Source organism: Carcharodon carcharias, chromosome 11 (assembly GCF_017639515.1).
Source record: "Carcharodon carcharias isolate sCarCar2 chromosome 11, sCarCar2.pri, whole genome shotgun sequence".
Lineage (NCBI taxonomy): Eukaryota > Metazoa > Chordata > Chondrichthyes > Lamniformes > Lamnidae > Carcharodon > Carcharodon carcharias.
This window is the reverse complement of record NC_054477.1, coordinates 160,383,054-160,499,886: the sequence shown is the minus strand read 5'-3', so window position 1 is coordinate 160,499,886 and position 116,833 is coordinate 160,383,054. Positions and strand designations below refer to the sequence as shown.

Here is a 116,833-nt window from a genome sequence, read left to right as displayed (position 1 = left end):
TAGTATTTATCAGGGAAAAGAACAGGGAGGTATGATGTTGAATGATGAGATCAGCAATGAGATACAAGCATTTAAAGTTTTAAAAAAAGGATGTACTGATTAAACTAAACAAAAACAAAGAGGATAAAGCCCTTGGCCTAGATGGGTTGCATCCATATAGTATAAAGAATCTAAGGAAAGGAGAGCAGAGGCATGAGTACACGTATTTAATAATCCTTTAGAAAAAGATGTTGTCCCAGAGGACTGATGAGTAGCTAATGTGATTCCCGCATTTGGTAAAGGGGATAGAATGTTTTCAGGGAATTATAGACCAGTCTGTTTAACATCTGTGGTAGGAAAAATAATGGCATTCCAACTAAAAGAGAGAATAGAAGAACATCTAGAAACAAAAAACACAGTAATGAGTAGCCAGCAGGGATTTCAAAAGAGAAATTTTGCTTAATTAGCCTTATTGATTTTTTGTGTGGAGGTATTAGAGTAGACAATGGTAATGCAGTAGATGTAATTTATCTGGATTTCAAAAGGCATTTGATAAGATGCCCCATTATAGAGTAATGGATAAGGCCAGAGAATGTGGAGATGGGGCAATGGCAGAATGGATCACTAGCTGGCTTCAAGAGAGAAAGCAGAGACTGGGAGTAAAGGGTAGTTATTCAGAGTGGCAGAAGGTAGGAAGTGGTGTTCCACAAGGATCAGTGCTGGGCTCACTGCTGTTCACAATTTCCATTAATGATTTGGACTTTGGAATAAAAAACACAATTTCTAAATTTGTGGATAGCAGCAAACTGGGGGAATAGTCAATACTGAGGGGGTGGCGTGGGGGGTATAGTCAATACTGAGGGGGGGTATAGTCAATACTGAGGAGGGGGGATAGTCAATACTGAGGGGGGGTGTAGTCAATACTGGGGGGGAGGCGGGGATAGTCAATACTGAGGGGGGGGCGCGGGGGGTATAGTCAATACTGAGGGAGGTATAGTCAATTCTGAGGAGGGGGGATAGTCAATACTGAGGGGGGTATAGTCAATACTGAGGAGGGGGGATAGTCAATACTGAGGGGGTGTATAGTCAATACTGAGGGGGGTTATAGTCAGTACTGAGGAGGGGGGATAGTCAATACTGAAGGGGGGTATAGTCAATACTGAGGGGGGGGGGTATAGTCAACACTGAGGAGGGAGGATAGTCAACACATGCTGACCAACCATGCTGCCAATGGAAATAGTTTCTCTTTATTTAACCTATCAAAGCTGTTCATGATATTGAACACTTCAAATCTCCTCTTAACCTTCCCTGTTCTAAGAACAATTGCAGTTTCTCTAGTCTCTTCCCAAAACTGAAGCTCCTCACCCTGATCTATCCATCCCTAATTAGTCATAGTCCACGAGGGCCAGTAGGTGTCCCTCTCTGTTCACTGTAATTCTGCATGCAGCTGGCTTGGGTCCCTCTGTCCAGTTTCTGACGTTGTCCGTTCACAGTCCACCTCCGACCTGGCCTGTTCTTTCCTGATGTTTCACTTTCTGTTGTTGCCAGCACTAGGCTCTCACTCTGTCGTACTTTCTCAATTTCCGCTTCTTCATTTCAGCTGAAAGCCCATGAGGTGCTGGGTGCCTGATTTTCCTGCAGACAAACTCATTGGTTCTTTGCTCTGTCCAGCTGGTTCTAAGGAGCTCTTGCTCAGAGCTACATTTCAAAATCTGTAATCCTCTTCGCATCAGTCTCACATACATACAGCACTATGCTCCACACAACAGGGACTTTGCAAGTTGTTTTTTCAAACGCAGGCTGATATGAGATGCCCACCATTATCCCTGTTACCATTCTAGTAAATGTCTTCTACACCCTCTCCAAGGCTTTCCAAAAGTGCAGCGCCCAGAATTGGACACAGTACTCCAGCTGGAACCAAACCAGTGTCTTATAAAGGTTTAGCATAACTACTTTGCTTCTGCACTCAATGCCCCTATTAATAAAGCCAAGGATCCTATAGGCTTTTTTTTAAACACTCCTCTTGACTTCTTTGCAAAACTTTGTCCCAGTTTTTGGACAAATACCACTCATGCTGCTAATGCATAGTAGCAGCATGAAACAGCTAGTTTCACCTGTTGCTCAAATAATCCTTAGTATGCAAAGAATTACACTAAAAACCAATTTAAGATCATCATTCGGGCTCACAGTGTGGCACACTTGCGTTACTGGAAGCTACATATATTAATACATAGGGCCACGTTCTTTGTAGGCAGAAAGAGCATGTATACACATTGCGCCTGTTTCAGCTAAACAAAATAAGTGATACCGATTTGCTGGTTCATTCCTCAGGGCAACGCCTTAACAAATCAGGGTCAAGTTGCCTGGTTTAAAATTTCAAACAATGCTTGGCAGTTAACTGTCAGTCACCATTAACTGTTGCTTTCTCCATGACAACGCCACTACACAACCTGAGTCCAACCAACCAATCAGCACTCTCTTCTTATACAGTATAAAGTTGTTGTTTCCACTAACATTGGTATTCTTGCGATTGTCCTGATGAGTGCAAGTTTCAGCAACACTCAAGTTCTGTACTACCAAACGACTATTTGTAAAGGGAAGAGTCTAGTCTAATTTGCTACTTTTGCGTCCCACTTTGGAAAACTTAAGAAATAATTGTAAAATATGAAAGCATACAAAATATTCAATTGATTCATTTTATGTTGTTCATTAATGCAGGTTTGTGAACATGTTCATTACATTACCACCATAAAGAGAATGACACTAGAGAGATCACACTAATAGAAGTGATGCTAATAGGGACACATCAAACTTGTTAAGCTGCGGGGAGCTGAATTGCAAATGACTTGACATGAATCCTTCTTAAAACTGGATTAATTGAAAAAAAGCAAAGCAATTTCGATCTGTGATATTGTAATATTTGTGCTTGTCAAGAAGATATCAATGTCAATAATGTTATTGGAAATTATTTTAAAATAGAGTTTAGAGGAGTCTATGTCTATGTGTGTATCTAAATTGGATTAAAGACAAGCTGGTCGAGAGTCTTTGATGTATAGAAGTAGGGTTGAAATGGTAATTAGATAACCATAGGGAAATAAAACGTGAGGTGTAAAGGGGGCAATTTGCATTTTTAAATTGACCATTCAAAAGGACAGGTGAAATATTACACCTAACCAGGTGAAGCTCAGAAACAATGTGTTTATTTTTTCAAAGCTTACTAGTAAAGTGGGTATTATGAAAAGGTTTTATTGTTAGAAGATTTAAGATTAAAAAAACCTAGCGACAATGAGAATTTGCATTCTAAGAGAAAAATATGTATAAAGGAAGAGAAGGCTGTTGGTAAAAGGAGGAGGGCTTCTAAGATCTAAAGCCTCCTGACTACAAGCCTCAAGTCTGTCTCCAAGGACCCAGAGCTGAAAGAAGCTCTTTTTGAATGCGACTGTCCAGAGTATGCTTTGCCAGAGTATGTGTTTTACTGTTGCTTTAATGGGGTGTAACTGAGGGTCAGATTAATCAGGGGATTTTTGTAGTCATTATAGTAGTAACTTTGTAGACATAGGTATGTGCTTACAATCTTTCTTGTATTAATAAATGTTTATTTTAGTTTTATAAAAAACTTCTTGAGACTCGATGGTCTTATTACCACCGAATTCAAAGCCTTGAAACACACAAATTGCAAAAATGGGTTATGACAGTTATTTCAAGTTTCCCTATGGGATTTGAACAACTCAGCCTTTACATCAGCTGTGTCATAATAGTGCTGGCCATTAAAAGCAACCAAATTTTATTCTAGCAAAAATTAGCAGTTAAATCAAAAGTGACATGAAAGAGCCTGTTAAGTGCATGAAATTATCATGTACATGAACAAAAATATTGGATTTTAATTGGTGTCATTAGATCAGGGATTAATGGACCTCAGATGTAAAGAATTGGTACATTAGAAAGATGCTTGGCAGAAAATGCTAGCTAAGCAATACACCAGAGCAGAAAAGGCAATTAAATGGCTCCAGGATAGAAAATAAAAGAGGATCAAAGGTGCTGACACAACTGGTACACCTGGGATAAACTTAAAATACTGCAGATGCTGGAAATCTGAAATAAAAACAGAAAATGCTGAAAAACTCAGCAGGCTTAGCAGCATCTGTGGAACGAGAAACAGAGCTAACGTTTCCTTGAACAGAGGCCAGAACAATCCCCATCCACCACAGCTCTCCTCTGTCTGGCTGAACATGTTCTCTCACTGAACAACTTCTTTAACTTTGTCTCACATCTTCCCAAAAAAAGGTGTGGCTATGGGTCCCTGCATGGGTCCCAGTTATGCCTGCCTTTTTGTGGGGAATGTGGAACATTCCTTGTCCAGTTCTACTCAAGCCCCCTTTCAAACTCTTTTTAAGGTACAATGATGACTGTATCGGTGCCATTTCATGCTCTCATCTGGACTTGGAAAAATTTAATGATCTTGCTTCCAATTTCCCTCCCTCTCTCACCTTCACTTGGTCCATCTCAGACACTTCCCTTCTTTGACCTCTCTGTCTGCATTTCTAGTGATAGACTGTCCACCAATATTCATTACAAGCCCACCGACTCCCACAGCTACCTTGACCACAGCTCCTCACACCCCACTTCCTGTAAGGACTCCATCCCATTCTCTCAGTTCCTTCACCTCCATCGCACCTGTTCTGATGACGCTACCTTTCAAAACAGCACTTCTGATATGTCTTCCTTTTTCCTTAACCAAGGGTTCCCTCCCATTGTGGTTGACAGGCCCCTCAACCTTGTCCGGCACATCTCCTGCACCTCTGCCCACAACTTTTCCCCTCCCAGAACGATGATAACATGCCCCATGTCCTCATTTTTCACCCCATCAGTCTCCGCATTCATCCTCCGCCATTTCTGCCAACTCCAGCATGATGCCACCACCAAACACATCTCCCCTTGCCCACCCCTGTCAGCATTCTGTAGGGACCATTCCCTCCGGGACACCTTGGTCCACTCCTCCATCACCCCCTACACTTCATCTCCCTCCCATAGCACTGTCCCATGCAATTGCAGAAGGTGCAACACCTGCCCCTTTACTTCCCCTCTCCACACCATCCAAGACCCCAAACATTCCTTTCAGGTGAAGCAGCACTTCACTCGCACTCCTTCAATTTAGTCTACTGCATTCGCTGCTCCCAATGCGGCCTCCTCTACACTGGGGAGGCTAAACGCAGACTGGGTGACCGCTTTGCGGAATACCTTCGGTCTGTCTGCAAGCATGACCCAGACCTCCCTGTCGCTTGCCATTTCAACACTCCACCCTGCTCTCATACCCACATGTCCGTCCTTGGCTTGCTGCATTGTTCCAGTGAAGCTCAACGCAAACTGGAGGAACAGCACCTCATCTTCCGACTAGGCACTTTACAGCCTTCCGGACTGAATATTGAGTTCAACAACTTCAGATCAATAACTCTCTCCTCCATCTTTACTCCTTTTTAAGTAATTTAAAAAAATATATTTTTTAAGTCCTTTTTTTTATCCTTTTTCCCCAACACCACCCCTGCCTCCCCAACAGGACCATCTGCCACTTGTTTCTATGCTGTGCTTTCACATAGTGCTGACCCTTGTTCTGTTATTAACACATTCTGCTCTTAACTTTATATCACTATCAGCATCTTTAGTCTTTAAAACTACCATTAACACTCCCTTTGTCGTGTCCATGACCCCTTTGTCAATCTCTCCTGAGCTTCCAACTATCCCTGACCTTCTACTTCACCCACTCCCTTTTAAACAGTATAAAATCCATCACAATTCTACTTCTCTTTAGCTCTGAAGAGTCATATGGACTTGAAACGTTGACTCTATTGCTCTCACCACAGATGCTGCCAGACCTGCTGAGTTTTTCCAGCATTTACTGTTTTTAAGGCACACCTAGGAATTGTGTGCAATGAATTGGATTGCTTCACAGAATTTCTGTACCTCTTTCCTACTGCAGTTATTCTTTTTTATTTTTGAGTAAAGTACATAAAAGTATGCATCAGATAGAACAGATAGCGCAAACAGGCCATTCAGCCCGACAATCCATGTTTATGCTCCACTGGAGCCTCCTCCCTCCCAGCCAGAACATCCTTTTATCCCTTTCTCCCTCGTGTTTATCCAGCTTTCTCTTAAATATGTTTATGTTGTATGCCTCATCCACTCCACATGGTAGCGCGTTCCACATAGAATCATAGGTAGGAGTAGGCCATTCGGCCCATTGAGCCTGCTCTGTCATTCAATATCATGGCTGATCAGACTGTGGCCTTAACCCCATTTTCCTGCCTGTCCCTCATAACCCTGGACTCGCTTGTCAATCAAAAATTATTTAAAAACATCCTCATCACTCACCAATGTTTGTTTTAGAGATTGGAATAGGATCAAATTTCTGTTATTGGAAAAGTCAAAATAGACAAGAGTGTTTAGTCAATTGATAATCTAGAGTAAGGATTCTTTAAACTTTAAATATATTGCAATCCCTGCATAAGGCAGGCAGAAACTTTTCTCACACGATTGTGGAGTCACAGATCAGACATGATCTTGCATGATTGCAAGATCAGCACATTAGATCCACCATTACTTGGCAAAGTGACACCCTTCTGTGCAATCAGTTCAGAAGAGCAGCCATTCATCCCCTTGAAGTGTTCCACCATTCAATTAGATCATGGCTGATTTGCATCTTAATTCCATCTACCTGCTTTGGCTCTATAACCCTTAGTAGCCATACCTAACAAGGGCTATTTGAGAATTTGGGACTGAAGTGACGGCAATATCATGGATGTGTTATGGAGCAAATTCTGCTGTTTTGTGTCAGAGTGAATGGTGTAATGTAGGAAACTTCAAAGCAACAGTGATACAGGAATCGTATAAATTCTTGTCAGAATATTTTTAAAACATTAAGTCGATGTGAAAAAGTTACTTTTGCCATTTAATAGAAATGATAAAATGCTGCTGCTGCTGCTGCTTGTAGCTACTCCTACCAGGAGATCTGCTGTCATGGTAGATGGGAATGTGGAAATCGAAACACAAGATCATCAGCCTTAATCTTATTGAACGGCGGAGCAGGCTCAAGGGGCTGAATGATCTGCTTTTGTTCCTACTTCTTATGGTATGTCACACTGATCTGTCCTGCACCACCCTCACACATCCACTGTAGCTCATCTACAACTGCTCTGTGACATCCGTCATCCAACTGTGCCTTGGTCGACCCCTCTTTCTGCTGCCCTCCACTTTTCCCTCTAGAAGAGGTCTCTGTAGCTTCCCAGCTCTTATCAAATGGCCAAAATGCTGAGTTTCTTTTTTGGATGTCACTTCTTAAGAGTTCTTTTTGGCTCTTGCAATTCCAAGCACCTCTTAATTTGTCTCATGGGGTGTGTACATGGAATTTTTAGCAAAGATCTAAGCGTCCACATTTCAAATGCCTCTACTTTCTTCCATAGATCTTTATTTATTGTCCATCTTTGAGGCACATGTGTCAAGAAAAAAATCATATTTTTCCCAATAATATTGTGGTTGCGTGCACGCGCGTGAGGCTAATTTAATTAAACAAGAGACAGGTAGACTGCAAGGTTTACATTCTCAAAGAAGTGAGATGTAAAACAGGCGTTTGAAATGGAGATGAATAGAGCTGGGGCGAGGTCAGCAGATACGGTGTGAATGGAATTTGCATTTTTAGATAAATGGAGAAGTGTTTGACTTTCAAAGGGACATGGGAAACGTTTACAACTGGCAAGATAAATAAAGCAAGGTTATGATGTTGATTTTTCCCAAAAGTGATGGCCATAATGGTAATGTGTAAGATTGTTATATTCTGGAAAAAGTAGCTTCTAAAGACAAAGTGGAAACAATGGGATTTACAAATCAAAGGGGATAAAGTATATTTAAAGAAGGATGGAAGGCTGTGAGGGATCTTGAAAGGTGACTGTATGAAACAGCCTTGGGGGAAAAGCCTCTAGCCACCCTACAGAAGTTTGCTGTTCCAGTAACCAAAGTTGTGTTAAAAGCCATTGGGTGCCCATTGACCAGTGGGTGCTTGTGGTAAAATTGCTGGATTACTTTATAAATTTGGAATCTATTTGGACTGTTGCCTTAAAGCGGGTATGTAGTTGAGAGCCTGGTTAAGTAGAAATTTTGGGAACTGTCATACTGTGTACTGATCCACTTGTTCCAGTGTGACACCATCCACTTCAATCTGGTTTCTTGTAATGTATTCCTTCTGATTATCATTGTTTTTAATGCAAATGCTACCAGTGAAAAATTCAAGACCAGGAAGCTCTGAGTTTTTTTCATTCAACACAGGATGTGGGCTTCACTGGCTGGGCCAGCATTTATTGTCCATCCATAGTTGCCCTTGAGAAGGTGGTGGTGAGCTGCCTTCTTGAACCACTGGAGTCTATGTGGTGTAGGTACACCCAGAGTGCTATTAGGAAAGGAGTTCCATGACTTTGACTCAGCAACAGTGAAGGAATGGCAATATATTTCCAAGTCAGGATGGTGAGTGACTTGGAGGGGAACTTCTAGGTGGTGGTGTTCCCATCTATCTGCTGCCCTTGTCCTTCTAGATGATAGTGGTCATGGGTTTGGAAGGTGCTATTAAAGGAGCCTTGGTGAATTCCTGCAGTTCATCTTGTAGATGGTACACTCTGCTGCTAGTGTGCATCAGTGGCAAGTGGGGAGTATTCCATCAGGACAAACAAGGCATACTAATACACAATGAATGATAGGACCCTGGGAAGTACCGAGGATCAGAGGGACCATGGTGTGCATGTCCTCTGGTCCCTTAAGGTAGCAGGATAGGTAGATAAGGTGGTTAAGGCAGCACATGGGATACTTGCCTTTATTAGCTGAGGCACAGAATATACGAGTAGTGAGGTTATGCTGGAACTGTATAAAATGCTGGTTAGGCCACAGCTAGAGTATTGCTTGCAGTTCTGGAATCTGGATTATAGGAAGGATGCAATTGCACTGGAGAGTGGAGGAGATCTACCAGGATGTTGCCTGGGCTGGTGGGTTTTAGTTATGAGGAGAGGTTGGATAGACTGGGGTTATTTTCCCTGGAACAGAGGGGATTGAGCGGGGACATGATTGAGGTGTATAAAATTATGAGGGGCATAGATAGGGTAGACAGGAAGGAACTTTTTTGCTTGGTGGAGGGATCAACACCGGGGGCATAGATTTAAGGTAAGGGGCAGGAGGTTTGGAGGGGATATGGGGAAGAATTTTTTCACCCAGAGGGTAGTGGGAATCTGGAACTCACTGCCTGAAAGGGTGGTAGAGGCAGAAACCCTCATAACGCTTAAGAAGTATTTGGATGTGCACTTGCGATGCCACGGCATACAGGGCTATGGGCCTAGTGCTGGAAAATAGGATTAGAATAGATAGGTACTTGTTTTGACTAGCGCAGACTTGATGGGCCGAAGGGCCTTTTTCTGTGCTGTAGACCTCTATGACTATGACTCTGTCACACTCCTGACTTGTGCCTTGTAGATGGTGGACAGGCTTTGGGGAGTCAGGGGTGAGTTACTCGTCACAGGATTCCTAGCCTCTGACCTGCTCTTATAGCCACAGTATTTATATGGCTAGTCCAGTTCAGTTTCTGGCAAATGGTAACCCCCAGGATGTTGATAGTGGGGGATTCAGTGATGGTAATGCCATTGAATGTCAAGGGGCGATGGTTGGATTCTATCTTGTTGGAGATGATCATTGCCTGACATGTGTCTGGCGCAAATGTTACTTGCCACTTGTCAGCCCAAGCCTGGATATTGTCCAGGTCTTCCTGCATTTGGACATGGATTGCTTCAGTATCTGAAGAGTCGCGAATGGTGAACATTGTGCAATCATCAGCGAACATCCCCACTTCTGACCCTATGATGGAAGGTCATTGATCGAGCAGCTGAAGATGATTGGGCCTAGGACACTGCCCTGAGGAACTCCTGCAGTGATGTCCTGGAGCTGAGATGACTGACCTCCAACAACCACAACCATCTTCCTTTGTGCTAGGTTTGCCTCCAATGAGCGGAGAGTTTTCCCCGATTCCCATTGACTCCAGTTTTGCTAGGGTTCCTTGAAGCCACACTCTATCAAATAAAGCCTTGATGTTACGGGCAGTCACTCTCACTTCACCTCGGGAGTTCAGATCTTTTGTCCATGTTTGAACCAAGGATGTAGTGAGGTCAGGAGCTGAGTGGCCCTGACAAAACCCAAGCTGGGTGTCAGTGAGCAAGTTATTGCTAAGCAAGTGCCACTTGATAGCACTGTTGGTGACCCCTTCCATTACTTTACTGATGATCAAGAGTAGACTGATGGGGCGGTAATTGGCCGGGTTGGATTTGTCCCTGGGTAATTTTCCATATAGGTGGGTTGATGCCAGTGTTGTAGCTTGGCTAGGGGCACGGCAACCTCTGGAGCACAAGTCTTCAGTACTATTGCTGGGATATTGTCAGGGCCAAGATGGATCTGCCACTCGACTCCTCTGGCTGAAGATTGTAGCAAACGCCAGCCTTATATTTTGCACTAATATGTTGGGCAGCTCCATCGTTGAGAATGGGGATATCTGTGGAGCAGCCTCCTCCAGTGAGTTGCTTAATTGTCCACCATCATTCACGGCTGGAAGTGGCAGGACTGCAGAGCTTAGATCTGATCTGTTGGCTGTGGTATCGCTTAGCTCTGTCTATCACTTGCTGCTTATGCTGTTTGGCACACAAGTAGTCCTGTGTTATAGCTTCACCAAGTTGACACCTCATTTTTAGGTATGCCTGGTGCTGCTCCTGGCATGCCCTCCTGCACTCTTCATTGAACTTGGGTTGATCCCCTGGCTTGGTGGTAATGGTAGAGTGGGGGATATGCAGGGCCCTTAGATTACAGATTGTGTTCGAGTACAATTCTGCTGCTGCTGATGGCCCACAGTACCCAGTCTTGAGTTGCTAGATCTGTTTGAAATCTATCCCATTTAGCACGCTGGTAGTGCCATACAACACGATGGAGGGTATCCTCAATGTGAAGACCGGGCTATTAGGGATCACTATTTTAATTTTAATTAATTAGCACCACATAGCATATTAAAAGAAAAAGCAATTATTCAAGCTATTGTTTTGTATGATTCGAAAACTCAATTAACTCTTTTACCCATGATTTTGTTTAAACCAATTAAGTATCAGCTGTGGCTCAGCTGGTAGCACTGTCACCTTTGTGTCACAAGATTCTGGGTTCAAGTCCCACTCCTGGAATTGAGCACAAAAACCAAGGGTAACACTCTGGTGCAGTACTGAGGGAGTACGGCAATGTCAGAGGTGCCATCTTTCAGATGAGATGTTAAAACGAGGCCCCATGTGTCTTGCTTGGATAGATGTAAAAGCTCCCACGGCACTATTTCATAAGAGCGGGGAAGTTATTGCACATTACAAGTGACCACAATTCAGAAAAGTACTGCGTTGGCTGTAAAGTGCTTTGAGACGTCTGTTGGTCAAGAAAAGTGCTATGTAAATGCAAGTAATTAATTTCTTTAAAATCAATATAGCAATCGATAAAAGCATTTTTTTTTTTACACAAGGTTTATTGAACAGATTGTTCACTTGCAAATTGAATGATTCAGAGGCAGTGTTAGCCAGGCAAGGAGTCATCCCACCTCAACAAAAAAAAAAAATGAAGATACAGAATTCAATGACCAATCATCCCATTAAAAAGTGTTGACCAATTATAAATAAAAACAGCCTAATGCATTTCTTCACAATCATAATGAATGTTCAAGTTCTTCACAAATCAAATTAGCATTGTTTGTAGCTACAGAAAATAACTTATATTAAAAACGTTTCTATGCAAATAAAGTAAAATCTTCAAATAAGCACAAACTGATCAAGAATCATTAAAATGTAAACCTCAAATCAACTTCGAATAAAATGTTTCCTTTCAATTCGCTCGTGTAGTTTTAAGTTCATGAAACTTGAAGAAAACAAGCCTGGGAAAATGGTTAGCAGTACAGCACAAATATATTTCCAACTTTTCATTGTTCTATTTTCCTCCTCTTCCTCCTCCCTTCTCATCTTCTCCAACGTCCACCTCTCTTTCACCTTCCTTGGTGCTACTCTCCTTCACATCTTACAATCTGATTTATTCCTTTGCCTTTTTTTTAAAAAAAGTCTTTACAACTCCTTTCAGCATTGCAAGGTGACACAGCAAGGCCGAAATGGGAAGTACACAATTATTACAGCGCAGGAGGCCGCCACTTGCTCGGCACCGGCTCTCCAAATGAGCAATTTGCTTAGTGCCATTCTCCTGCTCTGCGAAATCAGAGTTTGCATGAAGCAAAAAAAAAAGGGGACTGAGTGGAGGCAGCTAAAAACAAACGAGGAAAATATGAAGAGGCAATTTTTTTTTGTTGGGTGGGACAACTAACACAGCAGAGACAAATTAAAGCGGGAATAATATTCTTGGATGCTGATGAGAAAGAAGAAAAATGCTGCAACCCTATAAAGCCCATCAGGAAATTCTATGGCTTTAAGCTTTTTAACGAGCCAGTCTAGGTTAACTTGGGTGCATACATCTTTTTAATTCTGCTCCGGCGTGATTATCAACCATTCTCATGGCAACACAGCCAACTTCGGGGGGGGGGATAGCTGCCAGCGCCATCACGCCAAGAAGTTATATTACATTCTGGAATCAACTGCCTTGAAATTATGCCCTGGGGTACCGGTGCATGAATCATTGAAACGTTCGTCTGAAGTGTCTTCCTCTGCTGCTGAAATGGGAGGCTTTAAAAAAACGAGTCAGTGCCTCATGGTAACAAGGCAAAAAGAAAAAAGTCACACAAACTCCTTAATTGCTTCCATAACTATTGTTTTGTAATTTCAAAGCCAATTAATAAGCAATGAGGAGAGTAGAAAAGTGGATGGAGTGACAAGAAACAAGACTTTTCAGCTTATTGCACTGAGTTTTTGCAATCTCAAATGTACAGGTATTTTGAATATTAAAGATCTCTATTTCAGTAGACAGTATAACACAATTTACAGAAGCATTGTATCACACGTGCTTTTCTAAGCAACCGTGCAAATAGAATTACAAAATATAACAAAGGCAATTTAAAACAAATCCCACTGCAAAAAGACAAACAGGACAGGTTTTCCTCCAAACTGAACAAATGTGCAGTCATTTCAAAACGATTTATATCCCAACAAATTTTAGGTAGAAAATATATCATGGTGCCGGTATTTCTTTTTTTTTTTTACAATAGTTCTTCTGATTTAACCAGACTCTTCCATGTGCAAGTCATCAAATCAATTCAGTAAACACAAGTTCTGTCAAACATACGTCCCCAAGAAGATAGTTCTTTTAGTCCACCTTGACAACGCTGTAGATCTTGCTCACAAACCAAAAACATGCAACATAACCAATAGTTCCTGAAAGAAAATGTAGAGCTTGTAAAACAAAATCATTAATATTCAGGTGCACTAAACGGCAACAGCACTTCATTTAATCTTTTTAAAATCTCACCAGTGAGTCATGCTAAGAAACACAAGCGATATCATTTTTCATGCTCTTCAAAAGCGCTGATGTTTTACCAGCTCATTGCCTATGATACCTTGCTACCAACCCAGCTGTGAATCAGAGAGATCTATCTTGCAGCTAGTGGCATTCTGCCTGCCGAGGATGGCCAATGACCTGGAATGCAACAGGAACGCCGGTGCCTTCAGCAAGCAAGTCACTGATTTAACAGCAGGGCACCACCAGAAACTGCAGCACTGGACGTTTTCCAAATCTGTCTTTTCCTCTTAGCTGAATAAACATATGTAGAGTATTTGTGACACAGGTTCGTGCACTGTCAACTACAACAAGATAGAATTACAGATTTATCTTGTAGCTTTGCCTGTAGTAAATGGCTTTGGGATATGAATCGTGTTCAGCTTTGAATGAAAAGCATTCTATCCTATCTGCTGGATGGCCGAACACATTTCAACTGTGTGTTAGAACGAGAGATTGTTTGTAATTGGAGCCACAAAAAGGATAGGGAATTATTTTCTGGCTGCATTTACAAATGACTGTTCCCTCCTTTAGGAATCATGGATTTCTGACCGTGGCACTTGTCACTGGAAACAGAAGCTACAAATAAGTAAAAAAAATACTTGCGTTTATCTGGAAACTTCCATCCCTCTGAATATCTCAAACTTTACAGCTAATGAAGTACAGTGTGTAGTCATTGTTGTCATGTAAAAAATGTACCTGTCAATTTGCACATAGTAAACTCGCACGAACAGTAATGTGACCTATTTTTGGGATCTTTTACATTCCACACAGCACAGCCCCCCACTCTGCCAAAACCAGAGAGAGCAGACCAAGACATTGGTTTTAAGTCTCATCCGAAAGATGGCATTGCTGACTGTGCAGCACTCACTCAATGGCGCACTGGAGTTTTAGCCTAGATTTGTGTTCAAGTCAAACTTCAAACTCAGAGGAGTGAGAGAGACCATGGCTGACACACTGCCCTGCTTCGAGTTAACAGAATGCGCTTCTCAATAGGCGATATGAAGGCACACTTCCACAATAGCAGTTGCAGAACGTTTGAACGAAATAAAACTGGAGTTCCCTCAAAGGGATATCAACTAAACTGATTTATGCAACCAAATCCCAACACCCGAAACATAGTAAATGGAGTGATAAATGTGCAGTAGGTCAGTTCTGCTTCTTAGAAATCCAACTGGGGTTGTTCTTATTATTGTCTTTTTCTCCCATACTAAAACATTGTAATCACTTTTCTTACTACTACTCTGTTCAGACAATTACACTGCATTACAGCTGGTGTATGCATGTGTACAATTCTTTCCTCCCTTGCAACTGCCAACAAAAACATTTAAAATCTCATTCATATTCGTTTGGGAATGGAGTTAAATAAAGTCTGGTTGTGGCATGGGTTACACTCTCACCAACTAATCACAAGGCTTTTGGTTCAACATCCACTTCACAGGCTTCAGCACATAATCCAGGCTGATGCTCCCAGTGCAGCACTGAGGGAGTGTTGCACTATTGGAGGTGCTGTCTTTCAAATGAGACGTTAAACCAAGGCCTCGTCTGCCATCTGAAGTGGATGCAGATGATCCCATAGCACTATTTCAAAGAGCATCACTGGTCTCCTGGTCAATGTTTATCCCTTAACCAACGTCACTAAGGCAGTTAACTGATCATCATCATGTTGCTGTTTGTGGGACCTTGTTGGGCACAAACTGGCTGCCATGTTTCCTAGGTAACAGCCAATGAAGTACTTTTGAAATAAAGCACTTTGGGACATCCTGAGGTTGTGAAAGATGCTATATAATTAAAAATCTCTTTTTTTTTAAATATTCACCTGAGTTCCATAACATTTATAAATAGCACAATGGGACCAAAATGATCCGAACAAAAAATTCTTCATCCACGAGTTTGTTATAACTAATAAAATAATATAAACAAAACTATGCCTAGAATTATACACAGGATACTGAATGCAGGACAATTGGTCAAAAAAGGGATCTAATCGAAGGATCTGGTATAATGCCAAACTGAAGAAGTGAAGTTTTAGTGCTTTACTGACTGAATTACTATCCGAAAATTTCAGTCAGACCCCAGAGGAATCTTTCTTTAAAACTGCAATTTTTATGATACCCCAGGATAAGACTAATTTAGGACCTTACAAACCATTAATTACATCTAATTAAAACATTCCTGTGTTTCATTATTTGCTGTAGAATAAAGTACACAAGACACACGAAATAGGAGTTGGCATAGGCCATTTGGCCCCTCAAGCCTGCTCCTCCATTCAATAAGATCATTGACTGATCTGATTGTGGTCTCAACTCCATCTTCCTGTCTGCCCCCCACAACCCTTGACTCCCTTGTTGATCAAAAATCTGTCTAACTCTGCCTTGAATATATTTAATGACCCAACCTCCACTGCTCAATGGTGAAGAGAATTCCACAGACTAAAGACTCTCCGAGAGAAGAAATTTCTCTATCTTAGTCTGACACGGGAGATTCCTAATTTTTAAACTGTGCCCCCTAGTTCTACATCGCCTGACAAGGAGAAGCGTCCTCCCAGCATCCACCCCGTCCAAGTCCCCTTAGAATCTTATGTTTCAATAAGGTCACCTCTTGTTCTTCTATTCAAATAGTTTTTGAAAGTATTCAAATGGTTACGAGAGATTCAAATTTTGCCTGTGAAACACAGACAGTGCCTGCATCAGGAATAGAACCAATACTGCAAAGGAAGGGAGGGGAAATGCTAATAAAAGAATATGGCATTCAATGGAGGTAAAGATCAAACCGTGTGGAATTGTTTTTAACAGATTACCTGTGAATAGGAAGAAGATCAATGTCATTATTGCTGTGTATCCAAAGTACAAAATGATGCTGGCAGTGCCTGTTATCTGGAGTTTGGAATAGAAATAATGGACTGCGTAGATTAAGAAGTATACTGCTGCAAACCCACTAGTGAGGAATGATCGCCATTGCCAGTGGTAGTCCTGAAATGATAAGGAATAAAATATTTTAAAAAAGGGTAGTTGAGGGTGTGAGTAGGATCACATGCTTCGTTCACAGCCTGCAATAATGGGGTCAAATTGAAATTTCTGTTGGTCAGCAAACCTAGTAATGAAACATGAGAGACACACCATCTCCCAGGCAGCATTGAGATAACGAAACGTGGATACAGAACTCACTTCCCAGGAGAGTGAAACAACGTACCACTGAGCAACCATAAACCCAAGGTATAACTTTATTACTGTCTACAGTGCATTACAACATTTTAGAATGTAATTTGCCTTAAGTTTTTCCTTTAGACTTATTACATAGAAACATGGTGCAGAAACAGGCCCAACAGGTCCACCCTGGTGCTTTATGTTCCACATAAGCCTCCTCCCAACCTATCAGCATAACATCCTTTCCCTTTCTCCCTTGGGTTGCTGATTTACTTTACACTTGATTACAGCTTTGTGAAGGTGATCTGATGTGCGTCTTGTTGAAATAAATGGTTCATGCTATTCTGAACTCCGCAATTATAGTTTCTGCAGGTAGGATAAATACTTTGCTAGGTGGATGGGGTGGTTGGAGGATCAGAGACTGCTTTAATTTCCTTCAAGATATTATCCTTCCAACTATACTTTGATAGGTTAATATAGGAACATAGGGAAATAAGAGCAGGAGTAGGCCATTCGGTGCCTTGAACATAAAAACAAGGAGCAGGAGTAGGCCATTTGGCCCCTCAAGCCTGCCCCGCTGATCTGCCCAGGCCTCAACTTCTCTTTCGTGCCAGCTCCTCATAGCCCTCAACTCCCCGATATTTAAAAAATCTATCTACCTCCTCTTTAAATACTTTCAGTGATATAAGAACCTTAAGCCTGCTCCACCATTCAATTAGATGACTGCAGGTCATATACCTCAAAGCCATCTTCCTGCACTAGCTCCATATCCCTTGATGTCCCGACTAACTGGAAATCTACCGATTTCTGTCTTGAATATACTCAATGACTGACTGAGCCTCCACAGCCCTCTGGGGTAGAGAATTCCAAAGATTCACCACCCTCTGAGTGAAGAAATTCCTCATCTCAGTCCTAAATGGCCTACCCCTTATTCTGAAACTGTCTCCCCTGTTTCTAGACCCAAGCCAGGGGAAACATTCTTTTCAATTCCACACATGCTTCAATAAAACTACAACTGTGTCTTATTTTGCATATTATTTGCACTCAACTGGAGCAATTAAAACGTGACCTAGTTTTTTTTTTAAACTGACAAAAATTTCTCATTGTTATCGGACACCATTTTGCACCACTTCATCACCTTCACAAATTTACAATTAAAAATAGTTCCCAGCTTCCAAGAACGCCCTTTGTAACAAAACTTTATCAATTTTCAAAGTTTTTAAATTATATCACATGTTTTGTTGCATTGAAACAGAATTGCAGAAACATACAAAACTCTCTCTTTAATTTCCTTAATGACTGTTTCTCATATTTCATTTGGCTGCAATGACAGCTGGTGCACTTCAAATGGACAGAGCTCATGCAATAATGATTCAATTACTAACTGCTGGAGCCGAATTATCCAGTATACAATTAGCACAAATTAACGTTCTGCCTTCTTCCTTAAATCCCTGCCACTGTTTACCTAATGTTTAATCAATCTAAGACATATGCTTATGCACTAGAATAAAATCAGGGATTGTCCAGTTTATAATTAAATTTCACAGTAAAGTTTTGCTTCAAAGAGGTGTGCGTGTGTATACAGTGACTCTCTTACGCATACATCAATTCAGTACAAAACTAGTCTCAGATGTGAGCATGGAGCATACAGGAATACCCTTTAAAAACTGATTTCTTGTTAGGTTTAAGGTGTGACCTTGTAGCAATCGACAAAATATACACATTGTTTTGATGCATGTAGCATTCAAATCAAGAGTTAGGCCATCTGTAGAATTAACTTGCGCAGGTATATTTTACACTAGATTGTTCAAAGAAATAACAAATTGCATGAAATATGCTAATTCTAAAAGTTTACATTGAATCAGGTAATCAAAGCAAAAACATGTTTCACTAAACCTTTCTAAGCAATTGAATAAATTACTCTTTTACGAACATACCTCAGCACAAAGATGGAAATAGCAGAGAAGAACAGTTGCTTCAGAGCAGGTTAAGGCCAGTATGATGAACACCAGAAACAGGAAACCAAACATGTAGTACATCTGGTGAGACCTGCAATGATAGTTAAATTAACTAGAGATACGGAAGGTACAACTCCATCAGAAAGTAAACTCACATTATTTGTGCTGCCTAATTATTGGAAGTTGTACAGTTTGTGATAAAATATATTAATTGTGTGATTATTATAAAATACGCAAAAATATTAACTGCCCCTTTCACATCCGGAGTGCCAAACCTGCTTTGTATTTTGACAGGTGTATTTATTGCAAGAATAGATCTGTGAATAGAATCGTATTGCTGATTTTTCTTTCAACAATTGGACTCACCATATACTATTGAGAATGAAGAAAAGCTGAATGAAGATACATCCAAATGGCAATATCCCACCCATAACAATTCCAGGCACACACTTTGTGTAGAATGATTGTTCAGGGATCTGACGTGGGATCTGATTGACGCGAACAGGATGCTCCATTGTCTGTAAGAAGGACTGCATTATTCAGTTGCGACTGAACAGCTATTGATTCATACAAACAGATCTGAAATTGAGTTAGTCTCAACTGTTGAATTATGAAAAGCAATAGTCATTTGGTAATAATGCGAAAAAAACAGATGTGCTATCAAAGCTTTTCATCTTCCAATCATCAGGGTAGCTCGCAAGAAATACCACCAGTAAGGGGAACAACAATTTATACTGCATGAGAGGAGAATGCTGACTGGTTGCAAGTAGACTCTAACTGGTGGTGGCAATGCTTCCACCAATCAGAATCTACCTGTCAACTAATCAGCACACACTTCTCATGCAGTGTATATTATTGCCCCCCGTTACTGTTGGTATTTCTTGTGAGTTGTCCTGATGAGTGCAAGATGAAAAGCTTTGACAGCACGTCTCTTTTTCAGCAAAAGCAATAAAGTGGAACAGTCAACCTAACAGTGGTGTAACCCAAGAATGCCTGATACTCAACCAATTTTTTACTGTCACATTCACATCTGAAAGTTACTTTTCTGGAAGCTGATGTAAATATGGAATGGTGGATGTAACATGTTACACACGACCCATGGAAAGACACTGACTAGTCTAAGACATTGTTGACTACAGTAATTATCACAGATAACTGATTAAAGCAAAAGAGATTCTTAAAATTTTCAAAAATGATTAAATGAGATTTTGATTGTTATGACAATATTAATTAGTTCAATAACATCAAGTGAAGAATCTTATTCCAAACAAAAAGGATAAACTAAAGAAACTTACATGCTTCTTGAAGCCAAAATAAGCACCAAGAAAAGTCAGAGGCACTGAAATGCCGAACCACAATGCCAGGACGGCAACTAGTGTTCCAAAGGGTATAGCTGCTGAAGATCCTTCTCCCCACAGAATCAGGTTCATGATAAAGAAGTCAGCAAAAACAATCCTGGGGGCAAAAGAAAAAACACATACGCATGCCATCAAATAGCAATTTCAGTTGACAGATACACCGTAAGTGGAAAATCCAGGTGTTTATACGTTAAAGTAATCTTCAGATATCAAACACATTTACTAGCAGAAATAACTTAATAGGCACAATTTTTGGCGAATTTCTGAATGCAACTTAATGCAGAAATACTTCTCGTGTAAAAACCCAAAATTACTGGCTCAAAAGTTGCTATATTGAGGTTAATGTGTTTACTGACACCGGTGCTTCCTCTCTCTTACATACAAATTAAAATCAGACTGTCAGCCACTTTAATGCACATTTTTAGGTATCAAATGTGAAAATGCAATAATATTAAAACAGAAACATTTTACTGTAAGATATAGAACCTACAAATAAACCCAGGACTAAGACAGCTGCCTTGATATGTTTTTATCAAAATACCTTCTGGCAGTCCAATTTCACAAACACTCCTTGTTCTATAAAGAATGTTACAGAACAGGTAGTGGTCATTCGGCCCATTCTTTGAAAGGGTTATCCAATTAGTCCCATACCCCTGCTCTGACACAATTATATAGTATAATCTAGAATCATACATGTTCACGTCATCGCTAAAAAATTTTGCACTTATCAGTTTTAGTTGTCATGAAATCTGATTCTTTTATCTGGACCAGAGTGTTAAGTTACAATGGCATGGTGCACTTGGGATTTCTCCAAAGAATACAGAAACATACCAAAGATAAGAAATGTACCAGCTCTCAACTGTGTTAGTAAGGCAGCCAACACTTATTAACAGAATGCTCATATAAAGTAGATTTACAGTCAAGCTTATTCTTCTCACCAGCCCTGCCAATACAAAAAAAAACTTGCTCAAGTAGTTTTGGGGGAATAACATTTTCGTACACTATCAAAACAGGATCGCAACCAGTTAAATGATACCGGGGGAAGGTGCAAGAGCTTCACAGACAATCAAAAACCCTGAAAGATGTGGAATTGCTGAATTAAATTCAATGTCTGTTTTCAGCTCAGCTCATTTCTCAGTTTCCAAAGTAAAGAAATTAATTTACCAGGTCTGGTCCTGATTCCATCTTTACAAAAAGCCAGAGAGCAGTCAAAAAATATATGCTGAAAGTTTCAATTGCAGAATACCATTCCCAAAAACAAACAGAAGTGTTAGATGAAAATTATGCAAACACACGTACCCAAAGAATGCAATTCCACTAAATACAAATATAATGAAAATTATGGGATAAGATCAATAATGTATTTGTTAAATCAAGCAGGCATCAGTGCATGTTCAAAGCCTCTGCACCTCAATCATAGGACGAGTATGGAATTGTATCAGTAGCTGCGTTCCATGAATGAGTTTAAAAATCTGAATATAAAAAAGCTGTAGCGCCTTCAAAGACTCAGCGCATTAACACAGAGTACCCGAGTCTTTAAGTCAGGAGCATCGCAGGTTTGAACCCTTGATTGGTGCTGAGCTAGTTGAACTCAGGCGCAACTGGGATCTCCAATTGGCCTCAGCAAAATACAGTGGGAGGAAAAAGCAGGCTGAGATTGCCAATTCTGATTGCCATCCAACAATCCTGGCTAGAAGAGTAGCTTGATGTTCGATCAACTCAGCTGTGACGCTCCCTTTGACACCCACCGTCAAAGCTCCCATATGAGCAATGCTAATTTCGGTGAGGTATTGGAAATGAGTCTGCGGACCTGTACCACAGACAGGACTCAATGGCTTCAGGGGAGAGAAAAAATTATTGAGGGGGGAAAGAAAATGAGAGAAATTGAAACAAATTCATTATTAAATATAGGATACTTCAATCTTCTCCCTGCACTTTAACCTTACATGCCTGCAAAAATTGCATTCTTTAAAAGAACGAATGATTGAAAAAACTTAAGTTTCAATGTCTAGACAAGTATTATTGTATGCTTTATTCAAAACAGTCAGAGAATTTAAACTGACTATGTAGTGGAGGTCTCTTATAATGGAGACTGAAAGTCATAAAGCGCATTAACGGGTAGAGCATCAGTTCAATGTCAGGCTCCTTAATTATACAGATACGACAAGACTAACACATGTAGCTTCCACAACATCAACTAGCTACAGCCCTATCTGAATTCACTGCAGCCAAAGTCTTTTCCTCTGGACGGAAGCTTGCAAAATGCTCCAAGCTTCATAGAGTCATTATGGCACAGGAAGTCACTTGGTGCATTGAGCCCATGCTAGCTCTCTGTAGAGCAATCCAGTCAATCCCATTCCCCCATTCTGTGTAGCACTAGAAGTTTATTTCCCTCAAGTGCTCATCTAATTTCCTTGTGAAATCATCGATCATCTCCACTTCCACTACCCTCATAAGCAGCAAGTTCCAGGTCATTACCACTCACTGTGTAAAAAAGTTTTCATCACATCCCCCAAATCTCTTGGCTAAAGCCTTAAATCTGTGCCCACTAGTCCATGTACCGTCAGCTAATGGAACAGCCTATCTAAACCTGCCATAATCTTATTCACCTCAATCAAATCTCCCCCCAGTCTCCTTTGCTTCAAGAACACTTCGGCATTTCCAACCTAACTTTATAGCTAAAGTCCCTTCTTCATCCAGTACAAACTCAAAATTGTTCTATACTTCACAGTACATATCCTATACTCAACCATCAGTCCACTCTCACCAACACATACTGCCTCCCGATCTACACAGCAGATTGAATTTAACGCTCAAGCCCTTATTTATTCATTCATGGGATGTGGGCATTATTGGCAAGGACAGCATTTATTGCCCATCCCCAATTTCCCTTGACAAGGTTGTGGTGAGCCACGTCACGAATACAACCGAGTGGCTTGCTAAGCCATTTCCCAGGACAATTAAAAGTCAACCATGTTACTGTGGGTCAAGTCACATGTAGGTCAGGCCAGGCAAGAATGGCAGGTTTCCTTCCATTTTGGCCATTAATGAACCAGCTAGGTTTTTAATGACAATCCAGTAGTTTCATGGTCACCATTCCTAATATTAGCTTTAATTCCAGATTTATTTAATTGAATTTAAATTCTCCAGCTGCTGTGGTGGGATTTGAACTCATGCCTTCAAATCATTAGGCCTCTGGATTACAATAGCTCATAAACATCTCCATGGCCTATACTTTCGTGATATCTTTGAGTTCATATTGTTTGTCCTCCAAACTTTGCCAAATACACATTTCTCCTTCTCGCACTCAGTCTCTTTCCACCTTTCCAAAATTCTCCTCAAAGTGTGTCCCCCACAATGTGTTTTCTGCTCTAACTCCTGTCCGGATCTGGGATCCACCACTGCATGCCCCCACCCCACCAATCTACCTTGGGACACGTCATTACATTACAAATCCTGAATAAGTTTTTATAATTTTTAAAAATAAAGTAACTGACTTACCCTGGGCACAGAAAAGAAGTCAATAATACATTTGTTTTCCATTTCTCCCCACCAAATGCTATTAAGAAACAAAAATAAGCATAATTATTTTCTAGCTACGCCAGTAATCAAGAAATTTTTCTTCAAAGAATCTGTACAGGCACAAGTAAAATACTTTATTGGAAATATTTAGTGCTCTATGGTAGACACACAAATGAAAAAAATGACAGAATACATCTGTTACTGCATATCTCAGTGCCCCCTTTCAATTCTAGTTTGATAAAGTGTGAATTAATTGTAAAATCTTTATACAACCAAAGTCATGGTGGTATACTTGGATTTAGAGACATTTTATTGCATAAAAGTATTGTGAGGAAGTGGGCACTGAACAGAATTACTAAAAGGTGATGATGGGTTGAATGTGCTTCATGGTTCTGGTGGCACAGTTCATGGCTCCAACATGTTACAGCAGCATGATGACACATGGCTTTGTGGTCGCAATACTGGACACAGTGAGCTTCTGTTCTCAACTGTGCTGCTTCAAAGAGGTACCAAGCAGAGGTCAACCCATTGAGAGGAAGAGAAAGGGTTGGGGGGGTGGGGAAGCAGAGGAAACAGAAAAGTCAGCCAGGTTGCTCCAACATACCCCCAAACACCAGCATTGGCCTGGGAATAGGTAATTTGTGCTTTTGGTAAGAAAGGAAAAAAGAGAAAAAATACATTGGGTCTCTACTTTAAAAGAAAAATTCCCTCAATACTTAAATTCTGCTGCATATTTTCCAATGTTTACTGAAAAAAAGCAGGTTGTAGAGACTTAATTAGATCTTAAAAGGCTATACCAAAAATAATTAAATTCAGTTGCCAAAGGGTGATGATAATTGAAACTAATGAATAGAATTCCTGTCAGTTTAAATTTCTCTTACTTACATTTGTAAAATCTGGCAGCTACATAGCCTGCTGGGGTCCCAAGCAGCACCCACAAGACAACAGCACAAGTCATCAAAGATCCTCGGTTTGCAGGTGACAAAAATCCCAGGCATGCAAAAACTACGGAATTAAACAACGAGAATCAGAAAGAATATCCTATAAAGCACACACAGATGCTGCAATGGGAATAAAATACACCGAGGCATAAATACCCATATCTCTCTTTTGGATAATGGAAACAGGTATAGAAATTAAAAACAAGCACAGTTCTTAGTGATCCACAACTCATAAATTTGATTTGAGGCATTGAAGGATAAAATCAATGCACAGTAGAATGAAAATCTATCAATATGAAACTCACTTTATTTTAAATTGTATCTTTTCAACGTTCAATTCTCTGATTTGGCCCATTTGCAATTATCTGGAAATATTGAGTGTAATTTGCTTGGCTACTTCAAGTTTTAAAAAAAATGACAGTATACCTACATAGAGTAACAAACATCATGATAAAGATTTGAACACCAGAACCCAGGAAAACAGATAATATCATTCCCTTCCGAGGTGGTCTAAAGACATCACCATGTACCAATTTCCATCCAAATTCCTCCTGGGCTTCTTCCTAGAATAAATTAAACAAAATCTTAGAGTGGGTTACTTTTCATACAATATAACCAGGTGATTAAAAATCATTGGAGCTAAAATATACTCAGCCAAGCTAACACACATATAAGCTTCAAAACACAAGATCAATGCCACTTTACGGAGGGAGGAAGGAATATTAACTTATTCTGGGTGACCCAGATGAGGAACAAGCAGCATCTATGCAGAGACCCATGGCTTGAGAAAATTTCTACTCTTTTCGTGGTATCTCTGTAAGGTCGGCCAGAAGGAAGCAAGCAGTGTTTTCTACACCTCCAACCAAGACACGAGAACTCAGATCTTGTGGGGAGGGGGGCGGGGGAAGAGGAAGGAAAAGGCTTAAGTGTTAAATTTTAAGGGTAGTTTGCATAAACCTGATTTGCATTCCTTCAACTTTTGGATGCTGAGGAATGATCTAATTGAAATGCTTAAAAATGATAACCAGATTCGACAGGGTAGATACATGAAAACCTTGCCTTTCTAGGTGGCAGAGGTTGCAGGTTTGGGAAGTAGCACTGAAGAGGCCTTGATTCAGAAGATCAGTCATGACCTAATTGAATGGCGGAGCAGGCTCGAGGGGCTGAATGGCTTACGCCTGCTCCAATTTCCTATGTTCCTATATCTTGTAGATGGTACATACTTCAGCTGGTGGTGACGGAGGGAGTGAATGTTTGAAGTGGTGAATGGGGTGCTGGGTCAATTAAAATTTTTAAGATTGGTTTGATAGATTTTTGTTAGGAAAGAGTTATCAAGTGGTACAGACCAACTTGAATGGGTAAATGGAGATGAGATACAAATTAGTCATGATATAACTGAATGGCATAACATGTTCAAGGGGCTGACTGGCCTACTCCTCTTCCTGTATAATAGTGGACAGGAAACCAAGAGTCCTTCTTCTTCTTTGAATAGAGTCATGAGATCTTGAAACAGCGATACAGATGGCTCTCAGTTTCATGTAGTAGCAACTTTAAAAATTAGTGCTGTTGGATTGCTTTTTGCAATAAACACTAGAGCTGCACTAAAATGCAGCACCTCTGAAATAAATAGTCCAAGTAACTTGAGCCAGGGCTACTTCTGCATGTTTCAGAAACTATCAAAAATTGTAAGGGTAATTTTTCAAATGTTTAATTAGAACAAATAAAAACTAGATATGATGCACACTCTTTAAGAACACCATCCTGGAATCAGTACATTCCAAATTCCTTTATGATTTTGACCTGTTCCACTGAGTGCAGCAAACACAGGAACAGAAGGCCATTTAGCTTCTTGAGGCTGTTTTGCCACTCAGTGAGAACACGGCTGATGTATGACTGAACTCCACTTACCCATTTTTGCCCATATTACCAAATATCTTTCGATAACAAAAATCGGTCAATCTCAGTTTTAAAATTAACAAAATGATTTAGCATCATCAATTGCCATTTGTGAAGAGAGTTCCAAACCTCCACACCCATTGCATGTAGAAATGTTTCCTAATTTCATCCTGAAAGGTCTGACTCGAATTTTTAGACTATGCCCCCTAGATCTAGGCTCCCCAACCAGTGGAAATAGGTTTTCTCGCTCTATCCTATCAGTTCCCCTCAATATCCTGAAAACTTTGATCAAACCACCTCTCAAACTTCTCATTTCCATGGAATAAAAGACTAGTTTGTGCATTCTCTTGTAATCTTATCCTCGGAGTCGAGGTACCATTTGGTAAATCATTCTGTACAGAACTTAAAAATCAGCAAATAATGCCCAAAAATGTAATCAGGGAGAGAGAAAGAGTATAAGAGAAAGCTAGCTAGAAATAAAAACATCTAGTAATAACTTGAAGTTATTTTCAGGTTGGCGAGCTGTCAACAGTGGGATCAGTGCTGGGGCCTCAACTATCAACAATCTATAGCCATGGATGGAATGTATGATTGCTAAACTTGCTGATGGCACAAAAATTAAGTAAACTGTGAGGAGGATATAAAGAGTACATAAAGGGATTTAGATAGGTTAAGTGAGTGGGCAAAAAAATTGACAGCTTGAATATAATGTGGAAAAATGTGAACTCATCCACTTTGGCAGGAAGAATAGTAAAGCAGTACATTGTTTAAACGGAGAAAGATTGTAAACTCTGCGGTGCAGAGGGATCTGGGTGCCCTGGCACATGAATCACAATAAGTTAGTATGCAGTATAGCAAGTGACTAGGAAGGCAAATGGAATGTTGTCGTCTATTTCAAGGGGAATGAAATATTAAAAAACAGGGAACTTTTGATACCACAACTGGAGTACACTGTAGTTTTGGTCTCCTTATTTGAGAAGGGATGCAACAGCATTAGAAGCAGTTCAGAGAAGGTTCACTTGACTGATTTCTGGATGAAGAGGTTAGCTTATGAGTAAAGGTTGGACAAGTTGGGCCTGCATCCATTAGAGTTTAGAAGAATGAGGGGCGATCTTATTGAAACATTTAATGATATGAGGGGAATTGACAGAATGGATGCTGAGAGAGTGTTTCCCCTTGTGGGAACAAACTAGAACTAGGGGACACAGTTTGAAAATAAGGGGTTTCCCATTTAGGATGGAGATGAGGAGAATTTGTTTTCCCTCTCAGAGGGTCGTTCATCTGTGGAATTCTCTTCTCTGAAGAGCAATGGAAACAGAGTCATTGAAAAAGTTTAAGGCTGAGTTAGACAGATTCTTGACTTAGGCCAAAATATCTTTCCTTTGTTGCTGTGCCCAGAACTGCTCACAATACTCCAGATGTGGTATAACTAACAAGCAATTTTCTTATAGAAACAATTACAACACTCACAGTTGAATCCATTTGATTGTATCTCGCTATGTCCTTATGCAAGGTTCGAAGCATAATCATTGCAACCATACCAGAAAGGAATAGGACAATTATCAAGGAATTCATAATGCTGCAAAAGAGAGAAAATATCCTTTGAGTTTTAAGTAAATGGTGCAGATTTTATTTTTAAACACACCTGTTTTGACAAAGTACTATAATTAATGCATTTTTTTAAAAAATGACTAATCTCATTGAGAGTTCACTAAAGAAAAAAATTGGAGATCACGCCCACAAACCTGAAAGGGTTTGCTAATTTTTAATCGTTAGAAAATTCATAAAATACATGGGGACGTAGAATTCAGTTGAAAGCCGAACTCCAAGCAAACACAAGATGCTTTGGAGGAGCCAGAAAGCCAAGTTATTGATGTTAAGACCTTCAGTAAGTAATTTGTTGAAAACCTTTAAAAGTTATATTAAATTGTATGGATGAAATGCTTCAAGATCTTGTTTTCTTTTTCCTTGCAAATTGTCAGAAGTGCCACAATTAACTTATTCACTAACTGACATTTTAATTTCATCAACTAGAAGCTCTCCTTAATAAAATGACCTTTGTGGGATTCTCTGAAAGCTGGACCTTTCAAATACAGAGAACTCCAAATTGCCCTTTGAATGAAAAGGCCAACAGCCGAAAAATATCAGCAGCACACAGTGCAGAGTAACTGTGATCGCAATCTATTTTACCAAGGTCTGAATGTCATGCCAGTTGGGTTTACACAGAACTACTCATTCCACCCACTCCACACCATTCCTTTGCAGATTGGGAAGAAATGTAATCTGTTCCCAGGGACAGGCTGTGCTAAATAGTCTAACTTGTAATTTTTTTTCTCCCCATTTTCCCAGGGAAGATGTAGCCCACATCCAGAGCTTGTCCATAAACAAGGAAGTGTCACGTGTGGGGGAGTGCTGGGGAAAGGGGGTGTCTAATTGCACTCCTACTTGACAATGGCTTTGTAAACCTGTTCACCATTATTAGTTAATTTTGATAACCAAATAATTCTGCTTTATGTAGATCCCTGCAAGGCATTGCTAGCTAAATCATTTTGAAGGGGTCATTAAGTCAACAACAGCAGCAGGGGGGAGGCGATGGCATAGTATGGTATTGTCGCTAGACTAGTAATCCAGAGACCCAGGGTAATGCGGGTTCGAATCCCGCCACGGCAGGTGTTGGAATTTGAATTCAATAAAAATCTGGAATTAATCCACCATCACCATCCAGCAGAGGTGGCAGCACAGTGGAATACAGTCGAAAGGGAGAGGGAGATGCCCTGGGAGTCCTCAACATCGACTCCAGATCTCATGAAGTCTCATAGAATCAGGTCAAAAATGGGCAAGGAAACCTCCTGCTGATTACCACGTATTGCCCTCCCACAGCTGATGAATCATTTCTCCTCCATCGCTTGGAGGAAGCACTGAGGGTGGCAAGGGCGCAGAATGTATTCTGGGTGGGGGACTTCAATGTCCACCACTACTGACTGAGCTCCTAAAAGGACATAGCTGCTAGACTGGGTCTGCGGCAGGCAGTGAGGGAACCAACAAGAGGGAAAAACACACTTGGCCTAATTTTCACCAACCTGCCTGTCACAGATGCATCTGTCCATGACAGTATCGGTAGGAGTGACTGCTGCACAGTCATTGTGGAGACGAAGTCCCGCCTTCACATTGAGGATACTCTCTATCAAGTTGTGTGGCACTACCACCATACTAAATGGGATAGATTGAACAACTATGAGGTACTGTGGGCCAGCAGCAGCAGTATTGTACAATCTGTAACCTCATGAGGGGAAAAAAAATTCTCCTCATCTCCATCCTAAATGCATTGCTAGCTAAATCATTTTGAAGGGGTCATTAGGTCATCAATAGCAGCAGGGGGAGGTGATGGCATAGTGGTATTGTCGCTGGACTAGTAATCCAGAGACCCAGGGTAATTTTTAAACTGTGTCCCCTAGTTATAGTCCTTTCCCACAAGGGGAAACATCCTCTCAGCATCCATTCTGTCAATTCCCCTCAAGATCATTAAATGTTTCAATAAGATCGCCCCTCATTCTTCTAAACTCTAATGGATGCAGGCCCAACTTGTCCAGCCTTTACTCATAAGCTAAACTTTTCACCAGAAATCAGTCGAGTGAACCTTCTCTGAACTGCTTCTAATGCTAGTATATCCCTTCTCAAGTAAGGAGACCAAAACTACAGTGTACTCCAGTTGTGGTATCAGAAGTTCGCTGCTTTTTTATATTTCATTCCCCTTGGAATAAACGACAACATTCCAATTGCCTTCCTAATCACTTGCTGTGCCTGCATACTAACTTATTGTGATTCATGTGCCCATTACCATCAAGCCAGGGGATCAATCCTGGTTCAATGAAGAGGGCAGGAGGGCATGCCAGGAGCAGCACCAGGCATACCTAAAAACGAGGTGTCAACCTGGTGAAGCTATAAAACAGGACTACTCACATGCCAAACAGCATAAGCAGACAGAGCTAAGCGATCCCACAACCAACGGATCAGATCTAAGCTCTCTGGTAGGATGTCCTACCACATCCAGTTGTGAATGGTGGTGGACAATTAAACAACTCACTGGAGGAGGTAGCTCCACAATGATGGAGGGGCCCAGCACATCAGTGCAAAAGATAAGGCAGAAGCATTCGCAACAGGCTTCAGCCAGAAGTGCCGTGTGGATGATCCATTTCGGTCTCCAGCATCACAGATGCCAGTCTTCAGCCAATTCGATTCACTCCATGTGATATCAAGAAACGGCTGAAGGCACTGGATACTGCAAAGGCTATGGGCCCTGACAACATTCCGCCAATAGTACTGAAGACTTGTGCTCCAGAACTTCCCGCGCCTCTAGCCAAGCTGTTCCAGTAAAGCTACAATACTGGCATCTACCCAGCTATGTGGATAATTGCCTAGATATGTCCTGTACACAAAAAGCAGGACAAATCCAACCCAGCCAATTACCGCCCATCAGTCTACCCTCCATCATCAGCAAAGTAATGGAAGGGGTCATCAACAGTGCTATGAAACAGCACTTGCTTAGCAATAACCTGCTTGCTGATGCCCAGTTTGAGTTCTGCCAGGGCCACTCAACTCCTGACCTCTTTACAGCCTTGGTTCAAACATGGGACAAAAAAAGAGTTGAACTCCCGAGGTGAGAGTGACTGCCCTTGACATCAAGGCAGCATTTGACTGAGTGTGGCATCAAGGAGCCCTAGCAAAACTGGTGTCAATGGGAATTAGGGGGAAAACTCTCTGCTAGTTGGAATCATACCTAGCAGAAAGGATGTTGGTTGTGTTGTTGGAGGTCAGTCATCTCAGCTCCAGGACATCACTGCAGGGGTTCCTCAGCGTAGTATCCTAGGCTCAACCATCTTCAGTTGCTTCATCAATGATCTTCCTTCCATCATAAGGTCAGAAGTGGGGATGTTCGCTGATGATTGCACAATGTTCAGCACCATTCGTGACTCCTCAGATACTGAAGCAATCCATGTCCAAATACAGCAAGACCTGGACAATATCCAGGCTTGGGCTAAGTGGCAGGTAACATTTGCACCACACAAGTGTCAGGCAATGACCATCTCCAGCAAGAGAGAATCCAACCATTGCCTCTTGATGTTCAATGGCATTACCATCACTGAATCCCCCACTAACAACATCCTGGGGCTACCATTCACCAGAAACTGAACTGGACTAGCCATATAAATACTGTAGCTACAAGAGCAGGTCAGGGGCTAGGAATTGTGTGACGAATAACTCACCTCCTGACTCCCCAAAGCCTGTCCCACCATCTACAAGGCACAAGTCGGGATGTGATGGAATACTCCCCACTTGCCTGGATGAGTGCAGCTCCTACAACACTGAAGAAGCTGGACAGCATCTGGGACAGAACAGTCCGCTTGATTGCTACCACATCCACAAACATTCACTCCCTCCACCACTGACGCACAGTAGCAGCAGTGTGTATCATCTACAAGATGCACTGCAGGAATTCACCAAGGCTCCTTTGACAGCAACTTCCAAACCCACGACCACTACCACCTAGAAGGACAAGGGCAGCAGATAAATGGGTACACCACCAGCTGCACATTCCCCTCTAAGTCACGCACCATCCTGACTTGGAAATATTCCTTCATTGTCACTGGGTCGAAATCCTGGAACTCTCTTCCTAACAGCACAGTGGGTGTACCTACACCACATTGACTGCAGCAGTTCAAGAAGGTAGCTCACTACCACCTTCTCAAGGGCAACTAGGGATGGGCTATAAATGCTGGCCCAGCCAGTAAAGCCCACAACCCGTGAATGAATAAAAAAAGGGGGGGAAAACCCCTCAAAATCAGGAATCCAGTTATCAATTAATTAATCTCAGTGCTTTGATGTAATGCTGTTATTTTTACAGCAAGATTCGACCTCTGCCTTTACTCGCTGTCTGCTGATGCACATTTTCAAACTTATTAATACACAAATCAGTCAGAAGTTCAGGGAAGAAGTGATGCATCATGAATTGTGAATCACCAGGATTTGATGGCCAATTTATGCTGCTTTGCACAAATAGCATCTCACTCTTAGCCTCCCTGTTATTTTAAGAATTTGCTGGGTTTGCATATTAATTGCCCATTAAACGTGCTGCAGAATGTTAAGTCTGGTAATTAACAAGCACCTTTTTGACTGGGTGAAAATTGCTGCAGCAATGCCAATATGGCCCAGAAAGGGAATGATTTAAACTGGGGAGTCTCATTCCTTCAGGTGGCAAATTGTTCTCAAGTTTTAAAGATGCCAATTTCTTTTTATCTCTCTCTCTCAAACCAATCCTTCTTTCCCTCACTTTATTTCTCTTTTTGTCCCCGATTTGACTGTAATTCACCCAATTTCCTTCTCCATTGTCCCTCTGTTTCTTTCTCAATGCTTAAATCTTACTGGTTAAGGAAACAGGCTATTAGTCCCATCATTCACTGAGGTCCCAGATGCCTTGTTATCAGCTCTCACTCCCAGCAAGTTACAGGGCAAAACAATTTTCAGCTGAAGTGCGAGGGATAAAGTCTAACATGGCATTCACAAGGTGCTCCATCCAATGAGATCCAGCTCATTAAATGAGGCTCTGCCACAAAGTAATTTATGGTTAAATACTCTTCCAATCAAAACTTGCAATCTCAGCTCACATACAAAAAATATAAAGCGAACACAACTTTTTGTTGAAGAATTATATCCCATCAAGAATCATTGCATTTAGGGGAGGAGGGAAGGGAAAACGATATTGTGTAACAAGAGTTTGTCCAGTATGTTAACTCTTGAATTATTGAATAACACCATCTTTGCTGCAACATCCAATTTACATTAGTGTACACAATTAAAATGTCTTACCCTCGGCAAAACATAAAGCATCACTGGAGATATGTAAGCATGGGAGCACATATTTTTGGCAGAGAAGTTAGGACAATCATCTGTAAACAACTGGTACAAGCTAGCTCACATGCGTTATTCACTGACTTGAGTCTTAATAGAAGGGGCTTGAATCGCACCAATAAACAGCTTCACTGTACATCATAACATGCACTGACTCTTGGGGAATTGTGTTGGTTCTGTTTACAACAATGGAACCAAGACAATGATGTGTGAACAGTGAGTCTTATGTTATAATCAAGACAGATGAGCCACAGCAGATGGAGAGAGATGGTTCTTCACTGCGAATTTGATATTTCATTTCTGGTGAATATTTACATGCAATTACCTTTTCTTTTGAAAAAAAAAGGGGACCTGAATTTATATTGAAACAGTTTTGCAAAGTCACAACACGTAAACTGAAAACTTTAGCCAGCCCATCACACTAGCAACAGTTTCAGGGGGAATATAACTTTTGGTATCCACATATATCAACAATTTGACCTCCTTCTTGAATAAAGTAGAAAACTAGGAGACCTCACATTCAAACAAAACATGAAAAGGTATCAATACCCTGTTAAAAAGAGGAAATCATGAATATCTCAAAACTGTCAGGCAACGTAAACAAATGTTTCTAAAAAGTTTTAAAAGCACATGGAACTCCACCTCAAAAAAATCACTTTCCTTCTAGATATTATTTAAATAAACATATAAAAACCTCAAAGCCGTCAGGGTAAAGGTTTGAGTCAGGTCCAAAAGCTATAAAATGCAGAATTCAAGTTTTCCCACAATCAAATCTCAAGTAAACAGAATCATAGAAGACACGAGCCTAACCATCCTCTCCTGTGCATGTGCCAAGTGGCACTGCATCGCACACCCTAAAAACAGTTGGACAGCAATGAAGTTCTTCAATAAAACATGTGGCCTACACGATGCCATCACATAAGCTACATAAAGAAATTAACAATTTTGAAAACAATCTCAGTCACACTTGGAATGAAAAGCTTAAAGCAATCGCAACTGTCCTATAATCTTTCAGATATTTGCTATGGACAGTTTTGTTTTCATTATGCAACCTTCAACTATGCTAATGTTTTGCTGTGATTTAAGTTCACGTGGTTATTTGTCTACACGCGTGTCAAAGCCAGTACAATAAAGAGTTAAAATGATTCCTTACCTAAACCACTGAATGTTTGTGTGATGCATAGATTCCAAAATGTAATCCCACCTTGATGCCCATTTGATATTTGATGCCTGGAAATAGAAAAATGCTAGACTGTCAGAAACTCTGCTGGGTCTTTTAGAACTAGTTGCACACAGTTAACTGATAAGGAACCTTCACATGGAAATCGGTCAGATGGAGTGAGTAAAGAAAGGTAGTAATTTAGTACCACTGATGATATTCTACTGACTTCCCCAAGGCCATTACCACATGCAGTCAGTTCTTTTGGTCAGATACATATCACACAAGGGCATGTTGCCGTCACAGTTCTACATGCTGGCCCTGCAACAGGCTGGGTGTTAAAAATGCACAGCCTATACTTTTGGGTACCTTCTTCCCCTATTTGTTACAAGCCAAAAAGTCCCTAACCTGTTAAACAAAATATTTCGCAATACATTTGTACCAAGACACTCAGATTTTCCCAGAGGTCTGTCTCAGGACAGCTAAGCAATCTATCATTACACTTTGCTTCTGGAAAATATTTTTTTTTTAAAATAAAGCACTACCATTCATCAATATAAATTTTGCTTCATAAATCTAATAACGAACATTTTATTTTGTCATTTCTCTAGAAATCTTCAAACTTCGAGGGCCCAACGATATTTACTCCTTGTGAAGTTCTCATATAATCTCCTACCAAAATGGCTGTCTAGTCTCCTTTAATTTTCTACACTTGTGCTGGCTCTGTCGCTGTCACTGCTTTGTTATTTATTAAACCAGGGGCCAACCAGAGCTCTGTCTTCTATTCAACTTTCTGCACATCGATAACCCCTTCCCTCAAATCTCAGCCACTATCTTGCTCATCTTTCATGATCAAAGTTTGCGTTCCTTTTGTAGTGCAATGGGGGAAATCTCTCTCTCAATTTCTTGCCTCTTTCTACTGCTAATCTTACAGTTAGATGGTTCTTCTGAACTTTCCCTTGTCAAACCTGAAATATGGCAACCTGCACACCCTTATTTGCCCAGAACTTATCAGAATTTTCTGTCCAAACTCATTTTCATGGAAGTTTCACAATAAAACTCTAACTCCCTTGGTTCATCTTTTTCCTACAAGCTACGGCCTTTTAAACCCCAGTGAAGCATCATCTCATTTACTCCGAATACTCTTAAATTTTTTTAAATCTTGAGGGTATGCTAAACTGTGGACGTTGGCCCATCACCTTGGCTCACAACACAAGTTAACAGTGCAAAAACATTACTCACAGCATATTTAACAGAGTAGGTGTAGGTGATACTAAATTTTGCTCCAAACGTTTTAGGGATGCCCATGGGTGGTCCTGAGCAGTCGGGCTTATCAGCATTTGTGTGCTTGAAGCTGTTGAAACATAAATTAAAGATATATAGTTAAGGATGGAAAGCAATTTTCTCCCATCAAGACTAAAAATTTCTACAAAACTAGCAATCACTTTGTTATCCAGTTATGAACAAAAAAATCTTTGTTCTGCTTGAGTGGAAAATGAATTTGACTGCTGATGCTTAGGCTGTACAGGTATATATGGAGATATCATAATAACCATTTGACCTCGAACATCGATCTATGATTAACAGAGGAAAACCTCAAACCATTAATTTCTATAATTTTGCTGGGGAGTGGGCCATACAATGGGCTAGTACACTATCATTTCACCTCAGTCTGAACCTGACCTAGGCTTACAAGAAGAAAACATAGAAGCAGGAGTAGGCCATTTATCCCTCTGAGCCTGTTCCATCACCCAGTGAGATTTTGGCTGACCTGTATCTTAACCCTATCTACTCACCTTGATTCCATAGCCCTTAACACCCGTTTACCCAACAGAAATCTAGCAATCTCAGTTTTAACGTTTTTAATTGATCCCCAGCCACAATAGCTTATAGCAGGAGAGAGTTCCATATTTACACTACCCTCTGTGTGAAGAAGGGCTTCCTGACATCACCTCTGAACGCCCTAGCTCTAACTTTAAGGCCCTTTGTTCTGGACTCCTAATCACCCTCTCCACCCCAACCCCAACTAGAGGAAATAGTCTCTCTCTATCTAACCTATCAAATTCCTTAATCATCTTAAGCACCTTAAATAGGTCACACTCTTTGATCTGTGTTTGAGGGAATACATTCCTAGTTCATGCAACCTGCCCTTTTTGCTCTGGTAGAAAGCTGGAGGGTATCTAGGCCTGTATGGGGAGTGCATGTCAAGGAATGAAGGACCAGGAGGCAGCCGTTCAGCACCACAGCTTGCTTCACCATTTAGTTAGATCGCGACTGGTCTGTATCTCATCTCCATCTATCCACCTTAGTTCCGTATTCCTTAATATTCTCGTTTAACAAAAAATCTATCAATCTCAGTTTTGAAATTTTCAGCTGACCCCTAGCCTCAACACTTTATTTTGGAAGTGGGTGTGACAGGGTGGCAACAGTATAGGGAGGGAGGGAAGAAAGCATTCCAATTAACATCCTTTGCTCATTAAGGTCTGATATACAAGATTTATACATTGAACAATACCAAAAAGCACCAAAAGCTTTCCTCACTTTATTTTTAACCATAACATTATACTCACATTGAAACTGAATAGATACCGCTCACAAACGTACATCAACGTATTAACAAATAATCATTCTCTCCCAAACTCATTCACTCGTGACAAAGCTATTAAACGTGACTATTCAGCAAATTACAAACATAATGCCATAATGTTACGACATAGACAGAGTTTATCACGCACTTGTCAGATCCAATCAAGCACAGCACTGGGGTACTGCAAACAGCTTGCAGAACATGAAGCACAGGATACCTACAGAATTATGTTTCTGCCCAGGTTTCATCTGACCCGAGTGAAGAGCAGCAAAACGAGCTTATGGTACAGAAGAATCAACAACGGCACAAGTGCTGCAAAGTTTTAATTAAGAGTTGAGTAAGTAAAGAATGCTGTGCATCCTTTCAGGATGTATGCTTTAAATAATTGGAGTCAGGTATGTATGCACCAGGAGCATTAGGTCAACTTGAAATCAAATTTCATTCAATAAAGAAATTAATTGCAAGTTCAGTACTCCAGTTTAATTTTCAGGAGGCAGTGTGGGTATAAAAATAAAAGCACACATCAAGCATGTTAGATGCCTCTTATTTAATCTCTATAGAACATGCAGCAGTTATTTTGCTTATCTACCTTATTTGGAAAGTTACATAATACAGCAAAAACAGAAAATACAGGTCTAACAGCTTCTGTGGAGAGAAAAACAGAGTTAACGTTTTGAGTCCCTATGACTCTTCTTCAGACTCAGACCTGTTAAACCTGCTGAGTTTTTTCCAGCATTTTCTGTTTTTGTTTCAGATTTCCAGCATCCAAACTATTTTGCTTTTACATAATACAACACCTGTTTTAAATGGGTTGGGGCAGTGACAAACGAGAATATATTCGTTCAACATTAGTTAAAAGGCCATTTCGCAAACCTTGGATCGTTTAAAGTAATAAAAGATTACTTGTTAATCTCCTGTGGGGTTTCACATGGGGAGTTAAGATCAAGAGGAATCTGGATGAAATGGGGTGAGCAAGAAGGGATAATTGGGCCAGGGCATGCAGACTTAATTCAATCTCCATTTCAAAATCTTACGCTTTGTTCTTGCATTTTTATTTCCACACTGAAATTCTGAGTTCACATTTGTAATGAAACTGCCTGCGTCAACTTACTAGGCCAGAATTTACTGTGAAACTAACAATGCTTCATGTTACCTATGCACAAAATAGACAGCAACTTCAGGGGAGGGTAAAACATGAAAAAAATCAGAAGATGCGCTGCTCCTTCACAAAATTAGCATTTTGCTGTCTGGCTTATTATTCGAATGCATTGAAAAGCATCAAGTTCCTGTACTTAGGTGGTGGCTTTGAACTACATGCCACAGAATGTGCCCTTCAGCCAGCACCAAGCTGACAAGTTTCACACTACCATTTTCCGTAATAAATATTGACACAAGAGTTTATAATGGTCAAAGTTCACAGGAGGTGCACTCAGGCACACATGATTTTTAATATTTTTGAGAACATAAGGAAGTGTGTAATGTCCAGTGACCACTTCATTTCTTGAGATGTTATACTTATTCCATTTAACTATTTCCATACCTTTTTGGTTCTAACTTAGCAGCCACAAGTCTTGCTTCAGCCCCATCTTCACTGTGGAAATATATTGTGATAGCCACATGATTGAAGATATAGTAAGTGTCTTTTTCATTGAATGCAGACTATAAAATAGAAGATGAAAAGATCATAAAGATAGATGCAATCAAAAACTGAGATTTTCAATTAACTTTTCATGTAAGCTGTTTAATTGTTTCTGTTAAGTCCAAGATTTGCATCAAGATTAATTTACAAACTTTGAGTAGCTTACGTACATTAAGTTGAGTCAGTGATTATTCCTGTTAAGCTTCATAACATGCATAATGGTTATGATAAGTCATTAAAATGAGGAATTACAAAGAAAACTACCACAAATGTATTTCAACATCCCACCACACTAGAGGTAATACAAAAACATGTACCTCAAAGCAAAATTGTGTATGTATGCACAGAAAAAACATTGTGCATTTCTTTTCAATATAAACTTTATGCCCTATCCTTAGACACAATAGCATCCTTTCAATTGGACTGTCAGCTTTAAACCACATTAACAAAGGGCTGCTGCATCTGGGCACCCACAGCAAGATCAACTTTCCCCATACTGTTTTACCGTGATTAAACGTGGCAGACTCACGAAACCTGAATCACAAACTCAAGGGTCCAGGTAGGTCAAAAAGAAAGCATGGTATCGTAAACAACTCAAAAACTGAAAAGGGCTGTGTTGAAAACCCTTATCCAGCAGCCTAGATTGGAAATAAAGAGCTTTCCTTGTAGCCCACTATGCTGTGCCGAACAGAAGAGACAGGAGTTGGGGTGCATCCTTTCAAATTATATATATTTACTCCTGGGGGACAACAGCAACAACAGCATTAGCTAAGGCTCCCCACTCCTGATCATTAAACAGTGACCACCTGCTAGAAATGTTTAAGTGCACAGATGGCAGACGAGGGCAAAACTAGAATCAGCTTTGATGTTCCAATTGCCTGATAACATATATGAAGAATAACCAATTGGACAAGGTACTGATGTGCCAATACTGGGCATGGAAGCTGTGGGAACAATCCCAGCTAGGGTCAGCACCTTCAAGAAATTAAAAGTGGAGACAAACCTGGCAAAAGAGAATGACACTGATGCCCAAGTCAGTCAGTCAGTGCAAAAGTATAATCCGTGTTGATATACTAGATTTGGGTAGCTAGTCACACATTTTAAGGATATTTATCACTTCACTTGGTCTATTTTTCTGGATATCTACCAAGTATCAGTAGGTCTATTGATCAGCTGCAATTTTTGTTGTTCACTAAATGACATTTTGTTTCAATCCTTGGTCAAGGAAATTATGCACTTTTAGTAATTAGGGCTGGAGTAGTAGTAGGCCCAGGAGCTAAATATGTGAAAGCATGCATAAACTTACACTAATAATGCAAGAATCTTTTGGATGGCCATCTTTTGTTATGTAGCAACCAATGGGAAATCCTGGATTGCAGAATTTCTGTCCATCTTCTACATCATAGCACCATGTGACAGGCATATTATCAATGATCCTGCAAGAACAACGAGGTTGAGTGCAACCTGAAAAATCATACTAAATGTCTTCTCTATCATATGTATAGATAAGCAAAAAGCAATCTTTACAACAACTCATGTTTAACATTACAATAATCTCAAGGTTCTTTACAGAAGCATTATGAAACATCTGACACTGAGCTACGTAAGGAGATATTAGGACAGGTGACCAAAAGCTTGTTCAAAGGAGGCAGGTTTTAAGAAACACCTTTAAAGAGAAGAAAGGGGTAGAGAGAGGAAGAGGTTTAGGAAGGGAATTCCAGAGTCTTGGCAGCTGAAGACACAGCCACCTACAGCGGAGTGATAAAAATGAGGGACATTCCAGACGTCAGAATTAAGAGGAGTGCAGAGATCGCAGAAGGTTGTAGGATTGGAGGAGGTTACAGAGTAGGGATGGATGAAGCCACTGAGAGGTTTAAGAACAGGAATGAGAATTTTAATATCAAGGCATTGCTGGACTGGGAGTCAATGTAGGTCAGTGAGCACAGAAGTGACTCGTGAAAAGGACTTGGTGCGAGTTAGGATTAGATTAGGAAGATATTTGAATTTTCAATTTTATTCATCATGCATTCTTCAGCACCTCTCCATTCCTGCCAACAGTGCACAAAATAAATTTTCCAGTCTCCTGCATTCACATGAAAGCAAGTGATGTTCAGGGAACTAACTCAGGTCAGCCCATCAGCATCTCGAGAACTGCACGAAACTTTGGTGGCTGAAGTACAAACTTGGCAGGCTTGATGTATGACTGCACTTGCCCACACGCTCAATTTAAGCCAGTACCAACAAGACACTAAACAGGAAATCACACTGTTTCTGCTGCCCTAACAGTCAGCATGCAAACAGCCTCTACAGCAGAAGAGCAGCCAGATGGATTGGTAGCCTACTGTAAGTTAACTCCTGATCACATTATATTTCAGACATTACAGGCATTTTAAATTAAATGAGGTGCAATGATGGCCAGCAGATCTTGAAGATTATATGCAAGCTGGTCCATAAAGTACAGACACTGATTGAGAAGTTGCAAAACAAAATACACAGGCACTCAGCCTTTCTTCAACAAGTTGTTAAAAACTCTGCACTCTTCCCACTGCAAAAAAAACACTGATTTTCAAGAACAAGTGTGCATATATTCTAAGGTTGATGATCACATACTGAACCAAAAATGTAACATGGAATGAAGCAATGAGAGGGGAAATGATGGGAGAATACAAGAAAATAATTCAGGTTTCAATAAACCAGTAACAAACCATGCCAAAAGTCACACCAATGGCTGGATTGCAAAATTTCTTGTACAGGGTATTTTATAGAGACATCAGCACACAAATATACACTAACTTTTGAAAGGCTGAACATTCATGCTTTCATTTCATGAACATTTATGGAAAAATATAAGTGGAGCTTTTTGAATAGTATTACAATATTACGCCTCCAATTTCCTGTCAAAAACGAGCGCAAAAGGTAGACAATGGTAGCTACAACCCAAAACAAGAAACAACAAGCACCATATACCAAAGTCCATCTCAAATACACCTATCTACGCTATTAAGGCAACATTGAATTTGCGTTACTCTCTGGATATCCTACTGCCTGGTCAATCCATACAACCTTTCTGAAGCTTGATTCGTTTCTGGAATCATCCAGATTTCCATCGTTCTCCCAACAATTTGATTAATTCATAAGAATCACAGAACCCATGACCCCATTTCTCCTTCAGTGATGCAACTGGCTTGTAGGAATCACATGATGGGCTTACTAGATTTCTTTCCTTCTGGAAAGACTGCAACTCTTCCACCAGCTCTCTTCCCAGCCTTGCTCAAATTGGTGTTGGGCCATGTGGTCTCCCTCAACGGTGGGGGAAGGGCCCCCAGCCATCTACCTTATTCTCTTTGGCTCGATACTAATATGGTAATTGCATGTCATTGTAAAATCTGACATCAACAATGTATTCCAGAAATCCACTCCCTGAAATTGTTAGTTACATTTCCTCCTCCACTACAGTAGGTGTCACAAGGTAACATATACAAATAAACACTATTAAATCATTAAGCACCTGCAATTCTATAACTCTTCAGCTTAAACAATTTTGTAGAAGCGATTATGATCTTACATAAAAGAATATAGTTCCACTATTATGCAATCAGAAAAGCCAATTTCATTAGCAAGGAAGATAAAATTTAGCTTCCTGCTATACCCAAATAGTTGAAGGAATCTTCTCCATGAAAAACTTAAATGCACAAGTTGGAGAATTTATGGAATATTGACATGCTAAGCTTTAGCATTTTACTAAAAGTTAGATCTTGTAATTGTTAGTTTGACTCAATTGGATTTGATTGCAAGATCAGGATTTCGACTTCCACTGCAAGAATGTATGTATAAATCCCAGTACTGTACTGAGGGCTGCTTCAAGACCTCAATGTGCTGTCTTTCGATTGTTACAACTGAAGTCCCAGAGATCTCATGGGGCAATACAAAGGACATGATACCCGTGTCAATATTTATCCCTCCACCAATTCCACTAAAACAGATTAACTAGTTGTTTATCTCTGCATTTTGTGGGACCTTGTTATTTAAATTTTGGCGTTTCAAAAGTAATTCACTGGTTGTGAAGAGCACTGTGACATCCTGAGGAGGCAACAGATACTTTATAAATGCAAGTCCTTTAATACTGGTGAGACTGCACCTGGAACAGTGTGTGCAGTTTTGGTCTCCTTACCTAAGAGGGAGTGCAATGAAGGTTCACTAAATTAATTCCTGGGATGGAGGGATTGTCCTAAAAGGAAAGATTAAATAGTCTGACTTTTATTCTCTGGAGTTTAGAAGAATGAGACATGATCTCATTCAAACATATAAAAATTCTTACAGGGTTGGACAGGGTAGATATAGGAAGGGTGTTTCCCTTGGCTGAAGGGTCTAAAACCAGGGGGCACAGAGCCAGAATAAGGGCAGGCCATTTAGGACTGAGCTGAGGAGGAATTTCTTCACTTGGAGGGTGGTGAATCTTTAAAATTCTCTGCCCCAGAGGGCTGTGGAGGCTCGGTTGTTGAGTACGTTCAAGTCTGAGATCAATAGATTTCTACATATTAAAAACATCAAGGGGTTCAGGGATAGTGCAGGAAAATGGTGTTGAAGTAGATCAGCTGGATGGCCTACTCCTATTTCTTAAGTTGTGTACTTGGGGCGTGTCCCTTTGATGCAGTAATCAAGAACAAACTCTGTATTTAGAGAACCCATGGTGGGGTAAACTTTCATGTAACAATGAAATGTCAGTTACACAAGTGTAGCTGCTCCTTATATGAATAATTCTTTTTTACTACAAATCAGTCTAGCTACATCCATTTGTCTAAGTAGTGCTCGCTCCGCATCAGTGGTACAGGGTTCTATTGTTACATTAATTCTCTGCAGATGGCTGCATGCTGGAGCCGTCCAAACAATGTCTCATAGCAAAGGATGTGTTTAAATAGCTTTATATGTTTTCTCCATTAGTAATGTCTCGTTATCAGGCACTTCAATTCATCATTGAGATTCCATTTTGAAGGGAAACATGTACTGACAGTCACCTTTGTGTGTGCATCAGGAAGAAATAAGGCAGTGATATGTAAAGTATCAATGATTTATAACAGCAATTATAGGTACCCTTTTTAAAAAGAAATACCCGGTCAATTATAAGAAAGTTACAACCAATCTTGGTGGAAACAATATGATTGAAATATGGAATTGTAACATTACAGTTTTTAGCTTGAAATGTTAGTAACCAAAGGAAATAAAGCTTACAATTTAAACTAAAAGCCACAGCAAACTGTTTCTCACTAGCTACTCACCAATGATGTTGATAGTTTAAATATATGCCATTCTTCAGAAATGCCACCTTTGATTTGTCATCTTTGTTCTCTGGATTGTATTCTTTTGTACAGGCGCGCGCACACACTTCTTTCTTCTTAAAGTGGAACTGCAATTCAATAAACAGTTCTTCAGTTGTTTTCAATAAACTAGGGTCCTGCTTTGGCTGAACCATAATACAGCTCACGGTTATATGCATTGTAACGACAGGCCACACCATAATCCCTCCTCTTCCCTTAACCTCAACAATTACTGAGGCCTTTCTGGAGTACTTTTTGGGGAGGCTGCGAGAGGGGCTGAAAACAACCAGGACACTCCTCAGGTCCAATGTTGCAGGAGCAAAAATCTCAAACATCACAATCTTAGTGTAACAGTTGCTCATTCCCATAATACAAGATAGCACAGAATAAATAGCCTCTGAAATTATGCCACTCCACATGCAAAGAATTATTTTTTTTTTACACGTGTATACCTGCACCAGTTCATTACTATCTAACATTGGTGCCCATTAAATTAATTAGGTGAAAGTGGGGTAGACCAAGCTTTTAGTTACCCGTCCTATTATTTTCTCCTTCAGCTCAATGCCAATTTCAGTCTTATCATGTTCCTTTGACGTGCTTTGGAATGTTTTCCTACGTTAAAGGCACTTAAATATGCAAGTTGCTAAAATGCATGCTCCCAAGAAAGAACATGAAGAAACGAATAGGGACTGAGGAGAAAAGAAAAACTAGTAAAAATAAGAAAAGAAAAAGCACAGATCAACACAGGGTAAGTAGGGAAAAAAAAGGCTGAATAAAATTAAGAGCCAGAAAATATTGAAGTGAGAAAAACAAATATATAACTTTGCAATATTATAAATTGTTTCCTTGCATTCAACCGAATGATAACACACCAACAGTTGTGCAATAAAGACAATGAAAAGGTCCATTGTTGTTCCTTATTTCTAAATATTTCCTGTTGTGCTTGTACACACAAAGAAAATAATTGTCCAAACGTATAACAAATGTGATAACACAGCTTGATAGAAGATAAGGCACAAAAGAGACACTGCTTTAAAGTTCACTGCTGTTAGGCAGCAATGTGGCACAAGATGACCCACGGATGTGAAGCCACAGAATTAAGGAAAAACTTCATGGCCATGCTCCTCCACAAGTTTTTAAATCAGAGATGAGGAACTTTAATTTTTTTGTTTCCAGATGGCAGGCATGGGGAGGGTTATCTTTTTTTGGTCTGGTTTCCAGTACTCAAGACACCTAACTGCACCCCGACCCCTTCCTTAAATTGAAAGGGATGCTACGCAAACCGGAACAGAAAGTGCATTAATAACAAGCAGTCTGATGAAAAGGAACTCAATTTTGCTAAAACCTATTGGTGCTTCTTAAAGGGAAACTTGAGTGAATCAGTCAGGAAATGTAGCACAGTAGCATTTTTTTGATGGGGCACAAAAGGAAATATTTGTCAAAAACTTTTCAAGTGTTTTTGTATTCTTCCCTCGTTTACTTTGGGCCATAACTTTCCTGAGTGCTAATTGGTGGTCTGTGGGTCGTGGTGGTGGTGGTGGTTGGGCGGGGGGGGGTGTTTTAAGCTCAGCAAAGGGCTCAGTTTCATACCCTTGCGTCCTCATCTCAATGAATTTTGGGCTTGGCACGATGCTGAATTCTTCTTCTGCCGTCTTTGTCTCCATGCTCACTTCATTGGGCACGAGTCCTCTCCCCATTCCACGGATCCTTTTACCCACCTCCAATATTCTCCCTCCACCTGGACCCCTCCTTCTGGATTCTTACCTTCTCTTGATCTTTTCATTGAGAACTGTCAGCATGACATCAGTCATCTCAATTTCTCTGCTCCTCTCACCCACTCTAACCTGTCTCTCTCTGAACTTGCTGCACTTCGTTCACTCAGGTCCAACCCTGACTTTGTTATTAAACCTGCTGACAAGGGTGGTGCTGTTGTTGTCTGGTGCACTGAACTCTACCTCGCAGAGGCTGAGCGTCAACTCGCAGACACTTCCTCCTACCTCACCCTGGACCATGACCCCACCACTGAACATCAAGCCATTGTTTCCAGGATTGTTACTGACCCCATCTCCTCTGGAGATCTTCCTTCCACAGCTTCCAACCTGATAGTCTCCCAACCTCGGACGGCCCGCTTCTACCTCCTACCCAAAATCCACAAACAGGACTGTCCCGGTAGACCAATCGTGTCAGCCTGTTCCTGCCCCATGGAACTCATTTCTGGCTATCTTGACTCCATTCTCTATCCCCTTGTCCAGTCCCTTCCCACCGACATCCGTGATTCCTCTGACACCCTACATCATATCAACAATTTCTAGTTCCCTGGCCTCAACCGCCTCCTCTTCACCATGGACGTCCAATCTCTCTATACCTCCATCCCCCACTGAGATGGTCTGAGGGCTCTGCTTCTTCCTCGAACAGAGGCCCGAACAATCCCCATCCACCACCACTCTCCTCCGTCTGGCTGAACTTGTTCTCTCACTGAACAATTTCTCCTTAAACTCCTCTCACTTCCTCCAAATAAAAGATCTGGCTATGGGTACCCGCATGGGCCCCAGTTATGCCTGTCTCTTTATGGTGTATGTGGAACATTCCTTGTTCCAGTCCTACTCCGGCCCCCTCCCACAACTCTTTCTCCAGTACATTGATGATTGCTTCGGTGCTGCTTCATGCTCTTGTCTGGACCTGGAAAAATTTATTAATTTTGTTTCCAATTTCCACCCCTCCATCATTTTCACATGGTCCATCTCTGACACTTCCTTTCCCTTCCTTGAACTCTCTGTCTCAATTTCTGGTGATAGACTGTCCACCAATATTCATTACAAGCCTACCGACTCCCACAGCTACCTTAACTACAGCTCCTCACACCCCACTTCCTGTAAGGACTCCATCCCATTCTCTCAGTTCCTTCGCCTCTGTCGCAACGGTTCTGATGATGCCACTTTCAAAAACAGTTCCTCTGACATGTCTTCCTTCTTCCTTAACTGAGGTTTTCCACCCACGGTGGTTGACAGGGCCCTCAACCATGTCCGGCCCATTTCCCGCGCATCCGCCCTCACATATTCCTCTCCCTCCCAGAACCATGATAGGGTCCCCCTTGTCCTCACTTATCACCCCACCAGCCTCCGCATTCAAAGGATCATCCTCCACCATTTCCACCAACTCCAGCATGATGCCATCACCAAACACATCTTCCCTTCACCCCCCTGGCGGCATTCCACAGGGATCGTTCCCTCTGGGACACCCTGGTCCACTCCTCCATTACCTCCTACACCTCAACCCTCTCCCACGGCACCTTCCATGCAACCGCAGAAGGTGCAACACCTGCCCCTTTACTTCCCCTCTCCTCACCTTCCATGGGCCCAAACACTCCTTTCAAGTGAAGCAGCATTTCACTTGCACTTCCCTCAATTTAGTCTTTAGTCTACTGCATTCGCTGCTCCCTATGCAGTTTCTTCTACATTGGAGAGACCAAACGCAGACTGGGTGACCGCTTTGCGGAACACCTTCGGTCTGTCCGCAAGCATGACCCAGACCTCCCTGTCGTTTGCCATTTCAACACTCCACCTTGCTCTCATGCCCACATGTCTGTCCTTGGCCTGCTGCAATGATCCAGTGAAGCTCAACACAAACTGGAGGAACAGCACCTCATCTTCCGACTAGGCGCTTTACAGCCTTCCGGACTGAACATTGAGTTCAACAATTTTAGATCATGACTCTCTCCTCCATCCCCACCCCCTTTCCGATCCCCCTTTTCCCCAATAATTTAAACAGATTTTTCTTTTCCCACCTATTTCCATTATTTTTAAATGTATTTCAAGCCATTGTTTTATCTCTACCTTTTAGCCTATTTCGATCCCTTCCCCCAATCTCATCCCCACTGGGGCTATATGTACCTTGCTCGTCCTGCTTCCTACCCTTAATGTCACCTATTAGCACATTCCTTAGATAATATCACCACCTTCAACACCTCTTTGGTTTGCACTTCTGGGCAACTGCCATGCAAACCCTGACCTTTGAAGTTCCGAGAGGGTTTCCCCAGTGCATCTTTGGGGGTACTCCCCAAATCCAGCGCTGGGGAGTTGGGAAGTTACGGCACTTTGACTTTTTAAAATTTGCTTTAATTTTCTGACATTTCAATCATTGACAGTTATGTGTGATGACTTCTATGCAGTTCAGCTGATTTGGAAATGGATAAGAATCCTTGCACTCAGCATTCTCAACCCACCATCTAGGGAAAGCTTTATGGCAGCTTGATTCAAAAGACATTCAATTTAAAAGCAACAGAATCTGTGGAAATCCTGAACAATTTTCTCCTTCCCAACCTCGAGCATTGCGAACATTAGTCACCTGCAATCATACTCAGCAGGGGACCAGTATTAAACTTGGGGTTTTTGTCTAACTCGGATATTACTTTCATAAACTCACTGAACGAGGAGCTATTAGCTATTTCGGTATTTTAGAACAAGGCATGTTTACATCAATGCATTAAAACAGCAACTTAGGATAGTGTTCCTTTTTGATAAGAACTACAGTATTTCAGGTAGGCAAACCCGTACCTTGTAAGGAGATGACTCAATCCTCTCACCAAACAGTACTTGACCGAGGTTTTCCGAGGGGCGCTTCTCCTTGCCCAATTGACAGAAATCAAACCTTTATCAGGAAAAACATTTTCAGGACCTCATCTCATCTGCAATTTTACCAGCTCAACATATCTTTAATTACAGTGCAATGTTTTTATATTATTTGCACATTTAAACACAGCCAGGAAATACACTGAGTTAAGTCAGTAAATATTTTAAATATTCCAAAGACTTTTAATTAAGCTAAATATACTTACGCAGCATATTCATAAGGCAGGACAGATTCCACCGAGTCCAACCTGTTCACAAATAGTTCAATAGCACTCTGGAGGGGGAAAAAGACAAAAAAAAATGAGCAACATTAAAAATCACCTCAGCTTTTGCTACTTGAAGTGTATAAATATACCTTTGGGGTGGAGAATAAGATTAGCAGGCATCATAAAAACCTGTGTCCTACAGAGTAAGACACAGCAGGGTTTTAAACAGCTGAAGCACTGTTACTGCAGCTTTAAAAAAAAATACACAATATTCACAAGTTCAGCATCATTAGTCACTCTTGCTCCTCCATGATTTGTATTGTACTTTTTCCTGCCCAATATTAAACAATAAAATGTGCCCCAGATCATGACAGAGAACCCTTATTCCACCTACCAGTGCTGAATTATGACACATACCAAAATGTCAACTCTCTTCTTTTCAGGAATTATGTCAAAAGTCTGTCCATTGAGAGGAGGCACAGCTCAATACTAAGAAATTATTTATTTGTAGAATAAATCTAAACAAGGTACATACAGATTTTATATACATATAAAATTGCACAGAATTTACTGTACAGAAACAAGCCACTTGGCCCAAATGATCTGTGGTTGTGGTCTGGAAGTGCCTCTCCTCACAAATTTTCATATAACTCTAACCAATATATCCTATTCTTTCCTGCCTTTTGTGTTTATCTAGCTTCTCATTAAATACATCTATGTCGTTCGCCTCAACTACTCCATGTGACAGAGTGTCACATTCACAGCACTCTCTGAGCAAAGAAGTTTCTACTTCTTGTATTTATGGCTCCTTGTTTTGGTTTACCCAAGAGGAGCAATCAAGTTCCTCTGGCCCCTCAGTTATGAAAAATAATGCAGATGTAAACAACAACTTGCATTTATATCACGCCTTTAATATAATAAAACTTCCCAAGATGCTTCACAGGGGCATTATAGAGCAAAATTTGACACCTAGTCACATATGGAGATATTCTGATTGTCAAAAACTTTGTCAAAAAGCAGTTTTAAGGATAGTCTTAAAGGAGGAGATGGGGATAAAGAGGCAGAGAGGTTTAGGGAGAGAATTCCAGAGCTCAGGACCCAGGCAACTGAAGACATGATGGCCAATGGTGGAACAATGGAAATAAGGGATCTCAAGAGGCCAGAATTAGAGTTGAGAGGCTGTAGCAGATTAGAGATCAGGAGGGGCAAGCGTCCATAGAGGTATTTGAAAACAAGAATTTGTGAACCCATTCTACATTTCTAAACATGTGATCGAGTAAATTAGACTTTTAACATGCAGATTGGTTCAGATGCAAACATCGCTCCTTTGGATGGGGGAGTGGGAATGAAGATAGTCAGCTTGAGTGCACAGGAGTTTCTCTGTGGACTAACTTAGTCTTATGTTGATGAGATGGGGGCTCAGACAACTGAATCATCAGTCATAGATAATACTCATATGGTCCACACCTGTCCTTTAATGTTGTGGGGGTGGGGCGGAGTGAGGAGGGGGGAGAGAAAGAGAAAGGCAGCTCCATGAACTGGCCTTACCCAACACATCTGCAGTGTTAATGGAACAGAAGACTACTTGCCATATATTGCAACAAGCCACCACATTGCAATTTCACACAATGCTGAAGATCACTGACAATTCTTTGTTTGCATAAATAACACTTCAAATCTCCAGAGAGTCAAAACACATGCTCACACTGGGTGAGGAAAGGATCACTTCTGACAACATTCTCTATTGTTAGTAACTTGCTGACAGCTCATCATGCTCTCACATAAAGAATGACATTTGGGTGAGGTTATATTGATTTCTTGCTGGGGCTTGTATCTGCACTCCCCAATGTTCAAAGGCAAAACAAACCTAATGTATCCTCTGAGCCCAATATGATAGAAGGATCACCACAAACATTCCTATTTATGGATTGAGCAATCAAGCTTCCTACATCTCAGGATCAATTTCAAAGGAAAAGATTGATTGAAATCCAAATATCTCACAACTTTTCCAGTCTCCTCTACATTAAACATTCAAAGGACTCAGCCAAGAGCGGTTCCTGAAAAGGCTTTTTTTTTAAATCAAGCACTTGTAAAAATAATTTTCCACATTATACTTAAAATGAAATTTCTTTTTGCAGTTAAACTTGTCTCTTACCTTTGCTGCTGAAGAAAACCCTATAGTGGCTGTGCTCATAATGAGAGTAGTCTCAGTGCTATGGTCACATTCAAGCTCCGATATGTTTGCTGCCTTGGCTCACGGCACTAATGCCATGAGAGGCTAACGTTAGCAGCCCCATGCTTCCCAGGCTGAAAGTGGGAGACTGCTGAACTGAACCAGGTAAAGGGAACCGGGAGCCAGCTGGTCTGGATGGTTGTTACCCGTTGTTTTAGGCATCTGTCAGAACTATCTGAACAGCCACAATTACCACTTCTCTTCATTATTGGATCCTCTTTGTATCATCATCCTCCTTGTTAGCTGGTCAATGGGACCAGCAAGAAACCTATTCCTCAGCCTCTACTGATTGAGTGTACCTTTCGTACGCCAGCTAACAATGTCTAACTTACATTTTCCTCTCTTCTAGAGACAGCACAATCTTGACCCTATGAACCGCCTAACAAAACAACCGACCCTGCAGGAAAAATTAAGGATTTGATTCTAAATCTACTGCTTCATGGTGCGTGCGTTGGTATGCCAGTGGCAATTTTAATAAGCAACAAATAATTCCCCATTTCTCTCAAATTCCTAAGCTCTACACTTTCTTACAACTAGCCATTCTTGCCAGTATGTCCAGTTTCATCAGACATACCATGGGGGGTCTCAGAGCCTAGGACACAGGAACTGGCAGCATTGGTAATCCCCTCAACATGGTATGACCTTGTTTGGAGGTGGGGCATGGAAGCCCCAATTTTTGACCCTTCCAGCATACTCCAGAGTAATACTGGTGTAAGGAGCTACACACCAAACAGGTAGAACAAGGTCCTTTTAACGAAAGGCAACTAAATGGTTACCAATAGCCCATTTTCCAGAAAAGCTATTTAAATACTTGCAGCATTTGTTCCTCACAATGAGTCAGGGTTTTTTTTTAAGTAGAAGGATATTCTGCCCATTACTATCAGTGGTACATTTATTGGGACTGGGGGAAGTCTTTGTACCTGGGAGCGAGGCCTAGGGCATGGCAGTGCTGGGAGAGTTTGAGGGTCCCACAGTACTTTGAAGGTTCATAGGATCTGAGCCCAATCCTGGGATTTAGGTGCACTCCTGAAATGGCCCACTGGAAATAGTGCTGGGATCTTAGATCATTGGGGGGGAGGCAGTCTAAGAATCTGGGGACACTGTCGAAAGGAGTCCCAGGTCAGGAATCATTGGCAGGAAGCATTTGGGTTCACCATTCAGCAGCCTTCTACTGAAAAAGGCCCCAAGACAATGGAGCAAAAATTGCTTGTGGCTTCAGATTCTCTGCAAACACCCACACTGCCAGGCTCTGTCCTGTTTTCTTGCCCTCTGGTGTCCATATTAGAGCATTTAAACGCCACAACAGGTTTCCAAATGCTCCCAGAATCTTTTGTCCCCCTATACACCTACCAGTGAATCCATACTCTGGAAAGCCCCTTGCCACTGACCCCAGATTGTTCCTGTATCTCCCTCCTGAATGGCACTGTGGGAGTACCTGGACCATTCAGACTGTACCAGTTCCTGAAAGGGGTTCACCAACACCTTCTCAAGGGCAATTAGGAAAGTGCAATAAATGCTGGCCTTGCTAACTATGCCCAAATCTCAAAAATAACTAGTTTTTTTAAATGTCCAATTTATTCCAAGTTCTTTTGGAAAAAGCATTAAAAAAAAACTTGATGCATGCCAGCAAATATTCAGACTGCACAAATGTGGCTGGTAAACCTTCAACTTTTCTGGAGAAAATATATCCAGTTGAAGCCAGGAGAATGCTCCTCAGTTTCAACATTTTGTTGTTTCAGCTCATCATCAAAGCAGCACAGCAAAAACATGAGATTATCATGGGATAAATGGAGAGCACTACGTGCAGAATCTCTCAGAGGGGGAATTTTAACTGAACTTGCCAGGCGGAGATCCATAGGATAGGGATGAATGCTGGCTTTACATCCCATCCAATGCTACTCTCCATTGATTTCAATAAATTGTAAAATTGGAGTGGGTGTGAAACCAGCATTGCATCAATATCCCAACAAGTAGGATCAGTTAAAATTGCCCCCTTGCATCAGATCACTTAATTTGTTGTTCAGTGAGTCAGAGGACATACTATTTTATAATAGGAGTGATGGCAAGGCTGTTAAAGTAAGAGTGAACGGTGAACTATACACAAGACTTGTATTCTTGTCCATGTGGACAATCGCTCCACCATTGGCGACCGTGTCTTCAGCTGCCAAGGTCCGATGCTCTAGAATTTCCTCCCTGAGCCTCCCTCTTTCTATCATCTTTTTCATCTCTCTTTATTACTTCTTCCTCTTTAAAGCGTACCTCGCCTATCGCAGTGTCTTATGTGGCTCGGTGCCCAATTTTGTTCTACAATGCTCCTGTGAAATGACTTGGGACATTTTACGACATTGTTACTTTTTTTGTTTTTCTTGTTCTTGAACAGATTTATTGCTTTTGGGTCCTTGGTATGGTATGTTCAAATACAAGGATTAACGACTGAATTTCCTCGTGGACAAATAATTAGCGATTTACTAGTGGTCTAGTTGCAGAGCTGAGAGTTTGTGTGTCCTGACCAACATCCCTCCAATCCATACAGTCAATTGGATTTTAATTTCATCACAGACTCCAGACTTACAGGTATAAAAAAACAACTGAACACATTGGCTCATGTTCCTCTTCAATACACTCTGAAAATACTAAGGTAATGTTGAAGAGGAACATGGGCCAGAGTGTTGCGTTTTATTCTGACAACAATTTCTCTAAAGTGAAAACTAACATACTTTATTCTCACTCCAGTATTGAGCATTAAAATCCAGATGGACACTCCAGTGCAATACTGAGGGAGGACTGCAGCGTTAGAGGGGTCAACTTTCAAATGAGACATTAAACCGAGACACATCTGCCCTCTCCAGGATGTAAAAACATCCGACAGCATTATTTCGAAGAAGGATAGGGGAGCCCTGGCCAATATTTGTCCTTCAATCAACAGATTAACTGGTCATTATCACATTGTGGTTTGTGGGATCTTGCTGTGCACAAATTGGCTGCCACATTTCTTACGTTACAGCAGTAACTACACTTCAAAAGTACTTCATCAACGGTGAAGCACTTTGGGACATCCTATAGTTGTGAAAGGTGCTACAGGAATGCATGTTTTTTCTTTCCAGGAAACAGTTTCAAACCCCATGTTCTCCAGGAGTTCTGGCATATTTCTAACATATCCCCACTCACCCTGACAGTTTAGGAATCGAACCAACCAAAACTATCTCAATAGAAAACACATTGATAGTACCAGTGACAGAATTACCTCAAACGGAACAAAAGAGAATACAGTGAAAAGACAAGAGAAAAGTCTGAAAGATAAAATGTCACTGCTCTTACAAGCAATAGTGTCAGAAGTGATGATAGGAAAAAAAAGCTGTAGAATGGTTTACCTCTGTAATATGATTACAGTTTTATTAACTTGGAATCTTAGTGACATCTAGTTGACAGTAATGAAATAGTTATCCAATAATTTTGTTAACTTTAAACCACAACCAGGAAACTATGAACACGGGCCAGTATTTATAAAGTTGTGAACCGCAAGCTTTTCTTTATATTTGTATTAGTTCCACTCCAAGGCTAGAAAAACATCTATCTATCCCCAGCCCTTTCCCACAGTCGTCTTTTTATTTAACTTTTATATCGTCTTCAAATAACCCTGGAACCAAGAGTGCACAACCCATGTTTTAATGAAGGATCGAATAACAAAAGGCCACTCAGCCCATTGTTACACTGCCAGCTCGTTCAAAGGGTTATCCAATTAGATCCACTCCCACACCCTACCTTTTCCCCAGAGGCATGCCAATCCTTCAAAAATATTACCCCTGCAAAATTCATGACCATCAGGTCCATAGACCGTACAGATTTGTGTAAAAGTCAAATTTGAGATCAATTTTTAGGCCAGGAGTCATGATTTTTACATGGGCAATATTTTTGAGGGATTGACATACCTGTGTGATTTGGGCCCAAAAGAGATTGCTGCAATGGAATAAAGTAAAAATAAACAACACTAAAAATTTCATATTGATTCTAACCATCATTTATTTTATAACAAATTATAGCTGTTTGGTAGTACAGAACTTGAGTGTTGCTGAAAAAAGAGACATGTCAAAGCTTTTTGTCTTGCACTCATCAGGGCACTTCACAAGAATGCCAATATAACAATTTATACTATATGTGAAGAGAGCGCTGGTTGGTTGGCAAGTGAACTCTGGTGGAGGTGTTGCCATGGATAATGCACCAGTGATGCTAACTGACAGTTAACTGCCAAGCAATATTTGCAATTTAAACCAGGCAGCTTGATCCTGATTGGTCAAGGCATCACCCTGAGGAATGAGTAAGTGAATGGTTGTCACTTACTTTGTTTAGCTGAAACAGGTGCAATGCGTGCACATGTTCTGTCTGTCTGCAAACAGGGCCCCGTATATTGATATGTGTAGCTTCCAGTACACGCAAATGCGCCACACTTCGAGCCTGACTGACAATTTTAAATTGGCTGTCAGTGTAACTCTTAGCACACTGAGGATTATTTAGTAAATGTTGTCCAATCGCAGAATCTCATCTAATGTTGGACACTGTCATTTTGAGTTTTACAAGCACGAGCTAGTTGGGTATGCTCTGTGCCTTGCCCATTGCGCACAGCGGCTGGGACATGCCGTTTGATATGATCTGCCAGTCTTTGAGATGTATGGCCTACATACCTAGCATCACACTGGCACTGAAATTTATATACCACGTTACTCATTTGTGTGATAGGCAGAACGTCTCTTTGGCTTGACAGCAGCATCCTGTTAGTGGTGAATATCACTCGTGTTGCTACTTCATAGTAGCAGCGTGAAACAGCTAGCTTCACCTGTTGCTCAAATTTTTGAGATACCTTGCCCTTCCAAGGTAATTTGAGGTAGCCTTAGGCCCGTTCATGAGTTGCGTGATTATACAGTGCAAAATGATCTGATCAGGGTAGCCATTATACTGAAGGATGCCTTTGATGTGCCCGATTTCAGCATCAAGCTTGCATGGTGAGCAAATGGCTCAGGCCCTTTTTTGCAAGGTTACTGCTAAGACCAATCTTATAGCCTGTGGAACTGCAAGAATCCTGTATATTGATCAGTGAAGGTAGGCTTGCGGTAGATCTTGGCCGAGAATCTCCTGGCAGATTTCTCAACTAGTACGTCAAGGAAGGGGAGTTTATTTGGGCTGCTCCATTTCATAGGTGAATTTAAGCACAGGGTGGAGTCCATTAAGACATGTAAGGAAATTGTTACATGCAGTCACGGATTTAAATATAGCAAATGTATCATCCACATATCAGAAATATGCGAGGGGTAAGAGGTTAGGTGTTATTCAATCGAAGACATTTCTCATGGGACCCAACAAAGATGTTTGTGAGAGCTGGGTCTACAGGGGGTCCCATGGCAACATCATCTATTTGGGCATACATGGTGTCATTTAAACTGAACTCAACTGCGCGAGTTGCTGACTACATAAGTTCAGTGAATACTGATTCACAGTGATGGTGATCTAGATCACCACGATTTAGTCATGGCGCAGTTATTCTTCAGCATCATTTTTAGTTTATTGGATATCTTTCTCAAGTCTCTATTTTCTTGGAAACATTAAACTCTCTTGCTCCCACACAATTATTAGTCTTCTGGGCAAATGCTACAACTCTCATTTTAAATTTAGCTATTTGTTATTCTTTCTCCAAGGCATCATGATAGATCGTGTGGCACATATTAGGCTTGTTGACTGGCTTGGCGATTGCTGTTGAATTGGCGGAGAGAAAATCTAAAGCTTCCTGTGTGTACTTTCATATTAATAAACTGTAGTAATTACCTGTAAATAATTAATAATCACAAAGCCATTTGATCACTGAAAAATTAGAGTTGACTTTTACACAAGTTTAATGTAAAATCCCAGTTTTTTTAGGCCAAAAATCATGGGTCTGACTTCTACACAAGTATTTACGGTGTTTAACTTTCAGGTCCATACGCAATTGTCTGTTGAAATTGTCTCTTGGGCAACACTTGACTACACCTATTTACCACCCACAGTTAATGTTGGGGAACAGGTGCTTCAGGGCAGATCCCAATTTATGAATGCACTTTTTACATCCTTTACTTCCTCCTTCCTCCACCTGCTGGCATGACTGAATCAAGCTTAACCCACACCCAAAGAAAAATAAAAACAGAGCACCTTTCACAATTTCTGGGCATCTCAAAGCCCATTGAATACTGTCAAAGTGCAATCGCTGTTGTAATGTCAGAATTTCAGCAGATAATTTGTGCGCAACAAGCTCCCACAAACACTAACAAGATAAATGACCAGGTAATGCTTTTTCTTTAAATGATGTTGGTTGAGGGAGGAATATTGCTCAGGACACCAGGGAGAACTCCATTGTTCTTCTTTGAATTAGTGCCACGGGATCTGTTACATCCACCTGAGAGGGGAAAAGGGCTTTCAGTTTAACATCTAATCCAAAAGATAACACCCTCCTTTAGCACAACTCCTTCAGTTGTGACAATGGGGAGCATCAGCCAGGATTTTGATGCTCTGAAGAAGGGTCATACAGGCTCGAATCATTAACTGTTTCTCTCTCCACAGATGCTGTTACACAAGCTGAGTTTTTCCAGCATTTTCTGTTTTTGTTCTGATGTCACTAAATGTCTGACTCAAAAGGCAAGCGCATGACCCACTGATCCACAGCTGATCCCAGCACAGAGAACTTAGACAAGTCAGTTTGGTTGCGACCAAAATGATCACAGAATGAACTTTTGAAATTGAACAAAATATACATACACATACATGCATTTATATAGCACCTTTAACATAATGAAACCATCCCAAGGCACTACATGAGGGCATTATCAAAACAAAATATGACACAAAGCAACATAAGATGATATTAGGGCAAATTACCAAAAGCTTGGCCAAAGAAGTAGGTTTTAAGGGGCGTGTTAAAGGAGAAAAAAAGAGATGGCATTTTAGGGAGTGAATTCCACAGCTCAAAGACCAGGCAGCTGAAGGCACGGCTGCCAATAGTGATTAAAATCGGGGGTGTGCAAGAGGCCAGAATTGGAGAAGCACAAGTATTTTGGAAGGTTTTGGGTCTTGAGGAGATTACATAGACTTGGGGTGGGGGGGGGGGGAGGGATGGATCTGATAAAATCAGGATGTTGCTGACCAGAAGCTGACGTAGGTCAGCAAGTACAGGGGATGATGGACAAATTGGGGCTTGCTGCAAGCGAAGGTATCAAGAGTTTTGGACGACCCACAAACTCTCAAGAGGGGTGGAAGGAGGCTGGCCAACTCTTCTGAAATTAAAAATAAAGGACACTTCGGCCGTGAGGAAGGGGGCGTTGGTGACCAATTGAGTCTGGTGGGGCAGGGCAGGGTGGAGCACTTAAAATCAACCACAACTTACAATTTAGCTTGTGGAGTCAGGACATTATCATTTCTTCACTGGCCGACACTCAGTCCCGGTCAAATCACTCACAAGTGACTTCCCAGGCTCAGTCTCCCACTGGCTGCCCTAGAAACAGGGCAAAAGGTGTCCCTCAAGGGGCACGGGGAGAAACAGTCCGAATAAGGGTCAATCCCTTCAAATACAGGACAGTTGGTCACCCTGGGGGGGGGGGGGGGAAGAATGGAAGACCAGCCAGGAATAAATTGGAACAGTCTGGGTCTGGAGGAACTGTTGACATTTCACCTGCCTGAGTTTCTATCGAGCTGTTGGTAAAAGTCCTGTATGAAGTCAGTCACACAGAGGGGGTGGGGGGGAGGTCATTCGGCCCATCCTGCCTGTGCTGGCCCTCAGAGCTCTCCAATTAGGACTAGTTCCCTGGTGTTTAAAGTGCCTGAAGGGATTTTTTTTTGAATGGAGGGGGCTGTGTTTGAGATGCAGGGTGATTCTAGGCTGCTTATGAGTGGCTGGCTGGCTGGCCGGCCACCGGGGTGGGGGGTTTGGCTGCCCTGCCGCCCGCTTCCTTCCCTCTCACCCGGCGGCGGCCCCCCACCACCCCGACCCCGCCTCCTAAGGGAAGAGGTCTCGGCGCCGGTTACCTTGCAATCGCCGCTCTCCGACTCGCAGAAGCTGACAGGCGCCAAGCCCGGCAGGTAGAAACCTGAAGAGACTCCTAGAGCGGCCGCCAACAGCGCCAGCACCGGGGACAGAGACAAGCCACCTGACGCCATCACCGCCGCCACCTCGATCCCGCTGGGCGCCGGCCGCCGGCCAGCTCCAGCTGCGCGCGCACCTCAGCCCGCCACACATACATACACACACACACACACACCACCCCCCCCTTCCACGACGTCACAAACCCGACACGTCACCAGCAGAGCGCGCGCTGCGCTCTGGGATGCTGGACGAATCCTCCACCATTCGTAAGGATGGCAGCGGGAGCGAAGGGAGTGATAGGGAGACTCATTCAGGATGAAAGCAAGAAACTGCGGAAGCTGGAAATCCAAAACAAGAATAAAAATACCTGGAAAAACTCAGCAGGTCTGACAGCATCTCGGAGAGGAACACATTTTTTTGAAAAATATACTTTATTCATAAAATATCTTGAAGAACATTCCAAAACATTTCACAATCACCATCACTAAAGTACAATCAGATTCAACTTTTACATATGGATCACAAGGAGCATCAATACAATCAATGAATATTACAATCATTTCAATATGGTCAATGCAGACGATCAGACAATGATATTGGGGTTATCAACATACATCATGTTGCACTCTGAGGTGCTTCAATACAACTATAATACAATTAGTATTCAATGCAGACATTCATTTTGAGCTGTACAGCCCGAGGGGCTCTCAACAGTTCCCAGCCCCTCCGTGCACTGTGGCAGAAAGGTCTTAGACAGCGACCCTTCCCCATTGCGCATTTGTGGCGGCTGCCCCAAGCTTTAGTGCGTCCCTCAGTCCTGCACCTTGGAATGTGCAACACTCGGTCGGGGACAGCTCTTTGCGCTGGAAGACCAACAAGTTTCGGGCGGACCAATGAGCGTCTTTCACCAAGGTGATGATCCTCCAGCTGCAGTTGATGTTTGTCTCGGTGTGTGTCCCTGGGAACAGCCCGTAGAGCACAGAGTCCTGTGTCACAGAACTGCTTGGGATGAACCTCGACAGAAACCCCTGCATCTCTCTCCAGACCTTGTTTGCAAAGGCACAGTCCACAAGGAGATGAACAATGGTCTCGTCCCCACCACAGCCACCTCGAGGGCAACGTGCAGAGGGTGTGAGACTCCTGGCGCGTAGGAAGGATCTGACGGGGAAAGCCTTTCTCACCACCAGTCAAGCTACATCTTGGCACTTGTTGGAATGTTCTGGCGATGAGGCATTCTGCCAAATGACTTTGACAGTCTGCTCGAAGAACCATCCCACAGGATCCACCCTTTCCTTTTCCCGCAGGGCCTCTAAGACGTAACGTGCCGACCACTGCCTGATGGACTTGTGGTCAAAGGTGTTTCTCTGCATAAATTTTTCCACGAAGGACAGGCGGTACGGCACGGTCCAACTACTTGGAGCGTTCCGCAGCAGCATGGCCAGACCCATCCTTCGCAACACCGGGGACAGGTAGAAGCTCAGCACGTAGTGACAATTGGTGTTTGCATACCAAGGGTCTACGCACAGCTTGATGTAGCCACACACAAAGGTGACCATCAGCGATGTTGGGCACGTTTTTTCCCCCTTTATCTAGAGGCTTGTACATCACGTCCCTGCGGACACGATCCATTTTCGACCTCCAGATAAAACGAAAGATGGCTTGGGTGATCGCCATCGTGCAGGAGTCTGAAATGGGCCAGACAACAGCGAGAGTGCCTTACACCTGATGACCAGGTTCTTACCCGCAATGGAGAGGGAGCGTCGCTCCCACATGCCCAGTTTTCTTTTCACCATAGACACTCGCTCCTTCCAGTTTCTAACACATGCCCCGGTCCCTCCGAACCATATCCCCAGCACCTTCAGGCCGTCAGCCCTGACAGTGAAGGGGACAAAGGATCGGTCAGCCCAGTTCACAAAGAACATGGCCTCGCTCTTCCCACGATTTACCTTGGCTCCCGAGGCCAGTTCGAACTGGTCGCAGATGTGGATCAGTCTGCGCACCGACAGCGGATCCGAGCAGAAGACGGTGACATCGTCCATGTACAGGGAGGCTTTGACCTGAGTGCCTCCACTGCCTGGGATTGTCACTTCTCATACCCGGATCCTTCCTGATGGACTCAGCAAAGGGTTCTGTGCAACACACGAAAAGGACAGGGGAGAGAGAGCAGCCCTGCCTGACTCCAGATTTAATAGGAAATTTATCTGATTCCCACCCATTGATTGAGACGGCGCTACTGATGTTAGTGTAGAGCAATTGGATCCAATTGCGAATTCCCTCCCAAACCCCATTTTGGAGAGCACATCCACCATCTAGGTGTGCGATATTCTGTCAAAGGCCTTCTCCTGATCCAGGCTGATGAGGCAGGTGTCCACACCCCTGTCCTGTACATAGGCAATCGTATCCCTGAGCAGCACGAGGCTGTCAGAGATCTTCCTGTCCGGCACAGTGCAGGTCTGGTCAGGATGGATCACCAATTCCAGAGTGGACTTGACCCGATTGGCGATGACCTTGGACAGAATTTTATAGTCCACATTCAACAGTGAAATGGGTCTCCAATTTCTAATTTCCTCCCTTTCCGCCTTGTGCTTGTAGATGAGGATGATGATGCCGTTCCTCATGGATTCTGACATGCTGCTGGCCAGAAGCATACTCTCGTACACTTCTAGCAGGTCTGGGCCCATCCAGTCCCACAGAGCTGAATACAGCTCCGCTGGCAAGCCGTCGCTTCCGTGAGTTTTACTCTTCTCGAAGGACTCAAGAGCCTTAGTCAGTTCGTCAGGAGTTAGTGGTTTGTCCAGGCTCTCCCGTATACTGTCGTCTAAGACCTCCGTGATAGAGGACAGGAAGGACTGGGAGGCCGTGCTGTCTGTGGGCTTCACGTCATATAATCCGGCATAAAAGTATTTGCTGATCCTCAAAACGTCTGACTGTGATGACTTTACTGAGCCGTCTTCTTCCTTCAGGCTGCTGATCACAGAGCTCTCTCTGTGTACCTTTTGGAAGAAGAAATGTGAGCACATCTCATCCTGCTCCACGGAGCGGACTCTGGAACGGAAGATGATCTTGGAGGCCTCCGAGGCAAAGATCAAGGCTTGCTGGCTCTTCACATCTTGGAGTGCTTCCTTGACATCGACCCCCATCGAGTGCAACCAGAGCAGATTCTGCATGTTTTTCTGGAGTCGGGACATTTCCCTCTGTTCCTTTCTAGCTTTCTGGGTGCCTTTGAGGATGAAAAACCTCTTGATGTTTCCCTTGATCGCTTCCCACCAGTGCGTCAGGGACTCAAAGAAGGGTTTCACGGTTCTCCAACCTTTGTAATCCCTCTTGAGCTCCGCAATATTCTCTGGGGTCAGCAGTTGCACATTTAGCTTCCATGGCCCCCTGCCCACCCTCTGGTCTTCCTCTAAGTGACAGTCAGCCAGTAGGAGGCAGTGGTCAGAGAAGAATACCGGCTTAAATCGATAGCAAGAAATGATGTAGGGTCAGATGATGTAGAATCTGTGTGGGTAGAGTTGAGGAACTGCAAAGGTAAAAAAACCATAATGGGAGTTATGTACAGGCCTCCGAACAGTAGTCAGGATGTGGGGCATGAGATACACTCAGGAGATAGAAAAGGCGTGTTAGAAAGGCAAGGTTACAGTGATCATGGGGGATTTCAATATGCAGGTAGACTGGGAAAATCAGGTTGGTAGTGGATCCCAAGAAAAGGAATTTGTGGAATGTCTACGAGATGGCTTTTTGGAGCAGCTTGTGGTGGAGCCCACTAGGGAACAGGCAATTCTAGATTTAGTGATGTGTAATGAGGCAGACTTAATAAGGGAGCTTAAGTTGAAGGAACCCTTAGGAGGAAGTGATCATAATATGATAGAATTTACCCTGCAATTTGAGAGGAAAAAGCTGGAATCAGATGTAACGGTATTACAGTTGAATAAAGGCAACTACAGAGGCATGAGGGAGGAGCTGGCCAGAATTGACTGGGAGATGAGCCTAGCAGGAAAGACAGTGGAACAGTAATGGCAGGAGTTTCTGGGAGTAATTTGGGAGACACAGCAAAAATTCATCCCTAGGAAGAAGAAGCATACTAAAGGGAGGACGAGGCAACCATGGCTGACAAGGGAAGTCAGGGACAGCATAAAAACTAAAGAGAAAGCATACAATGCGGTGAAGAGCAGTGAGAAACCAGGGGATTGGGAAGCCTACAAAGACCAACAGAGGACAACTGAAAAAGAAATAAGGGGGGAGAAGATTAAATATGAGGGTTAACTAGCCAGTAATATAAAAGAAGATTGCAAGAGTTTTTTTAGATGTATAAAAGGTAAGAGAGAGGCAAAAGTGGACATTGGACCGCTGGAAAATGACACTGGAGAAGAAGTGGTGGGGAACAAAGAAATGGCGGAGGAACTGAATAGGTACTTTGGGTCAGTCTTCACAGTGGAAGACAGAAGTGACATCCCCAAAGTTCAAGAGATTCAGGGGGCAGAGGTGAGTATGGTGGCCATTACCAAGGAGAAAGTGCTAGGAAAACTAAATGGTTTGAACGTGGATAAATCACCTGGACCAGATGGATTACAGCCCAGAGTTTTGAAGAAGATAGCTGAAGAGATAGTGGAGGCTTTAGTGCTGATCTTTCAGGAATCACTGGAGTCAGGGAGGGTCCCAGAGGACCGGAAAATCGCTAATGTAACCCCCCTGTTTAAGAAGGGAGTGAGGCAAAAGGTGGGAAATTACAGGCCGATTAGCCTGACCTCGGTCGTTGGTAAGATTTTAGAGTCCATTATTAAGGATGAGATTTCAGAATACTTGGAAGTGCATGGTAGAATCGGGCAAAGTCAGCATGGTTTCATCAAGGGGAGGTCATGCCTGACAAATCTGTTAGAATTCTTTGAGGAGGTAACGAGTAAATTAGACAAAGGAGAGCCAATGGATGTTACCTACTTGGACTTCCAGAAGGCAGAGAGTGGGGATAAGGGGGTCCTTCATCAGGATGGCAGTAGGTGACTAGTGGAGTTCCGCAGGGGTCAGTGTTGGGACCACAACTTTTTACTTTATACATTAATAACAAAAACAGAATTACCTGGAAAAACTCAACAGGTCTGGCAGCATCAGCGGAGAAGAAAAGAGTTGACATTTCGAGTCCTCATGACCCTTCCAGGAAGGGTCGGGTCATGAGGACTGGAAACGTCAACTCTTTTCTTCTCCACAGATGCTGCCAGACCTGCTGAGTTTTTCCAGGTAATTCTGTTTTTATCTTGGATTTCCAGCATCCGCAGTTTTTTATTTTTATACATTAATGACCTAGATGAAGGAACTGAGGGCATCCTGGCTAAGTTTGCAGATGATACAAAGATAGGTGGAGAGACAGGTAGTGTTGAGGAGGTGGGGAGGCTGCAGAAGGATTTGGACAGGTTAGGAGAATGGGCAATGAAGTGGCAGATGGAATACAACGTGGGGAAGTGTGAGGTCATGCACTTTGGTAGGAAGAATAGAGGCATAGACTATTTTCTAAATGGGGAGAGAATTCAGAAATCTGGAGTGCAAAGGGACTTTGGAGTCCTAGTCCAGGATTCTCTTAAGGTTAACTTGCAGGTTGAGTCGGTAGTTAGGAAGGCAAATGCAATGTTGGCATTTATTTCGAGAGGACTAGAATATAAAATCAGGGATGTGCTGCTGAGGCTTTATAAGTCTCTGGTCGGACCACATTTAGAATATTGTGAGCAATTTTGGGCCCCGTATCTCAGGAAGGATGTGCTGGCCCTGGAGAGGGTCCAGATGAGGTTCACGAGAATGATCCCAGGAATGAAAGGCTTAACATATGATAAACGTTTGAGAATTCTGGGTCTATACTCAATGGAGTTTAGGAGGATGAGGGGGGATCTGACTGAAACTTACAGAATACTGAAAGGCCTGGATAGAGTGGACGTGGGGAAGATGTTTCCATTAGTAGGAGAGACTAGTACCCGAGTGCACAGCCTCAGAGTAAAGGGAAGACCTTTTAGAACAGAGGTGAGGAGAAACTTCTTTAGCCAGAGAGTGGTGAATCTATGGAATTCATTGTCACAGAAGGCTGTGGAGGCCAGGTCATTGAGTGTATTTAAGACCGAGACAGATAGGTTCTTGATTGGTAAGGTGATCAAAGGTTACAGGGAGAAGGCGTGAGAATGGAGTTGAGGAACTTATCAGCCATGATTGAATGGCGGAGCAGACTTGATGGGCTGAATGGCCTAATTTCTGCTCCTACGTCTTATGGTTTAATTGACGTCGGTGGATCTGACTGCAAACGCACGGGACACAAACAGCAAGTCTATCCTGGAATGGATAGACCCGTCTGGCTGCGACCAGGTGTATCTACGCTGCGCTCCGTCTGCAGGGTTGCTGAAGACGTCATGCAGCTTGGCATCCTTAACTGTTTCCATCAGGGATCTGGACGTAGCGTCCAATCTGCTGTCGGCCCTGCCGGATCGTCCAGCCACATCGATGATGCAGTTGATGCTGATAAACCGCCAGCTGCTCAGCCCCTCGTGTCGGGGCGTAGACATTAATTAACCAGAGTGGAGCATTCTTGTACATTACGTCTGCTATGAGGAGGCACCCGCCCACCACCTCCTTAACCTGGGAGACGGTGAAGTTGCCTCCCCGCAGCAGAATCCCCAGGCCGGAGGAACGAGAGTCGTTTCCTCCCGACCAGATCGATGGCCCATGGGACCACCATCGTGACCATTGCCTGTAGGAGCTGAGGTGCAGTATCGCACACTCCTGCAGAAACAACAGGTCAGCTTTGACCTTGGCAAGGTAGTCTAAGGTTGCAACACATTCTTCCTTTTGGCTCTCTTCACCAGCTGCCACATCCTCTGCTGATTTTCCACTGCTTCCTCCTACTCCATCGATTTAATGCTACGCCCATTTATGGATACAATCGTTACACCCTTTTAAAGCATTTAGCCTCTTACCAAACCTGTTGTCTCTGAGAATCCCAGACCTTTGGTCTGCTTCTGCATACCCATGGTGTTCACAAATTGCCTCACTTTGGAGACAATGAGGAGACCAGCGCACCCCAACTTTGCCCACAACCCGAAGGGGCCAGCGCACCCCAGCCCCAGGAACCTGGGAGCAGTAAAGCGCTCTGCGCACCCCAGTTCCGGGAAGCCAGGAGCAGCAATGCCCCAGAGGGGGAGAGGTTTGGAGAGACTTCTCCAACAGAGGACATTTCAAATCCTGTTCTCTGCACGAACCCCCAGATGCCATCTGAGCGGAACATTGCCAATGGGGAGGTTCAGGACAGTTTCCTCAGCCCATCCAATGTTCTGGAGCTCGGGTGTCTCGTCCTCCAACTCCCTAGAGCTTTGCCACTTCTTCTGTTGATGCCGCCCTTTCCCTTCTTTGTCCGAAGAGCAGCTGCCCTTGTCATCTGTGTTGGATGGGAAACGCCTCTTGCCACTTGTCTGGGAAGTGGCTTGGTCCCTTCTTAGCCCCTTCTTCCTTTTGGCTCTCTTCACCAGCTGCCACATCCCCTGCTGATTTTCCGCTGCTTCCTCCTCCTCCACTGATTCGCTCTCCTGAGGAGTGGGAGGTTCAGGGGGCAGTGCTGTTGATTGGCTGTCGGCTGCCTCAATCTTTTCCTCCACCTTGTCTCTCTCTGTGTCCTCCTTTGTCCCGTTGTTCTCACTGGGGGGCCAAGGTGGTTGGTGTGTTGCAAGTGTCCTTGGTAATAGTGACACGAAGCATTTCTTCTGCTTCCCCCTCGTTGGCTTTGGCTGCCTGTGCATAAGTGAGGCAGCGTTTGGGGCAGGTCCTGTAGAGGTGACCTGCCTCACCACACAGGTTGCAGCACTTAGTCTCTTTGCAGGCCTTTGTCTGGTGCCCTTCCTGTTTGCAGTTTTTGCAGAGGGCGGCGCTGCAGTTGGACGCCACATGACCAGACTTGCCGCATGAGTGATAAAGTTTGGGCTGCCCAGCGTAGACAAGGTAGCCACGGCTTCCCCCGATAGCGAAGCTGGAAGGAGGGTGGAAGATGGCTCCCTTACCGTCGGTCTTGAGTGTGACCTTTACCTGGTGTTTGCATGTCCAAATCCCGAAGGCGTCTCTAACCTCGGTGCAGCTCCCAACCTTGTCGACGTACCTGGCGATACTAGCCCCCAAATTAATGCCCACTGAGGTGCTGGTATCTGCGTTGGCGTCTGGTTCAGAAAGCAGGTGTGACACAGCTGCAACAGAAGCTCAGTGGTCTTCCGGCATCAGGGGTGGCCCTTTGGGGTCTGCAGAGCAACTGTGTGCTGGTGAACCTAAAAGGGAGAACAAGGACATGTCATTAGTTAAAGTCATCACACTGTCACTGTGCATGCCAGGCACCCTGGTGAGACAATGGAGATCTGCATCATGGTGCCATCATATTTCACTGATCAATGGGGAGTCCAGGTCCGAGGCTCCCATCAATGAAGACATTGCACTAGAATGATAAAAGCAAAATACTGCAGATGCTGGAAATCTGAAATAAAAACAGAAAATGCTGGAAAACCTCATAGGTCTGACAACATCTGTTGAGAGAGAAACAGCCGACGTTTCGAGCCTGTATGAGCCTGAAGAAGAGTCATTCGGACTCGAAACGTTAACTCTATTTCTCTCTGCAGATGCTGTCAGACCTGCTGAGTTTTTCCAGCATTTTCTGTTTGTACTGCACTAGAATGGTTGCACAATCCAAAACTCTCACCTCTGTGCAGTACATTCTTACCTTCATCTGGCACCCCCGCCTCCCCATGCCTATGGAGCGTGCCCAATCTCAAGCTCCAGGGCATCTTGCTTGAACCTGCTGAGCAGCAAGAGGTTGGGCTGCCCTCCAGCTGTACATGTCCTCTCTACTTGGTTATGGCTTGTCTTCTCCTGAAAGGACAGAGGACCATTGATTAGTCCACTCTCTACCTACAGCGCCATTGCAGCCTGGCCAAACCCCAGCTGAGGAACACCTCATAGGGCACATCCAAGTCTTGGCCCTCAAGCCTCAAGACACTCAGTCCAAGCAGCCAGGGCTCACCCCCTTGGCCATCTCCGGTGTCATTGACAGTTGGCGCTCAGACTCTAGCACCCCTGAGGTCGACAGGGGGATGGCCAAACTTGTACACACTGACCCATGCCAACATGGTACTCACCCTTCCTGAGCACAGCAGGTTATTGAAGTGCGCCTGGCACTGCACCCACGTGTGCAGCACCATGTCATGGCTGCCACTTCCTCCCATGCTCTCTTGGTGAGGTGCAGTGGCCTCCTCCTCCAATCTCTGGGGACAAGGGTGTTCCTCCTGGCAGCCGCCTCCTCCAGGAGGATGGCGAGGCACTTGTCGGAAAAGCGGTGGGGGGGGGGGGGGGGTGGGGGGATGAGTGCCGAACCGACTTGCTCCCCCGCCTGCCGTGTCCAGCTGCGCTCAACTCCGTTGGGAATGCTGAATGCACATCCTTCCGTGACAGCCTTCCAGGGGCTGCCTGGGTTGTTTTTAAACCAGCTGCTGAGTCGCCATTGGACCTGGCGGCTGACCGGCCCCTGCCCCCACCCACCCCTTCCCGGCCAGTGTGGAGCCACATTTCACGCTGAGCCGGCCTTAATTGATCCGCCAGTGTGAAATCACAATGAGGGGCCATTCACAGGCAGCGGACCGTCTCCCAGCCGCTCCTGGGCTGGACCATTTCCCGGCCGCTCCTGGGCCGGACCGTCTCCCAGCCACTCCTGGGCCCGACCGTCTCCCAGCCACTCCTGGGCCGGACCGTCTCCCGGCCACTCCTGGGGCCACTTGCCCAACAACCTGAAATCCCTGCAGCTCGAGTGTTAAAAGGAGTGTCTGGTGAGATAGTTGATGCATTGGTTTTAATTTTCCAAAACTCCTTCGATTTAGAGAAGGTCCCATTAGATTGGAAGAGAACAAATATAGCTCCATAATTCAAAAAGAGAGGGAGACAGAAAGTGGGAAACTACAACTTAACATCTGTTGTAGGGAAAATGTTAGAAGCTATTATTAAAGAAGGTATAGCAGGGCACTTGGATAAGCTCAACGTCATCAGGCAGAGTCAACCTGGTTTTGTGAAAGGGAAATTGTGTTTAACCAACTATTGGAGCTCTTTGAGGAAGTAACATGTGCTGTGGATGAAGGGGAACTGGTGGATGTACTGTACCTAGATTTCCAGAAGGCATTTGATAAAGTGCCACATCAAAGGTTGTGGCAGAAAATTAAAGCTCAAGGTATAGGGGGTAACATATCGGCATGGATAGAAGATTAGCTTGCCAACAGGAAGCAGAGTGGAAGCTTAACTGGGTCTTTTTCAGGTTGGCAAGATGTAACAAGTGATATGCCACTGGGTTCAGTGATGGGAGCTCAACTGTTTGCAATTTACATAAATGACTTGGATAAAGGGATGGTTGCCGCTTTGTTGATGATACAAAGATAGGTAGAAAAGTAAGTTGTGCAGAGGACATAAGGAGGCTACAAAAAGACATATATAGATTAAGTGAGTGGGCAAAGATCTGGCAAATGGAGTATAATGTGGAAAAATGTGAAATTGTCCACTTTGGCAGGAAAAATAAAAGAGAAGCATATTATCTAAATGGTGAGAGATTGCAGAACTCTAAGGTGCAGAGGGATCTGGCTGTCCTAGTGCATGAATCACAAAAGGCTAGTATGCACGTACAGCAAGTAATTAGGAAAGCTAATAGAATGTTATCATTTATTGAGAGGGGAACTGAATACAAAATGAGAGAGGTTATGTTTCAGTTGTACAGGGCACTCGTGAGACCACATTTGGAATGCTGTGTACAATATTGGCCACCTTATTTAAGGAAGGATGTAAATGTGTTGGAAGCAGTTCAGAGAAGGTTTACCAGACTAATATCTGGAATGGGTGGGTTTTCTTATGAGGAGAGGTTGGACAGACTAGGCTTCTATCCACTGGAGTTTAGAAGAGTAAGAGGCAACTTGATTGAAACATAGAAGATCCTGAAGGGTCTTGACAGGGTGGATATTTCCTCTTCTGATTAGCGGTCACTTTTTAAAAAGGAGTCGCCCATTTGAAACAGAGATAAGGCGAAAGATTTTCTCTCAGAGGGTCGTGAGTCTTTGGAACTCTCTTCCTGCAAAGGTGGTGGAAGCAGAATCTTTGAATATTTTTAAGGCAGAGGTGGATAGATTCTTCGTAAGCAAGGGGGTGATAGATTCTTGGAGAGAGGCGGGATGCAGATTTGCAGTTACTATCAGATCAGCCATGATCTTATTAAAGGGTGGAGCAGGCTCGAGGGAGGTTAATTGGCTTACTCCTGTTCTTTGTTTTTATGTTTGTAACCTTGCACCCTTCAGCAGTAATTTCACCCACGAGAGAGAAATGTCCACCCCTTAAAATTTACTTTTCACCCATTGGAAGAAATCTTGCACCATTAAAAGTAACTTCACCCTTTAGAAAGAAAGTTGCATCCATTGGAAAGAAATTATTAATTAAAACCATGAAAATCATCAACACGAAACTCCCTTACCAACATTAGAGAACATGAGGATCAAGGTCAAAGGCCCTGAGAGTGCTCACTGAAAGGAAGAAAGACTTGCATTTATAAAATGCCTTTCATGTCCTCAGGACATTGCAAAGCATCATAGCCTGAAGTATTTTTTTTGTAGTGTAGTCACTGTTGTAACATAGGAAACAAGACAGGCAATTTGTACACAGCAAGCTCCCACAAACAGCAATGTGATAATGACTAGATCATCTGTTTTAATGATGTTGATTGAGAGATAAATTTTGGCTAGGACATCTGGGACAGCTCCCCTGCAGTTCTTCAAAATAGGAGCGCAACAATCTTTTAAGTTCACCTGAGGGGAATGATGGCATCTCAGTTTAATGTCTCATCCGAAATGGGACACCTCAGATATGCAGAGTTCCTCAGTCCTGCACCGGGATTGGTAAACTAATTTAAGGCAATGATTGGGGCATCTCCCTTTCAGTGAACCTCAAATTGAAACTGGTTTTGAAAGGAATCAGGAACTCACTGCCTGAAAGGGTGGTAGAGGCAGAAACCCTCAAAACAATTAAGAAGTATTTGGATGTGCACTTGCGATGCCATGGCATACAGGGCTATGGGTCTAGTGCTGGAAAATGGGATTAGAATAGTTAGGTACTTGTTTGACTGGCGCAGACTCGATGGGCCAAAGGGTCTTTTTCTGCACTGCAGACCTCTATGACTCTATGAAACAGGAGAAAAGCATTTTAATAAAACTACAAAATAGCAGAACCCATGACACTCCTAACTGAAGTTCATTAATGGTAAGGAAAACATAGTAGCCAAATGCAATGCATTTTTCGCACACTTCTGACAATAAATTCTTTCACTGCTATAAGTTTTGAAAAGATCAAAGAATGCATCTGTGCATTCTAGAATTTCTCACCAAAATGTCTAAAGAGATGGATTGTAAAAGGCAAATCTAGAAGTGATGTCCCAGAGATGCTGGAAATGATGTAAACACACTGTGGGTGATAGAAGCCATTCTTTTAGCATGTCAAGAATGTGTGGCATTCAGTTATGGGCAGCGTCTACGCTGTATTCAGAACCACAAAGCACTTGTCAATAAGCCTGGGAAATTGTACACAATGTACCAAAGACCTAAAGGTTAAAAACAGAAAATCCTGGAAAAACTCAGCTGGCCTGGTAGCCTCTACAGAGAGAGAAACAGTGTTAACGTTTCAAGTCCATATTTTAAAACTGTGGAATTCTGGAACTCTGCCTCCCAGCCTTCCTCTGAAAGACTGTGGTTATTGGGTTAATTTAAATTTTCAAGACGAAGATTGACAGATTGTTTTGGATAAGGAGGTGAAGGAATATGAATCAATGAAGGTAAGTGGAGTTGAGGTGTAGGTCAGCCATGATCCAATAGAAAGATGGAACAGACTCGAAGGGCTAAATGGCCTACTATACATATTTCACCCTAAAGTCTCAGTATAGATTAGACGCTCAGTCACTGGATTGAGGTTTGGGCCCATCCCATCTCTGCATTCAAAGGCAAGGATTGAGTCAAGGCTGATATTTTCTGAGGAAGAGCTACATTAAATAAAGGTGTTGTCTGGTAAATCAAGACACTGTTCAAGTAGATTCAGAAGATCCAATGCCACTACTGTGAAGAGGAACAGGGAATTCTTGTGGGCATTTCTGGTTAATTCTGATCCTTGAACCAGCAAATAGTAAAAACAAATTAACTGGTCATTTATCACTTTGTTCTGTGCTCTGTGAAAATTAGTTGTTATGTTTGCCTATGTAGAACTTTATGAAGGAAGGGATTAACTGGCAGTGAAGTGCATTGTGACAACTTGGCAGCGAATAAGTGCAAGTTCTGTCTTTATTTTTACAACCCTCAGAATAAGCAGAAAGGAAACTGAGAGAGCAATTCTGAAACGTGGCTAAGATTTCACAATTAGAGTGTAATTTATTTAATGTGTACATGGCATCGTGAAGTGCTGGCTTGAGATCCGTGTAGTTAAGAGAAGCACTACAAGAGGCACAGTGTGACAAGCTGTCTACTGTACGCAATGCTGTTTTGACAAGCTTAACATAGGAAAGAGAACGGTAATGGGGAATTGAACAGTCCATCTGCAAATGAAACAGTCGTTAATGACTGTTTTTGGAAAACATTAACTTGGAACATCTGGTCAACAGGGTGGCAGGACGCTCAAAAACTCCTAACACATGTATGATTCTGAAAAATCTTAACAGCTTAGATTTTGCTGAAAGTATAACATTGATTTTAATGGCCCTTGCTGCAGTTTGATGTGTAAATCTGCCAGCAACTTATGGCAATGAGTTGTGAATCACCACCATTAGCCTGAGGAAAATGGCAGCTCAACATCAAACCCCTTGTGAGTTTCAAGAAATTGCTGCACCTATGCATTAATTACCTATACCCATTATACACACCACAAAAAGTTAGGGCTGGTATTTAACAGCTTAAGGACCATTTTCAGGATGAGATAATTGTCAATGACTGCCAGTCAACCTCTCCTGCTCTGACAGTAAACAATTAAAAAGTGCGGAGTTATAATCCTTCAGGTTGTGAATTGTTGTTGGAGATTTTAAAGATCTCAAGTTTTAATCTTTTACAAGGAAAATGTTTACATTTTATTTGTCTCTTTTCCCTCTTTCTTAATCAATATTAGTTCCCCTCTCATTATTTTTATTTCTGTCCCTGATTTGACTGTGGGCGGAATTTTCTGCCTATTGGGTGGGTCCGACCCAATCTCCGGCGGGCAGGGAGCTGATCCCTGCTGGAGAAGCGGGCCCCTCCACCACTATTTCACCTGGGCTCCCGGTGCAGGTGGGGGGGGGGGGGATTCCCCAAAAGTGAGAGTGCGCTCTTTTGCGCATGTGCAGTGCTGCCTCAGGGAGATCGCTTCCACGTTGAAAAAGATTAAAAATAGAAAAAAAAAATTCCCTAACATGTCCCCCTCATATGACAATGTCACATGAGATGGGACATGTTCATAATTTACACAATAACTTTATTAAAATTTTTGAAACCCTGCATGAAACCTCATCCCGCTGGTGGGTGAGGGTTCATGTTTTCTCTAGTTGCCGCCGGGGCTCCTGGCCTTAAGGTTGGTCAGGCAGGTCCTTTATTTGTTTAAACGATCCTGTCAATGGCCTCAATTGGCCTTTGACAGGTCGGCGCGCCTGCATGTGATTTTGCTGACCGCCCACCTTCCTGAAAAATTAATTGGGGCGGGGTGATGCTGGGGGTTCCCCCCGATGTCATCCAGAGTCATTTTATGCATCGGTGAGCAGGCCCTGCCCCCTGCTCGCCAACAGCAAAATCCTGCCCTGTATTTCACTGAATATCCTTCTCCCTCATCCATGTTTCTTTCTCAATCATTAAACCTGGTTGGTTATGGACTGTTGGTCACATCATTCACTGAGATCCCAGCAGTGAAGGCTGAGTCGTGGAATATACTCAGTGCTGAGTTAGACAGCTTTCTGACTGACCAGGGAGTCAAGGGTTATGGGGGGAGGGGGCAGACAAGAAAGTGGAGTTAAGGCCAGAGTCAAATCAGCCGTGATCCTATCGAATGGTGGAGCAGGCTTGAGGGGCCAAATGGCCTATACATGCTTGTGTCTCAGATGTCCCATTGCTCTTGCCACTCTGTTATCAACTCGCAGTCCCGGCAAGTGATAGGGGAAAAACTTAATTGTACCCAAATGAGTCTAATGTATAGAGTACATCATGAGATGCTCCAGCTCCAGCAGACTCTGGGCTAACGCTAATTCTGACTGAATTATTAATCTCTTTGAAAAATAAAAAGGACGAGACTTGATAATATGGAGCAAGGTAAAGGATTTCTAGCCAAAGGGAAATATTAATTGACCTTATATGCATTAAAGGCTAAAAGAGTGCAAAATCAAAATGCAGAACACATTTATTTAAGGCCTGTTAAACATTGACCACTGAGAGGATCGAGTGGGGGCACTGAAGGATGCAATTTCCTGGTGGCTGGTTTCAGGCTTGAATGGCAGCAAGACAGGGCTTCTGGGACCAGCTGAAATTGGACTGTGGGCCTCAGGAACATTACTTGGCCCCCTCGTGCCTCCAGAGCCAAATCACCCTTCTGAAAATAAATATTGGGCCATTTGCCTAACTGGCAGGGGCTCGAGGGCATGCCTTGCGCTTCACTCTGCAAAATTCAACTTCTGCAGGGGCAAGGGTGGGTGGTGTCAGGGCTGAGAACAGCTATCAGGTGTGGGGTATTGGTCACTGAAACTTTACCCATTCTGTGCCTGCGAAATGTGCTTACTGAGGTTCAGATCTATTCCTCAATTGTCTGTTGTCAGCTTATAGGGGAATTCACTGGTAGATCTCTCACTCTCTGCAGTATAAATGTGGTCTGTCTATTGTTGTAATATGACAAGTGTATCACAGCAATAGGTGGCTGGAAGAAAAAATATTTCACACCTTGCCAATGATGAACAATATAATCTGGGAATTTCCTTGGGAGTTATGCCAATTGGCAATACAAGTATCCCAAATTTCCATCGAAATTGTGAATATTTACTGACCACTTTACAAATCTTGCTGAAGGTGTATGTAACATTGCTCTCCCATTTACAAAACTATTTGTTTTTACCGCTTTACGTTGTAATATTTATTTTTTGCTGAGAAAAGGGACACGTTGCTAAAGCTTTTCATCTTACACTCATCAGGACAAACACGAGAATGCCAAATTTCAAACAATCACAACAATTTATACTACAGGAGAAAAGTGCCTATTGGTTAGCAAGTTGACTCTGATTGGCCGAGGCGTTGCCATAGTGAAAGCAATGAGAAATGATAGGCTTCCCAAGCCTCAGGGTAATTCAAAAATGGTGCAGGCTTGAACATATTCCTTTTGTTTGCCGAGACTGAGTCCCTGTGTATGAATGTAGGTTGTGCAAGTGTAAGTGAGACATGTTACGAGCTTGACTGATTATCTTAAATTGGTTGTTAGTGTAGCTATTAGCGCACTCAGGATTGTTCAGCAAGTGCTGCCCAATTGCATCTAACAGTAGACGTTTTGTGATCATTTGAAACTTGGCTTTCTTCCGTTTGTCCTGATGAGAGCAAGATGAAAAGCTCCAACAACATGTCTCTCTTTTCAGCAAGATTTATTTTTTGTTTATTTCCCTCTATAGATTTGTAGCATTTGCTTGCAACTTAATTGCTTCATTCCTTAATGCTTTGCTGCTCCTTCTCCCTTTACCTCCTGTAGTCGGTTTGTAGTGTGCGCTGAAGATATCATTCCTGAGCCAGAGCCAGTCTTTCCCACAATTCGGTGCCTGGTGACCAGCGCTTTGAACAGGCCACGATCTTGGCCTAACTCCCAGGCTCTAACTACAGTTCAAGAATCAGGCTCCAGGGCAAACAACACGATGCAGACCCTAATTGTTGTCAGGTAAAAAGGTAAATACACGAGGAAGGAAGGAATAGATAGAATGATGACACAGATTGATAATTGGTTTATTGAAAAATTATTATGGCAACGAGTGCCAAATTGCGATGACAATGCAAATAAAACAAGTAATCCTAATTCGTAACATGGTTATAGACAATCATTAAAATAAAGACCAAATATGAAATCATGAAAGTATTGTACAATTATGATAATTTCAGTATACAAATAATTACAATAAGCTGCAAAATGCAGGTTTCCTCACTTAACAGAACAAAAATGAGATGTAATATCACCACCTTCAACACCTCTTTGTTCTTTTGTCTATGACATCTTTTGGTTATCTCCACCTATCACTGGCCTTCTATCCAGCTCTACTTGTCCCACACCCACCCCCTTTAAACCAGCTTATATTTCACCTCTTTTCTATTTTTCCTTAGTTCTGTTGAAGAGTCATACGGACTCGAAAAGTTAACTGTGTCCCTCTCCGCAGATGCTGTCAGACCTGCTGAGTTTTTCCAGGTATTTTTATTTTGGATTTCCAGCATCCACAGTTTTTAGCTTTTACAAAAATGAAAGGTCTACTGCACTCTGCATTTTGTATTAGAGTCCATGGATCATATGTTGTCAAGCTGACTCTATTAAATTCTCAATCATTTACATAGAATGGAAGGATGGGCTGACAGCATGAGATGAAGAGGGATTGGAGGAGGTTCATGTGGAGCATAAACGCCAGAATGGACTAGTTGGGTTGAATGGCCATGTTTCTGTGATCTACATTCATTATTGTCCACCTTACAGGCTGGATTTTACACACCGAGGGAGGAGGGGCAGCTAAAATGGGGTGGGTGCCCATCCCACCACCTTCCTGACCACCCCCTGAGCTCCGCTTCATAACATGGGGGGCTGGGGTGGGGGGGGGGTGGTGGATGTTGGGTGGGTGCTGAAATCAGCAACTCACCCACCACATTTAAATGAATAATTAAGGGTCTATACAGCTTCTGTTCAAGCCAATTGAACATGATAATACGCTGCTCACACCATAAAACATCTGGCTTGGCAGCAGGGTGGGAGTGGGAAGTCTGTTTTTTAAACTTAAATGTTTAAGGGTTGGGAAGTAAAGGTGGGGGGGGTTGCTCTTCAGGGCTGCACTTGGCCAATCACAGGGCGCTTCTCCTTAGGCCGAATCCCCCCCTTCCTTCCTACCTGCTCCCTCCCTTAAACCCACCCCCTATCCCCCACACCCCTTCACCGCCCCTGCCCCGCTCCCCCCCTCCACCTGCCCCCCCCACCTGCTCCCCCTACCTAACCTACACAAACCTTCCTGGCCCATGACCTAGACTTACCTGCTCTGGGGATCCATTGGGCCTCAATTTTTATTTCCTTCTGCATCACTGGCAGGGGCCAACTGATGCCTTCCTGGTGCCGCTGCCGGGACTATTAGGAGCTGCTGGCCAGTCGGATTGGCCAACAGCTCCAGGGGGCAGTGATGGAAGCCCCACTCAGCCTTCGTTGGTCCGCCCCGCAACGCTTTATGGATGCAGGGCAGGTCAGCGTGGAGAATGTCAGCTCCATGTCAACGTGGTTTCTGGTGGGGGGGGTGGGTGGGGGTCGGGGCGGTGAGGGGAGGGCCTGCCTTCCACCTCCATCCCCCATGACCCTACTGTATTATTCCACCCTACGTTTCTGAACAGGGAGCACTGCCCCCCACCCTTTCCCCCCTCCCTGGCCTAAGTCAAGCACTGAACAGGACAGCTGCTGCAAGGGGTTCTGAACAGCAGGCTAATCTTACTCACAGCCCAGGAAAGGAATAAAAGGAATGGGGTCAGTTTCTGCTCATTAAGACAGAGTAGTCTAGGGGAATCGGTCAAACCACCACACAAGTGTTTACAATCTGTTTACTATTTACAGCCAGTGACTTGGATAAAGGGACTGAATGTATGGTAGCTAAACTGGGTGATGGCTACAAAGGGAGGTAGGAAAGTAAACTGTCAAAAGAGGTCATAAGGTGACTACAGAGGGATTTAGACAGGTTAAGTGAGTGTGCAAAAATTTGGCAGGTGGAGTATAACGTGAGAAAAAGGTGAACTCGTCCACTTTGCCAATAGAAAAACAGCAAATTATTTAAACGGAGAGAGATTGCAGAGGGACCTGGGCATCCTGGTACCCGGATCACAAAAAGTCAGTGTGCAGGTGCAGCAAGTGATCATGTAGGCAAATGCAATGTTGTCATTTTTTGAAAGGGGAATGGAATATAGAATTAGGGAAGCTTTGCTACAGTTGTACAGGGTGTTGGTGAGACCATGTCTGGGGTACTGTGTACAGTTTTAGTCTCCTGACTTTAGAAAGGATATAATTGCACTTGAAGCAGTTCAGGGAAGGTTCACTGGACTGATTCCTGGGATGAAGGAGTTATCTGGTTGGGCAGTTTGGGCCTGCACTCATTGGAGTTTAGAAGAATGAGAGATGATCTTATTGAAACATAGAAGCTCCTGAAGGGGCTTGACAATGTGGATACTGGGAGGATATTTCCTCTTGTGGGTGATTCTATAACCAGGGGACACAGTTTAATAATTATGGGTCTCCCATTTAAGATTTTTTTTCTCTCAGATGGTCATTTGTCTGTGGAATTCTATTCCCTAGAGAGCAGTGGAGGCTGGGTCATTGAATATATCCAAGATTGAGTTGGACAGATTCTTGATCGACAAGGGATTTGAGGGTTATTGTGGGGGACAGGCAGGAAAGTGGAGTTAAGGCCACAATCAGATCAGCCATGATCTGGATTAATGGTGGAGTAGCATTGAGGGGCCAAGTGGCCTACTCCTGTTCCTATTGCTTACGTTCTGATAAAAGATTGGGGAGTATTAAATGTTGGTTGAGTTACGCTGAAACCACTTGCATTTATGTTTTCCATGATATTTTCCTCCATCTCAAGATTCAGTTAGTCAGATCAGGTTCTAGCCACGTGCCGAGTTTGACATTGTGAGATTCCACTAATTTTGCTGGTTCAGGAAGGATCTTCAAGCGGTTCTCATTCTGCCTGGAGCAGCGACACAAGTCAGCAGGATTTCAAATGTATTTTCACATTAAAAAAACTTCATTCACTAAGAAACTGACTGTTGTCCACCAATGAAAACAGTAAATGGTTCAGTATCATTTTTTTTAAAGTCATTTCTCAGTGATTTAAAATCCAGTTACTCACAGGTGGAGCTCCAGACACGCCATTAAAAAATGTTTTCTTTAGTGGTATTTATGGCTGAATTAACCAAACTGCACCAGGCGGCTACTCTTAAGTACATCAAGGAATACTTTCTAATGGAAAGTAACAATTACATCGTATCCTACTGCCCAATTGCACTGATTCATGGAACATTTTTTACATCCTTGATTGTGGAAAAGAATTTTAGCGGAAACTAAAGATTCTCCAAACCATTGCAATTGCACGTGCATTCTGAGTGCTGTTACCCAGTTACATACAAAGTGGAAACTCCACCCGCGTGCATTTCTCTAAGCACTTTGGTTCCTCTATCTACTCTGAACTTTGACTGTCAAACAAACTGTAATTTAAAAAAATTATTTCACGGGATGTGGGTGTCACTGGCAAGGCCTACATTCGTTGCCCATTCCTAATCACCCTTGAACTGTGTGGCTTGCTAAGGCCATTTCAGAGGGCAGTTCAGAGTCAACCACATTGCTGTGGGTCTGGAGTCATGTGTAGGCCAGACTGGATCGGGGTGACAGATTTCCTTCCCTAAAGGACATTAGTGAACCAGATTTTTGTAACCCCACACAACAGTCAATGATAGTTTCATGGTCACCATCACTGAGACTAGCTTTATATTCCAGGTTTGGATCCATATCCCCAGTGCATTAGGCTGGGCCTCTGGATTACTAGCCCAGTGACATTACCACTAGGCCACCACCTCCCCACAAGCCTATCATTGACTCTGTGAATTAGGATATTCAGGTCCGGGACAAGTGTCCAGAGTTCAAAGATTCTTTTCCCAGTTGTGTCTCCAAACCTTACTGAATGCCACAAAAAAAAGTTTACTGTAAGACAATTTTACAGTGGTGTGGTTTCAATTTCCATTAAATATAGATTAGGAATCTATATGTTCTGATTGGCTGCCCCAGCAAGCATTAATCCCTAATAAAGCCCTGTGTTCTAAGGATGGTGTTTGAAAATAAAATTGCTTCTGCATGCAGGCTTCTTACTAATGATTGTGCCACAGACTTGAACAGCTGGGTTTCCAGAATATAAGAGGAAGCCACAAACTGATTAAAGCACTTAGTACCTCGTTTTTTAGTCAGGTCTCTTCCCTACTTCAGTCTGCCATGTTACAAATTTCACACGGTGTTAGTATTATGAATTTATGTGGCTGTTATTTACAGGTTGGTACACTTGCTGAAAGGTATCATTTTTTTCGTGCCTTGATTATCATTAGGTGTGCCTCAGTTCTTTTGCGTGCAAGTGAAAAATTTGCTCTGCAATAATTGCCTAGTAGGTGTGGGCGGAAATTCTATTAGAAATGTTCCTGTTTGTCTCGGAGTATCATCGGTTTTTAGTCGCTCCACTATTGGCAGCCAGGCTTTCAGCTGCCTGGACCTTAAGCCCTGGGACTCCCAACCAACACCTCCCCACTTCTCTACATCTCTCTGTTCCTGAAGATGCTCCTTAAATCCTATCTCTTTGACCAAACATTTGGTCTTCTGTCCTAGTAATCTTCCTACGTGGCTCAGTGTCGAATTTTATTTGATAACGCTCCTGTGAAGTGCCTCACTTTACTATTGTAAAAGCACTCTTTAAAAATGGTTTTAAAAACAAAAAACTGCGGATGCTGGAAATCCAAAACAAAAACAGAAACAGAATTACCTGGAAAAACTCAGCAGGTCTGGCAGCATCGGTGGAGAAGAGTACAGTTGACGTTTCGAGTCCTCACGACCCTTTAACAGAACTCGAAACGTCAACTGTACTCTTCTCCACCGATGCTGCCAGACCTGCTGTGTTTTTCCATTTAAAAATGGTTTTTATTATTGTCACTGATTGATCAGTTTTGTCCTACATTTGGATTGTTCGGCTGATCTTGGATTACACATATTTGGGTAATGGGTTCACGTACAGAATATAGCTTCCAACTTTATTTTACAGCCAATGTCTCACCTCCTGACTCCCAAAGCCTGTCCACCATCTACAAGATACACGTCAGGAGTGTGATGGAATATTCCCCTGGATGAGTGTAGCTCCAACAACACTCAAGACATTCTACAGCCCACTTAATTGGCACTCTATCCAGCACCTCAAACATTTACTCCCTCCACCACCGATGCACAGTAGCAGCAGTGCGTACCATCTACAAGATGCACTGCATGAATTCACCAAGGCTCCTTCGACAGCACCTTCCAAACCTGCAAACGCTACCATCTAGAAGGACAAGGACAGCAGACACATGGGAACACTACCACCTGGAAGTTCCCCTCCAAGTCACTCACCATCCTGACTTGGAAATATATTGGCCGTTCCCTCACTGTCACTGGGTCAAAACCCTGGAACTCCCTCCCTAACAGCACTGTGGGTGTACCCACACCACATGAACTGCAGCAGTTCAAGAAGGCAGCTCACCACCACCTTCTCAAGGACAGACAACAAATGCTGGCCTTGCCAACGACACCCAAATCTCATGAATGAATGTATCAAAAATAATCTTCAGGGGTGTTAAAACAGAAAAATTAAGAATAACAGAACATCTGCGCTGTCTGTGAAAATGAATGGCTGGGTTGAACCTGATATCTGAGTGCTCAAGGTTAATGACTTTATCAGCAGATAGAGATAGAAAGAAAAAAATTGCATTAATATCGTGCATTTCACAGCCTCAGGTCAAAGGTTATAGAGATAAGCAGGGGTAAGAACATGGATGTATTTGAAAGCTAAGACGAGAATTAACGTGAGTCAATGTAGGTCAGTGAGCAGATGAAGATGAAGGATGAAAAGGACTTGGTGTGAGTTACAATATGGGCAGCACAGTTTTAGATGATCTCTGTGATATCTCTGCAGGACAAAAAAGGGACTAATGGCTCATGGAAGTCAAGTACCCAAATGAACTGGTTTAATCCAGTTTGACTTATATACATACGTACATAAATGGCCTCAAGTTTATGGAGAGTGGAAGATAGGAGACCAGTCAGAAGAGCATGAGAATAATGAAGTCCAGAGGTTAACAAAGGGATGAATGAGGGTTTCAGCAGCAGATGAGCTGTGGCAGGGTGAAGATGGGTGATGTTAGAGAGGTGGAAGTGGGTGGTTTTGGTAATAGAGAGGAAATGGGGTCAGAAGATCATCAAAATGGCGGTAAGGCTGCGGATAGTTTGGTTCAGCCCCAGACAGTTGCCAGGGAGAGGGGTAGAGTCAGTGATCAGGTAACAGAGTTTGTGGTATGGATTGAAGATAATGGCTTTAGTTTTCCCAATATTTAGTTGGAGGAAATTTCTGCTCATCCATACTGGATGTTGAATAAGCAGTGTGACAAATCAGAGATGGTGGAGTAAATTTGAAAGTCGGAATTGTTATCGCCTTACTTGGCAATTATTACATTTCTGATATGAAAAGCTCTGGGTAGCCAAACAATTTTGTTTTTGGATTGCGGATTATTATAAAGTTTATAGTGCAATACAATTTATGGCCATTGGGTGTCACCAAAATGTCAAACTTGCCATCACAGTTACTGACACTGTGTGCCACTGATTTGGAAATTGGAATGAGAGATTTTAAATTTTGTATTTCTGTAGTGCCTTTCACAACCTCAGGATGTCCCAAAGCTAATGAAGTGCTTCTGAAATGTAGTCACTGCTGTAATGTAGGAAACACGGCAGCCAATTTGTGCACTACAAGCTCCCACAAACAGCAACCAGATGATGGATTTTTAAAAAATGTTGGTTGAGGGATAAATATTAGCCAGGGCACTGGGGAGAACTGTCCTGATCTTCTTCCAAATAGTGCCTCAGGATTTCTTACATCCACCTTAGTGGGAGACTAATGTTACACCTGAAAGACAGTGCTTCAGATAGTGTGGCCCTCACTCAGTGCTGTACTGGAAAGGGATATGTTAGGATAATGGTTCTGTTACTGGACTAATAATCCAGAGTTCTGCACTAATCATCCAGAGACATTTGTTTCATAAGCATGAGTTCAAATCCTATGTCACAACTGCCGGGGAATTTAAATTTAATTTTTAAAAGATCTATAAAGGTGACCACGAAACTACTAGACTGTGGTAAAATCCCATCTGGTTCATAAATAACCTTTAGGGAAGGAAATCTGCCATCTTTACCCAGTCTGGCTTTCTACGTGATTCCAGATCCACAGCAATGTGGCTTTCTGAAACGATCTAGCTAGCCGCTCAGTTGTATTCAAGTATGCAGCTCACCACCAGCTTCTCAAGAGCAGTTAAGGAAAGGCAATAAATTCTGGCCATGCCAGCGATGCCCACGTCTCATAAATGATTGATAGAATAAATCACTGGGAGTGCCAGATTAAGTTTGGTGCTCATGACTCTGGAATGCAACTTGAACCCACCGGCTGCTTACCCAAAGGTGAGAATGAGTCATAGTCCTAGAATCCTTAAAACACAGAAGGAGGCGATTTGGCTGATCAAGTCCATGCCTGGTCTCTGTAGAGCAATCCAGTCAGTCCTATTCCCCAGCTCTATCCCCATAATCCTGCAAGCTTATTTCTCTCAATTACCCATCCAATTTCCTTTTGAAAGCATTCATCATCGGTGTTCAAGAAGCAAATTAATCTGGTGAGAAAGATCAAGGACACTCTGCATGACTAGAGATCAATAAAGGCCTTAAGGTGTTGGGGAGTAAAATACTTTTCAATCCTGTTGGAACAGGCAATTGTGCCCAGAGTGGAAACTCTACCCCCACTGCTTCAAGCCTGGCCTGCTCACTGTTTTTAATCTTTTTCTTTTTTTTCATTTGAAAAATGGATGATTTGGTCATTATCATATTGCTGTTTATGGGATCTTGCTGTGCACAAATTGGCTGGCAGCGTTTCCTATATCGCACGAGGCGGCTGAATAGCCTTGCTCTGTGTTTTAAGGATTCTGGGACTATGGCTCAGTCTTACCTTTGGGTAAGAAGCCGGTGGGTTCAAGTTGCATCCCAGAGTCGTGAGCACCAAACTTAACCTGGCACTCCCAGTGATTTATTCCATCAATCATTTATGAGATATGTGTGGGCGTCACTGGAACGGCCAGAAGTTATTGCCTTTCCCTAAGGGCCCTTGAGAAGCTGGTGGTGAGCCTGATACTTGAATACAACTGAGCGGCTGGCTAGGTCGTGACTGCACTTCAAAAGATATTCCATCGGCTGAAAAGCACTTTGGGACGCCCTGAGATGGCGAAAGGCGCTACATAAATGCAAGCCTTTCTCCTTGAACATAACACCATGTGCCCACCTCTTTAATTTTTAAATAAAATCTTGGGATTCGATGGTTTCCCTCTTCTTGCTGGTGCCTTTGCTCGAGTTGCCACAACTGACGTGATAGAAGGTGAACGACAAGTGGTGCTTCTCGTGTAGCTGAGGCCGGCAGCTCCACCTTGACCTCATCATCGATCTCTGCTTCTCATTGAACCGTGACAAGCGAATCCAGTGAGTGTGTGAGGGAGCAGCTCTTAGGTGGAGGATTTTAAATTGACCGTCTCTTTGATACTGTATTGCTTGGAGTCAGGAAATTAAAGTAGAGACTAAAAAGTAAAATTACTGTTGTGTTGCCTATCTGAAACTCTCACTGCCAGCAGTTAATCTCTACTGCATATCATTGCTGAGATGTCTTGGCAGAAAGGAGTTGTTAAGTCACAGGGAGACTTTCTACCAAAGCCACAGTTCTGTTTCCAATAAGTGACAGGTGGCAGGTACAAGGAGTGGAGCTTGTTTGACATACTTTTCATTGCACTCCAGCAGGTTGTTTTAAAACCTGCAAGGGCCATTCAACTCAGAACAAATTGTCCGTGCTCGATTTATTCTAAGAATGTTATTTGTGAAACATGCACTTGCCAAATTTTATTCCAGAGCACTCTGGATGAGGGAAACCAACATCTGCATCATCCTTTGACCGCCGCCAAGCCAGCCCGGGGTACGGGCTGGAAAAGGTGTCAGGGTAGGCACGAGCTACTCCTCGTTAAAGTACAGCCACAGTGTGCCCCTCGGGGGATTGGTTACATAGGAAAATTGGTTTACATTTCTGACTGAACAAAGCTCAGAGGTGAGCATAGAGGTGGCGGGCAAAGTACAGCCCACAGGCCGCAGGGGGCCCATCATTTTGCCGATGGTTGCCCATGCGCGGGTTTGCCAGATTCTGCTGGTTTCCGTCTGCGTAGTTTATTTTCCTACCGATACTTCCAAAGCGATACGCACGGAAAGCCAAGGGCACCTGGCGTGAGGTACGCGCTGACTGCGCACAGCAACGTGAGAGCCGTGTGCCCCCTTCTGCATCCCATCAAAGCACTGCGTGCGAGCAGACATTTTCTGCTCTGGGACACATCAAATGCGCGCAGAGCAACAGGCTAATGGACGGAAACCTCAGCGCTGAATGGCAAAACGACAGCACATCCCTGAACCCTGACCTAAGAAAGCTTGTGGAGCACAGATCCAACCAGAAGTCGCACTAGGTTGTAAGGGAAGTGTAAATATTTCTTCTGTTTTTACCATTTGAAGATGATGACAGTTCTATTAATATATGAATGAGTGAGCATTTTCTGTAACTCATTGTGAAATATCCGGCATGCAATGAATATATTTAATCTTATTCATGGGGGGGGTGTCATGGTTAGTGCACATGCCCGATTTCAATCTTGCGGCCCACTGAGGTGAAAGAGAGCCACTCATGTGGCCCACTCACTAGCCCAGGTTGCCCATCGCTGGGGTAGATGGTTTGGTTTTTTTTGGAGGGTCAGTGTTTGTTGACGTAATGCAATGAGGGATGGACAGTGGATAGGGGGCTTGGCATGTACATCCACATCTTCACTGTCACAGTCCCTCAAAACAAGGAAGGCACTTGCCCCAAAGTACAGCCTGTGGCAAGAGCTGGGGCTTTTAGTGTAGAGAGGCTGTTCTGGTGCAGCAACCACACAGTTCTCCTGCTCTTACTACCTGCCTTGGGTGTGTTGAAGGATTTGTGGCTTGATAATCAACCCATTTGGCCTATTTGTTATGAGCATACCTTCCATGGCCATCAAGTAGTGGTGGGGGCGTGGGGGGGGGGGGGGTCTTGAACACAGAGCATTTGGTACAGAGGTATGGACATGACACATTGTGGCACAAGACTCCACATCCATATCCTGTCGAACGAATAAAAAACAAGTTTTAGTCTCTTTCTTTAAGGAGGGATATACTTGCAATAGAGCCAGTTCAGAGAAGGTTCACCAGATCGATTCTTGGGATGGAGGGGGTTGTCTTATGAGGACAGGTTGAGCAGGTTGGGCCTGTACTCATTGGAGTTTAGAAGAATGAGAGGTGACCTTATTGAAACATATAAGATTCTGAGGGGGTTTGACAGGGTAGATGCTGAGAGAATGTTTCCCTTCATGGGGGAATCTGGAACTGGGGGGCACAGTTTCTAAATAAGGGTTCACCCATTTAAAACAGAGGTGAGGAGGAATTTCTTCTCTCAGAGGGTTGTTAATCTTTGCAGTGGAGACTGGGTCATTGAGGATATTCAAGCTGAGTTAGATTTTTGATCAACAAGGGAGACAAGCGTTATGGAGGCCTTATCAAGAGTTAAAACCACAAATCAGATCAGCCATGCTATTATTGAATGGTAGAACAGGCTTGAGGGGCCAAATGGTCTACTCCTGCTACTATATGTTCTTATATTCTTTTGTATGTGGAGTGGAAACATACACATTTACAAAACTGACAAGCATGGAAGGACTAACTGAGCCATCAAGCCTGCCCAATGCTCATAAAGGTCATAACATCATAACTATCCATTTCTTCTCTCTGACCTCCAGCCCTCATTCCACCCACACACCCATGTACCTTCTGGGAGAGGCAAGAAAACAGAGGAAAATATCAAGCGCCAATAAGGGGAACAATACTTGCGAAAGTTCCCCATGGGCCCCCTTATCAAAACCAGTCTATAGGATCGGAAGTGCGATCTGAGAAACCATTTAATTTCTGCCCGATATGAGTCAGGAATGATTCCAGCTCGTGCTTTAACTTGTAGTCAGTTGAAGGTATGATGCAGGTGATTCTCGTGACCTTCAGTTAACTTGAATTTTCATCATTTGGGTTCAGATGACTGAAGGAAAGACGGATCTGCTACTTTACTCTATCCTCCCCCCTCCCGAGCCCTCACCCACCCCTCTCCCCAACACTTCCTTCTTCACTATCATTCCACTCCCTTCCTTGCCCTTCACTTCCTCACCCTTCCTTCTCCTCCTGACTTTCCCTTCCCCTTCACCCTACCACTCCATTCCCTACTCCTTACTCACTCCTCAACCCTCACCCCCCCACACCTCGATCTTCACCTCCTATCACTCCACTTCTCTCCCTATCCCTCACCTCCCTTCCCCATCATTTCCCCAGGTCCCCCACCCCCACCTCTCTATCCCAAATCGTCCCTTAGCCTCCATATCCATCTCCTCCCTTTTCGACCCCTTACTCCTCCTGTCTATTCCCTACTCCTCAGTAATCTCCCTATCCTCCCGCTTCTTTCTCCCTTCCCACCTACTTCCCCTCTCCACCCCTCTTTGCCACCCCCCTCCCAACTGCACCCAGCGACAGTGAAGGAACAGCGATATATTTCCAAGTCAGGATGTTGAATCACTTGGAGGGGAACTTCCAGGTGGCAGTGTTCCCATCTATCTGCTGCCCTTGTCCTTCTGGACGATAGTGGTCATGGGTTTGGAAGTTGCTTTTTAAGGAGCCTTGGTGAATTCCTGCAGTGCATCTTGTAGATGATACACACTGAAGCTACTGTGCGTCGGTGGTGGAGGGAGTGAATGTTTGTGAATGCGGTGCCAATCAAGCGGGCTGCTTTCTCCTGGACGGTGTCGAGCTTCTTGAGTGTTGGGGGAGCTGCACCCCTCCAGGCAAGTGAAAAGTATTCCATCACACTCCTATGCCTTGTAGATGGTGGACAGGCTTTGGGGAGTAGGAGGTGAGTTACTTGTCGCACGATTCCTAGCCCCTGAACTGCCCTTGTAGCCACAGTGTTTATATGGCAGGTCCAGTTCAGTTTCTGGTCAATGGTAACACCCAGGATGTTGATAGTGGGGGATTCAGTGATGGTAATGCCATCAAACATCAAGGGGCAATGTTTGGATTCTCTCTTGTTGGAGATGGTCATTGACTGGCACTTGTGTGGTGCGAATGTTACTTGCTAGCTGAAACTTGGATATTGTCCAGGTGTTGCTGCATTTGGACATGGACTGCTTCAGTATCTGAGGAGTTGTGAATGGTGCTGAACATTGTGCAATTGTCAGTGAACATCCCCACTTCTGACCTTATGATGGAAGGAAGATTATTGATGAAGCAGCTGAAGATGGTTGGGCAGAGGACACTACCCTGAGGAACTCCTGTGGTGATGTCCTGGCGCTGAGATGACTGAACTTCAACAACTACAGCTATCTTCCTTTGTGCTAGGCATGACTCCAACCAGTGGAGAATTTTCCCCCTAATTCCTATTGACTCCAGTTTTGCTAGGTCTCCTTGATGCCACACTTGGTCAAATGTTGCCTTGATGTCAAAGACAGTCACTCTCACCTCAGCTTGGAAGTTCAGTTCTTTTGTCCATGTTTGAACCAAGACTGTAATGAGGTCAGGAGCTGAATGGCCCTGGCAGAACCTCAACTGGGCATCAGTGAGCAGGTTATTGCTAAGCAAGTGTGGCTTGATAACACTGTTGGTGACCCCTTCCATTACTTTGCTGATGATGGAGAGTAGATTGAGGGGGTGGTAATCGGCCGGGTTGGATTGGTCCTGCTTTTTGTGTAAAGGACATACCTGTGCAATTTTCCACATAGCCGGGTGGATGCCAGTGTTGTAGTTGTACTGGAGAAACTTGGCCAGGGGCGTGGCAAGTTCTAGGGCACGTCTTCAGTACAATTGCCAGAATATGGTCAGGGGCCCATAGAGTTTGCAGTATCCAGTGCTTTCAAGTGTTTCTTGATATCACATGGAGTGAATCAAATTGGCTGATGACTGGCATCTGTGATGCTGGGGACCTCCAGAGGAGGCCAAGATGGATCATCCACTCGACACTTCTGGCTGAAGATTGTAGCAAATGCTTCAGCCTTATCTTTTGCACTGATGTACTGGGCTCCTCCATCATTAAGGATCAGATGCTTGTGGAGCTTGCTCCTCCAGTGAGTTGTTTAATTGTCCACCACCATTCACGACTGGATGTGGCAGGACTGCAGAGCTTAGATCTGATCGGTTGATTGTGGGATCGCTTAGCTCTGTCTATCATTTGCTGCTTAAGCTGTTTGATACACAAGTAGTCCTGTGTTACAGCTTCACCAGGTTGACACCTCATATTTAGGGTGTGCCTGGTGCTGCTCCTGGCATGTCCTCCTGCACACTTCATTGAACCAGTGTTGATCTCCTGGCTTGATGGTAATGGTAGAGTGGGGGATATGCCGGGCCACAATGCTTCAGGTTGTGTTCGTGTACAATGCTGCTGCTGCTGTTGGCTCACAGTGCCTCATGGATGCCCAGTTTTGAGTTGCCAGATCTGTTCAAAATCTATCCCATTTAACACAGTGGTAGTGCCACACAACACGATGGGGGATATCTTCAGTGTGAAGGAGGGACTTCATCTCCACAATGACTGTGTGGTGGTCACTCCTACCAATACTGTCAAGGACAAATGAATCTGTGGCAGGCAGGTTGGTAAGGATGAGATCAAGTATGTTTTTCCCTCTTGTTAGTTCCCTCACCACCTGCTGCAGACCCAGTTTAGCAGCTGTGTCCTTGTGGATTGGCGATCTTGGTTAGTAGCGATGCTACTGAGCCACTCTTGATGATGGATATTGAAGTCCCCTACCCAGAATACATTCTGCACACTTGCCACCCTCAGTGCTTCCTCCAAGTGGTGTTCAATACGGAGGAGCACTGATTCATCAGCTGAGGGAGGATGGCTCTTGGTAGCAGGAGATTTCCTTGCCCAAGTTTGACCTGATGCCATGAGACTTCATGGGGTCCGGATTCAGTGTTGAGGACTCCCAGGGCAACTCCCTCTCGCTGTATACCACTGTGCTGCCATCTCTGCTGGGTCTGTCCTGCAGGTGGGACAGGACATACCCAGAGATGGTGATGGTGTTGTCTGGGACATTATCTGTCAGGTATGATTCCGTGAGGATGACAATGTCAGGCTGTTGCTTGACTGGTCTGTGAGGCAGCTCTCTCAATTTCGGCACTAGCTCCCAGATGTTGGTGAGGGGGACTTTGCTGGTCGACAGGGCTGAGATTGCCGAGTGGTCTGTCCGGTTTTATTCTTTTTTTGAGTCTTTGTCATGGTTTGGTACAACTGAGTTGCTTGCTCAGCTCGGCTATTTCAGAGGGCATGTAAAAGTCAACCACATTGCTGTGGGTCTGGAGTCACATGTAGGCCAAACCAGGTAAGGATGGCAGATTTCCTTCCCTAAAGGACATCAGTGAACCAGATGGGCTTCTACAACAATCGATGTTAGTTTCATGGTCATCATTAGACTTTTAATTCCAGATTTTTATTGGATACAAATTCTATCATCTGCCATGGATTCGAACCCAGGTCTTTACTAGTCCAGCAACAATTCCACCAAGCCATCACCTCCATTTTTATCACCTCCCTTTTGTAGTAAGTTCATAGAATAATTGGAACTCAGGAGTTAATTATCGAAACACATTGTGGGCAGTCGGCAACCGTTAGCTCCAAGAAAATGCGGATATTGTATAATTCTGGAACAGTGCAGAACTCAGTCGATGCCTTATCTCACACATTTCCCTTTAAAGAAAATATTGTCTTTGTTCTTATTTCTAGGCAACATTTATGAAAAATAAAGACTCAAAAGCGTTTCCAAAGAATTGGTATTTGGTGGCTGTGTGGTACAGGATGTGGTGGGATGAGGACAATGTGCATTGTCATTAGAGTCATAGTCATTACAATGCAGAAGGGGAGCTTTCGGCCCATCGAGACCTTGCCTGCATGTTATTTGATTGGAGTTCAAAATGGTGGTGGGTAGAACATAAATTGAATGCATAAAATTCAATTTTCACAGCAAAAATGCTACAGGAGGAAGAAATTAAAAAAAAGAAAGGAAGATGCACACCTTTGTCATGCTGACAGACTCACATCGCTGAATTAGGAACAACAGGAACAGACCATTCAGCCCCTTCAGCCGGTCCTGTCGTTCAGTTAGATCATGGCCAACCTGTCTATTAACTTCATTTACACGCCTTGGTTCCGTAACCCTTAAAAATAAAACTAGGGCTGGGGGCACAGTCTAAAAATTAGAGCCAGACCTTTCAGGAGTTGAATTAGGAAACGCCCCCACACAAAGGGTGGCAGAATCTCGGAATTTTCTTCCGCAAATGGCAACTGATGCTAGATTTAATTGTTGATTTTAAATCAGCGATTGATAGATTTTTGTTCACCAAAGGTATTAAGGGATATGAGGCAAAGACAGGTATATGGAGTGTTGGTAGAACAGGCTTAAGGGGCTGAATGGCCTCCTTCTGTTCCTATTTCCTAACCTTGCTGAACAAAAACCTAAAAATTTCTGTTTTGCAATTTTGAATTGAGTCCCAGTCTCAAAAGGCTTGTTGTGGGGAGAGAGTTCCAGGTTTCCACTCCCCTTTGTGTGAAGAAGTGCTTCCTGACATCACCCCTGAACCGCCTGGCTCCAACTTTAAGGTTCTGTCCCCTTGTCCTGGACTCTACCCGCACCCCCGCACCCCAGCCCAGTGGAAATTGTTTCTCTCCATTGATCCTAAAAAGACTAATCTCCAAGTCACTGTGGTGAACAAACCCAGCAGTGGTAATAAGTATAAAAATCTTCAGATGCTTCTGTTTGTTAGCTGTAAAAAGACTGGACATGGGACTATCTCACTGAGTCAAAAAGCATCCAGTTGGGTATTTAAAGAGTGTGGCCACTTTCTGATTGGCTGTGGATTGGCTATGGGAAGGCGGGCCACACCAGGATGGACATGTTGGACAGCCAATGGCCAGAATGTGGAGTGGGGCTCTTGGCAGTGAAAGGTCACATGTCGACACCTCCATTAATTGTCCAGCCCAGAGAGATATTTTGGATAAAAACAAAAAAACTTGCATTTCTTATACACAAAACAGGAAGAGGCTATTTGGCCCATCCAGTCCATGCTGGTGTTTATGCTCCAGCTGGAGCTTCCTCCAATGTACTTCATCACACCCTGTCAGCATATCCCTCTATTCTTTTCTCCCTCATGTGTTTAGCTAGCTTCCCCTTAAATGCATCTATGTATTCATCTCAACCACTCCATGGGCTCCATTTTATGGGGAGGGGGCACACTGCTCACTCCCCCAGAAGGGAAGTTGGCTGGAAGCCAACACACTCAATGGAGGCCGCGGCCGTAACATTCTGTGGGCGGGCTATATTGGTTGAGAGTGGGTGGGAGTCCCACCTCAGGAGCTGCCAGCCAATGCGGTTGACCAGCAGCGCCAGTGCTCAGTAGTGGACACTGCTGGGACAAAAGGAAGGCAGATGAAGAAGATCATGGCTGTCACAGAAAGGTAAGCCCTGGATTTTTATGGTGGAGAGGGATCCTAGAGCCCAGGGAGGTGGGGAGAGGTGGGTGAGGGGACTGGTTTTGGAGGGCAGGTGTTGCAGAAGGAAGGGGGCTTATGACATCTTGATGCATACAGGGTACCCCCCACCGAATGAGGTGCCTCCCCTTCCTTTTGTCCACTCCTGTCCGCCTGCCCACGCCAGCCATGTTATGGTATGGACAGTGTTATATTCAGGTCAACAGGCTTGGTCATAAGCCTGATTGACCTTTAATTATTTATTTACATGTGGCAGGTGGACTATCGATTTCAGTGCCCGCATAGCTAGCATATTATAAGGGTCAGCTCGGGGTGGGCAGGAAGGTGGTGAGCTCGCCACCCAACCTATTTTATGTGCTCCCCCCGCCAAAAACATGCTTGGCGGGGCCATGCCACATCTAGCCCTGCATGGTCGTGTGTTCCACATTCTCACCAATCTCTTGGTAAAGAGGTTTCTCCTGAATCCCCTATTTCCTTCTGGGTTATATCGATGGCCTCTGGTTTTGCTCTTGCCCTTGCTAGCGGGAACACTCTCACTATGTCTGCTTTATCAAAACCTTTCATAATTTCGAGGACCTCCATTAGATCTGCCCTCAGCTTTCCCCCATCCTGTTCACTCTTTCCCGATAAGTATGACCTCGCCTTTCAGGATCTCGTCACGCCCGAAAGCAGACGTTCCCAAACTGTGGGTTGCAACTCCCGGTGGGTCGTGGGGTGAGATTTTGGGGTCATTTTGAGGCAGCAATGGCAGCCATGGAGATCAGACTGTGTTTTGGCAGCTGCAAGGCCCATTTTAATGTTTGTTTTAATCTGTCGCTGACTGTGGCTTTATCATCTGTTCTTTGAGGCCTGATTGCTGCTGCAACCTGTAAAAAGGTGGGTCTTCACTTATTTCAGGGCAAACATAACAGTTTTGAATCCTCCCCCACCCAACTCAACCGTGCCCCACCCAACCACCCTCACTCACTCAACAACCCTCCCCTTCCTGCTCAACAGCTCTCTAATTCTCCCAGCCCAGCTCCCCCTGGGTCACATGAAGTCTGAGGCATTAAAATGGGAGTCGCATTGGGAAAGCATTTGGGAAGCTCTGCTCTAAAGAACTTCACAAATATCTGAGTCCTCTCTTTGCAGTGTAACCATTGGTAATAATATTGGAAACGTGACAGACAAAAACACTTCTAGGGCATTTCTGCCACTTCCCTGTCACTGGCACTGCTCATAGGAACACTGGGCGTAGGAGCAGGAGTAGGCTATTTGGCCTTTTGAGCCGGCTCCATCATTCAATAAGATTATAATGAGCAGACTCTGGAACTGGCAGCACCTCTGCTAATTTACGATCAATTAACATTTTTTTTGCCAACGAAGGTGTTAAATAGTTACTGGCAGTCTGGGTAGCGACTGAAAACCGAGCTTACCTGGCAGACCTTTTGAAAAACAGGTACAGCAAAACTAATAGGGTGGAAATTAGCACTTCAGCCTCAAATTGAAGAAGGTTCTCTTGACAAGCTTTGATTAGTCAACGATTCCCCTCAAAATGTTTTTGTATTTTGCATTGGCAAAGGAGTAACTTTTAAAAAAAAATTAAATTCCTAATTTGTGGGCCAAGAGTGCAGTTGCATTGTAAACATTAAGTCTGGTTCACATAAAAAAAGCAATATTTTACAAGCTTCTGTGCGTAACCGTACTACTACCCTTTTATCATGGTTGCAGTTAAATAATTTGAATGTGCGTTTAAAAGATATTTTTACATAAAACACACAGATAAACCTTTTAAACAATTAAGCAATTTTCACTTTTCATACAGGAAACAGACTTGTTGCCACAGAATCTGATAAGAGTTGGTGATGCTTTCTGTCCTAGTTTAACAGCCACATTTAAATACAAGTTTGAATGTTAAGTCAGTCCCTTCGGTTCGTAGTTCAAGTTTGAATCGACGGCACAAGACACTTTCTGGGAAATTTAACTTTCTGCTTTCTCTAGTTCTGTTTCTGTGCAGCTGATGTCCAAATTTCTGTGCCTAGTTTCAAAATGTGTTAGTGCTCCCCAGATAGATTCTTGCAAGGAGCAAGAGTTAAGTGTATCCTATTTCATGTCAAGTTCTGTTCACCCATCATCCCTGTTCCTGCTGGCGTATATATAGGCTCCCAGTCAAGCAACGGGTTGACTTTAAAATTCTCGGATAGAATTTTACAGCCCTATCGTGGTGGTGGTGAGGGGGGTGGTGGTGGGTGGGGGTGGGTGGTTGGTGGGGGGGCAGGGGGGTGGAGTGGTGGGGGGGGGGCATAAAATACGGCAAGCCGTTCAAAAAGTCCATTGACGTCGGTGGGATCATTAAATCTCGCCAGCGTAAAACTCCTCCCCATATCTTTGTTTTTCAAATCCCTCCATGTTTGAGCCCCCCACCCCCGGCCAGGATTTTCCAGTCCCGCCAATTCCGGGTTTTCTGGGTTGCCAAATTTTCCATCCCATCCACGATGACAGGAAAATCCCAGCCTCCGCCTCCATGTAATCTCCTACAGCCCTATAATCCTCCAAATGATCTGCAATTCTGGCCTCTAGCGTATCCCTGGTTTTCATCACTCCTCCATTGGTGGCCAGTGCCTTCAAGCTCTGGAATCCCCTCCCTAAACAAGAGACCAGAGCGCTACCAACTGAGCCACAGCGGATACCAGGTAGAATGTGCACCAATTACAAGGAGCTCAGCAGTAATAACTGTAAAGCAGTAATAACATCAGCCGAACTAATTGTATAGCAGATTTATGGTACATCATGTTGAGTTATCTTCTGTAATCTTGAATTTCTGAACCAAGTTGTTCTCCTTAGAGCAGAGAGGTTAAGAGGAGATTTGATAGAGGTGTTCAAAGTCATGAAATGTTTTGGTCAATAAGGAAAAAGTCATTAACCAGAGAAGATGATGTTGTTATGTGCCTGCATGCCACTGTAATGTAAAGGTGCTTGGTAGAGCAAGGGTTAATGTGGGACTGGAGAATAGCACTACCCATAGTATGATGTACAGGGTCACATGGTAATAGACTCAGAGAGAACAGTCTAGAGAGAACACCCTGGAGCCAGCCTGCATGGAGGTAACAGCACATGACCGTAACCTGGGATCAGTAAATAGTTAAAGGTTAACAACAAAGGGTCCATATTTAAATATACAAGTCTCAAGATTTCATCATTGAGACATTTAAAGAACCCATATTACGACAGATGATATAAAACAACTGGCGGAAGAATTAGACATGAGATGAGGAGAATTTTCTTTATGCTGCAAATTGCTATGATTGGGAACCCGCTGCGTGAAAGGGCACTGGAAGCAGTTTCGATGCTAACTTTAAAAAGGGAATTGGATAAATACTTTAGAAAGAAAATTACAGGACTATGGAGAAAAGACAGGGGAGAGTGATGTAATTAGATACGTCAGAGGGCCACCATATGCACAATAGGAAAAACGATCTTCTTCTGTTCTTTATCTCTCTGTGATTGAGCTAACCATGCATTCATGAGTAATATATCATCCAAATGTTAGATCAAAATAAAAACAGAAACTTGGAAGGTACAGCAGGTCCCACTGCATCCTTTAATGATGTTCTAGTGCTTTAAGTTCACAGGTTTCCTGAGGCTCCTTTACAAAAATATCTAATGAATTTTCGCACTGATCATTTACTAAACTGAGTTGTGTTGTAGAGTTCTTTCATCAAGCACTATTTCTACTGGCGTTTACGCAGTTGGCAAACTGATGATCAAGTGCCAAGTCCAATCTTAATTAACCGCAAAGAGAGTTTGAACAAGTCACATAAGTTACTTTATACATGCAGCCACACATACTTGTTCTCTATCCTGCTTGCAAGTAGCAAGATCCCAAAAGCAGCAATGCATTTTTGTCAATTCTATCACCTTGTACATCTCTGATTTCCACTCCTCCAACATTGGCAGTCATGCCTTCAACTGCCTGGGCTCTAAGTTCTGGAATTTCCTCCCTAAATCTCTCTGTCTTTCTCTTTCTCCATTTCCTCCCTTCAGATGATCCTTAAAATCCACTACTCTGAACATATTCCCTTATGTGACATGGTGTCAAATCCAGTGACGTGTCTTGGGATGGTTTATTATGTTGAAAGTACTTTATAAACTGCTCTGGTTATTGAGATGAATGACTACCTAAATAATATTGATGTCTTTTTAAAATTAATTCATGGCATGTGGGCGTCGCTGGCTAGGCCAACATTTATTTCCCATCCCTAATTGGTGTTGGTTGAGGGATGAATGTTGTCAGAATGCCACATCCATTCTTTGAATACTGATATTTGATCTTTCACCTCCACCAGAATAGAGAGACAGGGCTAATACATGTTCCCTCCAAAAACGTAGGTTACCCTCAAAACTGCTTTGAAGCATCAGCTTAATGGATGCTCTTCAGTTCTGGAATGGGCTTTGAGCTGAAAACCTCTTAGTGCAGAAGCAAGAGTGCAACGTCAGAGGGAATGCTATTGTAAGGGTCACACTTATGTCTTCAATATTTATTGTTGTGAAGTTTAAAAGTGAATAGACTCATATAGCACAGAAGGAGACCATTTGGTCCATCGTGCCTGTGCTAGCTCTTTGATAGAACTATCCAATTAATCCCACTCCTCCTGCTCTTCCTCCATAGCCCTGTGATTTTTTTTTCCTTTTCAAGTATTTATCCAAATCCCTTTTGAAAGTTACTGTTGAATCTGTTGCCAGCAACCTTTCAACTAGAAACAACTTGCTGCATAAAAAGACTTCTTCTTATCTCCCCCTCTGGTTCCTTTCCAAATTATTCCAAATTTGCATCCTTTGGTTACGGACCCTCCCTGTCAGTAAAATCAGTTTTTCTTTATTTACTCTACCTAAACCCTTTATGATTTTGAACACCTCAATCAGACCTTCTCTTAGCCCAGCTTCTCCAGTTTCCCTGCGGAGACTAACTCACCCCCAACTCCCCAAAGCCTGTCCACCATCTACAAGGCACAAGTCAGGAGTGTGATGGAATACTCCCCACTTGCCTGGATGAGTGCAGCTCCAACAATGTTCAAGAAGCTTGACACCATAGTCATGAAGCTATTAATGTATATAATATTTTGGAAAATATTTTTCTTTTAAAATAGAGGTTTAGTCTGTGGGTGTAGCTTAATTGGATTAAAGCCAGCTAGTCTGGGTGTTTTGATGTACTAGTTTTGAAATGTAAGAGAGATAGCGTGCAGTTGCATTTTTTGAATCGAGCATTCAAGAAGTGGGGTGAAAAATTGACACTTTTCTGACAGTTACCAAGCAATATGTTTATATTACTAATAAAATTGGTACTATGACAGGGGTTTCATTGTTAAAAGGTGACGTTCAAAGAGGTTATTGATACGATGAGAATTAACATTCAATGGGGCTGGTAGGTATAACTTCAATAGTTTTTGGGTGTGCAGGGAGAGGCAATGTAAGATCAAAAGACAGCCACAAGCCTCCAACTGGCTCCACGAGAGAAAGAACCTCATTTTGAATTCGTAAGGTGAAAATGCTTTGCCTGGTGTTTGGTTAAGTCTATGGGTTGCTGTTGCCTTAATGGAGATTAGTTTGGGAATTTGTTAAAAGTTATGAAAGTAGTAATTTGTAGCCGTGTGTACATATATTTTAACCTGTGTTAATTAATAAAGTGTTTCAATTAGTTAACGTAAAGCCTCGAGAACTAATGGTCTGATTCCTTAGTTAAGAGTCGCATCTCAAACATAAACACTTAAAATTATAGATTATGACAGTTTAAAGTTTCCCTCTGGGATATTTAAATAACTCCGCTTTACCTACTGCATGGGTCATAACAATTGGGGGCTGTGCCGGGAATAAATTATATTTCTAATTCCTCGAGTGGTTAGGAATTTGTGGATCTTAAGGTTAGAGTACAAGAGACTCTTTGAATTCAGGAGTTGGTGAGGTATTTTAGAAGTGAGATTGCAAAATGGCTTTGGCAATTGCTAAGACTTGTCTGGGAGTAGAAAATATACCTCTTCTTGGGTTGGAGAGAATAACCAAAAGTAAGTTAACAGAGTTGGTGGATAAGTTACAATTGGGGTTACCTGCAGGAGCTGGGAAATCTGATATAGTTAAAAGTGTAGCACAGTATCTACAGTTGGAAGTGAAACCTGACACTAGTGAGTCACAGCTGGAGGTAGTGAGACTTCAGTTGCAAAATGAAAAAGCTTGAATTAGAAGCAAAGGGCAGAGAAATGACTTTTAAAAGGGAATTATAAATTGCAAAAATGGAGAAGGAGGAAAGAGAAAGAGAGAGAGAGAGAATTCCAACTGCAAATGTTGGCAGTTAGAAAAGAGACTTCAGTAGGTGAAGAAGGATTTATCTCTAGAGTAGAACCCAATGGGGTTATGTTTAAATTTGTACAAGCTCTTCCAATGTTTGAGGAAACAGATATTGAAGCATTCTTTATTCAATTGAGAAGATAGCTAAACAGATGAAATGGCCACAGGAAAACTGGACATTATTATTAGTCTAAGTTATTAGGTAAGGGGCTTAAGGTAAATGCTTCACTTTCAGAAGAAATGTCAGTGAATTATGATATGGTAAAAAAAGCTACTTTAGAATTCCTAAATTCTAAATTTAGGAATATGAGAAAACAGCCTGGGCAAACTTACATTGAGTTTGAAAGAGAAAATAAAATAATTTTGACCGGAGGATATGAGTGTTAAAAATAGAGGCAACATATGCAGCTCTTAGGGAAGCCATTCTTTTGGAAGAATTTAAAGATTCAATCCCTTCAGTAGTGAGAACTCATGTGGAGGAACAGAGGGTTGATTCTGTAAGACAAGCAGCAGAGATAGCTGTTGATTATGAGTTAGTTCACAGAACTAAACCTTTTTCCCATCACCCTTTCAAATTGGAAAAGGATAAAAAGTGGGAAGGTGAAAGGAAGGTGGGTAGTCAGGGAAGAGAAGGATAGCTGGAAGTTCCCAGGAAAGTTTTTCTCAGATCAAAAAGGAAGGTGCTGAAGGTAGAAGTGACATTCAAAAATTGAGGTGTTTTCATTGTAATAAAGTGGAGCACACAAATCAGTGTGTTGGAAATTGCAGGAAAAATCTGTTGGAATGATGGGAGTACAGAAAGTACTGTGGGTTCTGAGATTCAGGCACAGGAGAAACCAGTAGCTTGTGTACAGATGAAACAGGGAGAGTCAGTGAAAGGTAACAAAGTGGGAATATGTTCACAGTTTACCCAAAAGAATTCTGAGCAGCAGGTTGCAGAAATGTTTAAAGACTTTGTGTATGAAGGGAAAGTCTTTCCTTGTACAGGGTGGAGTCATTAAGAATGTCAAAATATTAAGAGACATAGGGGCTGGTCAATCCTTAATGTTGTGGGATAGTGATATTTGTTGTTCAGAGGGAGTGTTGCAGGAGAAGGTAATAATAAGTGGGGTTCATGGGGATGCTAAATCTATTCCATTGTGGAAGGTACATTTAAAGAGCAGATGAAAGAATGGTGAAGTTATAGTTGGAGCAGTGGAAAAATTGCTCATTGCAGGGGTTCAATTTATTCTGGGTAATGATATAGCTGGATCACAAATGTAGGTGATGCCTATGGTAGTTGAGCAGCCTGCAGAAGTGTTTTCAACAGAAGTGCTACAGAAGGAACACCCTGGATTGTTTCCTGATCTTCGAGGGAATATATTAATGAGAAAATGGCAATCGGATTATGTCTCAGTAAATGAAAGCTGGAGGGAGGTGCATCAGATTGCTATCCCATTAGAGTATAGAAATGAGATTCTGAGGATTGCTTATGAAATTCCAATGGGGGGACATTTAGGAATTAGGAAAACATAGGAAAAGATACAGAAGTGTTTTTTTGGCCAGGATTACATAGGGATGTAGTCAAATTCTGTAGAACCTGTCATATATGTCAAGTAACAGGAAAAGCACAAGCAGTGATTATGCTGGCACCTTTAATCCCAATACCAGCATTTGAAGAATCTTTTACCAGGGTTATGACTGATTGTGTGGAACCCCTCCCTAAGACTAAAAGTGGAAATCAGTATTTATTAACAATAATGGATGTGTCTACCAGGTTTCCTGAAGCGATACCTTTAAGCAATATTACAACTAAGAAGATTGTGGAGGAGTTAATTAAATTTTTCACAAGATATAGTTTACCTAAGGAAATACAATCAGATCAGGGGTCAAATGTCATGTCACAGCTGTTTAAGGAAGTAATGAACAGTTTGGGGATAAAACAGTTTAAGTCAACAGCTTATCATCCGGAGTCACTAGAAGCTTTGAAAAGATGGCATCAAACTCTAAAAACTATGATAAGAGCACACTGTCTTGATTGTGCACGGGGTTGGGATACGGGAATTCCATTTTTGTTATTTGCTATTAGAGACGCTCCTAATGCATCAACTGGTTTTAGCCCTTTTGAACTAGTTAATGGTCATGAGGTAAGGGGACCACTGAAATTGATTCATGAGAATTTGGTGGGTCAAAATTCAGAAACTACTCTCTTGGATTACGTATCAGATTTCAGGGAAAGATTGAACAGAGCATGTGAGTTGGCTAGAGAACATTTGGAGATCTCAAAACAAGGGATGAAAGTGAAAGCAGATAAGGAGGCTAAAATTCACAGCTTTGTTTCTGGAGAGAAAGTATTAGTTTTGTTACCAGTACTAGGGGATTCATTAAATGCAAGATTTAGTGGGCCTTACAGGATTGAAAAGAAATTGAGTGAAGTAAATTATTTAATAAATACTCCAGATCAAAGAAAGAAGCAGAGGGTGTGTCATGTAAATATGTTTAAAAAGTACTTTGACAGGGAAGAGAAACAAAAAGAGGTATTAGTGATGGTGGATGATGAGAAAGAGGTAGAAGTGCAGGACTCGGAAATTGATTTTCCTCTAATCAAGTTGGATAATGCTTGAAAATTTAAATGAAATATTGAGTTACCTACCAAGCAAGTTCAAAGTGATTTGGAAAAGCTACTGCAGTCACAGAAACCTATTTGTGGAAATAAGTTGGGAAAGACACATTCAGCTTTACATGATATACATATAGGAATATCATTCTCAGTGAGGCAACAACCTTATAGATTAAATCCGGCAAAGTTATCACAACTACAAAAAGAAATTGATTTCATGCTTTAAAATGATATCATTGAGTCTAGTTGCAGTAACTGGAGTTTGCCTGTTGTACTGGTACCGAAACCGGATGGAACACAAAGACTGTGTGTGGACTATCAAAAGGTGAATGCGGTGACAAAAGCGGATTCATATCCCATACCAAGGTTGGAGGATTGCATTGATAAAGCGGGACAATCAACACAAAGATCGACTTGCTAAAAGGATATTGGCAGGTACCATTGTCAGAGAGAGCAAAGGAGATATCAGCTTTCATAATGCCAAGTGGACTATATTGGTTTAAAGCCATGCCATTTGGTATGAAGAATGCACCTGTGACATTTCAAAGACTGACAAACAAAGTAATTACAGGTCTAAGCAATTGTGCTGTTTATATTGACAATCTAATTGTTTTAAGTCAGACATGGGAGGAGCATCTGGAAGAATTATTTACTCGATTATTTGAAGCTAATTTGGTGATGAACTTGGCTAAAAGTTAATTTGCAAAAGCACAAGTTACACATCTAGGCCATACCATTGGACATGGTAAGGTGGCTCCAAGAGATGCGTTAGTCAAGGCTATCGTGGATTTCCCAGTGCCTACAACAAAACAAGAAGTTTCTGGGCATGAGTGGGTTTTTACTGGAAATTTGTACCAAACTTTAGCCAAGTGGTTGCTCCTCTGACTGAACTATTAAAAAAGAACAAGGAGTTTCAATAGACACTGGAATGTCAGAAGGCATTCAATAGTTTGAAAACTGTATTAACTACAACACCGATGTTGGCAGTATCCAATTATGCCAAGCAATTCAAGCTGGTCATTGATGCAAGCGATGTAGGCATTGGGGCTGTACTGTGGTAAGAAGATGATACTGGAATTGAAAAACTGATAGGATATTTTTCACGGAAACTGTACAACAGAGAAGATATTCAATGATCAAAAAAGAGACTTTGAGTTTGGTGTTAGCACTGCAGCATTTTGAAATTTATGTTGCAAACAATTCATCAGAAACAATTGTTTATACAGACCGCAATCCTTTGACGTTTCTGAAGTGCAAGGCTTTTCCGATGAAGTCTATTGTTACAACCATTTAATTTACGTATTATACAAATTGCTGGAAGAGAAAACTCATCCGTAGATGCATTATCAAGAGTTTGAAGCTTAAAGGAAATATAAATATATATATGTATATAGATATATAGTTATGTTAATGCATGAAACTGGTAATGCAATAGTGTAAAAGTACAGGAGATAGTGTGAGATGAGTTATTAAAATGATGCCGTCTTTTAGAATTATGACAGTTCATTTTTTGATAAGGAGGGGGATGTCATGAAGCTATTAATGTATATATTTTGGAAAATATTTTTCTTTTACTGTAGAGATTTAGTTTGTGGGTATGTCTGAATTGGATTAAAACCAGCTAGTCTGGGTGCTTTGATGCATACCAGTTTTGACATGTAAGAGAGATAGCATGCATTTGCATTTTTTGAATAGAGCATTCAAGAAATGGGATGATAACTTGACACCTTTCTGACAGTTACCAAGCAATATGTTTATATTACTAATAAAATTGGTATTATGAAAGGGGTTTCATTGTTAAAAGGTGAAGTTCAGAGAGTTTGTTGATACAATGAGAATTTGAATTCAATGGGGCTGGTAGGTATAATTTCAGTAGTTTTTGGGTGTGCAGGGCAGAGGCAATGTGAGATCGAAAGGCAGTTGCAAGCCTCCAACTGGCCCAACTGGCTCCACAGTGAAAAGAGCCTCATTTTGAATTTGTAAGGTGAAAATGCTTTGCCTGGTGTCTGGTTAAGTCTATGGGTTGCTGCTGCCTCAATGGAGATCAGTTTGGGAATTTTGGGAATTTGTTAAAAGTTGTGATAGTAGCAATTTGGAGCCATGTGTACATATATTTTAACCTGTGTAAATTAATAAAATGTTTCAATTAGTTAATGTACAGCCTGGAGAACTAGTGGTCTGATTCCTGAGTTCAGAATCGCATCTCAAACATAACACTTAAAATTATTGGTTATGACAGTTGTTTAAAGTTTCCCTCTGGGATTTTTAAATAACTCCACTTTACCAACTGCATGGGTCATAACACTGTCCAGGACAGTGCTTGATTGGCACCCCATCCACAAACATTCACTCCCTCCACCACCGACGCACAGTAACATCAATGTGCACCATCTACAAGATGCACTGCAGGAATTCACCAAGTCTCCTTAGACAGCACCTTCCAAACCCATGACTACGGCCATCTAGTACAGGCTTGTCCAAAGTACAGCCTACGAGCCGCATCCAGTCCGCAAAGCCCTTCCATGCGGCCCCTGGAAGCAGTTTTAAAAATTCCTGACAAACAGGTAAGTTCTGCATGGAGCGGCTCCTCCAATCACAAGCCATTTCCCTATCAGCAGCAAATTTGGGAGAGAAACAATCTGTGATTGGAGGAGCAGCAAATACCAGCGGCGATGAGTTCGGGGTGTGGGGAGCCGAGGGCAGGGGAGCCAAGGGCCAGGGAGCCGAGGGGTGGGACCCAGGAGCCGAGGAGCAGGGCCATGGGATCCGAGGGATGGCTATCCAAGGATCGGGGCCGGGGGAGCTCAGGAGCCGAGGGCCAGGGAGCTGGGGGCAGGGGAGCCGGGCCCAGGAGGCCGGAGCAGATCGCGAGGCAGCGGGATTGGAGCTGACTGGAATCTGAATAAGTGAGTGACAAGAGACTGAGAGAGAGAGAGTGGGGGTGGGTGGGTGGGTTTGGGAAGAGAATATGGGGGTAGGGAAGGGAGTGTGAGGGGGAGAGTGTGTGAGGAGGGGTGAGAGTGTGAGGGGGAAACGGATGTGATCGAGGGTGAGAGTGTGAGCAGGGGTGTATGTGAGGTGAGTGTGTGCACAGTGGCAAGTGTATCCATAAGCCTGGTTCACTCCCAGTCTCAGGGTTCTCATTCACCCTCACCCCCCACACACACACACACACACCATCATCCACATTCACGGTGGGTGTGGGTGAGTGAGTGAGCACCTGAGACTGGGAGTGAGACAGACACACACACACTCACCCTATTACACTCAAATACTCATCTTTATTTATCACTCATTGTTCTTTTCCCTCAGCTTTTCTTTGAAGTTCACGTTTACTGAACTTCATCTTTCCAAAATTTACTCATCAGCCCCTTGGGTGAGAAAAATTTTGAAATGTGGCCCTCTGTTCAAAAAGTTTGGACAAGCCTGACCTAGAAGGACAAGGGGCAGCAGATCGATGGGAACACCACCAACTGCAAGTTCCCCTCCAAGCCACTCACCATCCTGACTTGGAAATATATCGCCGTTCCTTCACTGTCGCTGGGTCAAAATCCTGGAACTCCCTCCCTAACAGATTAAAAATTGCAATAATCCATATACCTAATATTTCATAAAAGATTAAAGAAGGCACTGGGGAAAAAAACATGAATTTATGAAGTCCCAATTTTTTGATGTCCAATTCTAATTTTAAAAATGCCTGCACAATCCGTTCAGGAATCTGACGGTACAAAGCTGACCCCAGGCTGGTGGGAGCACAAATGCATCATCTCAGAGCAGCTGTTAATGGTGCAGTGCCGGCACCCGGGGATGATCAGCCCACCTGATGGATTTCCAGAATCTCTGCACAGCTTGTTTGAATAGGTTACCTCACTGGTGGCTGAAATCCAGACTTTGAGAAAAATAAACAGTCTGTTACTTCCAGCTTGCCAGCACACTCCTGACAAAATCTGTCAGCCGCCGTGTGTAGGTGTGAGAGAGAATGTGGCGAATAAGGGAGAGATTGTGAGAGTGTATCTATGTGTATCAGTATGTGTGAAAGAGAATGTGTGTGTGTGTATATGTGTATGTGTGAGAGAGTGTGTGTGTGTGTGTGTGAGAGTGTGTGTATGTGTGTGTGTGAGAGTGTGTGTATGTGTGTGTGTGAGAGAGAGCATGTGTGTATGTGTGTGTGTGTGAGAGTGAGTGTATGTGTGTGTGTGAGAGAGAGCATGTGTGTATGTGTGTGTGTGAGAGTGTGTATGTGTGTGTGTGAGAGTGTGTGTATGTGTGTGTGTGAGAGAGAGCATGTGTGTATGTGTGTGTGTGAGAGTGAGTGAGAGTGTCGGTGTGTGCCTGTATGTATGAAAGGGAATGTGTGTGTGTGTGAGAGAGAGAGTGAGTGTGTATGTGAGTGCCTGTATGTGCATGTATGAGATACAACATGCATGTGTGAGAGAGTGAGTGAGAGTGTATGTGTGTGTCTGTATCTGTGTGAGAGTGAGTGTATCTGTGTGTGATAGTATGTGTGTGTGAGAATGTGTGTATGTGAGAACGAGTGTGTGTGTGAGAGAGAGCATGTGTATATGTGTATGTGTGACAGTGTGTCTGTGGGTGTGTGAGTGACAGTGTATCTGTGTGTGTCTATGCATGTATGTGTTTAATGCTATGTGCAATGAAATGTGGATTGGAAATATAACCTGTAATTGTAAGTGTAGCGAGGCACCTCAGAGTGTCACATAATGTCTTGAAAGAAATTGATCTGTATTACACTTTATGTAATGTCAAATTTGACCTGTTATGTAATGTGCTTTTGCTAATGTACCTCAAGAATCACTGAATCTTGCATCTGAGAAGATTACGAAGAATAAAATGCTGAGCAGATTGGCCAGCAGAAAAACAGAGTTAACCCCATTTCAGGTGAACTTTCATCAGAAGCCTTGAAAGCTCATTGAGCTGAGATGTTGACTGGGATTTTCCGGTCCCATGCCATTTTGGGTATCGGAATGGGCGGGACCAAAAATCTGACAAACCAGCCAAAGGTCTGTAGACTTTGGATTGAAAATGCTGACCATGAACTCTGTTTCTCTTCATAAGTTCTGTCTGACCTGCTGATAATTTCCTGTATTTTCTGTTTTTATTTCTGATTTCTGTGTCCAGAGTATTTTGCTTTGGTAGTCATGGTTTCATGGTTAAGGAGAGTTTTAATAGAGGTGCTCAAAATCATGAAGTGTTTTGATAGAGTGAATCGGGAGATCTATTTCCATTGGTAGAAGGGTCAGTAACCAAGGGACACAGATTGAAGGTATACGGCAAAGGGAGCAGAAGGATGGTGGATTTTTTTTTACAGGGCGAGTTGTTGTGATCTGGAACATAGGATGGTAGAAGCAGATTCTAGACTAACTTTCAAAAGAGAAATGTATATATACAAGAATGGGGAAACAATAGCAGGGCTATGGGGAAAGAGTGGGTGTGGGGCTAATTGGATAGGTCATTCCAAGAGCCAGTACAGATACAAAGGGCTGAATGGCCTCCTTCCTCCTGTATGATTCCAACTCACTTTCAGACACTTTGCAACTACAGCCTTTTTAGGGCAGATGCATTGCGGGTAAGTAACTTCCTTTTTGGGTTCACTTTTAACCCTCTTACTTAAATGGTTACGTCCCAGTGTTCTGAATGCTTCTACAATTACAGTCATCCTTTCAACACCCTGCATGTCCCTTTACTATCATAAACACCTCAATCAGATGACCTTTTAATCCTCTCGTGTTCAAGGAATATATTCCAGAAGTGAAACATTTTCTCTGAAGAGAAGGTGCAGAGGTGACCTGGTAGGTGTCTTTAAAATTATGAGGGGGTTTGATAGGGTAAATGTAGGGAAGATGTTTCCACTTATGGATGGACTGGGAGGTGGTGGGGGTGGGGTTCCAAAATCAGGGCCAATAACAAATTCAACTGTGCGCAGTTCGGGTCGCCACATTACAGGAAGGATGTGATTGCACTGGAGGGGGCGCAGAGGAGATTCACCAGGATGTTGCCTGGGATGACACATTTAAGCTATGAAGAGAGGTTGGATAGACTTGGGTTGTTTTCATCGGAGCGGAGAAGACCGAGGGGCGACCTGATCGAGGTGTACAAGATTATGAGGGGTGTGGACAGGGAGCAGCTGTTCCCCTTAGTTGAAGGGTCAGTCACAAGGGGACATAAGTTCAAGGTGAGGGGCAGGAGGTTTAGGGGGGATGTGAGGAAAAACTTTTTTACCCAGAGGGTGGTGACGGTCTGGAATGCGCTGCCTGGGAGGGTGGTGGAGGCGGGTTGCCTCACATTCTTTAAAAAGTACCTGGATAAGCACTTGGCACATCATAACATTCAAGGCTATGGGCCAAGTGCTGGTAAATGGGATTAGGTAGGTAGGTCAGGTGTTTCTCATGTGTTGGTGCAGACTCAATGGGCTGAAGGGCCTCTTTTGCATTGTGTGATTCTGTGATTCTGAATAGTGAATTCAGGAGAAACTTCTTTACCCAAAGAATGGTGAGAATGTTGGCGGAATACGAATATAAGTCTGTGATGCTGACACAACTAAAGCAGGAACAGAAAGTGGAACTCACTACCACAGGAGGATTGGCTGAGGCGAACAGTATTGATATATTTAAGGGGAAGCTGGATAAACACAGGAGAGAGAAAGGAATAGAGGATATGCTGATAGGGTGAGGTGAAGTCAGTTGGGTGGAGGCTCACATGAAGCATATATGCCAGCAAGGACCAGCTGGGCCAAATGGCTTGTTTCAGTGCTGTAAATTCTATCTAATTCTATATAACTGTAAACTTATAACCACAAACAGTTAATGATTAATTACCATGCGATAATGGTTACCTCTGTCATTCTCTCCCATCAGTTAACCCCATCAACTAATTCTTTGCATACTTAGTATTTAAGTTTTGCTGCTCTTCAGTACGATTCTAAGGTTACTAAACCATTGTTATTTTATGATTTTGTCAGGAAGGAACTCCCTTTTGAACAGGAGGAGGCCATTCAGCCCCCTGAGTCTGTTCAGTCACTCAGTGAGATCCTGGCTTACTTGTATCTTTGTTGTTTACCCAGTGTCTCATCATAACTCAGGGTGCTCATAGGAAGCAAAGGACATAGAAACAGGAATCAGCCACTGAGCCCTTGAGCCTGTTGCGCTATTCAATGACATTCCATGCCCTGAGTTAGGACAATATTCCAAATGGGAACTGACCGATTGCAGTAGAATTGCAGTGACACCGCATTACTTTTGTATTCTCATCCTCAGGAGGTGAAAACCCAATCACCTTCTCGCACCTGCAGAACTCACCTATAAAAACTTGCCTTTCACTCACATCTCTTTTCATCTCTTTTGTTTTCTTTCTCCTGAATTATTTTTAATCCATTATATTTTGTCGAATTTCTTCCCACCTGTTTCTGTCTTTAATTTTAATACTTTTCCCATTTACCTGTTACCCTTGATTCATGCTTATAACCAGCTCAAACGGTTTTTCACAAGTCAAGCTTAAACGCTTCAGCATTCGAAACTTTCGATGCTAGACTTTATGAAGTAAATATGCTCTAAGTCTTTGTCAGAAGATTCAAATCGAATACCAAGAACCATCACTCAGCATTAAATATTTCTTAGACTTTGTGTCAGAATTACTGTGTTTTACTTCCAGACCTTTTTCTTTCATGATTTAATTTTCCCTTCAGTACCAAGCATTTCATGAATGACTCATTAATGGCAGAGAGCTTCTCCTATCAGATGAAAATGGGTTCTCTTCACTGTTATTGTAGAACTATCTTGTTCTGTTTTGTGCCCACTAGAAAATGTGCTTAGCAGAGCCTGTAGAAGGACATGATCAGGGTCAGACTTGGCTATAATGACTTCCACAATTAAATAATCTTCCTAGACCCACTGTTGAGAGGAAAAAGACTGGCCTGTGTTTGTAGTTATCCAGAACAGCTGCTGGCCTTGAAACTGTCAGCAAGTCAGTGCCTTCAGGGGAGAGATTGATAGAACACAAGAAATACTACAACAACTTGCATTTTTGTACCACCTTTAACATAGCAAAACATCCCAAGGTATTTTGCAGGAGTCATTACTAAGCAAAATTTGACCTCGAGCCACAACTTTTGAAGAGAGACTAGATAGGCTGGGATTGTTTTCATTAGAGCAGAGAAGGCTGAGGGGGGGGACCTGACTGAGCTGTACAAAATTATGAGGGGCACAATGGGCCGAAGGGCCTCTTTTCATGCTGTAAAACTCTATGGCTCCGTAAGGCATAATTCAGAGAGGTGACCTAAAAGTCATGCAAATGAGGTGGGTTTTAAGGTGCCCCAGGCAGCTGGAGGTACAGCCCCCAATGCTGGAACGATAGAAATCGGGGGATGCTCAAGAGGCCAGAATTGGAGGAGCGCAGAGGTTTGTACGGATGGAGGAGTTTCCAGAGATAGGGAGGGGCGAGGCCATTGAGGGATTTGAAAATGAGGTTGAGAATTTTAAAATCGAGAAACCAGGAGCCAATGCCAGTGAGAGGGCAGGAATTCTAAAGAGTGTGCAGGAGATACAGAGGCTGAATTTGCCAGGTCCTTTCCAGTCATATCGGGACTGGTGAAGTTGGAAATTGGGGCTGGTCCTGAGTGTGCCACCTTCTCACCCAGCAAGATCTCTTGGCCTGGTACATGGCCGCCCACCCACACATGGACAGGTTCACACATATGGGATAATACGGTCACACCACATCGTGATGCATTTTCACTTTTAGCAACATTGCATGCAAGGGATGCATGTGCATCCTTGGCATTGATATAAATATTAAGTGCTAAATGTCACGGAACCAAGTGGCTCCAGATTGTTGGAAATGGAAGGGTTAAATCTGGGGAAAGGATCATCTGCTGCACTACTTTTGGATGGTCTGGGGATAATTATAAACACAAGCCCAAAATAACTATTTTTGATATTTTTTGATTCGTAGTTTAGTCCCTTCCTCTCTGGGCCAGAGTTTGCCCTCAGCAACAAACAAATGGTACTTGCCCATTAATTAAACTTGCACTTGCATTGACTTTTCTGGGGGGGGGTTTGCATGACAAGTTACTATCAGTGGGGCATTCAAAAAGTACGCTACCCACGGCTGGACATCTGGGACCCGTGCATACAAGGCCCGCCACTGTGTGTCTCCTTAACTGATCAGATTGTAGAATCACTAATGAGCAATGCCAAGTCAGAACCAAGTCAGGAAGTGTAAATCAGCATAATGAATTCAACATCAAATCAGATACAGAAGGCAAAATAAAGGAAGGAGAAACAAAGACTAGATTAATAGAGAAAAAAAGAGACAGAAAGATTTAATCTTCAACAATGATTAAAAATTGAAAGGATGAGACTCCACAGCTGTTAGTTAATTTTCAGAGCCAGAGAGGTTGTTTGGTGCTATTTGAGAATTACGATGCCACTAAAGTTGTACTTAGACTGAAATGGATGAACTCTAGCTTTTTGTGGTGAGTTTGGTCTGTATTCATGATTTTAACAGAGGAATTTTATGCTGTTCAAAGAATTCGAATGAACACTCAGGTGACAAATGCCATCTTTGCAAAGCTGATGGCAAAGTTGTGCATCTCAGCCAAGCAACTTCTGGATTTTCATGTTTAACCACACATTTCCATTTGCCTGAATTTACATATAAATAATTGTGAGTACCAGTAACCTTAAATTAAATTCTGGGCCATTCTCTCTCTCTCTTCTCCCTCAGTCACCCTACCCCTCTCTATTTCATTTCTCTCCTCTCTCCCTTCTGTCACTCTAATTGATCTCTCTTTCCCACCTCTCGATCTAATCTCCATCTCTTCTCATCTCTATTTCATCTCTCTTTATCCTCATTTCGATTTATGTCATCTTCCTCTCTCTCCCCTCCATCTAATTTCTCCCCTCTCTCTCCCACCTCTCTAAATTATCTTCCTCTCTCTATCTAATATCTCTATCCCCTCTCTCCTCTCTTTGTCCTATTTCCCTCTATCTAATCTCACTCTCCTCCTCTTCTCTTCTGTCTTATCTCCCTTTCTATCTAATCTCTCTCTCCTCTTCTCTCCTCTCTGTTTTATCACCCTCTGTCTAATCTCTCTCCTGTCTCCTCTCTCTGTCTCATCTCCCTCCCTATCTAATCTCTCTCCCTCTTTTTCTCTCTCTCCTCTCTCCATCCCATCCCCCCCCTCTCTCCTTTCTCTGCTCTCTCCTCTCACTGTCTCTCAACGCATTGCTCGAAGGTGCAGTCATGTGTAACTCTTAGCAACATTTCATTTACAGTTGGTAATAAGAAGGGATTAGGCTGTCAATCAGGCAGCGCCAAGAGAGAGGCAGCCTGTCACTCCACAGGGTTCCTTTACATAATGAACATTGACTCAGATCATTTAATTTTTAACCACTGCGTGGTTCCTGAGCTGGCACATTGAGGCCAGTGTGGAAGAGAAGGTGGCTGAGGGGTGACCTAATAGAGAACTTGAAAATTATGAAGGTGTTTGATAAGGTAAACATGGAGACTATGTTTCTACATCTGGGGGGAAGCTAAAACAGGGAACATAAATATAAGACGCTCACTAATAAATCCAATTGGGAATTCAAGAGGAACTTCTTTACTCAGAGAATGGTGAGAATGCAGAGCTCACTACCACTGGAATGCACTGCCTGAGAGTGTGGTGGAGGCAGGTTCATTTGAGGCATTCAATGGGAAATTAGATGATTATTTGAAAAGAAACAATGTGCAGGGTTACGGGGAGAAGGCAGGAGAATGGCACTAGGTGAAATGCCAGTGGGACAAATGGCCTCCTCCTGTGCTGGAAGAATTCTGTGATTCTGTGATCCTGTGAAATAGCATAGATGCATTTCAGGGGAATCTGGATAAACACATGAGGAAGCAAGGAATAGAGGGATATGCTGATGGGGTGAGATGAAGTAGGGGTGGGAGGAGGCTCAAGTGGAGCATAAACACTGACATGGACCAGGTGGGCGAATGAACCGTTTATATGAGCTGTAAATAGTATGTAATTGTAGGCAGTAAGATCACTTGTGCCTGAATACCTGATGATTTACTCTCTTCAACTATTAGAAAGAGAAGGATTGCTTTAGCTGCTGTGTGTAGCAACTGTATAAATAGATGTTGCATATACCCTACTGAACACCTTCATAATTTTTAACACCTCTATCAGGTCACCCCTCAATCTTCTCTTTTCTAGAGAAATGGGCCCCAGCCTTCTGATAGATGCAATCCCTCAGTTCCGGTATTATTCTTGTAAATCTTTTTTTGCACTCTCTTCAGTGTCTTCGTATCTTTCATTTAATATGAATCCTGGAACTGTGTGTAACACTCAAAGTGCAGTCCAACCAAGGCTCTACGCAAGTTTAACATAAGTTCTCTGCTCTTCAATTCTATTCACACTGATGTATTGCTCGAAACATTAAAATGATTGTTTTTTTCCTTCTTTTTCACCTGATTAGTCCAACACAAAACCTTTGAGCTTCGAAAGCAAGATACCGCAGATGCTGGAAATCTGAAATAAAAACAGAAAACACTGGAACATGCAACAGGTCAGGCCGCATCGATGGAGAGAGAAACAGAGTTAATGTTTCACGTTGATGACCTACACCAAAACTGGTGAGGGATAGAAAGGTGATAGGTTATATCCCATGGAGGGTTGGGGGGGGGGTGGGGGGGTGGTGGTGGGGTTGGGGGGGGGGGGGGGGGGGGGGGGTGTTGGTGAGGGGGGGTGGTGAGGGGGAAGGAAGAACAAAAGGGATGGTCTGTGATAGGGTGGCAGGCAGGAGAGATTAAATGACAAAAAGGGTTCATGATACAAGCTCTTCAGTCATCTTGAGGAAGAGATCACCAACTGAAGATTGAGGCCCAGCTTCTTAATATTGGGAGTGGGAATTTTCTATGATCCAGCTTGAAATTGGGTGAGATCACTATGAAAAATGAATGAAAGATGGATTAGTGTAAGGGCCACGACTAGCGAGGGTTGCCAACCATGTAGGATTGCCCTAGGAATTAAAGATTAATCTCCTGGACACTGCTGTCAGCAAATGTGGGAGAAAAATGGTGCATTTTTTTCCAAACACTTCCTTTTTGCAGTTACGAAAATCTTTGAGATGAGCAAATAAGACTATTTCACTGACAGTCAACAGTCATGCAATTGATAACAAAAAGTCTGTTTTCAGTTGGTAGCTCAGGTTATGAGGATGGGACCTACCAGATGACCAATAGTGTGAATGCGGGGGTGAGACAGCAAGAGTTAGGATGTTGTGTGATGACACCTCTTGAAAAGCTTCCAATCAGAGTTAGTAACCTTACTGGATGAGTGCAGCTCCAACAACAAGCAAGAAGCTCCACACCATCCAGGACAAAGCAGCCTGTTGATTTGCACCCCTTCAACATTCATTCCCTCCACCACCGATGCACAACGGCAGCAGTGTGTGCACCATCCACAAGATGCACTGCAGAAATTCACCATGGCTCCTTCGACAGCACCTTCCAAACCCACAGCCTCTACCGCCTGGAAGAACTAGGGCAGCAGACACATGGGGACACAACAATCTGCAAGTTCCCCTCCAAGCCACACATGTCCTGACTTGGAAAAATATCACTGTTCCTTCACTGTCACCGGGTCAAAATCCTGGAACTCCCTCTCTGCTAGCACTGTGGGTGCACCTTCACCACATGGACTGCAGTGGTTCAAGAAGGCAGCTCACCACCACCTTCTCAAGGGCAACTAGGGATGGGCCCTTGTGAATTTTTTTTTTAAAAACTAACACCTTCCAGAGCCCTTGTTACCCACTCTTTCCCTGTTCGCAGCATTTGGAGTTTTAATCTGTTCACCAACTTGGCCCTACTTTCTGAGGCTGTGTTGTTGAAGGTGCTGGTCAGCCAGAGCTGGAAGAATAAAGAATCCACACTATCTAAATGGAAGAAGCCAGTCTTCAGCTAGTCAGATGAGGAAGATGTGAAGTTTGTGCCCTGGTGCGTGTTGGGTTAACTGGTCTCAGCTCAGAGAGTAAAAGAGGTTTCTGCAGCTCTGAGGGAAGGGAAAAACTCCAGGAATCCAATTCGAATCAGAGAAATATGCAGTCCAGAAGGAGGCCATTCAGCCCATTGTGCCTTTGGTACATCTATCCAATTAGCCCCACTCCCCTGCTCTTTCCCTTTATCTCTTCAATTCTTTTTCCTTTCAAGTGTGTATCCAATTCCCCATTGAATCTGCTTCTACCACTCTTTCACACAGCGCATTCCAGATCACAACAACTTGCTGTGTAAGAAAATGTTCCTCAAGACAACTCTGGTTCTTTGGTCAATTACATTAAAGCTGTGTCCTCTGGTTACCAACTCTCTGGAAACAGTTGCTCCAGCAAAATCAGTCAATATTTTAAACGCCTCTGTCAAATTTCCCCTTAACCTTCTCTGCTTTAAGGAGAACAGCCCCTGAAATTATGCCCTCAATTTTACCCAATTACATTTTATTGCTCAAAACATTAGAATATTTGCACGTCCATTTTATTTTGGCTGATTAGTCCGACACATTAAAGCCCATTGAGGTATCAATGCAAGTTCTAAAAATATTCAGCCGATCCAAGGAAAGGAAAATCTCTTTGGTCGCCAGCTGGAGATTGAGTTCCAGCTTCTTAATATTAGAAGTGGGAATTCTGTGAGATACGGCTTGTAATTGGGCATGATCACAATGCTAACAGCTGCTGATTTAAAGATGATGACAATTAGCTCCAGTATCGAAGATTGAAGAGCGGTTGCTCCGCAAAGCATTATCCTCTAACTGGTCTTCTGTCCTTGGTGCTGCATTTTTTAAAATTTGCTCTTTCTCCAGGAGAATAGAAAAAACTTGGGAAGATGTGGCTGGTGAACATTCTACTAAGTTCCCTTAAACCAAGCACATCACGGGAGTTTCTGGCACACGCTACCACAGGGATTGTCAGTGGGGAAAATACTTGACATTTTGAAAATGAAATTCAGGTGTTTATATTTCTCATAGGATCTGATCGAAGGACAGCCCCAGGAAGGTCTGTAGACGCTTAACACCTGTTGATACAACACAGAATACTGTGCAGCATTCCCACCAGGCACCAAACATCACAGTGGATAGTAAAGACAGACAACACCAAAGGGTGCGCTAGGGATAAAGACTTTCCTAAGGCTAAGGAATGTCAAGTCCTCACACACAATTACAGGGTGATGATTAAGAGTGACAGGTACATGTGTGCATGGCATCACTTTGCTGCCTCCCCTGAGGGGACAACAGCTATCACTCCGTGAAAACTGAGACATGCCCAGGGATGGTGGGTGATGCAACTATGCAACTAGATATATCTACACCACATGGACTGCAGCGGTTCAAGAAGGCAGCAACACCACCTTCACAAGGGGCAGATAGGGATGATTAATAAACTCTAGTCTTGCCAGTGATGCGGAAATCCCATGAATTATTAATTTGTAAAAAAATGCACTGGTAATTATTTGAAACTTCAGGCATAAACAACATCACATTATCTCAGCTTACAAGTTATTTATTTATGCTTTAACACTATCATATCAAAAAAATGGCAAACTTGTGGAGTGGTGGGACATAGGAAAATGACTGAATTGGTTACATCAAGGAGCAGTTCATCCTTTACCTTCCATTAGCCTCATTATATCTGTATTTTCCACAATCCTTCTGTGTCCAGGTAAGACTCCCAGGGCTCTGAGCTAGGGCCAACGGCAGAGCTGGCAAATTTCCAGTGGTGATGGTGGAAAAGCTAGAACTTTGAGAGACAATGACTGCTCACAGGCAGAAGATCCATCAGAAGGATGACTTGCATTTCCTTCGAGCACACACAAGGAAGGCAGCGGAAACATGCTTTTCCCTCGCCTTAATGATCATTGTTCAATAAAGTTGAAAATGTGAAACTTTCATGGGCACCCAAAGGGGAAAGTGCAAGATTACAAGGCGCAGAGAAATGAGCAGATAACCTGCCCTGTGCATCCAGCTGTTCCCTAAGTTGAGCTTCATTAGTTGAGTGCTGGACTTGGGGGGCCAGGTACTGCCTCTGATTGAAGTAACAATGGCCAGACCTCAGCCTTTCATCAT

The 116,833-nt window shown here is 42.9% G+C and overlaps 1 protein-coding gene across 1 annotated transcript; it reads right to left on the bottom strand.

Moving 5' to 3' along the window:
* Positions 1–11,524: 11,524 nt before the first annotated feature.
* tm9sf2 (transmembrane 9 superfamily member 2) lies at positions 11,525–59,242 on the bottom strand. Its single transcript, XM_041199616.1, has 17 exons — positions 59,041–59,242; positions 48,768–48,835; positions 48,487–48,580; positions 43,895–44,022; positions 39,925–40,054; positions 38,520–38,638; positions 35,635–35,746; positions 34,387–34,463; positions 27,798–27,906; positions 24,862–24,994; positions 24,376–24,495; positions 23,470–23,527; positions 19,906–20,065; positions 18,977–19,128; positions 18,590–18,701; positions 16,307–16,478; positions 11,525–13,385 (listed from the first exon to the last, which is right to left on the bottom strand). Exons 1-17 carry the CDS (start codon positions 59,170–59,172, stop codon positions 13,318–13,320), a joined length of 1,944 nt encoding a protein of 647 aa, XP_041055550.1. The 5' UTR covers positions 59,173–59,242; the 3' UTR covers positions 11,525–13,317.
* Between the last annotated feature and the right edge of the window lie 57,591 nt (positions 59,243–116,833).

Excerpts from the sequence above, each read along its gene's own strand:
- tm9sf2 (XM_041199616.1), bottom strand. The coding sequence starts at position 59,172 with ATGGCGTCAGGTGGCTTGTCTCTGTCCCCGGTGCTGGCGCTGTTGGCG. Across the intron at positions 48,581-48,767 it reads CTGCCTTATGAATATGCTGC|GTTTGATTTCTGTCAATTGG; the intron begins GTAAGTATATTT and ends TTCCTGATAAAG. Across the intron at positions 20,066-23,469 it reads ACTTCTTTTCTGTGCCCAGG|GATTGTTTTTGCTGACTTCT; the intron begins GTAAGTCAGTTA and ends TTTTGCCCCCAG.